The sequence below is a fragment of the Anas acuta genome, chromosome 2 (genome assembly GCF_963932015.1).
Source record: "Anas acuta chromosome 2, bAnaAcu1.1, whole genome shotgun sequence".
In the NCBI taxonomy this organism is placed as follows: domain Eukaryota; kingdom Metazoa; phylum Chordata; class Aves; order Anseriformes; family Anatidae; genus Anas; species Anas acuta.
The window spans coordinates 3,641,950-3,786,128 of record NC_088980.1 but is presented as its reverse complement, the minus strand read 5'-3'; the positions used below and the strand labels follow the sequence as shown (position 1 = coordinate 3,786,128).

Here is a 144,179-nt window from a genome sequence, read left to right as displayed (position 1 = left end):
GTCAAATGCAAATCCCCAAATCATATTACAACAAGGATTACATTTTTTTTCTTCTTTGAATCTCAACAAAGCAGACACTTGCCATTTTTACCACTTTATTGTCTCAGTAACACATACCCGACCATGATGAATTCTTCCAAATTCTATTTAAAAGTATACAGATTAATTAAGGGTCTGCTGCATATTCTTCCTCTAAGCCTCTAGGCAGGCTGTTAATAAACAGAAGAAAATCCTATTTCAAAAACCTTTCTTCTAATTAACATTCTTTGCTGCTTTTCCCTTGGTATCTTAAACATCTAGTGCCCCACCGTGTCTTCCTGCAGAAACAATGTAGCCCACTATAGTGATATTAGAATTTGGATAACTAATAATGTTCTATTCATGTTAACAATTAAACATGCATGGAAAGCTGATGTCTAAAATTACTCCTTTCTTTCCCTTCCCTTCACTTTGACTTCAACTGTATTTATAGGACATTTGTTTGATTTGATAAACTTAAACACCTCAATTTAGCTCCCTGATAAGATCCTGCCTGAGTACATGCATTGGTTCTACCAGAGGAAATCATTAGGACTAACAGAGCACAAAATAAACAGAGAAATAAATGGTTACTTGTCTACTTGTCTAACAGTTACTATTGCTCTTCATGTTACTTTCTGAAATGTCTGAACTGTAAGGTTTAGCTTTTTGAAGACTGATTATTTGGAAACCTTCCTTCCATATTTTTGAGAAAATCACAATTATGTGGTTATTCTAGAACCTTCCCTTATATTTGAGTATATAAATTAGTCAAGTGACTAATTACGTTAGTCAAGTGACTTCGTCTGACTTTAAAAGAGAATACTTTCAATAGGTGTTCTAATAACAATATTTGTCTGTGTTGCTTCATCTATCTACAAATATTTGTGTTATAGACTTCTGTGATCTCTTGTGTTTCATACGTAAAGAACCTGCCTTCAGCTGGAATTACTTTGTTCTATTTCCAGACTATATTTATGCAACTGTTTATGCAATGGGCTTATTTACTGAACTAGCAGTTGAATCTAGTTTAAACACAGAGATTGCCTTGCATCTCAAAATGTTATTTCAGACCTTATCAAATCCTGTCCCTTTGGTCTGGATCATTCCTTTTTTCTTCCAGCCCAATTTCTGTTCTCTTCTCATTAACTTTGTGAGCTTTCCAACAGCAAATTTCTCTGATAATTTTAGAATGTGTATTGTTTTCTATCCTGTTGGAGTTCAATTATTTACATTTACCTGCTTACAGATTTGCCATGATTTCTGAAAATGATTCCACATTATTTGGGGTTTTCAAACTTTGAGATGAATTTAGGCATATATTCATAGATAGCTTTCCATGTAGCTTTTTATATGCAGAAGACTTTCAAAATCAATAATTAAGCTATAGTCAGTTTCCCAGTACCCAAAATAATCCAAAATCTCTAAAACAATTTTTAGCAGTTTTCATACAAGATAATCTGAATAGTTACCTCAGTGGGAATTTACTGTTTTAGCTGGGTGTGGAGGTACATCAAATAATTATTAAATTCACTAATATAGCCATCTGAACTTAGAAATTCCATGTTTGAGGGATATAAATGGGAGTACTTCTCAATGGCTCCTAGATGGTTTTGTGCACTTTGACTTTTCCCTGTTGTCCTGATGATGAACTTCTGTGTTTCTGCCAGTCCTCCTGTTCCAAATCATTTGATACTTTATAGATGGTTTTGCTCCTTCTCTCTTAGTTTTCAGGAGGATTTTCCCATATCACTTCTGATGCTGTTTCAAGCATATCATTCTTATTTATCTTTCTTGGCTAACATAGGGGAGTTAATATACACATTTCCTGAACTCAAGGTCTTTGTGAAAGTGAACGTTGCAGTTTCTGGATGTCATAAATGATTCCTTGTTCTGCTCCACTTTAGTAGCTAATGGATTCTGCTTATACATTTCATATATTTGACAATGGCGACAACTCTTCCTTTTTTTTTAAATAAAAAATAAAAAAGAAAAATAAAAAATAAAAAAATAAAATAAAAAATAATAAAAAAATAAAAGCAAGCATGTGTATTTGAATTGCCTTCAATTCTTTTTTTTTTTTTTTTTTTTTTTTTTGTACTTTCTTTCTTTCCTAGATCTGTATGCCAATCATACAGGCTATCTGAAGTTTTCCAGTGAAATTGCACTCAAATGTTTTATGTATGGATTTAGAACAACCTCAATAGTATCATTTTAGCCTGGAGAAAAGGAAGGTCCAGGGAGGCCTTATCATGCTATACAATTACCATAAAAGAGACTACAGCAAGGTGGGAATCAGCCTCCTGAGCACCAGGTAATAAGGCAACAGGAAATGACCTTAAGTTGCACTGGGGGGGGGAGGGCTTAGGTTGGATACGAAATAAAAATTTCTTCACTGAAAGGGTTGTGAAGCATTGGAACAGGATACCCAGGGGAGTAGTTGAGTCACCATCCCTGGAGGTATTGAAAAGACATGCAGATCTAAAGTTTAGAGACATTGTTTAATAGTGGACTTGGCAGTGCTAGGTTAAAGATTGGACCAGATGATCTTAGAGGTCTTTTCCGAGCTAAGAAATTCTATTACTATATGATTTTTCTACAATATGAAAACACGTTGTAGAACTTGAAACAAAACTGGAACAATGATTGTTTGAAGCCTCTGCCTTCTTCCATGTAAATAACATTTTCCCCAGAGGCAATCTCACAGCCAGGAAAACCCTGAAAATCTTTTTGTCTTTCTTAATACACTATTAAGAGAGATTTATGACTTTCAGAACAAAGCAGTTTGGGCATTGTGGAAATTCAGTAACTCTCAAAATAGGACTGACATTTTAATCTTGGACTGACAGATCATATCAAATCTTCTGTGAATTTAATATCTGGATAATCCCTTTTAAATCCATTTCCAGTTTAATATTTCAGACTGATAATACTGATTTTCCCATTGTTCACCTCTTGACAGTATTTTCTGTAATGTTGAAAGCTTTCTGTAATGTTGAAAGCTTTCATAAAGATTTTGTAGAGACTTTGGTGGTAATTTTTGGTGGTAATTTGGTGGCAGACATTAACCGTCTGCCTCAACCATGTAACGACTGGGGTTCAATACTTCCCAATAGTAGAGTAAGTCCCTACTTTCACCTATAGGGACCGCTAATTAAGTCTGGAAACAAACTGAGACAAATGATCCTGGACTTTTTTTCATTATTCCTATTTTTTCAGTATTTTTATGTTCACACATTGTATGAACACATTTCTAGTTCAGAGGCTGGATTTCCAATTTAGAGGCTTCCTGACAAAGTTGGCTTTGGGAGTGACAAGGGCTGCCTAAGGGGAAGTTCTGAAGATGTTAGAATATGTTAGAAGAACCTACACACCTCTGGTGATGTGGCCTGACATAGCTTCCCCAAAAGAGCTCTGAAAGTTCACAGTGAAATGAGGAACTGAAGCCTCCTTAGAGAAAGAAATATTGGTGTGGGACACAGTTCACAGAGGGCAAAATTTTGGGATGTATTTTACAGGTCTACAACTGAATGAAGTGCCTAAACTCCCATTACAGCCATTGATGTCCAAGGGATTGATAGAAGACCAGAGCTCTTCTGCAGCAGGAGTTGGATGTAGCTGGGATACCACAGAGCTTCTCCAACCACACTACACAGCAAAGTGTGGGCAAAATGAAATACTTACCATTGTCTATAAGGTGGGGAGTAAGGGTGACACCTCACTTATATTTAGACAGCTGTTTTGTAATATCAGAATCTGTGTGTCTTTGTTCTGACACTTTACTCCACCTCACAAAGTCATTACCCTAAGAGTTCAGGACTTTAATCTATGTGGGACCATAATCTGCTGCCAGTCATGTTGACTGACACATTTGGAAATGAATCAGGAATCTCCCATGCTGAAAACATGAGTTGAAATCCCTTTAATAATGTAGCTAGTCCCATTTTCCACTGATCAGGAACCAAGAGGAGAAGAAACATGCAACACTCAGTGGTGGACAATATCAATGTAACACAATTAACCGTGACAACAGGAATTCAATTACTACTTCTTCTCACTTCAGCTAATCCATCTTCTTACTTAAACTACAGTGGGTAATGCTTCTGACTTCCTTAGAGCATCAAGGTTTTTTTCCTTCTGTCTTCTCTGAAGCTGGCAGATAGGTAAAGCTGCTCAAAACTCTATTCATTGTTTTTCTCAATCCCCAGACTCAAAACCACAAGCATTAATGGTAGAGGGATTAAAATAAAGAATTTGTTGTTAACGTATTCATGCTAAACCTGACAGATGAAATGATGGATTTAAGAATTGCATCATAAACTCAAATCTGGTAACATTGCTGGGAAAAAGAAAGGATGTTACATGTCTGATATTGGATGAAATTGAACCTGGCATGATTAAAATGAGGATTTCACTTCCTTTTCATCTGCTTTACCACCTGACCCATTGAAGTCTTAGTCCTGCAATATGCCCATTCTGCTCTTCTAGTCCTGATTCCCAAATGAGACATTGAATTCACTTAAATTGTGAACTTCAATATGTCTTACTTTACTGTCAGTTTCCTAACAGCTCTGCCAGTGGTGATCCATCTTAAAATGTCTTTTTTTCACTCCTGTGTGTGTGCTACAGTCTTTATACCCATTGCCTTTTGGTGGGATGAATGAATAAGGGAGATGAACACCATTTCTGGGTAAGATTCAAAGCTTTCTATTACCATGGGCAGTGCTTTAGGTCATATTCCCTATGACGTACTGGAGGCTTTGAAGCCTGTCTTCTGAGGGTAAAACCCTCATGCCTATCAGATCACTAGGCTATCCATCTGTTTAATAAAAACAAATGGACCTGTAAAGAATACTGAGGCCAGACCCAGGGCTGGAAGTAATCAGCATTCCTCCATTGACTTCCATGACGATTTAAGGATATTAACTGAGCATCAGATCAACAGAGCATTAAATCAGTGTTACTCAGGAGAAAAATAATTTCCCTTACAACATTATTATTGAATACATCTATACAGCACAGTGTGTATGATGTTCATTTTGGTAATACAGCCTCAATTCTATTTCACAATAGAATTGTTTTTTTCCCAGCACGGAGTTATTCAGTAGCCTCTGTGTTGAACAAAGACATCGCTCACATTCCAGCCTCTTGCCAACAAGCCAATGATTTGTGTTTGGCTTAGTGTTTATTGTTGAGATTTTGTTTATGTGATTTAGTGATATAAACAGTGCTGATTGCGTGGACAGAAATTTAATAACCACATTGTACAAGTCTGAGGGTTGCATGTATTTTTAGCATGCACCATTTATTTTTTTTTAGTTTGGTAGCTTTGGTTTTCTTTGGTTGGTTTTGCAATTAGGATAAAAGTGTTTAGATTATGAAACAAAACACTAATTTTCCAGTGTTTGGTATTAAACTTAGGACTCCTGGCTTCAAAATCTGAACATTTACTGCTGGACATTGTAGTTCCACCCCTTCTATCAGTGCCAGTTTTCCAGCTGCCTTTGTAGGTGTATCAGAAATAACCAGAAGCTGGGGTTCATCTGAATCCTCTCTTCCGCCAGGGACTGGGGAAAAACTCTGGCTGCTTGCCCACATAGAGCATCTGTCCTCTGCAACAGCACCACTGTCAATGTCTCTACACAGCTGTCCCTGCTGAGACTGTCCCTCCTGCTAAATCTGAGCCATCAGCAGGCAACAGAGAAGTCTCATATAACATCCGTGACGTAAATTGGCTAAGGGAGGAAGAAAGATTTCCACCGAATTTTGCATTTACTCCTTGTCATGAGTCAGGGCAAGTTTTGAAATCCTAGTAAAAAAAGGGATTTCTGCTTATCTTCACGTTCTTCCAGTATATACAAGAAATATAAAGCTTATTTTTAAAAAGTAAAAGATCTAAGGACAATTTTAAAAATTTTATCACAATATATGATCTTTTTAATGAGAAAATATTTTAAAACCTTAACTCCGTTCAACCCACAGTGGATTCCACATAAGAAAACTAATTGTTATTGACATTACTGGCTCTACTCTACAGCCTCTATAACAGAGTTATACATTTTAAGGTATTTGGGTGAGATGTACACTTTTTATACTGAAGGTCTGCTTATTTTGCTGCTGGTTTAAATATTCATTTTTCCTTCCAGAACGCTTGCTGTACTTCTTCCACCTGCACCTTCCCCAGTAGTTTTCTCTGTGCTTTGGAATGACAAATGGATCAAAGGAATCATAAGGGAGAAACAATTCCATGTAGCAACTATATTTACCATTGCAGCAACACTGATCTCTTAAATAATCATCCTCCAGCTCCAAAGAAATATTCTATCTACTTTCTGCACTCGGCAGTGTGCACATCTCACCCACATCTCCTAATATCAAACACACAGAAAGGTGCAGAATCTGTGACTTCTGTTGTAAAAGCCCTTATTGAGAACTGGTCTCTTTGCTTTGTATCTACACAGCACGTAGTGTAGTGGGTCCTGCTGTAAGTTTGGGGGCCCCTGAGACCTGAATTTACACAAATGTATTCATAGCATTAACCATGGCAGGGGATCACAGAGACAGGTTTGGACTTTCACACTATTTGAATGGTACTGGTGGGTGCAAAGATGATCTTTAACTAAGAAAATGAGGTACTGTTTTTCCACATCTCTGTCACAGATGAAGGATTGTTTGCCTTTTACATACTCAGTTAAACAAGCATGATGGAAGCTGTGGTGACTTTTTCTTATCCTGAGTCCTTAGCAAGAAGGAGAAGTCAATAAGTTGAAGACCAGAAGGTATTTTTATATGATGGCAGACTCTCATATGGCTGTTATTACTCAACTGAGCTCTTGGGGTAGAAATACTTTTAAGGAAATGTCATTTCAGCAGTAAGTAGAAACCAAAATAACAAATGAAATGTTAGGAATCATCAGGAAAGCAATAAAGGAAAAAAATATATATCATTGCTATGACACTAATGGTAATAAAGCACTTGTGTCTTGAAAATTTTGTGTATTTCTGGTCACCTTGTAGTAACTCTATAAAAGCTATAAAGAGCCTTCACTGAAGGGCTGATCCATCACTGAGGGATGGTATCTCAATATGGAGCAGCTGAATAGGTTGGTACATAGCTGGTGATGAAATGACTGAAAACAGCATGATAGACACTTATAAGTGACGTGAGCATTGGCAAAGAAGAAAAGATGTTTCCTGCTTTTTGGGTTCCTAATTGTTTTGCATAAACTAGTATGTGGCAAGCTAAAATGAATAAATAAATAAATGAAAGGGAAATGTTAAGCACAATTGATCTTAAACTGTGAAACTTTCTGAAGCAGGTTTCAGATAAATGTTGCAAGAGGTTGAAAAGCTATTGAAGACATTCAGAAAAGGAAAACATAGAAAACACACAAATTCTCCACCTCCAGGAATCTTAAAAGTTTCTCCAAGCCATATCCAACTCTCATGATGCAGTAGTTTAGAGAGTATGCAACAGTTCCTAGGCAACTGTTTCGGATATATTCCCTTCATTTCACTATATTCGTATTCAATTAACTTCAAACCATCAATTTTCCCACTGACTGGAAAAGATGACCAGTGCCTGGTATTCCTCAGGGGTCAGTGCTCATACCAGCGTTCTTTAACATCTTTGTCTGTGACACAGACAACACAATTGAATGCACCCTCAGCAAGTTTCCTGATGGCACCAAGCTGGGTGGTTCGGTCACCATGCTCAGGGAAGGGACACCATCCAGATGGACCTGGACAGGCTTGAGAGGTGTGCCTGTGAGAACCTCATGAGGTTCAACAAGGCCAAGTGCAATGTCCTGCATCTGGGCTGGGGGCAATCCCATGCACAAATACAAGCTCCGCAGGGAATGGTTTGAGAGCAGCCCTGAGGAGAAGGAACTGGGGGTGCTGGTGGATGAGAAGCTTGACATGAACTGGCAACATGCCCATGGCAGGGGGATTGGAATTATAAGATCTTTAAGGTCCATTCTACCTCAAAGCTTTCTTTGATTCTGTGATTCTATACTGAAGGCAGGATTCCAATAGCTGGATTTGGGGATTGGCCACATAAGGACATTGTCACTGTTTTTACCTTCTTGATGCACCTACTTTTAATGTTTGATTGCTGCACAGAGCAGAATTAGTGTGGGAAGTGAGTACATGAACATGTTTGATGGGTTGAATATATAAGATTAAAGTGTGGGGGAAAACAGCATATTAATATTCTTTGAATGACGTTGTGCTATCTGACTAAATCTGATTTGTGAGAATTCCGCGTAAGATCTATGTCACTCCAAATAAATAATTAGAGGGAAAAAAAAATACTTGAACACTTTCCCCCCCCTCTCCCACCACGACCCCTTTCCCCCTTCCCCTCCCCCCCCACATATGTTTTGCTATTACACTCTCTCTCAGAGTGTAAACCGGAATAAAATATAAATATATCAGAAGTTTCACACTCACATGAAGCAGAGCACAACAGAGTGAGATGCAAAGCTTTTGCAGGGATGGTTATTTTACCTAAAAAGATATTTCTGTTGTCTGAAAGATATCTGTCTTTCAAACCACAGACATATTTATTAGGATGTACAAGAGGTCTAATGGAGGCAGGGTGAGCTGGTGGGTGGACTACAGTTCTGGGAGCCATCAGGGTCCTGTCTTCTTCTTCTGGTTATTGAGGATTTTTCCTGTCAGTCCCTATTGCTATAATCTCTGTTGACTGCAGCTGTACAAGTAACCAAGATTTCAGTTTATTGCAGTGACAGGGAAGAAAAAAAAAAAAAAAAAAAACAGACAGAGTAGAAATGGTCTGGGTTAAAGATTTTAATTTCTTAGTGAAAGAAAAAAAGGGGGGAAATCATCTTGTGCCAATCAAACCATTAATTCAAAGCAATCTTTTTATTTTAGCTATTATGGAGAGTATTTTCTTAATTACACCATATTCAAAATTAGGAATTAAACAGTTATTTTGAGAAGTCTACTCAAAAATCTCAACACTGTATTATTTATTTTTTACACTGTTAACTGATCATGAACTCCCTCAGTGTTTTAATTGACAGATTTGTTGTTGTTCTTGTGAAAGAGGGTTTGTGCAAAAAGATTTTTATCAACTCCATTGCAAACTATTTAAATCAGGAGTCTAAGTCCCATAATGAAATTGTAAAACACCTAGCCTAACTGTGTGCTTGCAACTTGTGCTAATTCTAGAATAGCAATAACCAAAATTTTAAGTGCATATTTGAATCTTACCTAACCTTTAATTACATTCAGATTATCCACAGAACTGAGATGCTAAATGAGATTCTGATACAACAGCTGCAGAGATAAAAATAACCTAAACCTACCCATCTTTTCATATTTTCTGCTTGCCCCAACAGCTGGTACAAGACTCAGAAAGTACAGAAAATGCAAGGAAACAAAGGTGGGTTGTACTATACACCCGCCAAATTTTTCGACCTCCACCATTGGCTGGATTTTAACATGGAGTAAAATTTTGAAACTGTACAGCTGAAAGAAACTGGCTTGAATAGGTTGAGATTTCACATCTCGCTTTCCAAAACCATTTATTTATATCAGATTTGAGCTCTATCCAAAAACCTAGACCTCACACTCCAGACATAAAAAAGCAGGGAAAAATATTCAGCCTTTAAACCTCACCCTGATGATCTTTACACAGAAGATAACCATTAACCAAGGTTCTCTATTTACCAAGTTTTCTGCCTTTAGAGTACTAAGCCATTTTTCCTGTTATCCTGGATTTGTGTTTATATGTTTTGTCCAGTCTGTGCATGTTGTGGGATTGCAAACTTTCTTAAACAAGTATAATTTGATGGAAAAAAGCAGCTGCACAATAACAAAGCTTTCATACAGCTTACATTCCATTTTTCCCTCAAATGTTCACCATGGCTTATGTTCTCCTCAGATTTCTTTGAAACAAATGCAGACATTTCATAGCTGGGCATGATAATCCAAAAATATCATCCTCATTATTAAGAAACATATGTGTGTTGCATGCTAACAACCACAGTTATGTTGGTTGGACTAAGTATACTGCCTCAGTGTGAGTGGGAGAAACTACATCCATGGTGTCTCCATGGCCTTTCAGAGTTTCAATAGCTGCTTAGTAGATGATTTCTTTCACCCAGATGGCTTCAAGAGGCAAATAAAAAGGTCCCTCTGCCTCTGAATTTGATGTTGTCCTTCTACTGAACTCTATTGATACCAACTGTGTATTATGTACAGTGTTGGACTAAACTATATGTAAATTAGCTTGTATCTAAAGTCAGTATATTTCAGCATATGTAAAGCCAAAGTTATTAAAAAAAAAATTACAGCTTGGAGGGCGATTCCAGCCAAGAAGCTGCAGGACTCAAAATAACACTGGACTAAGAGCATAAACAAGAGGCTTCTTGTTTCATACATTCAACATCCTTTAAAATTCCTAGTACTCTAAAAGTGGGATTCCTCTAACTTCCTAAAAATCTCATCTCATAAAACAAACATGTTAAGGGCACTTCTGCACCTAATTTCAATTGAAATTATCTTTCTGGCAGCCTTTTAGAAATCTCAGCCTATACGTCATCTTTAGATTGTATGAATCAACTCAGTTGATTTCTAAAAGATCCCTAATCCTAAAATAGATCTGCTCCCCCTAAAAACACAGGAGTCTCTAGACTCCATCTTGCATCTTGGCTAAGGTTACATATCCACAGTAAGGGCACTTTCTGTAGGAGGTATCTTGCTTTTCTTCACAGTTCATGAAATAAAAAAAAAAAAAAATAGGTATTTTGAGGTATTTGAAGTCCATCCATCCAGCAATCCAGACAGCTGCTTTAGAAAGAAACAGATCATAAGCTGAACTCCACAAACCGTACTCACTGGATCTCTCTTGTCCAGAAAGGGAGTTGAAGATTATTAGCTGAGAGGCAGTTGTCAGATGTCACTCTCCATGGCCCAATGGTTACTGTTCCCAAAATATAACTCAAAGACCCTCATCTTTTCACCATTCAGCTCTTCCTGGATCTGTTTTGCTTGTCTGGATAGATGTTGTACTAGGGCTAGCCTCAGGATTTTAGTTTTTACAGCAACTATAACAATGGTTCTCACCTATCATCCCAAATCCCTAACTCAGTAGCTCCCAAGGTTTTCTCATTTCATCTCTGTCCCACAATCGTAATATTACTTCCATTTACACTTTCAGGCTAATTACTCTACTGGAACCCTTGGTTATAGCAAATTTGGTTGAGGATTACAATATTTGTGCCCATCTGCTAGGTACCTTCAGTTGAGCCCTGAGCTTCCTCCTGCAAGGCATTCTTTTTTATGACTACCTCCCTTGTTAAAGCTCACCAGTATTGTGTCCCTGCAATTACACTGCCTCATTTTTGTTTGTTTGTTTGTTTGTTTGTTTGTTTGTTTAGGTGTGGGTTAAATTTCCATTCACAGTCAAAACACACTGGAGCTAACAAAAGCAGATAGCTCTCTGCCACAGCTTCTTGATAGCCTAGTTGTTCGGTTTGGGATTTTTTTTTTAGGTTGGTTGGTTGGTTGGTTCTTTCTTTGGTATGTTTCTCCAAATGGTTATCAAAGGACTTGTTTTCCCATCCAACTGGTTGAGAATGAGAATTTCTTCTTTGGAAGTGTCTCTGCCCTATGGACTTCTCTTTTTGGATTCATTTTTCAGTAAAGAGGACTCTCACTGACGTGAATTATCCTTCTTCTTCCCAGTGGGGAAGCAGCACAAACTTCAAACAGCATTTATTACTGCATTTTGCAAGAAACCAGCCCTCACCACTGATATTAATATATGTCAGTAAATCAGCTCATTCTGGTCATCACCACTATTAGCTCCTACCCTGCTCTTTCCTCTGGAGAGCACAAAATGCTTTGCAAAAGTGAGAAGACTATCAGCAATGTTCTGCAGATGGGAAAACCTGAGTTGCCAGTTCAGCCAAACTCCAACCTGAGGTCCAGGCAGTTACCAGCCAGATGCCTGCTCTGTCGCTCTCCTGGGTATTATCTTCACAGCAGAGCTGGTGGAAATGAGTGGAGGATCTCTTCTAAATCATTTCAGACTGAAGTTCAGGAGCTGAGCATAAACCTTTTTCAACACTTGGGCATCTCAGGCATATGCAGAGATGCTGTTCTGCTGTGCAGGATGTAAATGGCACTAAGAGGGCAAAGATAGACCTGACCCTGGAGGTGGAGTGGTCAAAAGAGATCAAAGGGCTTGCTGCTTGCCATTTTCACAGTGTCCTGGAAACCCACATGACTTGTGGCAACAAGGCCACATCCATCCATTCACCATACACAGGTAATTGCTGTGTAAATACAGCATTGCACTGTCTGCCTTCAAAAACCTAAAATGTGGTGAGCACTGCTGAAAATGTTGTGAGCCATTTGACAGGATACAGCTCAGTTATTTACCGTGGCCCTAACTTGTGGGCAGACTACTGAAAATTCTTTAGACTCTCTTAGTCTCCCATTCACTTTGTATCTGAGACCAACATCAAGAGAAATCCTTCATGCCAGATAAGGTGTGACGTTACTGGAGTGTGACTCATCTGGCATATTTCAGGATTAATTGAGCCACAGCCTCAGGGGGTCCCTAGGGAAACCAAGACAGACGTTGGTGTCTAGAACTATGTGGAATGAATCTCATTTTTAGGCTGGCTGTTTCTGCATTTTATCTTCTCTGTGGCACCACTATTGTTTCATCAACACTTCATTCTGACTATGATAAGCATAAAAATGCCTGTTTAATTCCTGGTAGTGTGTGCATTGCTGCCTGTTATGCAGAGGAGTCAGTTCCCACAGGTGCCTGGTGGTTTGGGGGCACCAATTCCCAGAGGTTTTTTGCTCAAAACATCTTTAATCACATTTGAACATTCTTCCCCTAAACAACGAAAACCTCAGTCCTGGGGAAAGTGTAGTTAAAGCATTTGAGGGAGATCACAGGCAGATCACTACACACAGGGAAGAGGCAAAGACTTTCATCATTGTGAGAGCAGCTGTGGACATGGAAATGACTGACCAGCCTCTTACAACCACTGTCCAGGAAAGGAACAGAAAGAAGACTTTTAAATAAAAATACCAATTATCTCCATAAACATTTTAGCAATTCCCTTTGGTAAAATTCAGTCCAAATTTTCTCACTGAAACTGTTGACGTTTGTTGCCAATTAAAAGCATCCAACTGGATATATTTAATTTACCTTTTTTGCCATGTTGCAGCGCTAACAGAGATCTAAGACAGACAACATCAGAGAGGATTACTCATGTATCCAGAAGCAAATTCGTTCCTTAAAAAGGAATAAAAATCTCTTTGTGACTACCTATTAGATAATTCCCAGTAGGTTATTCAATAGATCGTAAAAGACCAGAACACTATTACAAATAATCAGAAAATGTGAAAATGTGTTGCTTTTTTTTTTTTTTTTAACCACATTACAGCCCATGAGGAAAGACCCATAGTTAACAACAGTACTTTTAAGAAAGGGACTGGAGGAATCCTTTTTCTTTTAACCTTTTTTCTCTGGGTTTAATCCATCAATAATTCTACTTTAGAGCTTCCCTACAGTCACTGAATTTACCTGTGTCAAACTGGCATCCAAGAATGATGAAGTAAATGCTGAATTCCCAAGGAATCAGATATCAGTGCTGAAAATCGATTTTGTGAACTCTTTCTTTCTTCTCTTGCCATTTGACAGGTGAATCCATGAATGGGAACAAGACCCTAATGAGGTTGTAGAGCATCATTTTGAAAACATATTGACTCCACAGGCAGAAACAGTCAGTCTTAATGAATCTTTGTGTTTCAATTGTATTTACTTTAGCTTAGCAAATCAATAGTGCATGCTGTGACAGCTGGAGGATTGCTGCCTGTATACCCAAGCTAAATCAAAAATGTCAAGACAAGTGCTCTGGATGCAGAAGCATACACAACAAGCCTAGAAGGGACCTCAAGAAGTGATTTAATCTATTCCCTCTCCACATTTGCCAAGGCCATATCTGATGAACATTTCTTTAACCTGTGCATAGATCACCTTTCCACACTCTAAGGATACTGAACATGACTCATATAACTCAATATAGCCACACAACCAATGCAACCTAATAGGAAATATAACAACAGTCTCTTTCCCCCACACTTTTTTTTTTTCCCTGTAGGTGGATGTGTAATAATCAGTACAGGCTGCGAACTTTCTGGCTGGTAGCCGTCCTGCAGAATGAGGCACAGTTGTCACACTGTCTCCCTCAGCATGTTTGTGTGGTATGTGCAAATATCCCCTAACCATTTTCATAGCTCTTTATTCAATTTATTTTATTTTCTTCATATTCCTCTTGAGCTAGGAAGGGTGTGGGACAACAAAACTGTTTACAGGGCATCAGGAGTGGCCTCATCAACACGGAACAGGGGAAGGACAACAGCTTTACTTGATCTGCAGATCACACTGACCCTAATGAATGCTTATATGGGCTTTGCCTTAATCTGAGCTGAGTACACTATTGGTTTATATTGTCTGGTATGCACGGTAACAAACATGCCCTGTACAGCAGGGCAGCTGCTCAGCTATAGACAAGAACATATCAACATCAGTGTTAATTGAAGGGGACTCAGGAGTCCGCAGGCTGGACTGGGTATTATCTCTCCTTACAAATCCAGAAAGGCAGCTGGACCACTGACTGGGGCTATGTACACGGGTTCAGATGTATCTGCCTTTAAAAACCACTTGAACTATCTTAGAAAAATCCTTAAAGGCTCTAAGTAGGCCATCTGTTACTGGTACTCAATGTCTTAATTACAAATCCCCCGGTCTTTTTGTTCAAGAGAGCAAAACAGATGAGTCAAAGTTTAGGGCTGCTATTTTCATTTGTCGAAATAGTAAACGAGAAGAGTTAGGTCTGGTATCTGAATTAATCTGTGTCAGGACTTGTGAGTTTTTTCCTTACCTTTTCCATGTTTTTTCTCCATCCAAGTAGTTATCTACTATTCCAAAAGTGTGTCATAATGAAACATTCATTCATTCACACTGTGATATGTCCAGGTAATATGACAGAGAAGAATATCGGTCTCACAGATAGGTCTGTCTCCAGTACTGACTGGTATTGCATATTTCAGAAGAAGCTAACTGTAAAGGTACAAATCCTGCTACATTTTTGTTGTTCCGTATCCTGTCATTGCTATTAGTTGGTACTCTGAACCATGACTATTTTTTCAGTTTAATGATGCTGCAGATGTATCCTACTACCCACTGACTTTCAGTGGAACATGGTCATCCATAAATGCCACCTACAATTGTGTCTTCTCCCTCTTAACCTTGTATTTGGCTGTAAGTTTTTATTGTGGTAAGTAATTCCCCATGTTATTTGTAGTCTCTATAATTAAACAAGTGTCCTCTTACTAACTTTAAATTAGTCACCATTCACTTTTATCAGTCTCCTTGTTTTAGTACCAACGTGACTGATTTTTTCTCAGCACACATTTTCTTAGTACTCATTTTCTATTCTTCTACCACATCCCATCACATTCATCTCACAGTTCCCTGCCTTCCCTCTGCCTTTGCGGAAATCTTTCCCTGTCAACAGTCATTGCTATCACTTATCTCTGAAGATCTTTAACTGTCTACTAAATGTTTTTTGAGAGATGAGATGGCCAGAAACAGGGAATGGGATTAGATTCAGCATACCAGAAGGCAGGCATTTCCCTTTGACTTAGACAAGGTTCCCTTTATAGTCACAGTCAATCCAGTTTTTGGAGTTCAGTTTCTAATAGTGAGGGTGAGAAAACAGTAGCAAAAGATATCAAAGTGGTGAATTCACTGTCTCTTGACACTTTCAGGCACAAACTGCTCACCTTGCTAGAAGCTGTGCTTCACCCAAAGACTGAGCCCACTATACAAAGTCCACACTCCAGGAATTTACACATCCTAGACTCAAAAGGTATTGCAGAGAAGAATGAATCCTCCTGTGCAGGAAATAATCCTTTTCCATTTACTATAAAAGGAGCAGAAGGAAAAGAGCTAATTTGAGAAGAGGTAGTCTAAATTCACTCTTTAAAAATGGTGAGGTGAAACCCATCCCACATACTGTATAAGAGATCAGGACAGACCAGCTGATGATCCCATTTAGCCTCTAAACAAACAAAAATCACTGAAATCTTGCTGATTCAAGGGACACAGCCATCCAAGCTTAACCAAACTCTGCAAGATAGAACTGAAGCCAAGACTTAAAAAAAACATGCTGAGTCAAATTTAAGTTTTCTGCTTCAGAGATAAAGCAAGTGAGAAACGGGAAAAAAACTACTCTGTGGCTAAATTATCCCAAAGCTGCAACCAAACCAGACCTGTCGTGTTGTGTCCTATAAACGTAAGACTCACTTTTTAAATTTCCTGTCTTTAACCCACCTTATGATCTTTGTAGGTCACTTCCAGCTGGAACTATTTTGTTCTGTTCTGTTCTGTTTACTCACTTTGTCCCAGGATGTCATGGCTTGCATTGTGGCAACACTTCTCTGCTTCCACTGTAGTATCCCATGCATCAGGCACTGATATTGGCAGATCACACAACCATCCCTTGCATTTGAGGTGCCAATGGAAGAAAGAGACCGTGGTGGTTTGCTGCATTGCAAAGAATTTGACATTATGCAGCTCATTCCCCAGCAACAGCCTAGTGTTATGGGATTTATCATTACTGTGTGACCTGAAACCATGTCCATCACATGATTATATGGAAGTCTACACTCATAACATGAGCAGTGTATACCTCACATCAGTTTTCCAGTAATTTGAAAGGTTTGCCACATGCTTGTCACTATCAAAACCAGCCTGTATGATCAAAGACCATGAATTGATCCAGGATAGCAATATCTTACTTAATTTTTTCTTTAGACGACTGCAATCGAAATGGAGCCTTCCCCACAAAGCAAATTTCCATGTTGAATATTTTAAAATTCAGCATCAAAAGAGAACATTGAATACAAAGACTACTAAATAAGCCTGAAATGAATCTGGGGACACAGTCTTACATTTCTCTTCCCAAATGAGCAAGTAATTAAACATTCTTTTTGCATTTCAGTGATTTCAGTGACTTTCAAGCCTTTGGGTTATATTCTGAAGTGGAAGATTGATTTTTAGGGGTTTTGTTGAAAAACTGGTTATATTTTTGGAGTCGATTCCATTTCTGTACCATGTCTGAATGAGACTCATCCCTCTTATGATTCCAATGACTTCACTGGAGATTGATGTGAATTAAATATGATGGCAGTGCCTCATAAATTTTCAGATACCCATATGATAAATGGTTCTACGTAGTTAAGACCTATTGCTTTGGATGTGTCTACAACTAAAGATATCACAACATGACAGATTACTATTAAAGGGTAATAGCTACTGACATGCCATTACAGAGCTGACTTTGCAGATGGCTCCTCTGCTCACAGCTATGAGACAGTTATTGTAGCTGATTTGAAATGGCACCAAAGCACACCTCAAACCTGAACAGTGATATCCAAAATACTGTCATATGTTAGCAGTGACATAAAAAGTAAACTAATCACATCATCCTAGTGATGTGCCCAAGTTAATCAGCAAATTCATTTATTTATTAATTAATTATCAGGAGCATCATGCTTCCTTCATGTTTTCATTTCACTGTAAAGGCCTGAACTACTAATCTACTTCCCAGAAAAGTAGCTTTGGAGAACATATGCTGCACTTCCTAGGAGATACCTACCTTGTGTGTATTTCTCAGTTAAAGGAGATCATGTTGTACTGTGCTCATATCAAAACAGAATCATCTTGCATGAGCAGATTCAGATCATTGTGGAAAAATGCATCCACTTCTGAGGATGCAGCTATTGTTCACTAAAGTCTAGCCATATTTGCAAGTTCGTTTGTGCTTTGGGTTCATTCTTCATCATGCTGGTGTTAGGTTTCCCTGGTACCTCTACTAAAATCAATCTTTTTGTCTGTTGATCTAGCTTATCAATGTGGCATACTCATTAATAATTGCCTAAGGATATAAATAGCATGCTGATTAGATCGAGCATTTGAATGTTTGATATGTCTACATGACAACTTAGCCACCTCTTGAACTCCAAATAATGCTTTCCCTAAACCACTTTCTGTGCAAATACAAGGGATTGGTAACATGACTGCAGCACTGCAACACAGCTGGGTGGGATCGCCTGGCCAGCACAGGAGCACCGAGTCCTGGCACTCCTTGCATGCCACATGAATCAGCCCCATAGCCAGGAATCGAGCCCTGAGCAGACACACCTTGTCGCAATGTTAGGTGGCAGACCTGGAAGTCACACAGGCATATTCAAATTATTTTGCCATGCACAGCTGACTGCAGTGCATGCAAAGTTTGTGTGCCTGAAAATATAAGTTATCTCATGATGTCCGTGGAATATCTAAGCAAATAATTTCGCTGTTATGAGATAGGTGGGATAGAGGACCATAAGTTCCTAGTATGTCAAGGTTTTATGGCATAACTTCTGTAAAAAGTTTTTGATTGTTTCCACAAGGGGAATATGAGTCCATTCCTGGCTAGGTAAGTAAAGAAACATTTGAAAATCCTACTAGTGAAAATTGTGGATTTTTTAACTATCTGCCTCTGTTTTTCACTCTTTTCAATATACAGAAAAATGGAAAAGTCTCAACAAGCTTTGAAATGAATGGAATATTGAGTGGCACTGATATATCTGCAGATTTTAAGATAATTTGTTATGTTTAATTATGTACCAAAAGCAAAGTATCAGGTTAATAAAAGTATGTCAGGCAGAAGACACTGCCAACAGAGTCAGATGGTAAAACTATAAAGACAACTTCAAAAATTACTGATGCTCAGAAATATTTACACAGGAAATTATTTCAAGTAACATGAAGCATTTGTTATAGCTGAAAGAGACTGAAAAGTATGGTAATCTTCCCAGCTTCCCAGATTGTTACATTTCATCCTTTCACAGCACGTTAGATTTCACTGTTTAAGTACAAAACATTATCCTTCCTTTAGTGTACTTTTACAAGCTTCCAGGGAGTTACAAGAGAACTTGTAACTTTTCTTTTCTTTTCTTTTCTTTTCTTTTCTTTTCTTTTCTTTTCTTTTCTTTTCTTTTCTTTTCTTTTCTTTTCTTTTCTTTTCTTTTCTTTTCTTTTCTTTTCTTTTCTTCTCTTTTCTTCTCTTTTCTTCTCTTTTCTTCTCTTTTCTTCTCTTTTCTTCTCTTTTCTTTTCTTTTCCTTCTCTTTCCTTCCCGTTTTTTTTCTTTTTTTTTTTTTCAGTGGGTTGCACAACCACAACAATTTACAAGAGGGACCTATAGGGGGCATAAAAGCTGAGATAACTTTGCATTTGTTTCTTAAGTTTTCTGTATCTCACACTGATGATCATCCTTTGAACAAGCCCACATGTAATTTGTTTCTTTTTTTCCCAGCTCAAAGCAGAGGTCAGTCCAAGCATATAATTTCAGCTCTGATTGCTATTGTTTCTATAACCATCACATTTACTGGCCTTATGGATTGAGCAAGTAAGTCTAAAATTTAAACACATGAAACAGATAAAAAAGGAGAAATCTCAGTTTGCCAGGACAGATGAAGAAAAGAACTGCATCAGGTTTGAATGGAGGGTCCTGATTCACAGCCTCTACTGTCTCTCTGAATTAAACCCTTCGTAAGACAGTGTCTGGGAGCATATCAGCACCAAGATTTCCATTCAGTCAGCCATTTTTATGTCCAAAGTGGCCAAATATGTGATAAAAACAGAGTACAGGGCACATCTGGATGAGATATCACTAGCTGTCACCAAGTGCTCCTAGATGAGAGCCTTGCCAAGGAGAAAGGTATAGTCTGTAGTCAAAAAGAGTGGGTCACACAAGTGCTTTTAGTTAACTTCATCACAGCTGGGGACAACAAAGACAAAAATCCCAGTGCAATCTATGTCACATAGCTTTGGCCGTATAGGCTTCTATACTTGAACAAGTCATCTCTGAGCTGCATTACTGTCAAATGACAGGGATAAATATTTTTTGAATGGGTTTCATTGTTTCAGATATCTATGTCGGACTGAGCTACACCGTTCCCTGGACTCAAGAGATGAAACTCCCAAAAATTGTTAGAAGTCTGGGGAGACACAGAAACACTTGCAACAAGATGCTCCATAGCTCGAGACTACCACGGTTTGACAGAAAACTTTTTCTAACACAGTACTTGCACCTTGCCTGAGCTGCCTGCCCAGAGAAGCAGCAAAGTATTGCAGACCCTATAGATCCTGTACCATGTATACCACACTCACATGGGGCACCTTAAATGACATTGCCTGTGCTTAAACAAACAAATTCCACCCAGAAAGCACAACAAAGAGTCTGTATGAGGGAGTGATGATCTTTTAATGTATGATACAGTAAGCCGGAAGGTTATCTAAAGATGCAAACTGGGATGCACTGCAATAAAACTTCACTATTTATAGTTTGGCTATTGACAGTGTGCTTGTTTTATTGGCCATAATTAAAGAAAAATATGCAAATACTGACTTTTAATACAAGGACTTATTCATGGGTTTTTATTGTCCAGGAATAGACCTAGGCTTGCACAGCATGAAAAGCAGCGGTGGTGTGGAGCATGCACAATGCTGAGTTTTGCTATCCTGACCATCCCAGAGGATCTCGACTGGGGAAGACCTCCAGGAAATGAAAGTGGTTCCACTGAGACTTCCCTGCAGTGACACTCATCCTGTTGGGGAATGCCTCCACAAAGCTCAGCTCTGTGGCCTTGACAAGGACAGTTCCTGTGAGGAGAAGTTATCAGAGGAGGTTTAAATGCCATCACATCTCCTTGAGGTAAAACAGGCTTCACCCTGCTTGCACCAAAGAGTTAAAAACCAGCCACCTCCTTTGCAGAGTGTTTTTCAACCTGTGGATCATGAGTTGCAGCGGCAAGAAGATGGCAGGCAGTTACTCTTGCTAACTCTATGTGACGTTTGGCTCTTGTTTGGGCCTCACTAGTTATTCTGATCTCACTTAACCTAATCTGGGACACTTTCAGCCCAGCTCAGGACAGCCTGAGTAAGTCCCCAAACAGGGAGCAATTGGGCTTTAAGCACATAGTATTACCCCAGCAGCTTCAAGAGGATTCAAGTAACTGCAATTTAGAACAGATCAATGTTTTTGTTTTTGTTTTTCACTAACTGTGGATGATATCTTACAATGAAGCCTTAGCTGACTATTAACCACAATTAAGAGATTCCTTGTTAGCTTTACATGTTTAAAATTGTGAATTCCTCCCTTTTCAGCAAACTGGGAGACTGCATTTCACCTTGGAGTTGATTATGTACTTATGTTACAAGTTATCCTACATATACAGGATAGGAGAGAATCTTGGTTTGACCTGGGCATGGATGAATGGGTAAATGAGAACATCTTTCACTCTGCATATTTTGTCCACATATCTGATGCTCTGTCCTGTAGCCTCCTCACATGCTGCTGAAAAACTGATGGAAAGTGTGCAGACTTCACGCAGTAAGTTTCCAGAGACGCATGCATCATCAATCAGATATGCCTGGAACACACACATAAACAAATGAAAATTGGTAAGCTGCAGTTAAACAAGATGAGGATGACTCACTGCAGAGTGAGTACAACCCACTCACCTCCCCAAACAGTACGAGATATGGCACAGCTGCCTTTGAATTCACCCTCAGAGAACTAGTGGCATTAAAGAGGGAAAAGATACTGCAAGTTTTCTAGCCCAGCTGCTCTTGTCAATGGGTCTTTTTATGTGCAAAACACATCCGTCACCTCCAGTTTCTCCTGGGATTCTAACTACGAATGCCTGAAATGGCAGGATCTCAGTGGAGCCAGCAGAGGCACTTGATTAAAAAGCTCTGTCCCCTGTGTTACCTGTGACAGAAAACTTGGGTGCCTGAGAACAAAAGTTTCCCATAAGCATATCCATGAATGCTTGACTCTGTCCTCAGTGTTTGCGTTAGAATATTTGTTCCTTTGCCAACCACACACTGCCCAGCTTTCAGGCTATCTGCAGCCTGGGATGAATCAGTACACAGATGCCACTCCCACTCTGCATGAAATTATGGAGCAGGAGTGATTGCTCTTTGCTACTGCGAGCCGGAGCTCTTGTTTGCTGACCAAAATGTGCCTGGCACAGCGTGCAGCACAGGTATGAAAAGCAGCTCTGCTCCAATGGGCCTGCAGACCAGGAGGTGGACACAAGAAAGGAGACACTGTGAAAAACACATGAGACTGAGTGTAGAGAGATAAGTTAGTGTTTAGGGAGAAGAGCGATGTTATAAATGCCAAGGGTCATATTTCTTGTTGAAGCAAATATAAAAACCTCAATGAACCCTGGTGAAACTCACTGGGGCTATGCCAGAGAAGAATTAGGCCTCTAATACATTGGGAGCCAGTCAAAGGCATGGCAATGTAGCATCTCAGAGGCAAGATACAGTACCAAGCTCTTCATTTCTTGAGAAATTCTTGTCACCTCTCTGTGAAATCCCTTTCAGAGTCACCAGGAATGTCACCACAGAGCCAAAACATCAGGAAAGTTTAATCCTTTAAATGCCATTCTCTTAACTCAGAAGCACTGGAGCCTGATGCTTCAGGTCCCTTGACATATACTGTGTCACCTGCTTGGATAATGTTTAGCTTTCTATGGGCAGCATGTCTTTATAAGCCTGATATTTTTCTAGATGGCTACAGCAACATCCACACTTTTAAAATCTCTCCCTGAAAAGGCCATTGCCAAACCTCCTGGAGATGGTGGCAATTCACAGGCATTAAAGTGATGCCATACACTTTAGCTCTTTTGCTGTCATTCATGTCTGGATACAGAAACTGAGACCTGGTCATCTCTGGGGAAATGATTGCTTCTGGAATGTCATTATGTTATTGTCATTTATGTCAAAAATGATAGGAACAGTGGAAAATCCTTTTCTGTCAATCCGGTTAAATCTAATATGATTTAGTCTGCAAATGCCCCTGAATGAGAAGAGGGCTTCCCTGTTTTGTACAGTCAGTCTAACAGGTTTTGTGCACAAAACCTTTTTTCATGGTTACAAGGAAAGAAGTAAAGTCTGAAAAAAAAAAAAAAAATCATCTCAAAAATGACATTTATATCAGACAAATTCTTCCCAGACAGCATTCATTCAAGAGAATGAACTGTCATTTCTTATTCCCCCCCCAGAGACTGAATTTCATTTTTTGTGTGCATTGAAGGGACTTAGATCTTAACACTTCATCAATAGATGTAATGTTTTGTTAACATATAGTAAGGATACCTAATTTGCTTGCACAGAGATATCCTGGAGGCAGCAGTTATGTAAGAAATGCATCAGATGAGGGAATCAAGCGAGCAGCATGAACTCTAAACTGATATTCTATAGCTAGAGACCTGAACTGCAGCAAACAGGAGGTATTTCCTTAAGAAAGGGTGGAGGAAGGGCTCCCAGCTGTGATACCTCACTGGATTCTTCCTTTCTGAGAAAGTATAACACTGAGGGACAGTGGATAAGCAGCTCTGTTCCCAGTTCTTTGTTGCAAGAAGGATTTTGAATAGCAGGTTTGAGGCAGAAACAAGGGATATCCCAGATAAACACACAGAAGAAAAATCAATAGTCTTACAAAGGGTGTTCACCGACCGCCAAAAACTCAGTTCCAGAGGGAAAGATGTATTCCCTTCTTATTTTCATTTGCCATGTACAAGCCTCAAGCTCCAGTGAGACCCTGCGATCTCTGAGCCTGACTGAAGCTTGTAGGTAGCCAGATGGTGGGGGGAAAAGCCCATGTAACCCAGGTGTCCTGCACAACTGGGCATCTCCTGCAACAGATAAATCCTAGCGAGAGTCCTGCTGCATGCTCAGTGCTTTGGATGTCAGCTGGACTTTTTCCTTATGTTGGAGTTCAATTCAGAAAAAGAGAAAAAGGAAGCTCAGCCCAGCAGGTGTAAAAAACAATAAATAAATGGGATAGCGCTCTGCAGCGTGGCCATAAATGTTCTGATGGGCACTGATTCACTCTTTTCACTTCCTTCCTGGGGTTTTTCTGTCCATAAATCAGAGTCCACTGCCCCCCAGGGTTCCTCCAGACATTTCCGGGCTCCAAAACTTGTGGTTCCCAAACCAGCTGGGGGGACTGAGCAGGTCTTCATTTATAACATGAAGGCAATGAACAATGCTGGCATCCCAAATGTCATCTTTTTCTGCTTTTGGTCCTTCTGAGATAAAGGTGGCATTTTTGCCTTCTCAAAACTTTGGTTTCAGGCTCCAACAAACTCAGGCATGCCCATTCTCACAGGTTTTGGAGATTGTGTACACAGCTGGTAGAGCTAGAGGTGGGTGAAAACTTGGATCAGGGACAACCAGTGGACAAGTGGAGACAACCAGTGGTGAACAGGCAGACAGTTTGGAAGAGCCCTGGTGTAACTTGATATTATTCAGTGTGTATTTCACTTTCCCAGCTTACACCATGACTTACAACACCTACAATGCAGACGAAATTCATTATAGTATAGAAACTGCTGGCTTTGTCTCTTAATGTCTTAAACACAGCTCACGATATTACCCACCGTGGTTTCTCATCACCCAAACAGAAACTGTCTGGGGACTGATCTGTGGACACCACCAGCAAGGGTGCTCTGTACATTGCAGCTCTATTGTGCATTTGACCAGGCTGTGCAAAATGTTCCGTTTCCTGCCACCTCCACAAAGACATCAGCTGTGTCACATCCTCTATTGATAAGGTGGAGCCCTTATCTCAATCTCTAGAGCATTATGCTTTCAGCCCTGGAGTCCTGCTTGCATACTATCTGATGTCGATCAGGAAGGTGGGTATCCTTCCACAAGTGGTTTCTGCTGCCAGAGTCTTCTCTGCGAGAACAAAATGTTTCCTTGTGGTGGCTCCCACCTAGGAGGAAAACACCCAGGACAAGTTTATCTTTAAAAAAAATATCGTCACAGTGATGCTAGGTATTCTGCTTATCAGCTTCCTGCACACATAACACTGCTCTTGCTGCCTCCTCTCTCTTCCGTTGCTCTGCAAAGCTCTGAGAAGAAAGGAGAGAGAGACAGTCAGGCACCCTATTTCCTCTGTGTCTCCAGCACGTCATGTACCCTGGAGCAATTTTAACATGTTCCCAGTGTAAATAGAGCCATTTTAATAATACATGGTATTCTACCCACCTTAATCCATTCTATTTCCAGCAGACTGCCATCTTGAGTTCAGACAAAGTTGTTGCTTGTTTGTTTGTTTGCACAGCTTTTTTTCTTTTTTTTTTTTTTTTTTTTGGCTTGTTCTTCCGGAGCTCTGAAGAGTTTCTCTGCCCAAAAATAAATAAGAATTTTTTTTTAATGATTTTTTAAAAAAATCTGTTTTATCCAAATACTTCATGAGTGAGTGGTCCCCTGTGGATATGTAACAGTAATTGCAAAGCTTATTTTTCTGCTCCCAGTGGCATTGATTGTGTGAAAATAAATGTTGAATACTATGAAGCAATTAATCCTTATCTCTCCTGGGACTTTGGGAGCTGGTTATGACTATCTTTATCTCACAGACTGAGGTGAACAACAGGAGCTGGATAATTTGTCCTTACCCCAGGGACCAAGGGCAAGATCATAGTCTGCTTGTATCAAGTAGATCTTTTTAATTGAAATATTACGCTCACGCTCTTCAGATGTTTCACATTCTGCTCTGATGTATCTACCTCTGATGCTTTCCTAGCTTGATGAGGTTGTGTCAGTGAACCCCAGGAGGTTTCTAGAACTTTACCACTGGATTGTTGCTGGGAACTGAAACTGCTCTAGAAATGGAAGCAGAATTCCTGAACCCTGCTGGAAGGTGGTCAGCTTGCTTTTAGATTGCTCAAGGGTGTCTGGTGTCTGCACAGAGCCAAACTGTGCTGCTGTGCCAGCCAGACAGCTAGTCCAGATGTCTCTAAACAGCAGAGACACAGGGAACAGGGACCATCCAGAGCTGTTCCTCTGACTCTGAGAGCAACAAATTCACTGAATTCCTTGGGTGGGATTCAGCTCCAAAACCAGGCACCTGAACCTTGGTGTCAACATGGAGCTGTCTAAAGTCCCGTAGCACCAGTGCAGAGCTGGTCAGCCCAAGAGGCTGGTAAAAATTCAGCTCATGCTGCACAAACCTTTGGTTTGCTGAATCTCTCCTGAGGCTCCATTCACCTCCTGGATATAAGAACAAGCCTACGGAGCTCACCAAGTCTTTCATCACATTCTAACACTTCTTAACTCTCATGGCTCTTATCTGAACCTTTTGTGATGGCCTCGCATTGCTCCTGGGTGACTGGCCTCCCTGCCAGGAAGGCCAGCTCTGCTCCAAGGGCAGCAGTCTGCATGGCCAAGGGTTCTCCTTTCAGGACCCCTTGTGGGTGACATCCACTTTAGGAGCACAAGGTTGATACTCAGAGAGAAATCAAAGCAGATGGTAAGTGGAGGAAAGATGCTTCACATGGGAGGTATTTAAAATTAGGATCACAATTGAAGTAGGGGAATGGGGAGAGCACTTTCTTGAGGAAAAACAAATAAACAAACAAATGAAATCCACAGCTTTTCCTGAGATTTGAACTCAGGCATGGCAAAAATGGGGTTTGATGGATTTGTGCATAAACTAAATGTATAAAACATATGCAACGTGATAATTAGATTCCTCCGCCTTAATCAAAGCTTTTAACTTTTTTCTGTGTCCCTTTCCTTAGTGATCTCATTTACCAAAATCCTAAGGGTTATCTCTTTTACTCTGCTCCCTCCAAAAAAAAAAAATAAAATAAAATAAAATAAAAAATAAATTGCAGCAACACAAAACCTCGATAAACATTTATACAACACATTAGAGGTTTTAGCTGCACCTATGCCCACAGTGCTCCTAGCTGACGTGTGGTTAACACCACTCAAACCTCATAACTGAACAGGACAATACGTTTTTTGTATATCCTCTAACCAGAAGGGGGGTAGGGGAGGGGGTGGAACCAGAAACAGAGAGAGAGAGAGCTGAAAATTGGCCAGGAAAAGTGTTGCACCTATAACTTATCACACTCACAGTACTAATGCCATAAGCTTGACAGAGCAAAAAAAAATTTTTTTCAGTGCTTATACAGCACCATGTGATCCTGACCCACAACTGGAAGCTGCAGGCACTGAAAAAAATACAGATTTTTTAAAAATTGTATTAATTGTTAATAATTTCATTGGACAATACCTCTTGAGTAAATGGTAAGTATGATGTATATACAGAGGACTAGACCTCCAGATGGTAAAAAAAAAAAAAAAAAAAAAAAAGTAAGAAAAGAAATAAAAATCATATGCATATGGTATGATATTATGATATGACTGATTGACTGATTCACAACAGCTGAAAATCTGCCCCCTCCCATATTTTTGGTTTGTGCAATTATTCTTGGGGAATCATCAAATCAGTTTTGTTTCTGTTGTTTGGTTTTGTTTTCATTTTTGTTTTAATATATTCTGTTTCATCACTTAAACATCTGATTAGTATTTTACTTGTGAGTTTGATAGTTATATGTAAGTTATAAAAGGCACTCACAATACATATTCATGGACTGTTCATAAAGCTGACAACTGTGTAAAACAATATTAGACTCATTTCAGTTTTAGCACCTTGTTTATCTTTCTTCACTTTTGAGAGATTTTTCACCATAATAGTAACTCCCTGTACACACATGAAATATTTTTTACTAAAGTGCTTTAAAGGGCTTTGATTCTGAACTCTTTTTGCTGGGTTTGATAGAGAATAAGATTAATTGTGAATACTGAGAACAAACAGGAATAATTCAGGTTTGCATGGATGTTTGAAGCTCTAGCTACACTGAATGACACTTCATCAGCTGTTTAAATCTGCCAAGAAAATCATTCAGCAAAGAGACTTTAGGGATATAGGCTGGCTTCAGATGGTGAGTAGATGATTACATATAAACATTTTTATTTCCAGCTTGTCACATGAAATCCTTTTGGAGTTGGTAGAGATCTAGTCAATACAGTCAATAAAGGCCAGGACACAAGTCACCTCACCCCAAACTATGCAAAATAGATCAGATAACGAGCTCAGGTGGCAATATTTTAATTCTAAAAATCCACAGTTAAATAAATTGAATCCATCAGCTATGCTTAGAAGGGATCGATAAAACTCACACCTGTGTACCCCTCAGGTCATTGCACTTCATTCAGTTGCACTGTCCTGGGGCCGTCTTCCCCGAAAGGCAAAGAATCATAAAATCACAGAATCATTAAGGTTGGAAGATCATCTTCAAGATCATCTGGTCCAACCATCTCCCTACCACCAATGTCACCCACTAAACCATATCCTGATGCAGAAACACAAAGAGATGAAGAACACTAAACTGAGTGGAGCTTGCTGTAATTATTACCATTATTGTTATTTTGGGGTGTGACTGGGGGGTCTCATTCCTCTTTCAAATTTTGTTGTTTTCAACTAACAGCCATTGGCTCAGGCTGCTTTTTTTTTTCTTTTCTCCTGAAGTGTCATTTTATATCCTGCACCTTTTCCCTGAAGCTGCTTAAATTTAAATAAAATCCCTGCCAAATTTCATTAAGAAATTGAGGAACGAAATATTTCATATTCTCCATTCATGGTGTTGCTCTGTGGACTGGATTTTGCTCTGATGTAAGAAGGGTATTAAGACCTCTCTTGTTGCAGCTGAAGACTTGGAAAGGAACATTGGCTAAATGTTCCAGCAGGTTTGCAGACAAGATGTCCTACTGATCCGTCCCTCCATGGACACCTGCATTTCTTGGCAGAAATGGGTGCACAGACAACAGAAATGAATTTCAAAAACAGGCTGCTAAATGCATATATTCATTATGATATTGGAGTAGGAGACTGAACCAAATAAATATTTGGAGTAAATTGGGAGATCTCTCTGCATAGCAATGGAGGGATGCTGGTTAGATCAACTGGTGGCCTGGTATAATGCATTAATAACGAATCAGGGAAGGCCTACAAAAGAATAGAAACTTGAATTAAAATAAAATAAAATAAAATAAAATAAAATAAAATAAAATAAAATAAAATAAAATAAAATAAAATAAAATAAAATAAAATAAAATAAAATAATTAGATCCATCAAGCCTGAAAGCTTTCCCCTACTGACTGAGAGATCAGGAGCCTTAAAACACAGGAAGCCACCAATAGTTAAAGCTTCATTTTGCAAATAATAAAGGTGGGTATAATTGTTGTGTTTGAATAACAACACGCTGAATGTTTTCCTGTCTCTAATCCCAATGCAAATAATACATAGAAATATATTTTGCAGTTCGTTTATGGAATGCGATGCTATTACTTTATTTAAACAAATTCACAAAGTGGAAAGCAGAACAGATGCACTGTGTTGGGTTTGGAGAGAAAGCTAAATGGGGAACATAACCCCAAGGGCACAGAACAGCAAATCCAGCCTTCAGCAAACTGCTGCATGAATCAGCTCTAAAATGTTGTCCTTTCAGACACTACTGTTAATAGTCTTTGTATTGTTGATTGCCAGGGGCAGAAAGGAAAAATATACAGACAGGAAACACCCCAGTTGCATTTATTTATCACTGCTATTAGCCTCCACCAACATCTCTTACATTTGTATGGCATTTTCCCAAGCAATGTCCAGAAAGATAAGTCTTTTTATGAATGATGCCTCGGCTCAGATGTTAATTGCATTTTCGGAAGGGGACTAAATAACAGAAATGAGGTAAGGCAGCCACAGAGAAGATGCACTAGCCCAATCCAGTGGTCACAGATTTTAACTGTGCTGCTGCTGGTGTGAGGAGGAATTGGATCAAGACTTTCCTGAATTGTTTTGTTTGTTTGTTTTTAAAAAAAAAAAAGCCTTCTAGATTGCTACATCAAACTATTTGCAAAAAGAACTCATAACACAGTCCTAAAGCCTTGTAAAACCTTCCACAGAAACATGTTAAATGCAAACACCGTGGGGCAAGCATCGACCTAATTTGATTTACATGGAGATTTACATGGAGATGACCTCATAACAGAATAACGTCATGGGAGAAATGCATCTTCATATCATAATAGATCAGGAAAATCATCAGTTTAATACTTAGACATGTTTCTGTCCCCACCCAAGGCAAAAAAAAAAAAAAAAGGTTTAAACCTTGGCCATTACTATGTTGTTGTGTAAAACTGCTGTGCACCCAGACTTTGAATGGTTTTGGCTTCCACCTCTGTCCCAGAGAGGACATGTGGAAACAAGAATGGGTAGAGAAGAGAGAAAATGGGGTGCCAAAGGTATGTTAAATGTCCAAAACAGGGTGCTGAAAAGCGGTCAAGATTTCTCTTGGTAAAACCACTGTCACAAGACACGGAGCATTCAGGCTCCCTCTCTGCAAAGGAGCTGAAGACCAACATCTACCACTACTTTTTATCTACCCACCCCCCAGGGAAATCTGCCTCCAGCAAGCTACTTGAATGCATTCAGGCCACATAATAACTGAAAGAAGCAAATATAAAGTGGCTATTATTAGCTGCGAGATGCAGTGACCAGCTAATCGGCTGTTCCCTTGTCATTTTACAATCAGAATGGAGTTTTAAATAGCTTTGTTGTGTGTTCAAATCGTTGTACAACTAATTCATGCAATTAGCATCTCGTCCCTCTTTTTACACTGGCAATTATAAGCCACCATCAGTCCTATGAAGGCAAACAAGATACAGGCCTGTTTTTATTCGTATCAAATGCAAAAGAATGGGGAAAAAATGTCCTCCAAATATCCATAAATGCACAGGTCTCTCCAAAGAGAGTAAAAGGGGAAAAGGTATCTTTTACATGTTAACTCCAAGAAGGGAATGCTTTAACGATTTGCTAACGAGAGCTAGAGGCTGCATATAGCAAGACAATAAATCTGCCCATCTGAGCTTGAAAATCTAGCAGTGCAGGAGAGAGAAGAGAAAGAAGAATATTATTTTTCTTGCTGTCACCTTTATTTATGGGACTTGTTTGGATTTTCATGCTAAAGCAACCTATACCTGTGTTTTCTTTCAAGTTAAAAAGAGCGTTGTCCTTGGTTTGAAATGAAACCTTCCACGCTGTGTGGGAGAGAGGAGGATTTTCTACATTTACATCTAAAATACAGGTAAATTTGGCCTTCAGCTGTCTTTCAGAATCACAACTCCAGAAACGTCGTGCCACTGACAGACATCTAGGAACTTTTCTCTCTTTTTATGGGGAGAAGGGCAGAGAGTGGGCATACGGATTGACTGCATTGGGCTGGGATTTGCACTCTTTGGCTGTCCACGCAGCCCTCCCAAGCCAGCAGCTGCTTCGGAGAAAGCCAAATGCTCCTGACTGTCCCTTCCCAGCAGTGTTGGGTTGCTCCCCCAGCACCACTCGACCCCCTTGCAGACCTCATGGCAACATCTGCACCACCTACAGCCCCACCAGCTCTAACCCCTGTGCCTGTGCCAAGGCCATGCCTCAGCACTCTCCTCTGTGCCTTCAGGACAGACCCCAGCAAGCTGTTGAACACAGCACTTTGCTGCCTGCAAGGTTAATCTGCAAGGGCTCCTGGCTCCCTGAAGAGGGAGATGCTTTGGCACAGCCGGTCATGGATGTGCAAGATCCTTGCTCCAGGGCTGGAGGAATCCCATAGTGACTGCACCAGCTGGTGGGTAAAAAGTAAAATTCAAGCTCTGATGATTTCCTCTACCTCTGCTTCTCTCCATCCCAATGTAATAGGTTAAGGGGAAAAAATATATATATTAAAAAAAAAAAAAAAGGTGAAAAGGGAAGAATTGAAAGGAATTAAAAAGGAAAGAAGAAGAGAAAGAGAAAAGACAAAAAAGGGTGGGGGAGGGGAGCAAAAAAGGGAGGAGAAGGGCGAAGAAGTTTTAAAATTAGAAGAGGGGTGGATATGGGAAAATGGGGGCAAAGGAGAGAAAAAAGAGATAAAATGGAAAAGGGAGAATGAAATATAGGGACAGCGGGGGGGGGATAAAAAAGGGGAAAAGAGGAAACAGTGAAAAGTAGAAAAAAAACGGGGGGGGATGAAACGTGTAAAAGGAGAAAAGAGGAAAAGTGAATGAAGGGAGAGAGAAAGAACGGAAGAACCAGAGGAGAAAAGCAAAAGGGATGAAGAGGGGGTAAAAAGGAAAGGGAAACGGTGAAAGGAATGGGAAAGAAAGAAAAACATGAGGAAAAGAAAAGCGTGATAAAAAAAAATAAGCAGGCAAAAGAAGGGAAAAAGAACAAAAGGAAAAAGGCAGAAGGGAGTAAAACTGAAGGGAGATGAGGAAAAAAGAGAGAGAAGAAGGGGGCAGCAGGAGGAGGAGGGAGGGGACACCGTGGGAAGCGCAGCGGGGCCGCGGGCACCTGGGGCGGGCGGGGGGCGGAGAGGCGCGGAGGGGGCGCGGCGGCCGGTGCCGCCTCCTCCTCCTCCTCCTCCTCCTCCTCCTCCTCCTCCTCCTCCTCCTCCTCCCGTCCCTCCCTGGATGCGGGGCTGCCGGGTGAGCGCCGGGAGCGCAGCGCTGCGCCTTGCGCGCACCGCCCGGAGCCGGGCAGGATGGGGTGCGCGGGGCTGCGCGTCGTGGTGCTCGGCTGCCTCCTCTCCGCGGTGAGTGTCCCCGGCTCGGAGCCGGCAGTTCCCCGGTGTCCGCTCCTTCGGAAGGGGTTAGGCGAAAGGGTTTTGCTTTGGGCAAACTTTGGGCAACTTTGGAAGCGGTGGTGGTTGAAGGTGCGTCTCTTCTGGGTTTCCCTTTCTCTGCATAGTCCGTGCAATAGGAATCGGTTAATTAATTAATTGCTTTTCGAGCTCTGCTTCCTCTTCAAGAGTGAGAGGATCGCGGGAGCCGGAGGGATTCACTTTGGGTTCTCGGTGTTTTCTATCAGGACTGACTCTCGGTTTCGTTGCCATCCAGCCTTCGCAGCCTGGCTTTCAGTTTGGTTCCCGGCCGGGAGCTTCCTGCACCCTTCCGTGCAAAGCTCCCCTGACCCTGGGAGCAGCGGGCTGACATTTTGGGGGAACAGGGAGCAGCAGGGCAGGGTGCTCCGGCACAGAGATCAGCCACCGGGAGAAGTTGAGTGAAGCACCGCGCTCTGCCACCCAAACCTCATGTGGATGCAATGTTTGAGATGAGCAGAATGTGGGAGCAAAGGATGGCTTTTCTGGCTGTTGTGTCCCCTGCTTACAATTCCCACGTTTGCAGGTCCCTGAGTGGGGCACTGCTGTTTCCATCCCAGCTGTAGCCGGCTGGTAGCACGCTGGAGAATTAGCAAACGGGCTTGTTTCTCCTGTGCCTGGCGCTCACACACACACACACACGTGTGCACGCAAAAGCTAATTGTCTGTGCAAACAGTGCAGGCACGGGGTCGGATGCTGAACATTTCACCGAAGCTCTCATCTGTCACCTTACTCCTCACAGTGTCTGATTTTTAACGAGACCATTCATTTTAATTCAGCGAGCTGCAGGGGGAGGAGATGGGGAGCTGCTTGTGGCTGAGTTTCCCTCTTACTTCTAATCCCCTCCTGCACGTTTCATTCCTTGAAGGGTGTGATTGTCTCCCCAGAACGCTGTTGGGTTGGGTGAGGTTGCCCCCAGGAGCTGGGTTGTGCTTTTGGTACTTGGCAGCAGGTTGCTTCTCTTTGCTCGGCTGGTGACAGCGGTTTGCCCAAAGCTGCTCTGGTCCCCAGCAGGCAGAGGCAGAGCAACCCAGAGAGCGGGAAGTTACCCAGCTTTGGGACTGCATCACTTGTGTCCCTTTTCTTCTCCCCTTTCCCCGTAGGAAACAAGACAAATGGACTAATTTTATTATTTTTTCGGCTGTCAGCACGAGCTACCCAACCACCTGCATCACTAAGACTCTTCTTTGTAGAAGAACAGGCTGGGAAAATGGATTAAAGTATAGACATAAATAAATAAATAATGGCTAGGCAATTAGTTCCAGGAATTCTACAGATTTTGCCTTAGGGAAAATCCAAAATAGTTCACGGCCGGGGCTCAAGCTGGGGAAGTGAGAAGGGGGTAGCGCTCCCACCAGCTGCTGGAGCTGCTCCAGCTCCCGCTTCCACTGAAGCCCATGGCAAAAATCCCATTTCTTTAAACACTGTTGGCATGAAGAGGTCCTTTGGGGCCAGATCCTGCAGATCAGTCATGCAGTCTGCTGAAGTTTGACACGCAAGTGTTGGTAGGATCAGGCCTGTATGGCAGTGCGTTTGGTCCTATCAATGAGCGCAGACCCACGAAGCTTTGGGACGAGGGCGAACTGCAGCATCCATGCAGCCCAAAGGCCAGCTCTGGTCCCTTTTCCACCTTTGTAGGATTTTTCTTGTTTTGTACTTTATCTCACTTCCTTGCCTCGGTTTAGTGGAACCGTTGGTTGCGGTGGCTTTGTCGTTCTTTTGAACATTCCTGGCACCTGGCTTGTGCTAGTGGGTTAGAGAGTTTTTACAAGCTCCTTATCTCCGCTGATCTGCGAGGTGACTAATGCTGAGGTGTCTGATGCCAGAGAAAATCCCTGTTGTTTTTGTTTCTCAGCTTGAGACTGGGAATCGGTGCGCATTTTTAAAGCAGAAACAGTTCTGTGATTGTAACAAGGCTCTGGGATCAACGATCACTCAGCAAAGTCTTCTCATGCAGTTTATTGTGATAACTTTTATTGGTGTGTCATTAGAAAAACTTTGTACGAGAACAATTGGCTGATTGAGAAGTTAACTGCTATAAAACTGTGGTGGCACTGTGACTTCTAATTGCTGTCATAAACTTTCACCTTGGCCTCTCATGATTTACAGATGTGGAAAAAGGAAATTGGGTAAATTTTATTTACTGTGGTTCAAGCCATGCACACCAGAGTCCTGGTTCCTGCAATGGTCAAGTTTAACACTTGGGCAAAAAGTGCTAAATTTGCGAGGCCGGGTGTGCGATGCAGTGTAAATCCAGAATAATCCCTATGGGGTTCTGTTGGGTTGCTGGCCCAGAGAACAATGAATTGGAGATGTTTGTGTCTAGTAAATGGGAAGTGGGTAATTTGAAGGACTTGGTGGGTTCCACGTGCCTTCAGACTGCAAGATATTGGAGTAGCCAAGTCTGCCCTGCTGGGTAATTTGTGTTTTTCTTCAGAGTTTTATTCTGCTGCTGCCATGAGGTGTACGTGAAGGAATAAAAAAACTCGGATCTGGTCCTTCAACAGCTTAAATGTAAATGCTGGAAACAGGATCATTTAAAAAAAAAAAAAAAAGACAGTCAAATTTAAGTTCATGGGACAACCGCTTCAGCCATATCTGCATCTCTTTCATCTGCCACTGACTGGGAATCTGAGAACTGAGATAAATACACTTAAACCAAAATAATCCATGTTTTGGTGAAGAGGCAAGGTACTTACTAGAATCCCGTAACCTAACTCCTGCATCCAACACAAAGTTCATTTAGCAATGAAATTATGTGTTTGAAAAAGGCCTTGTCACAAACCCAGTAATATATCCAAGTTTTGTGATTTATTAACATTTATCTATGTATAATTGCATTTATTTATTCATTCAAAGCCACCTAAGAGCACCAGGTGCCCAGTTACTTCTGGGTAACTCCAAAAGTCTCATTGTCTCTGTGCAAGACTAAAAGCTTTCAGAGTACAAATTTTCAGCAGTGCATATTTTTAAGAAGCCTTCATTTAGGGCATAATGAGGCAAAAGAGCAAAATAGGCAAAACTACAGTGTCTGATGCGGGGTGGGGGGGAGGCTATGTGGAATATTTAAGGCTGTTTATGCAGCGTGGTGCTGCAGCCCACCCGCAGGGGGATTCACACCACAATCTTCACACCATCCTGCAGCCGGGGTCGGTCCCCAGCAGGGACACTCTGGAGAAGCAGACACGAGGGGGACCACGATGTGTTGTAAAAGGAGACAAGTCCTTCCTGGTGTTTTTTAAAGGGAAGGGATAGTTGCCAAATATCCAGCATCAGAAAGCAGATGGGACCATGGACAGAGAAAGCTGTCTGGCTTGTTAATTCGGGTGTCGATGTATATGCTGCTTCGTTTTTATCCTTTTTTTAAGTGCTCTAAAAATATTCTGGTTCAAACTCCCTCCCCGCTGCACTGTCAGCTGGTGTGACAGCCAGGGGGCCGCGCCGAATACAAATGCAGGGCAGGGTCTGTTCTGCTTCGTGGAAAGTCTGGCTGGGGAGGGCTTGGGATGCTGCTGCTATTTTCTGGTCTTGGTTTTGCCCTTTTGTAGTGGTGCAGCTGAGCAGTGGATGTCTCTTCTCACCCCAAGGGTGGCGGTCACAGCACTCAGTAGATGCAGAGCAGTGAGGTCTGCTGGCAGTTTTACGGATGGACAACTGGCATACGAGTAGGGGATGGGACTGGTTATGAAGGAAGTGTTTCAGCTTTCCTGAGTCTTGGGAAAGAGGAAAGAATGAGATCTAAAGAAAAATTGATTTGGGAAGGTTTGGGATGCTGAGCCAGGCAATGCTGCTCTGCGGTGTGGTGTAGCTGCCCCAAAGCCCTTCAGGCTACGTCTGCTCAGCCTGTGACTCAGCCATGTCCTTGGTGTGTCGCTGCATGTGTCACTGCATGGGCTGTACTGTACCTTGTCTCCTTAAGGGATAGCTTGTACAATTTTCAGGAAAAAAAAAAATAGCATTTCCCCTTTACCAGATGGTCTCCAGCAGAAGCAACTGGAAAGACTGGTATCTAGTGAAAATCGGTCTTCTGCTTGCCACATATCTGCTGACTTTGTAGGATTGGGTGGTTACCAGGTATTTACCAGTCACAAATCCTTGTTGTAGACGAAGAAAAGGGTCAGGATCAATTGTCCTGCTCAGCATCAATTGTCCCTGTACAGCCAGATCTGCGTGCACTTGGAGGTGGTTTGTCACACCTGCATGCAATCAGTGGGTCAGAAGCAGGAAAGGAGTCTAATTATCTACATGAAGAAAAATGTTGTTACTCCAGTTTGGATGAGGAGCAGGACTTAGCTTGGGTTTATGAGAATGGCAGGTCCTGTCCTGTTCTCCTTGTGGCACACTAAGGTCACTGCTGTGGCGTGGTGGCGCAGGGGATGTAGGTGTGTGCTGGTGCCTCAAAGGGATGTGTGATGAACACAACCCTGCTCTCTGGTCTCATCGACTTTCTGCCTTCGGTATTAGAAAGAAGAGAAAAATCCCACGAGAGGACCAAAATCTAGGAAACACAGCCAGGAAAAATCCTCAGCTGTGATCCAAATGTGTGGGTCAGAGACGCCTGGAGAAGCAGGAGAAGGCCTGGAGCTCTAGGCCAGCAGGTGGGATGGAGAGCGTGGCTGGGCAGACAGACAGATGGACGTGAGGCTTTCTGAGCCTTCCCATGCCATGGCACTGGTTTGTCCCTTTTTGAGGCAAGATTTCCCACAGGGAGTGCTGAGCACTTGGTGTTTCGTTGCTCCCTCCCCTCCGGGCTCCCAGACGTTCTCCAGAAATCACGAGCTCCGCTCGGGTGGGAACCCAGCCAAGGCGGGGAGCGTCTGTGCCTCTGGAAATGAGATCCCAGAGGGCTGCAGTGGAAGCAGGACCGGACCCTCGGTTTCTCTGTCTGGGAGAGGAAGGGAAGCAATGCCGGCTATCAGATTGGCCTCCGTCCAGAGCTAACCCAGCCAACACCACGTCAGGGAGGTCTCGTGAGTGGCTCGTGAAGGCCGTTCACCAGCTGAGCGCTCTTCTTGTCACCGTTCCCTTTTTTTGGAGCAACCTGCAGCTTGTTTGGCCTTGTGCCTGACCACCAGGGATCTCTCTGGGATGATTCATCTTTCCAGGCACGAGCTTTACCTTTCACATTAGCAGACCCGTAGCGCAGGAAAAGTTCATTCACTAGCAAGTGCCTTGGGGAAGGTCTGAGATGCAGGTGGTGCTCCCTGCAGCTGCCAGTGGCTGGATGTTCCTAAAATCCTTACACAGCCCTTCTGTTTGTTGAATGGGGCAATGACAGATTTCTCCAGCTTTGGGTTTTTAGATCCCTTAAAGGCATCTGGAGATGTAAAGTTTCCTTCTGATAAGGATATTGTTAACAGTGCCAAGATGTTCTGTCCCCAAACTTCAGCTTGACTAGAAGCATCTGCTGGCTATTAGCTTTGCTACAAATCACTTTTAAACTACTTAGGCTCATGCACAAACCCTGATGAGGAAAGAGATATAATAGCACGAGCAATTATGATTAATAATTGCCTATCCACACAAATATAAATAGCCTGTGTGAGCACAGCTTGACCTGCAGGAAGGCAGCAGGTAGGGTTGAGAGGTGGAAGCAAGTGCGATATATTTTGCTGTTACGGTTCTTGCCTCCAATATTCATCACCCACTCCTCCATCAGCCGTGCAGATGCGATGCCTTGGAGTGAGCACAGCCCTGCTACAAAGTTAGCATAGGTGACATCAGGATTAAGTCCAGCAATTCTTAGGTGGTTGGTTTGTAAAGTGAATTCAGGGACACTGGGATGTGTGCTGTGGGCTGCTCATGGCAGGAAAGCACACATTAGTGCTGCTTTGCTGGCGTTTTATTGTGCCAGATTTTATCTACAGCACTAACTTATATACGTACAGAGTATTTCCTGGACTTAAAGACCTATTTTAGCTTCTAAGCTGTGCTTGAATTCTGGAGACCCTGATGTGGTTTACATTAACAAAGTCACTCTTCCAGTCAACTGAAACCGTGGATGTTAACAGCCTTCAACTCCTCCACTAGTCACATTAGGTGGATTTCTTACCCCCAGGGCAATCACTAACCATCCATTTCAGTGTTTGAGCTGGGAGATTTACACTTCTGTTGTTTCAGTTCAAATTCAGGTATTAGAAATTAATCAGGGGAGTTTTCTAATTCAGGATCATTTTCTGATGCATTTCACTAGTGGGATGGGCAACGGACTTGGTGGTGCTGGTTGGATAAACTCTTCAGGACTTCACAACTTGGCTTCATTGATTTGCATTGATTTAAAGTCAGGAGGAGACCAGAGGAGGTCAGGAGGCCCCAGCTCCGTGTTTGCTGAGCTGCTGTCCTCATGATCCTCTTTTCCCTTTTACAGCTGTCTCAGGGCTGTTCCTACTTGAGTTGTGAAGCTGAATATGAGCTCCCCAGGGGCTCATCCCTGTGAAATTGCACCTCATCAAGAAGGAAGGGGAAAAAAAATCAATTTAAATACAATTCTTTTCCAGAAGGGAAAACATCAATACTTTGTGTCTCCTTTGTAAATCTGAAATCTATAGGGTATCTTTTAAAAAGATGTTTATTCAAGGCTCCAACCTTGATTTTGTGTTTTAACAGATGTTTCAATTAATACCTGGTGATCCGTAACATCACAATTAAGATCTGAGCAGCGAGTGTCTCCAGGGCCCTTATAAATGTCACTGTCTATCACAACTAATCAGCCCATGAGCTTCCTTGCAGGTGACCTCGGGATGGGAATCACCTTGCAGATCAGGACACCTACGTTTTGGCATTTCTGCGTAGGTGTCTACACATGACCCAGGTGATTTGGGATCCCGGTGTGGTCGGGCTCAGTAGGCACCACATGCCTATGTTGTGCACCTTTTTTGAGCCCTCATTGACGGTAGTCGCAGCTCACTCAAACCCCGTGTAAACACCTACATTTAGAAGTCTCAGGCTGCCAGCCAAATCACTCCCCAGGTTTCCCATGTGTTGTATAAGAATGGGGAGGAAAAAAAAAAAGCTCACGCTGAATTTTTCCCTGCAGCCTGCTTTATTCACTACTCAAAAGCTGCTTTTATCTAATTTTTCTGAAGTGGCCAGGCTGCTGCTGTTCAAACTTAAGGAACATAAGCCTTTGCAAAGCAAAAAAGAAACAAAATATACTGAATGTGATGCCCCCTGCCATCCCCACCCCAAACCCCTCGCAACTCTGTGCAGTTGCAGTGAAATGAAAAGCTGCTTCAGACCTGACTCTTAGCATGTTTATGCACTCAGCTTGGAAGCAGCCAGAATCCAAATCCTGCTGCAGGTTCTACCTCTTCTGCCATTATTTAGCTGTAGCCAAATTCAACTCCTAATTTAAATGACTGCAGTGATTTATTTTTTCCATCCTCTTTCCCACTAGAGACCCCCAGCTATTTATCAGGGGAGGGTTTCATCCCCTTGTGGCCATGTGGGATGTATTCCCTTGCTTTTTCTTTAAGTCACCTTTCTTAGCCCTCAGGAGCCTGCTAAGCAGATTAAAACCCACTGTCCTGGCAGTGGGTTTTGTTGAGGGAGGGAGGGAGTGAAATCCTTGTAGTTTGCAGGTAGTGATGGCAGTTCAGCAAGGAAAGCCAGGGGATGCTGCTGCTCTCTTCCCCTTTCTGAGTCTGTCTGTGTGTTTTGCTCAAGCTGAGGACCCTGCTGGGATTCCTTCCCTGGGGAGCTCTCTGGGGGCTGCTATTGCTCAGGGGTCATCTCAAAGCAGAGTGCAAGCACAGAGGAGCCTGCCCTGAAACAAGCCACTTGTTTCCTGAAATAACTGCACCCATCATTTCCACCCTAGCTTTTAACCATAATCAGGATTTCCTCCCCACTTTTTTTTTCTTTTCTTTTTTTTTTTCTTCCCCACAATAGAAGCAGCTTTTCTTTCTGCTCAGCATATTCAAAGGCAGAAAAATGCTGCTGTTGAGACAGTTCCCAGCTTCACAGGGCACCAAAAGGAGGCCAAGCTTTACGTGGAGAATTACTGACATGCTCAAGTGTCAACTGCTAGGCTGCCCGCATTTTTTGGGGGACTGACATTAAACACGACTGCAGAGCTCTGTGAGTCTTAGCTATGCCGTGCTCTTAATTCCTGTGCTGTAATGATTCCTCTTGAAGAAGTTCCCCCCAGCTTCCTTATTTCTCCACTCACTGACTTGTGTTATGCAGTTTTCTTTTTGGACAATTTCTCTGTGCAAAGCTTTTTTGCCTTCTGTAGCTTTGCTTTTGGGGCATGAGATGTGTTTTTGGGTGCAGGAATTCTTGCTCACTCACCCCCCTCTACCCCATTTGTTTTGAAGCACCATTTGCAGAAAAATCAACCGTGTTCCCCCCTGCCCCAATCCTTTTTACCCTTCCCTGGAAAGCCGCATGTGTTTCAGCAAACAGTATGTCAGGGGCTTATCTTCAGGCTGTTTGTGTACAATGCAGATGAAGCAATGTTTGTCAAGGAAAGTAACAGCTTATATTGGAACAAATGAAATAGATTATATTAAAAACACAGATACGCTTTCAGACAGAGCAGTGCTTCCGGAGTGCTGAAAGAAATAAAGCCTGGTAGCAACTGGGCTGGGTTCATCCTGAAGATATTTGTCAGTGGGACAATCTGCGAGAGAAATGTGCTGCTCAGAGAGCATGGTTTTTGCAAAGCTATTGCTACCATTATTTTGTGTTACAGAGCTATGAAATATCTCCAGAAGCCAAGCCCACAAATCACCATCCATGGTTCTGTTGGGCATTACAAACCACAGACTCGGTGGAGATGTTGGTTTTTATGACATGCTGCTGTTTTTCTCTCATCTTGGTTCTTGCTGTCTCAGAGCTGAGAGCTCTCGCCCACCCTGCAGCCCTACAAGGGCTGGTGGTCCTACCAGCTCCTCCCTGCCAGCACAGTTCGTCTGCTCTACAGGTGCTAATTACTCTTTTCTCTGTAATTAACAAACTTGACTAAACTCAGAACAGTTATTTCCAGCCTATGCATAGCCTGAAATTTCCTGACTGTTTCAGAGTTAGAGCTTTAAAAGCTTTTTTTCCTTTATCTCTATTAGTTTAGTGAAAACATTACATTCTGTATATCATTAGGCGATCATAGCTATAGCAGTACTTAATAAAACTGCGGCATGAGTTAGTTTTAGAGATTGTATTTTTATGGTTATTCCCCTTTAACCTATTAAAGTTCCCTTTTTCACAATGGTCCTTTGACTGGGAAGCTCTTCCAGAGCCAGACAGCTCTCGTGGTTTAACCTCCTTGGCCAAGCCCAGACAGTTTTGTAGATAGAAAGGAAATTAAAAATCAGAGCTTGCTGCCTTGGGTCTACTTGACCTGAGCCTCAAAAATGTCTTAAGGGACCAATAAGCATTTGAAAATATTTATAAAGCTAACTATAAAGCTGAAGCTTTGGTTGTCTGTTCAGCTATTTTACTACTACGTTATTGTTACAGGCAGATAAAACCGGGATTTATTGAAGAGGCATGTTCCAGAAACACTTGATTCACTTGTGGAAGATTAGCGAAGTAAAGGGCTGATAGGTTGCAGTTTTTGTTAGAGGAAAGACACCTTGTGTGCTCATCAGAACTGTATTTATGCTTTGGAAAAACAGATGTAGAAGGGAAAAGAGTCCACATAGCTCCTGCAAGTTATGATGGAGATGTCAGTTTTTTTGGGGCCAGCCAGGACCTGTGATCCCAGCATGACATTTGCACAAGGAGTTGGTGAGGATGTGAAATGAGGGAGAGGAGGTGGTTAAAATACAATGTGGAAGCACTCCTGCAAGCAATGGGCATGAGAAACACAAAAGCAGCAGTCACAAACCCCAGCTGCTCTCTGTTCCAAGGCCAGCCTGAAAATCTCCTTGTTACTACACTGCACGTTTGGGATAAACCTCTTGTGCGGGTTGATCACAGGGTCTGCTGGTCACGCCTGGGTTGGTGCCACCTAGAAGCATCCTGGAGCTGCAGCATTCCCTAGGGACAGCCCGTGCTGGCAGTATGAAGCAGCCTGGGTGCACTTCTCTCCCCTGTGCTGCCTCTTTCCAGGCTGTTTTTCCTCTGCGTATTGCTCCAATGTTTTTCTCCCCCTGTTCCTCTCTCTTGAAGATCTGACGGGATTTGTTATTGCACAACTGAAATCATCATCATAATAAAAGGGCAGCGGTGTCTTTGATTTGGGCTTGCTTTCTTCTCCACCACGGGACTGCTGAAAAGTCACATCTCTATTTCTATGAGGGGTATTAAAATGCTTGGCAGGTTGGTGCCCCTCTACTTAGTAATTATTTCTTCTCTGCCAGTTCACCACTCAAGCCTCCCAGGCTGTCAACTCTTGAAATAAGTATTAAATATATATTGCAGCCCTGGGAAGGGAGTCCAACCGGGCAGAGTATAACAAACCTAAAGATAAATGCTTGCTACCCCGCAGAGTAGCCTGGGGAGAAGTGCAGACAAGGAACAGCATCTGCTAGGGTAACTGTGCGTAGAAGATGAACCAGTAAATTGAGCTGCAGCTGGTGAGCGGCAGCGGTTCAGGCAAATGGACTTTCTGCGAAGGGTGAGCCTAAAACTCACTCTGGAAATAAGAAAAATATACTATCTGCTTATTTCTTTTCACTTTTATCTGCCTAAACTAACTTAATGAAGATGAAGCAGTTTGTATGTGGTTAGATTAGCCTAGCAAATCGATACCAGGGCATGGTGCAATACCTCCTGCACGTGCACTTGTGATAATGTCTGGGATTGAAAGCATCTCTAAAAGTAGAAGGCTAGCGCTGGCACAAGAGTGTTTGTACACTCGATGGGATTGAAATTGGCTGGCTATAGGAGCAGTGCTAAGAGCCAGAAAGTCAACTTCTTGTGCGATGGAGCTCAGTCCATCTCTGAAAAGGATGTGTTATCTGTTCCAGGGGAGCTTTCCCATATGATGTGTACGTTATGCAGCTGCCATGCAGGGAAAGAAATTGGTGTGGTACTGTTCATGATGCAGTACTGGCCCTCCTGCTTAAGAAAAAACCCTGCAAAGCAGAGCCAGGAGCAAGACATCATTGCAGTGCAGGAACGGGAAGGGTGGCTGAGCTTGGAGATGCACCCAGGCTTGGCTTGGACATCGGAGAGAACTGGAGGTTCAGACATGAACTTGGAGAGTTACTGGTTTGTTAGGGAGGGCAGGATCTTTCTAAGGTGTCATATAGTCCCCCCCAATATTACAGCTTTGCCTGTTTTCCACTGGAAACTTCCCACTGATGAGGCCTCTCTTGGCAAACATACTGGCCTCTTTTTTTTTTTTTTTTTTTTTTCCTAAAATATGTTTGTGAGTGTATTTGGGCCTGCTGCGGGACATGTTCCTGTTGTGAGAAACCCAGAGTGACCTGGAAGGCTTTGCTCTGCATGTGACGGGGGTCATTACTCCCTGTCCCTGCTACCACTTGTTTCGAGGAATCCATCCACTATTGACTCAGGCCTTCCTGTACCAGCCAGCAGTGTCGTCATTCAGGCTGTCATGGGAGTCATTGCCATGAAGGGAAAAGGGTTTTGTTAGGGAACAGAGGCAGGGAACAGTTTTTTCATCAGAATAATGACGCTGGCCATATGCTTAGCGTTCAGCCGAGGGATTGGGTTGACAGTCGCAGCACGGTGTCTCATGGAGCCGATGAGGTCTGTGTCTTGTAAACATTTTGTTTCGGGAGAAGAGAGACGGGAATTCATATTTCTGATTGCTCTCCTCTGAGCCATAGGAAATCTCTCCCAGATTCTTCACACCGTGCTAAAATAAGTTTAAAAATGGCCCTTCTCTCCAGAAATGACACAATCAGTTGCCTCCAGCTGTATGTGCAGAGAGACATGAGCTGCTTCCAAGGGGTAGGCAGTTGGGCGATGGGGAGAGCTTAAAGCTCACATTTTACTCTGATACTGAGGTCTATTAGTGCAGAAACCAGTATATTTCTGCACGGGTCACCCAATTAGTAGCTGCAGCTGACCTCTGGGTGTAGGGCATGTGGTTACTGTGAAATGAGATTTCATGAATCTAAAGGATAAAATCTAAAGAAACTCAACAGATAGCTTTGCATTAGTCCTTGCTGAGTGTTACCTTCCAAATGTGTTTCCCTTTAAAAAATAAAAATAATAATAAAAATACCACCTTGAGGAATATTTTTGGAAAGGTGTATTTTCTTTGCTTGTAAAGTTTTTGGGGTGAGAGGAATATTTATCCTTGGGCATATCAGTTCTTCATTTATTGGGGAGAAAAATGGAGTAGTTTTTACCATTTTGTCTTCTCATCACAGAGCTGGAAAGCTTCATGAGTTCTGAGATATTTTTCTTGACATAAGAGTGAATAGAGACAAAACTTGCTTTTTATGGATTGTTCTTAAACCTTCTTTTTCAGGCCAGAAAATGACCAGAATGTGCTAAATACTGTCACGCCTTTAAATGATGGCACAGCCATTTCTGGGAAGGATGGAAATGTCACTTTGCTAGTTTGCAGGTTGGAAGATTGACACATACAGATAAGGGATAATGACCTGCATTGTAAATCGTAGACCAGATACTGTGAGTGGAAGAGTTTCAGTATTGAAAGTCATTCAGTAACTATTAGTTTGAGGCATATACAGTATTAGTTTGGGGATTTCTAACTCATTTCAACAGAAACTGATTTAATCGGGGGGTGGAGGGGTGGGCGGGGAAGAATAGGCTTGGAAATATTGGGCTAGGTGAACATAACAGAGTCATGACCCATGAGATCAGGCTTTTGGTGTCTCCTGTGGAGCATGTTACTGGGTACCCCCAAGTTATGCTGTCCCTGCAAATGGGTAGCGTTTCAGTGATGTGGCACATCTGGGGGTCAGGAGGGAGAGGGCAGGAGGAGTTACCAAGGCTAAACTGCATTTTCTGCATTAAATTTGATGCAATAAGCTGCATTAAAGAGATATTTGGAGATCAACGTGTCAGTCCTTGGGTTCCTCTGGGAGATGGTTATTTCAGCCTCTGGAATCCAGCACTATGTGGCTGCATCGGTCTTACTGGAACTAAAAATAAGAGTAATTTCCCCAAATAAAGTAGTGTGCGATCTTCTGTCAATCAGGAAAATGCTGCTGTGTTCCTCTGATGGTGCCTTTCTGATAGAAAGTCCCATCGGATCATTGCAAACACCATGAGTTCAAGACCTCGGTTTTAACATCTGCCTCAACGTCCCTTTCCCTAGTGGAAGCTGGCGCTGAGAATAGAAAGATAACAGCATGCAGGAGCTCGGTCATTTATTCATTCAGCCCCAGGAATTTAACTAATGGTTGTGCTTGGGAAAATCCTGCCCTGCAGTTACCATCCTCAGCCAGAATAAATCAGCTTAGCTTTGCTGATGTTACCGGTACTGTGCCATGCTGTTTCAAAATCTGACTGTGAGTTTAATGCTCAGGAAAAAAAAAGAAACATAACCAATGGAGTGGGATACTGTGGCATTACTTTTACTTCTAGGAATGGGACAGATGCATGGCTTCAACCAGGCTGAAGGTGCTTTTGAGACAGTGGGGAACTTTTCAGTTGCCTACAAAGATAAATAACAGCATAGAAGCCAAGGAGCTGAAATTAAAAGTATAGAGGGTTCAGCCAGATATACAGAGGTTTTCTACATACCTTCTTGTATAGACTCCATGCCCTATATGACATTTTCTGATCCAAAATTGGGGTGAGGAGAGCTCGTGAGGATAGTCTCCAAGGCGTTACACATGGTTTAGCAGAGTGTGTTTGCTGCACAACCTGGCTGGAGAATGAGGAATACGATGCCAGAGGTTTGCATGTTTCTTTTGTAATCAGTTAAGTGTTCTCACTCTGATAAGCAAAGCATGATTTTAATTAAAAAGCCATTCCAGATGGATTTAATTTGTATGCCACTGAAAAGGCAAATTACTGTGACTATAAAGAGGAAAAAGTGTGATGAGCTTCTCATTGCAGTGAATATAAATCCAGAGGGGCTTGGATCCTAAGTCAGGGGTTGTTTTCCTACTCCTTGGAAGAAGTGTTGGGATTTTTTTACCTACATCTCCTCAGCAGAAAGGAGCAATAAGGGATCCTTGCTTTGACTCCAGGTACTTTTCATGCAGAGTTGGCAATTCCTCAGGGATGTATGTAACAGCTCACTGAAGACCTGTAAGTCAGGTTAAGAAGTCCACGACAAATGCAGGTACAGACAGACAGGTTTTGACAACCAGGTTTAATTCTACTGGGACAGGGCTGTGTAGCTGCTGTTTGTTGCTCCAGCCTCAGGAATGAACAATCCCATTGTAAATGGAAGCAAAGAAAAGCAGATGATCCAGTTTGTTTCATCCACTTCTAAGGTCCTCATTTCACAGGACTCTAAGGGATGGAATAGAGGGGAAAATAATCTCTCTCCTTGAGCTTTCTGGGTGGAGAAGCAGGAGGCAGTTAAGGCATAAATTTAATTGTGCCATCCAAGGGGGCTGCTGCTCTTGGAGCCACCCTTGACCTTTGTTGCCTTTCTAAGGGCTTTTCAGAGCAAAGCTGTGAGTTTCAAGGTACTAAATGCCTCAAAGTTAAGTGCTAAGGAAAGCACTTAACTAACTCTATTTGCTATCCCTTACATATGCTGCATTAATTTGTCTCACAAGAGCAGAGCAGAGGGGGATGGTTTCCTCCCTCACCCTGATGTCCATGCTGCTTTTGGTGCGGCCCAGGACACGGTTGGCTTTCTGGGTTGCAGGCACACATTGCTGACTCATGTCGAGCTTCTCATCCACCAGCACCCCTAGGTCCTTCTCCTCAGGGCTACTCTCAATACAGTCTCTGCCCAGCCTGTATTTGGGATTGGGATTGCCCCCGACCCAGATGCAGGACCTTGCACTTGGCCTTGTTGAACCTCATGAGGTTCTCACAGGCACACCTCTCAGGCCTGTCCAGGTCCATCTGACGTGGTGCCCATACCACACAGCATGCTGTCATCAGCAAACATGCTGAAGGTACACTCAGTCCCACTGTCTACGTCAACACCAAAGATGTTCAACAGTGCCAATCCCAATACTGACGCCTGAGGAACAACACTCTTCACTTTGATATTGAGCCATTGACCCCAACTCTGGTCATGATGTTAAGCTGTTGAATGAGACGTTGTTTGCCAGATAATTCTAATAATCAGCTGTCTGATAGAAACTTGTATTATTAAGAATATGAATACCTCAGTTTTTGGTAAAAATGTCACTTTCATGTCTGTCGAGGGAAAAAGAGAGGCTGGACCAGAAATGGGATGAGATAGAACCTAGAAATACCACCCAGAATTCCCAAGGGTCTCTCCAATTTATGTTTTTTTTTTTTTTTAAGTTTCTTGTTTCTTATATTCATCCACAACAGTATTTCCAGTCCATGTAATCACAATTACAGTCTGGAGTGCTGCTGTAAATAAATGGGGCAGGATTGCTGAGTTTCATTTTCCTAAAGCACTTTGCAAGCCTCGGTTTTGAATGTTTAGCTGGACAGGCCTGCTGGGAGCACATGGTAGTGGATGGCTCCTTGCCCAAGAGGGAAAGCTGTGTAAAAAGAGAGCTCTCTCTTCGGCTGAAGTCTTATGATCCTGTAAAGTACATCAGTTACAAGTGACGGTAAATGTGGCTTTTACCACTTAAATGGTAGGCTTTATATTAAAATAAATGCCTTGTAATAAGGTGCTAGCATTCAATTTTAGGCTTTGTTGCATCTTCTTTTCTTTCTTCACACCATCCCACTGATGTGTCTTCATTGTGAATCCCTTGATCCTCAGCCTGGGAACACGGGAATCAAATGAAGATATAAAGCCACATTTCCACACTTGGAGAAGCCACTGTCTCTTAGAAATACTCATAGCTTAATAAACCTGAGGGATGCACAAGGCACAGCCGCATCTTGGTGCCAGTTTTGCCATGATTTCAAAGCACTCCAGCTTTGTGCTATGTCAAATTGGAATAAATTCTCATCTACAAAAAGCAGTCCTTGGTGATACATGCAGCACTGGGGATGGGATGTTCTGGGCAGGAAACAATCCACGGGGGCAGGAAACCCAGTTAAGTGAAGTTACTGCAATAATCAGATAGCCGTGAATGTAATTTGTCATTGCAATGAGCAGGCAGGGCTGCTCAACAGAATATCCCTCTTCTTTACTTGCTGGTAGGTGGTGGAGCTGTAAAGAGATTCTAAAGGTCTTCTGTCCTTCTCAAGCATGGCATCTGTTCCCAGTAGCCTCTGTTACCTTCTCTGCAAGTGATTCCTTCAGTGGAACAACCTCTGCCATGTCTGTAATGACCTTGTGCGACCAAGGTGCATTTTTAGCTCTGCCTTTAGCTGAGCCTCGGGGAAAAGGTTACTTTCTTCATAGGAAGCAAAAAGCAATTGGGTTGTGAAATCCCAGAACTGCAGATGTGTTCTGGGTCCACGTTCTCAGATTAGCACCCAGATGAGGCTGATAAGCGATGTACCGTGCACCTCTCCTTTACACAGATAGGGCGCCCTAAGATAGCAAGAGGGTTGAAACACTGTCCCACATATCTGTAAGTGTAATTGCACAATCCGTTTGTTGTCATTAGGTGAAGTACATCCAAGTACTTTGTAATTGGCAGTCGCAGCCAGAGTTCACTGTGTCCTCGGTCAAGTACTCCGAGCCTGGGCTGTGGAGTTCTGCAAAGCCAGAACTAATGACATGGATATCCCTCCTTTGCAGACCACAAGATAGCAAAGAAAAGTGTAAATAGTGTTTCTTCTTCTCTGGAACAGTGGGGCAGCTCCTTTTTCCCAGAGCCAGTTATAGTCTTTAGCCAGCTGAGGTAGTCTAGGGTTCCCAGGTGCCTGTGTAGAGAACATAGGTCTCTTATGCCCTTCATCATACTGGCTAGCCAACGTAGCCAGCTGTGCTGCATTGGGCAACGAACTTCAGGCAAATTAATTCTACCTTGGGTTGCTGGATATGCCTCTGTGTATACAGAGCCCAGCTTAGCATCACCAGTCTGCACTAGTGAAATAACAATAGCTGCTAGTCACTTCTGGCAAATACAAGAAAAATAAAAAAAAAAAAAAAAAAAAAGCAAAAACATTAAAAATAATGAAATGATTCTGAAGAAGTGACGAGAGTTTAATTTCTCATTTATTTGTCTCCTGGCTTGCAAACTGTCAGTATATTTCCTTTCTGTACACTCATGATGACTAGAAGCCTGCTGCTGCTGCTTGTGTGTTGGCTGCAATGCACTGACCATACCACGATGAAGACCAAATACTCCAAGGCTCTTGGTGAAACCCTGGGATTGGCAGCACCCAATGGTTCCAGCAGCATCAGTGTAACTTTGCTTTGTCTCTTCTTGTTTCCTGATCTGGATATTTAAGTATCTTCAGGCTTTTTTTCTAACAAAAGGGCATTAGTCAAAACTGAGTGGCCGTAAAGTGGAGTTCACAAGGATTTCTGTGCAGCATTTCCTCCTCTTGAAATCCAGAACATTACTGAGACAGAAGTTCCATTATATGAATGTGTTTGTTTCCAATCGTCCAGCAGTGAGAGCAAGAGGACTTCCATGATTAGAGGCCAGCAGTTGTTTGAGAAAATCCAACTGGAATTTAATGTCTCAGTGCATGGGCCAAGATCAGACATCAGAAGCCTGGGAAGTCTGGGTAGTTGTAGCTATATTTAGATTAGAGTAATTCCTGATGGAAAGGGTAGATTATTTTATTTGGCTAGTTATTAAAAAGAACTAATTTTCATTAGTTACCTCGAGCAAATTGAATCTAAACCTGTTTCTGATAAAAGCATAACTTGCACTTTGGACTCTCCTTTACAGGAGCTGAGATGGACAACTCAGCACATCCATTGCCCCTTGCCCCAGGTATTAATCCAGACACTCTGGAGAGAGTTCAAAATTTGCTTAAGTTTCCACTTTGTATCTCCTTGTGTCTTTCTCTGCTAGATTGAACTGCCTTGTGGTAGAGTGCACCTCTGAAGATATTTAGCACTTAATTCCATCACCTAAATATTGGTGCCCAGAGTCTACTGAGATAACCATACAGTAAGGGCATCCAGGTGTTGCTCCAGAAGGATGTAAAGCTCCTATAATTGCTTTTATGGCTCCTTTCCCCACCCTTTCTTGGTCTTCATTGCCCTTTTAAAATGCCTGATGTGCATCAGGCTTCCCAAGACAGTGTGGAAAAGGAATATTATCTTCCTGCTCTTCCTTGCTGTTCAGTTTATACAGTGAACAGTTGTGTTAGCCCTTTCTCAGCAGCACATACTGGGAGTTCATGCTGAATTATTTACCTCTTCTAATCCCCAAATCCTCTGCCACAGAACTACTTTTCCAGAATTCAAGCTGCCATACTGGAGTTCTGCACTGAATTCACTCTTTCTTGAGCACAGCTTTTGCATTTGGCTGTGTTCAAATAGGCCTTTGGCTGTGTTCAACAGGCCGAAGTGCTCTTAGGTGCAAGTTATCCAGGCCTGCAGATTTTGAATGTTTATCCCTCGTAGATGTTGCTTAATATCCGTCTTTGTTACTAATGGACTGGAAAAAGCTTCTTCATCATAATCAGATACATGCACATTGCCCTGCTGCTTTCCAAATACAGATCAAAATCACACAATGAACTTTCCTCTACTAGACCGTACCATCTGTAAAATTTTGTTTGTTGTAATTCATGTAGAGAGAGCGGGAACCTGAAAGTAATAACATCTCGTTAATCTCTTATTCCTAATAGCTGCATATTTTTCCCAGTGTCTTAAGGTTCTTCTAAGCTTCATGACACAGCGTTCCAATTTCTTTATCTTTATTTTCCTTCCATCTAGTAAATATTGCTGGGTTTGGGCTGTTTGTTTGTTTATTTATGTATTTTCACTTCCAATTGCCCCTTACTACTTCCTAGTTGAACTGAGATTAGGTTTTACTCAAAGTTAGTCATTTGGATTGGGAAATTATGCTTGGCTTGGATCATTACATTTTGGCCACCTGGTTTGTATCGCCAGAAGAACCATGATCTATCTTGCAGCACTGAGTGCAAATAGGGCAGCCAGGGGCCACATGGTTAAGGAGGTACCGCATGATCAGGCTGGTGCCTGGCTGGCCACCAGGAGAAGAAGACTATGTGCCAGGTAGGACACACAGGTCACAAAAGGAGAACAGGCGGTTTTATTACAGAAGCATAATTCAGGAAAGGATGGAGACATTTTAATAGAATACCACAATATGCTGGAGTTTCTTTCTGGTAAAGCAGATCAGAAGTTGGAGGTGGGAAAAAGATAACAACATTCTAACGGGATCCTTCTAAAAGTGTAGACACAAGGTCCCATGGAAAGGTATGAAGAACTGTCAGAGAAGAGCACATAAATTCAATGATCCATTTGCCAAAACTGTTCATTCAAAATTCAGGTTTTGATAAATGTTATTTGTTCAATGAAATTTCCCAGAGTTCAGAGAAGATGTAAGAAAGGCACTTCATTCATTCCACAGAGAGATAGTTTTGATATTGTTATGAACAATGTAAATGTAGTTTCATTAACAATTTTATGGCTAGTATAATTAGTACTACCAGAGAATAAATAAAATAAATAAATAAAAAAAAAGCATGCCATGCTTTAAACTCAGCTTTCAGTAGGTAGAATACATACAAAAGGGGATCTCCTGCTATGTGTCATTATTTCTAGAGATATGTCTGTATTTATAGAACATATTCATGTTCATATGACTTGGATAGCAAACTTAATAACTTGGCTGGGTTTTCTGTGTTAATGTTTTCAGAAAATTCTTGGAATATGCTTGTTTTGAGTCCGTACTTGAATTGCTACTGTGTTGAATGCCTTCTGCAGGAAACCTGTGACTTCCAAGAATTTGTAAGGTGGAAAAGAAACCTCTGATTAAAAAGTCTCCTCCAAAACTTCAGAAGGGAAAGGGAGTGGATTTATTTGTATTTTGTTAGTGGTACACCTTTAAGATGGCTTGCATTTATTTCCCATGAGGTGTTTTGTGTCTAGAAACATTGACAGCAGCTTGAGCTATCACAGAGGGATTTTTAACAGGGCTCTTTTAAACCTGTTTATACAGTTTCATTTTTACATACATACAGAGCTTCTTGAAGCCATATGATTTATCTTCTGTGGATGAACACACTTGACTGAACTCATTAGAGAAATGGAAAGTGGATACGGATGGGTTAGCAGATGACATCTTTCCAGGTGTGTTCTGAATGAATACCCTAACAAGACACTGGTGTAAGCTGAGGATTACAGGCTCACACTGATTGTTGTGAAGTTACCCAGCAAGACATTGCTAACGTGAAGTTGTCACAGGAAAAAAGGTGAAGGAATATCATGGATCACAAATGATTTAAAAGGGCCTCAGTAGATGGTTATGTTTTAATGAGGACACAGAGTATGAAGCTATGTCCATCTCAAGTGGAGTCAGAGGCTTGGAGGAGTTATCAACAATCTGGGAAGAGGAGCGAGTTTTGCATCTGTGTGTGTCAGCTGGAGCTATCACCGACCCAGTGAGCACCTGTGTTTGAACAAGGAGTGGAATACATCAGAGCCGTAGGTGCACTGTGGATGCTCCAAGGAGGTCTTGTCCAGCTTTGTTGATGGCTCCCTGGAACCTGTACCACTTGCATCAATACTTAGTGATGCTGAAATCTCAGAGACACGTCAGGGTGGAAAAGAGCATTTTTGAGAGCATTAATGTACTAAGTGTCCTGCTTGGCCAGATGATGCATTCCAGTCTGCTTATCTCAAGGGACAGAGAGGTTCAGATGTCGAGGGTGATTGTGCTTCAGGGGTAACAAAGATCCATAGGATGCATGTTCCTGGCCAGGCATATGAATGGTGGAAAGAAGGTAAAACCACAGCAGACAGAGATACTTCTCTGCAGAATCATTCCCCTGGTTACCTACATTCCTTCAATGTTACTTTGAATGTTAGCTTGAATGTGATTCATTCCTTATTTATAATAAGGAAAGTCCTAGGCATGCCGTGAAACCTACCTGGCTGGGGAGCTCTGAGTGAGGTTCATGTGTGTGCATGTGAGCTGCTGGGGTTTATAAATGGAGAGGAGCTAAAATGAGGAAATGTTGGCTTTTTTTTTTTTTTTTTTTCGTCAACAGCTGTTGCTTTTGCAGGGCAAGGTTGGATTTTTGCCCTTCTTTTTTTTCAAAATGAACATACATGTCCAGGAGATATTGGAACCTGTCACGGCAGTTAGGGACTTGGAAGGCATGAGAGGGGATGCCCTGTTCTGATAGCTTTTCTGCTGCTCCTCTGAGGTGGTGTTATTGCTGGTATTTTCCTGTTCATTTGTAAGTGACCTAGTGCAACATAAAGTTCATTGGAGAAGGGCATTCACCTGTCACAATGACGTTACCAGAATTTGCTTAAAGTTGACTTTGTTATTAAAACTTTGATAAGGGATCTGAAAGAGTTGTATTTGGTTCCGGCTCCTGATGAAACATTTTGTCCTCCCCAACTTGGTTAGCTTCTTTTCGCCACTTACAATATCCAAATTTCTCCATCTTTTGGGCCTGTTTTAATTTATTTTCAAAATGAAGCATTCAGAGCGGGTGCTAAACATGTGGGCAGCCCCACTTTCATTTGGCTCTTTATTACATTAGGCTGTAAGTAACATAAATAATAACAAGCTGGAACCGAACTTTTGTTATGGTAAAAAGAAGTGGCAAGTCATCCCTCATAGACTTTTAACTGGAGCACATATGTCCATTTTTGGGTAAAAGCCCTGGACCAAGCTGGAGAGAATCCAGGCAGGGTCAGAAGAATGATGCAAGGTCTGAATGGTAGGGGGGGAAAAGTGAAAGAACTTGGGATGTTTATTCTGGAAAACAAAACACTGAGGGGTGAAATCACAACTTGTCTTTAAGTACAGGTTCATGAGGGGAGAGTCTTGTTTGATGAGCTTGATTTCCTTTTATGATGTTACCCAGCTAGTTGACCAAGGGAAGCCAGTTGATGTAATCTTTTTGGATTTCAGCAAAGCTTTCGATACTGTTTTTCACAATATCCTTCTGGGTGAAATGTTCAGCGTAGAGCAAGATAAATGCATAATACAATGGGTGAAAAATTGGCTGACAGGTTAGGCTCAAAGAGTTATAATAAATGGGGTTACATCAGGCTGATGGCCAGTCATTACTGGGGTTCCCCAGGGCTCCATTTTAGGGCCAGTTGTCTTTAATGTTTTTATAAATGATCTGGACGCAGAACTCAAATGCATTCTAAATAAGTTTGTGGATGATACTAAATTAGGAGGAGCTGTTGACTTCGTCAAGGGTAGAGAGGCCTTGCAAGAGGGATCTTGACAAATTAGAGGGCTGGGCAGTTACCAACCGCATGAATTTTAACACAAGAAAGTGACAGATTCTGCACTTGGGATGGGACTGTCCTGGATATAGGTACAGACAGGGGATGAGGGGCTAGAGGGCAGCCCTGTGGAAAAGGATCTCGGGGTTCTAGTAAGCAGCAAGTTGAATATGAGTGAGCAATGTGCCCTTGCATCCAACAAGGCAACCATACCCAGGGGTGCATCAGGCACAGCACTGATAGCCAGATGAGGGAAGTGGTTGCACTGCCCCGATTTGTATTGTGTGCAGTTCTGGACATCATAATATAAGAAGGACATAAAACTATTAGAGAGTGTCCAAAGGAGGGCTACAAATATGATAAATGGTCTGGAGGGCAAGACATATGAGGAGGGGCTGAGGTCCCTTGGTTTGTTCAGACCAGAGCAGAGCAGGCTGAGGGATGGCGGCCTGCAGCTCCCTCACGAGGGGAGCAGAGGGGCAGGTGCTGAGCTCTGCTCTCTGGGGACAGTGACAGGACCCGAGGGAATGGCATGGAGCTGGGACAGGGGAGGGTCAGGCTGGGTGTTAGAGAAAGGTTCTGCACCCAGAGGGTGGTTGGGCACTGGGACAGGCTGCCCAGGGCTCCCTAGGCACATAGCCTGCCAAGTACAAGAAGCATTTAGACACCACTCTCAGACATAGGGACTGGTTTTTGAGTGCTCCTGTGTGGAGCCAGGTGTTGGACTTGATGATCCTTGTGGGTCCTTTCCAACTCAGAATATTCTATGTATGATTCTAAGCATGTGAAAAGGCTGATGCAGGTAATAATAATAATAAAAAAAAAATAGTATCTGGACAAAAGCTTACCAGAAGCCACTGCTGGAACTATTTCTATATCACACGGGGATAAAATAGTTCATCCCATAAGAACCATCCTAATTTATTTTTTTTTTTTAATCTGAAGTCTGGGAAAGTGTTAGCTAAATGGTTAAAAAAAAAATCCCAATGATTGCACCTGCTCCTTTTTCTCATGGCGAGCTTGAAATCATTTTGTAACCACAGTTTCCAAATAAAACTCTGCAAATTTTCAGTTATCCTCTGTTCTATGGAACCAGGAATCTGACTTGGAGCTTTTGAAACAAGGAACAAAACTACCCTGCTGCTTTCACAAAGGGAACATATCTGACATAAACGTGTGTATTTGTATGTATTCGTAGGTACAGACAGATTTTTCTAAATTGTCTGTCTCTTACATTTAAACTTGTGCATTGACATAACCTGTAACTAATATCTGAGTTAAAAATATCTGAGCAAAAATACAGTAAAATACAATCAAAAGACTGAGAGAAATCTGGTCTTGACCATTTGCATAGCCCTGACCAACAGCGTCTGCTTTGGACATGCAAACCCAACTGGTTTGAAGAGTCAGTCTGGAAAGGCTCTTCCACTAAGTCATGCCAGTCAGTGTTAAGCCATTCCCAAGCAGTGCTTTATTTCTAATCCACATTTGTCTCATTAGAGAGTTCAGTCACAGGAATTTGTTAAGCCTTTTTTCAGCGTAAATAGTTATCCTCTGTAGGAAATCGTCTTATGTTTTAGGCACTTACTGGTTGTGATTGATTAGACTTTTTTTTTTTTGACTAGGTAAGTTTAGCTGAGATGTTTTGTTTTCACACTGGCAGGCAGTTTTTCCAGACTTTGAATCATTCTTAGAATACCATTCTTGTGTTGCTGAGCAAGTTAGCCAGGATCTATATTGTGCCAGCTACCTGGAATCTAGGTGAAATCCTGGCTGTTTTGAAGCCAATAGAAATTTATTTGGCTGAAGTTTGTATTTTACAACCAACCCTCCCAGTGCAGATTTACTGGTTATTATTTTTGAAGATGAAAAAGGGGGCACATAGCTACCTGACCTTTTGCCGCATAAGTTGTAATAGTATGACTACTCTTTGAGTTCAAGTTTTCCCCAGGGGGTTATCCAAAATGTACCTACAGAACTTTTACAGAGGACAAATTTCTGCACTATGAGGGTTGTGCAGCAATGATACAGGTCATCTAGAAAGATTGTGAAGTCTCCATTCTTGGACGTTTTTAAGACTTGGATAGAAAAACTGGTGGCTTACTGAGAGTAGTCAGCATTGCTGTTACTCAGCATGCTACTGCTTCTCCCTCATCTACTTCAGCTTAAATGCTCAAAGGGGAAAAAAATAAAAAATAAAATTTGAATTTTTTGCCCTTGAAGGGGAAATAAATGGCATGTTCTCATACTTTTTTCCCCAAAACCAAGGTTGGTTTCAGTGACTATTTCTCTCTCTCTCTCTCTCTCTCTCTCCTTTTTTTTTTCTTTTTTTTTTTCTTGCCCTCTCCTCCTTCTCCCCTGTCTTTCCAACATTAGTGTAGTTAACCTGCAGGACTGCAGTTTCTGGAACACCTGTCTGGTATCACTGCTGTCACTTGAATTTATGTGACCAAGCATTCAGCATCAAAGGAGGCTGGAAAGAAGCCAGGAAATATCAGGTTCTGGATGAGAAATTGCAGAGCAGACAGGTGCTGCCAAGGCATGGAGGAGGAATGAAAATCTGGGTTTATTGGCTTTCTGACTGTGAAGGGCTGATTAATCCTGTCTGTCTCATCATTGCTGTCTTGAATCTAGGTTGCAAGGATCTCTTTGTTATAATTTACTGTGTTCACACTCATTCCTATTTTTAAACTGTGTTTCTGTGGTTCAGTTGTTAGTATTCATCCCCTGAGGGGGAATTTCCCAGGTTGGCTGGGCATTTACTAGAAGCACCATCATTATCCTTTAAATTATCTTTCTCCATCCCTTTGTGTAAGGGTCCGTGCCTTCATCTCCAGTTGTAGGCAAATCTGCATTGGCCATATTGGTCATTTGAAGGCATGTATAATTGTGTGACGGATTCTGAACCCCCCTGCTCACTGAAGCAACCAAGCATTGCCCTCTGAGGATGTTCAGAAAATGCCACAGGAAGTATTTGCTTGAGACAGAGACCATGTGAAGAGAATGTTGTTCACACTTGCGACTTCCTTGGTTTCCTCACAGCTCTTATGTTAATCCCCATATCGATAGTTAGGGCAGTCATTTCCTTTTGGCATGCAATTAGACTATTTACTGAAGATAGAAAAGATCAGATCCATCAATTTTCCTCTGTCAAAAACAAACAAACAAACAAAACAGGAACCTTATCAAAAAAAGCTATTAACTACAACACCATGCTTTATTTTTGATAAACCATAGGTTGTATTTTATCCATAACTCCATTTGCTATGATGTTTTCAATTGTTATTTTTTCCTTCAAGTGGTGTTCAACAGAATGTATACTTATGTGCTCAAGTTAACTTGCTAATAGGTGTCTGGATCTTTTTTTCCCTCCTCCTTTGGTATATATATGTGTATATATATATATATATATATATTAAAAAAAAATAAAAAAATTACATATGTTGACTTTCAGCCAGATGCTACCACTCCCACTATCCAATCTGAGTCAGTCTCACCTGTATGCCTGGCAAGATCATGGAGCAGATCCTCCTGGAAACTGTGCTAAGGCACACAGAAAATAAGGAGGTGATTGGTGACAGCCAGTGTGGCTTCACTACAGGCAAGTAATGCCTGACAAATCTGGTGGCCTTCTACAACAGGGTTACAGATTGGTGGATGGGAGAGCAACTGATATCATCTACCTGGACTTGTGCAAAACATTTGAAAATGTCCCCCATTATATCCTTCTCCCTAAATTAGACAGCCTTCCCGTACCTAAAGAGGGTCTACAGGAAAGCTGGGGAGGGACTTTGTCAGGGAATGTAGTGACAGGACAAGTAGTAATGGCTTTAAACTGAAAGAAGGGAGATTTAGATTAGCTATAAGGAAGAAATTCTTCATTCAGAGGGTGGTGAGGCACTAGTACATGTTGCCCAGAGAAACTGTGGATGCCCCATCCCTGGAAGTGTTCAAGGCTAGGCTGGATGGGGCTTTGGGCAACCTGGTGTGGTGGGAGGTGTCCCTGCCCAGTTGGAACTGGATGGTCTCAAATGTCCCTTCTGGCCCAAACCATTCAATTTTTCTACGTTGTTCTCTTTGCAGTGGCTTTCAACTCATGTGTAACACTTTGTGTAGCCTTATTTGCCTTCAGTCAGTCCTGTTGTTCTTCATTGTTCAAGTTAAGCTGTCTTCCCCATGTGCAATCTTTCCACTTTCTATTAGTAAAATTACATTTTCACTTCAGAATTGTTGGAGGAAGCCACTGAACAGAAGGCTGAGGATGGGGGGAGCAAGGAGGAACAGAATAAACTGCATGTGACTTCTTGTTTTCTGGGCTATATTTAGTTTTATCTTTAATTTCAGCACTTTTCATAGTAATTTCATTTCCCCTCCTGTTGTTTTTCTCTCTATATTCATATGACTGAAAGACATTCCCTGCTTAACTATGTTTGTCCTAACAACAAAGACCAAATTTCTAGCATAAATCTCATCTTTTTTTGCCTTTTGTGTTTGTCTGAACAGTTTTCTTCCAAGAGCCATCAGCCATGCTGCCCAGGTTTCCTGATTATTCCTCATGTCTATCTCAGCTTTTATCTTCTTAATTATCTAATTTATTATTTTCCTCATATCTAATATTCAAAACATGAGATTTATGTCTTTCTCCTGTTCCCACTGGGCAAGGGCTGACTCATTTCCCAATGTTTTTTCTAACCAATTTCTCATTTTCTCTGTTAGCTCTTTGCTAGCTGACTGGGGTATGTTGAGGAGAACACAGAATCACAGAATTATGGAATGGTTTGTGCTGGAAGGGTCCTTAAAGGTTGTCCAACCCCCCTGCTATGGATAGGGACACCTCCAACAACACCAAGTTGCTCAAATTCCATCCAACTTGGCATTAAACACCTCCAGGGATGGGGCACCCACAAATTCTCTGGGCAACCTGTGCCAGTGCCTCACCATCCCCATAGTAAATAATTTCCTCCTTATATCTAATCTAAACCTAACCTCTTTTAGTTTAAAACCATTACTCTTTGTCCTATCACTAAAACATTTAAGCATTCCATACAAAGCAGGACCTCTCCTCAGACAAAGGTGGACATCAGCATAAAATGGCATATGACAAATCTCGTCTGAATGTAGTCATCTGATATTTTTGTTTGTGGGTATGTTTTTTTGTTGTGTTTTTTTTGTGATGATTAACCATCATTGACTTGATGGTTAATCCTAGGCTCTCTGCCTCACTTTCTCCATCCGTCAAAAGAAGCTAGAGATACTCCCTTTGTAAAAAACTTTTTGAGATTTACAGCCATTGGCATCACCTGTGAGAGGTCTGGTGGTGCTGTACTGCTAAGATTCAGTTTTGCCATCCAAACACTTACATCTCTTCGTATGTCATTTGTGTCCTGGTACACTTCCCCTTTTAAATAAACAAAGCAGAAACATTTTCCCCTTGAGCTTTTTTTCCCCCACTGTGTTGTTATCTGGTAAGGAATGATGAAAGGAAATGCCCGGTGTAATAAAGTAGAATTAATTATCTGCCTGAGTAGCCAGTTCATCACAATTTATTTGCATGGTGGAAAACATCTGCGAGTTGACTTTGCATCAGGGACTGATGGGAAGCAAAGCTATAACTAACAGCCAAGCTGGCATAGTGAGACCATGAAATAAATGAGGGGCTGAAGTCCTTGCTTCTTTAAAGCCATTGATAAGCCTTCTTCTGGCCAAGTATAGCTTTGTCCATATTGTGGAAATTGCCAGTGTGGGTGCTTTGATTTGTAATACAGATATTTCTAGTACCTGATGCTTTGCTTTGGTCATCTGTTTCACTGGCCACTCAGCTGTGTACACAGCAAAAGTGACAATAATTGAGATGCAGCCTTGTAATAGCAGCCTTGAATCTGGGGATCTTGAGTCTTTTCTGAGAGTGATTAAGTGGAAGGTGGTTGGGTCTGGCAGAGGTATTAGGTGTGGCCCTTAGGCTCCTGCAAAGACATCAGTGCTCTCTTCAAGTGGAAATGTTTGTATGCCTGGTTTAGACAGTGTGTGTGTATATGTCATCTCCTATTTGTTATATTTCCATGTGTGTCTGAGGCTCTTAGGCTCATGTTACAACCTGCTTAACCTGTAGATTTAAATCCTTCTCAGCCAGGAAGAGTGGAACCAGATTTCTGAGTTATTCCCATGTTTAAATAGGAGTGGTTTCCTTATTGACCATTCACACTTTGAAAACTGTTCAGGATGGATTCTGATAGTTTCAGCTCTTGTCGATTGTCTCCTCCAGAAATGTAAATCCTTCCTAAAATCCCCATCATCAGTCAGTCCATTAAGTGTTGATGAGAAGATGTGCTTCTTTATCAATTGCTTACATGCCTTGTGTTCTCTATATAGACCAACCATTGGGCAGGGTGAGGGGCATCAAAAATATCTGAATCCAAAGCTCCCAAATGTAAATGCAATTAAAAGCATTTATCTAGGAGAGGCCTGCAAAACCAGACAGTGATCTCCAGCTAGTTTTATGCTTCTAAATCAAGGCTGCCTCTGCGTATCCTTCCTGCACTGTCTTAGGTAAGGTTCTCTTCAGTTGCCCTCTGAATGGTTTTCTCCATTCTTGTAATTTTTTTTCTTCACTGCAGCAATACTCCCTGTGGTTGTCCTAACCTTGCACTCCCTCACATGTTTCCAGCAAGGTGATTTACCCTTTGGTTCTATCCTCAGCTAAAGAAGAGAGGAGGCCCTGTGCTGATTTATCAAAGATGGCAGCTCTTGTTCTTGGTGTGTCTCCAAATCACTGGGGTGCTCTCGAATCCCTCATTATTAGGAGTAGTGACTCAATCCTTTGTTCTGAAATAAAGCCTCAGTAGGTATCTTGTCTTGGTAGGCTCTTCTTGGAAGCAGCTGCTGGATCCTTTAGGCTGTCTGTGAGGAATCTTTTTTATAGAGAGCTCTGATGCTTTATAAAGGATACCTTACAAATCTACAGGTGACGTCCTCACACAGAGCCTTGCTGATTAAATCCTTTTTGCTTCCTTTGAAAAAGGAGAGATTCTTTTTCTCCTCATCTCTGAATGAGCCAAACACATCTTTTGCCAACATTTTTGTATTTTTTTTCTGGACTCCCCCTTGGACATAACCAGTCTTTGAAATAAAATGCCTATATAGATTGTTCCAGATATACATGGAGTTCAATATGAAGTTTGAATGGTAGCACAAACAAGCCCTCTTAGAGCTACATTTTCAGGATGGGAAGTAGTATATGAATAGTAAAATCCAATGATATTTGTCCTAATGCTGGTTTAATTAAAAATGTTGAAAATATTGACAACCAAGGAGGCTAAAACCTTATCACCAACTGTATTGTATAAAGATACTGTGGTTACTGCTGGAAGGATGGCATATATTGTAAGAGGAATTCTTATATGCATGTCTTGTTTATTATGTGTTCTGTGGTTTTTTGCTTCTTTATTTCCTCCTAGTTGCTCTTTGGAAGTTGATACTGACCTTAACAAACCCGTGCTCAATTAAAAAACAGACAGTTTGCCGTTTCTTATGTTTGCTGGGAAGTTTGGAAGATCCATGTCCTGAAGTCACTGACGGTTCAGTGAGCTCAGGAAAAATGCAGCCAGGTGCTGCAAATGCTGAATGTCCCCACTTTTGACTGTTCAGCTGGAGATGTTAAGGCTGTGCCATAATAAATGCCAGAAAGCCTCTTTCATCCACCCTGCTGGATGCCACTGAGCTTCAGAGTGGCTCCTCTGCCTAGAAAAGGCCATGCCTGGGACACTGGCTGCTGGGCTGCCCTATAAAATTGCCACCTTGCTTGTTCACAGTCGTTTCCCAAATGCATGGGAAAGACAAAAAGCCTGAACTTGCAAAGTGAAGCATACTCCAGCCTTTGCTATATTGGTGGTGCAGTAACTCTGGATTAGTGCCATTTCTAGACATTCTTAAAGCTTTCAGTTCCCCTAAAGTTAAAAAACGTTGCACGTTTCTAACCCAAACTATGGTTCCTCAAACCAGACCACTGCAGAATTCCTGAGAACATCCAGATTTGTTCATCCTGCTCCCCAGTTATAAATAATATCCAATAACCAGCCTTCTGGGAGGCTTGTGGAGTCCTGTATGTCAACAGCTGTACACAGCTCCGAGGCAGTGGAGCCTGACTGAGAACATGAAGTGCAGGAAAGAGACTGCAGGAGCTTTACTGTGATTTTGATCAAGCTCTTTTGCCACAGCCTCCACACTTACAAGCCCATGAGCTCCCCAGGGAGTTGCTCAAACTGCCACTCTCCATTGCTCCAGATTTGGGAATTCCTTCTGCTCTTCCCCCCCACCCAAAGTCTTATAACTTTCTGGAGCCATCTGAGCAGATGAATCCAACTCTTCAGCAGGTGTACCTGTTGGATGGTCATGTCTGGGTTGGATCTAGAAGGAAAACAAGATTCTGGTGCCACAGTTGGAGTGAAATTAAGCAGCAATAGATGGATACAGCAAGGAAAATGTAGGACTGGGTGGGGGCCCCAGGGTTTGGCCAGGGTAAGAATCAGACCTGGATGGATGGAGGCTTTGTCAGGAGTTAGGGTCTTGCCCAGCACTGAGGTGACAGGAATGAGCATAAGCAACAAGTGGATTTTGCCCACTTGAGTCTCTTCTGAGTTGAGTTGGGGACTACTTCTCCTGTGCACAGCAGTCAAGAGGTGGCTACTTATTGGATGACTCAGTGCTGGGTGGGTGGCAATTCAGGAAAGGATTAATAGGTACCTGCACATTCTCATGAAGACAAGTATCTTTTTTTGAATAACAGCCTTTCAAATTCAATGGATCTTGAAAACAATACAACCCATAAACTTATTAGCATGCTTACTAGTCTTTCACTCAACTTCTCTTGACAGGTACCATCTTCTACTCTTGGAGTGCACTGGGGAATGATGGGGCTGCCTAAAGTGTAATCATTCGACTTAGAAATGAGCCCAGGTCTGTGGGATTTCTCATTCAACTTTAGGTATTTGGAATGTAGACATCCACCTCTCAAACAGTTGCCTAAGGCTCCCTGGATGAAGCAGTATAGGTTAAGTTTCCTCTAACCTATTTTAGCCCTTTCCTGTAGCTTGAGGTGACTCATGCCCTGAAAATGCCTGCTTCTGTCTGCAGGCAAGGAAGGATAATTGATGTGAAACAGGCAGAAGTAGGTATCTACATTAAAGATGTGTGCTTTTGGCCCGTTGGATCCAAAAATCATGTGTCTGGGTCCTGGGGCTCAAGCAGTTCTGGATCTGTATTTCTTTTGTTCCTGTAACTCCCTGAGCAGAAGCTTTGGAGGTGAAATTCCTCCAGAAGGTTTGATCAGTTCAGTAATTAATACTTGGAACAACCTTTAAGAAAAGAAGAATTTTCTTCAACCAGGCTGTGTTCCTTAGACCCAAAAGTAAAAGGAAATTAGAAGCAGTCAGTGACCTGTATTTCAGGGCAACCTGCAGGTTACTTTGCTGCACACCAATTTCTAGAGATGTCAAGTAGTGGAGTCCCCCTTTTTCCTTCCTTTGCTGCCCCTTGGGATAATCACTGTCATTCGTTGCTTATTTTTCTTCACAACCATAGGAGAGATGTTACAGCCCTTTGCTCTTCTGTGCCCTGAATAATAGATCTAAACACCACTGATCTCAGTCTTGAAGCTGTTCTCTCTTTCTGCAAAAACCTACATTGAAGTCCTTCATCTGAGCTTCCTGGAAAGGAAATTCATGCTTAGCTACTCCAGATGATAATCTTAAGTAAGGAGCTAAATATTTTTACCCAGTCATCAGAGCTGTCTCCTACTCAGTAGTGGGAATTTTCTGAATCGCTGCCTCTCGTTTAATCTCTCTGTGTCATTACTCCAGTGCCAGGGCAGAGCTTCTTGCTTGAGAACCTAATTCAGCTTTCCAACAGAGGGATATACAAGCTTGTCAGTAAGGAGTTAAGCAACACAGCTGCTCAGCTTCCCTTTCCTTCTGGTTCTTCAGGCTCTTTGCAAAACACTGCACATGTTTCTTTGATCTCCCAAGCCCTCACGCACAGAGGGGACAATGAGACTAAATGAAGTCTCCATGCCTCCAAGCTCCTAGATTGATCAGGCCAAGTTGTCTTTGTTTAACAGGGCCTGCTTAGATGAGCTGGAAGAAAAACATCTGCTTTCCTTGTCAAATGATAGATCTGTTATTGGCATGATTATATTTGGCAGAAGCATAAAATTGAGTGAGCAAACCCAGAGTAAGGATGCTTGGGTATTTGCCTGGACCTCTTTTATTTGGGAGCATTTCCTGAGGACACATGCTACTTGCCCTTAGTCTGAGAGTCCCTTGCCGACGGCTGGTTGCAGAGTAGTGTACTTACAAGAGCTGAGTTCATAGCAGAGTATAGCTTGGCTCTCCTTAAAAACATTTAATTGTTTTTGCAAGTTCTGAAACTGTAGTTTCCTTATTGACCCTATGAAGGCCACACAGAGTGCTTTGTATGTTTTGAGCTTGGTCTTATCTCTCTTTTTGTCTGTAGTGCTGGTATGTAACACTTACTTCCCCTTGCTGACATGATATTTGTACTGTGCACTTGATTCTTAGACAAAGTTCAGAAGAGCAAACAGTGGTAATACTTCATAAATAATTTATAACTTTTTTTTTCCCTCAAGACCACCAGAGCTTATGAAGCTCTTAGGTTTGACAGTGTTCAAAAATGTGTTATCCATCACTACAGATAGAAAACCTTTGTTAGTATGTTCTGTGGGTCCACTCTCTTTGCTCATTCTTGCACTTGAACTACACACAGTATTTTTTTGGCTAACTGAAAGGGTTGTTATGAATAAAACTCTATTTTCCTGAGGATGTTCAAAAGGAAGAAACTGTAAATCTAGTTTTAAGACAGAGCTGAATGAAGTTATGGAAGAAATCAGAGCCAAGACTGTTGCATAAGAAATTCCCTCAGTCCTGTGTTCCTACAAATAATAAGCGTAAATGAAAGTCTCTGGACTGAAGCTAGCGGTAAGCTCTTCTGGCATAGCTCGAGCTCTCTAGGGCTATGCTGCTGAGGCTTAGAATAAGACCTACCTGCTAAAATCTTTAATTTCCTTTGCTGTCCACATAAAAAAAAAAGCTTGAGAAACCTCAACACTGCCTCAAGCAGTGACTGTGAAGTTGTGTTACAGAAACCAAGGCAGCTGAGGCTCTTGTCTAATATATTTACTGCCTCCCCATAGCTTCTGTGAAGGTCTCTTCATTCACACCACTCAGAAAAATGTGTCACTATTGTACAACCTCTGGGAACTGAGCAGAAATGGGTGAGGGATGTGGTTTCATCTTCTGTAAGCTTTCCTGTTCTACCCCTCCCTTGTTTGCCTTGAAATGCTGTTGTCACCGTGGTCACTCCAGTCACCGTCTCTGCTGGATTCTCCAGGTGACACTCTGAGATCAGGAGAAAAGGAGGTGCTGGGTCCCATGTTACTTCTTGTGAGCCCCTATTCCTATTTACCTGTAGCTGTGGCTTTGCTGTGAATCCTACCTGCCTTTGAGCAGTTGCCGCATGGCTAGCCTGGCCCTGCCAATGACAACATAGATGAAACTGAATATTTCTGTAGCTCCTTCAGTCAATGACAATCCTTTAGATTGTATTTAATTAAAAGAGTGTACACAATGGCTTTCTTAGCATTACCAGACTGCTCACTAATCCTCTAACAATTGTTGAGATCCCACGGGAAGGAAAGCTCTCATTAATAAAGACTTTGGGGATAATTCCACATGGGAGTTGCTGCACAATTCAGAGCTAAAGTAAATCACATCCAGAAAAAAAAACTTCCCTTCATCATTCTGCTCAGGGCTTCAGTGTGTGTACTGGGAAAATGGCCCCGACAAATCCACCACCATTTTTACATGGTAACTCATCCTTTCCATGAGGGCATTTAGGAAGGGAGGGTGTACTGGGCTTGAGCTAGCTACACATCCATGATGGACATGCCAGGGAAAAAGAATTATTGTTCACTGGCTAATGTTAATGTGATCTAACCTAAGCTATGTTCATGCTTTCCCTTTCTCTACACTTTTTGTGTGGGAAATGTGAATTGGTGCAGCCCTTAGCCCTGTGTCTGTGTGGCCAGTTGGCCAGTTCCCCTCTGCTGTGAAAGATGCCAAAATCCCAAATCTCTGCCTTCTCCACAGGGAGGAAAAAAAAAAAAAGACCAAGCTGTGGAAGCAATGAAGTGAGTTCATACCAAGCTATCTATAAAGTCTACTTCATTCCCTTCTGGGAGCAGTACACCAAGAAAGGAGAGTTATTTAAACTCTGGTCTCAGGGAAGGTACATTTTAGCAGGCAAGACTCCCAGCTCTTGTGGGATCTTTGCAGTCATAAGCAGTTTGTCAACTGGGAAACAAATTCAGGCAACTGAACTTGTCACCCTGTTCACCACCAGGCCAGCTGAACTGATGACCTACTAAAAAAATAATAAAAAAAAATGCTTTTCTCTTTCCTATTGGTGTCCAAAATCATTTTTTCTTCTTCTTCTGCAGTCTTTGTTAGCCCATAGCAATGACAGCTGTGATATGTGAGGGCTGTGTTATCACTGGGGAGGTAGAAGTAGGATTGCTGCAATTATTTATTTCCTTATTTAGTGAATGTAGAGAGTGAGCCGTAAACTAGAAGGCTTCAAATGTGAGTCTGTTTGACCTTGATGATTCAGTTTAAGGTCTTTTAGACACTAAATTCACACATCACTGGCCTTCTCCAGCTAAATAGTAGGTATTTTAGTCTGAACTGGTCCAACTCCAGTCAGCAAAGGGACATGAAAACCTTCAGGGCTGATGCTCACAAGGTCTCTGTGGACTAGAAGGAATAGTAAAAATCAGTTCATACTAAACACATTGCTTTTACCCAACTAAGAGAAGGGAAGATGTGTCCCAATGAGAAAGAAGGTGAAATACTCTAAAATAAAAGGTATCTTGTGCTATTTTAGGAAGCTTATTGTATCTATGTGGCATCTGGGTGGTATTGATCCAATATATGTTCTACGAGGGGCCACACACTCCTGCAGAGAAGGATGTTGGCAAGGAGGGCTATGCTGGGGCATCATCATATAAATCCTACCTCAGTGCGAGAGCAGTGCCCTGCTCTGCTTAAAACCAGTGGGGACCAGGCACCTAAGTACTCCTCCAGTCATTAGAGGCATCCACCTTGCTTAAAAGCTCACACCAGCACTATGTAAGCCAGATCAACTGTGATTAACATAGATTTATTTCCTCTAGGACTGGATGGAAAAAGACAAGATTTAAAAAAAAAAAATATCTGTAGACAAATTTCCCTGAATCTATCACAAGCCCACTTCTGAAACTACTAACAATGTATTGGCTCTGCTTTTTTTGAAAGGTGATGGAACATTTGCTCAAAAGTAAATATCAGGTAGTGGGAGTAAATATGCAATCAACCAATTTAGGCATGCATTTTTAGTGCAGGAAAGATATGGTGGTGAAGTACTTGCTAATGGGCTCAGTAGAAAATTCGCTGCATAAAAAATTAGAAAAATGTGTTGTAAGAGTACATAACACTTTGCCAACCCCGATCAAAGTTAGAGATGGATGAATTAATTTATAAAGTGAAAACTCAAATTATTTATAAATGTGAGATGAATTTGGCAATAGGTTAAGTCCAGAGAGTTTTAAGTTTCCCTTGAAAAAGTCAGAATGTTCTGAGAGCAGAACATCTCAATCTTTATATTTTACAGCAAACCCTTTGTGCATTTTATTTACAGTTAAAAAAAAAAGGCAAGAAGTGCTGTAAATTAAAACAAAAAGAACTTACAATATTTTAAATGAGACAGGATAAAAATTCCAAAGTGCTGTTTTCCCTTGGAAAAAAAAAAAATAAATATTTGAGTACCAAGACAACTCCAAATAAGTCTCCCACACCATGTTGTTTTTGTTGCTGTTGTTTTAATTTCATTGGAAAACCACAAAATTAATTGTCTATACACTACTAATCAAGGCCCATTCCCCACCAAAAGGAAACTACAGTCTGAGCAAGAGATGAGGTGGAAGAGGGAAGAGAGCTGGTTGGATTAATAAGAGATGATGAGAATAAAAATTCATACATTCAATTTTCTTATAATTTCAATCCAAAGGGCAAATTACATCAAATAATTGTTCCTTCAGAGGGTTTCTGAATCTTCTGGTTTCTAGCCTTGGCTAGAGAATGAGTAGGGAAGTAGCTCATGTTTGGAAATGAGACGTGAAAAGTTCTTTCCTTCCTTTCTCTGCTTATTTTCAGAAAAAAAATAAAAATAAATACATAAATAAATAAATATAATCACCAACAGTGAACACTGAATCAATGAGTTTTAATGAGGACAGGCTCTAACCCTGCCTCTCAAATCTGTTACCAACTCAGGGTCTTTTCTGCATTTAGCAGTGACTGCACAGACTCAGGCCAAGACTTCTGCTCTCTCCACATCATTTCCCCCTCACCATCTCTCTGCAGCTCAGTAGGTTTCTCCCAGCTCAATGCAGTTTGCCGTCTCTTTGAAAGAGACTGGGTTTTGTGTTTGGTTTTCTGTGGTGCCTTGCATAATGGGACCTGGATTTCAGCTTGCCTTTGCCAAAGCAATGAAGTGGGGTGCTCCCTCCAAACTGGGAGCATGTTGGGAACATTAGCAGGGTTGTGCTGTGGGTCCCCTCTCCGGCTCCTGGTTCCATTTTTTGGAAGCAAATTGTCATGATACATACTTGAAGCAGTTCATGAAATTCATGATGTAAGAGGCCATGATTAATTACCTGTGCATCTATAGACATGGCTTTATTACAAAAACAATATAATTAGATCCGACTTAGCAGAAACCACTTGGGGGAAAAAAAAGTCATGTTACTGGGAATTTTCTGCTTTTTAGCTCCTTGATCTCCCAGTCTGCATCTGAGATTTTGTTCTTATTTGATTTGGGTTTTGTTTTGCTTTGAATTAGCATAAGCCAGGAGGCAGGCCATGTGAGAATGGAGGGAATAAACTATGTAAGCACAGATCCCACTGCTCTTGGCATGAATTTTAAAGCTGCCATCTTCCTGCCCTAGATAGCTGTCAGTGTTAGGCTAGTCAGGCAGAGCTCCTGGAGCATAAGGGAATGGAATTCCTCCTGATAATCAAAAAATAAATAAAAAATAAAAATAAAAAAAATAAAAATAAAAAGTAACATTTAGATTTTTTTTTAAAGAAGGCATGGAGGGAAATGCATTTTTTTCAGTAGGCACTGGTTTACACCCCCTTCTCTAAAACAAACATAAAATGAGACTGGATGCATATCCCCATTGTGCTGTGGCTCAGGAGAGCTTGGCTGGCCGTGAATCCCTAGGAACACGTCCCTGAGTACAGATGGGTTTTGCTCACTCTCCTTTTCTCTGCCCTTTCTGTAGGTGTCCAGCACACGTCCAGAGTGCAGCATCATTCTGGAGATTGAAGAGGAACGCAGCCAGTGCTTGGCAGAGATCGCTATGGATAATCAGACCTCAGGTAAGGGACCACCCTCTTCTCTCCATGGCCTGCAGGCTGACATCCCTGGCCTCACATCTACTTTACCACTGCCATTTCTCACCCCTTCCTCTGCAGGAGCAGGTCAGTGACTGGATTTTCTCCAGCTGGTGTTGAGTTCTTATGTTAGTATATAAAGAGAAAAAGATATTTCCAAAGCATAATTCCATCAACCAAGTGTTTGAATAGCTTGATGAGGGTCACCCCCAGTCTCCCAGCTGAGTGAGCCCTGCCACTGTAATTTCCTCCCATACATCGGCCAAAATTGCTTCTGTCCTGGGGGCAGAGCAGAAGAAGGAAGGGTGTGCTCCATGGCTGAAAGGGGACTCAGGTCTGGCCAAGTAGCTGCAGGTCCTCTCCTCGTTCACATGCCAGGTCTGGTTTTGTGTTTAATGGAGGTGTAGGGACCCATGGAAGACTGTCAGGTTCTGAAAATGAGTGATCAGATCAGGGAAAGGGGTGGGAAGATGCATATTCTGCTTGAAATTTGCATCCCACATCTTGAAAGAGGAAGAATTGAAAGAGGATGTCTTCTCATCCTCTTTCACTTGGCATTGTTTTTAAATAGGCTGCAGACTGAAGGGCTGTTGTGCACAATGCTTATTAATGATAGAACAGCATCCTTGTGCCAAGCTGGTCCCTAGGGGAGCTTTACTGAATGCAAGGATGGCTTTTGGCCCCTGCTTTTATCTACTGAGATATATTTTCCTTTGATTTGGAAACTATTTCAAGCATCCCTGTACAGTTAAATGGAGCTGTTTGAAGAAATGTTCTCCTAGAATCTAGTAAAGAAGGGAGTCGTCAGGGTAGTTTAAAACCTTCACTTGAAAGCCAGGTAAATGCTTTATTTCATGGACAAAATGTTCATTTTCATGGACATCTAGATAAATTCAATTAAATACAGTACATTCAAAATGGAAGAAAAAATACTTAAGCATTAATATTTTTTCTGATTTCCTCAATGAAAAGTTTAATCGAAAATATATGTATTTTTTTCTCCACTGAAGTAAACTGTTGAGTGTATTCTTGCAGATTCTGATGTAAAACATGTTCAGTCATACTGCAAGCCATTAATATCTAAGCTGGAGAAAACATCTAAGAATATTTTGGAGTTTGGGTTTCGTAGTGGAATGGTGAAAAACTGGTTGGGGTAATTCTACATTTCACCCATCACTCCCATAGTCATTAAACAGGACTGATTCAGAAATCATAGCTGTGAGCTTTATGAAATGGTCTTGTCCATGGGACAATACCTGCTACTCCTGAGTCAATGTTAGATGTCATTTGCATGTGTCTGTTTGTCCTGTGTGGAAATAGTCATCAATGGTATGAACGTGGAACAAGCGTGCAAAGGGACACAAACAGCATGTCTAACCAAGTTTTACAATGCAAACTCTGTGGAAAATGTTTGCTGCCCATTTGCCCAGACACATCTGTAGGCATTTAAGAGCTCAGTACCTGCCCCTTAGGAAAGCACTCATGACTGCCCTTGCAATCAACAGAAAGAAGCCAGAATCTCTCACATGCAATTGCTCTGGTTCTCAGATGGGAGACTATGAAAGTGATGAGGACAGGCAGCTTCAAAATGTCTAAATAGCATGCATTTCCCCCTTGGAGTGTCCAAGGCACAGCATGTGAGCTCAAATAGGTTGAAAAAAGATGTTTTTCTGTAGTGGGACATAACTTGACAAATGTAACTGAGCACAGCTGCAAAATAAAACTTTGAACTTTGTGGGGTGGAGGCAGCAGGGACGTGAAGATTGTTGAGTCTTAGTGTTGTCGGAAATAGATTTAAAAAAAAAATAAAAATCACTGCATAAAATCTCCTAGCTAAAGGCTCCCAAGGAAAATATAATTTTAACATGGTTGAGTCCCACAAAGGAGTAGAACGGAAAGCAATCAAGACTCCCTGCCATCTGTAATGTAATACCTTGATTTATCACCAGGTATGTGTATTGCCTTCTCTGCATTCAACATCCCATTAGCAAAAAGAAAATCACTTGAGATTTAACAACCGATCTATTATCCTTTCTAATTAAATGAGTGGAATTAAGGAAACACATGGTTTCAATACAGTCTGGAAATAAAGCTTTGTTTAGAAGCTATTATCAATTGTATTGATCAGAGGGGCTTAATCACAGATGTAATTTGATGTGTCAGATAGATTAGTCATTTATTAAGAACACCTTATGGTAGTACTGAGATTGATGACCAGCTCAGGGTAAGCAGGTAGATTTCCGCTGATAAACAATAGCATCTGTCTTAACACTGTTTTGTCTTTGAACACCTATTCATTATGGTGGGTGTATGGGCACAGGTTAAATCAATGCTTTCTTTCTAAATTATATCTCTGTGGTTTTGGTCTAGGTAGTAGGTATCAGTTGCTATTCTTACCAGCAGCAAACCTGGACCACAGATATTCATTATGGGCCAGACCAGAGCCTGTCTGTTCCCCACTAGGAGTGTGATTCAGTACCTGTGAAGTTACCCACATTTGAGGAGAGTGTGTTAGGGCCACAGGAGAGGTATGGAGGTCACAAAAGGGTGACTACGTCTGATGGGAAGATCTTAGTTTGTTGAGACCAGGAAGGGCTGCAGAAGGTGCAACTGGGAAGAAACCATCAGGGAGGGTTGGCTTGAGCTGGCAAAGAATAAAATGTCTGTGAGATTGAAGTTTGGGCTTTAGAGGAAGTTTGTAACCATCAGAGGACGCTGAACAGCCTTTCAGGAGAGCTGCAGGAAGGTGTGTTTTATTGACTTTGTGATGGAGCTTGCTTCGTTTACGAAAGGGCATGGACGATGCAGTTGGGTATTGCAACACAGGACTGGGTTTCACGAGCAGGTCTGCCCTTGCAATCCCCTGCCCTGTTATTCTGTTACCTCGATGCTAAAATAACTACAAATCTTGTACAACTTGTATAACTTGTAACATGTAATTGTGATTCCGTAACAGAAATGGATTCTTTAATATTAAAATCCAGAGAGGTAGACAGATCTTTTGGATTCACGTTTCAAATAGATATTGGTTGAGAATGACTTGGTGAGAGATTTTTTCACCTGATTTTAGGTAGCTCTGATGTATTCTGGCTGAATGTAGGCATCTCTTTTAGGATAAGATGAATCATGTTCAGGTTGTCTTGACTTGAGGCTTAGGGAGCTCATGTTGGAAATAACCAGAGCTCCCAGATGAATCCTGTCCTGGCGTTCAAGGTCTTGGAGAGGGATTGGCCAAATGAGCTGACGTCGTAATTCCATTATTAGGAGTGATGAGTCTGTACATTCACATACAAAAAAAGCATTTGGGGAAACAAAACCTTCATTTAAGTATTAGTTAAATGACCTTACCAGCCTCTTTTGCCCCAAAGAGTGTTTACAATATAATTTGCAGCATTATTTTAAAAAGTCTTCTGAAGAACTTGTTACTGTGCAAGTGGCAGGACTCTCCCCAGCTCAGTGCAGGAGGTGATGCACAAAATGCCTCCTCTCAATCCCAGTGCAGAGTATGGTCCTGAAAGACATAAAAATCAAACTTTTTAAATCAGCCTGTACCTTTCCTATAGTGTGATATAGGAGACATTTGCTGGGTATTAACATGTTGGAAAATGAGTTATGGTTATTCTTCCTTTTATCACACAGCCAAGGAAAAAGTGCTACTGGGTTGCATCACACATAGATGTACCTGAGTGCTGGATTAGTGAGTCATTCTCTGCTAATTCCTTAATTTCCCACCCTAAGCATGTTTTAACCTCGCTCCCTGCTGGTGTCACAGCAGTTCTCCCTGCAAACTTTGCCTCACTTGATAACCACAGACTGATGCAAGTACAGTTGCTGAAGTTAAAGTGGCTCCTAGGTTTTCTTGGTTTTAGCTTTTCTCCTTCAAAATAAAAATAATATTTTCCTATCCAGAAGGGGTAGGTTAAGGACAAACACACTGAAAAGGATCCAGGTATTTTATGATTTGGGCTTCTGGAAGCACTGTAGGTAGATAGAAGAGGAAAGACAGTATTTTGGCAGGACCCACAATTAAAATTCACAAGAATTAATTATGTATCTGAGGAGAAATAACACTCCCAAAGAGAAAAGCCACATCATTTCTACACTGTGGGTGCACTATATGTAACGGGTAGCACGTCAGCTCCAGGAGTTCAGGTGCAGAGTTCATGGGGCTCCCAGGTCTTCCCAAATGTTCATCAGCCAGTGTTGGGCAAGTCCTGCCTGGACTGGATCAGTTCGGCCCAAAGATTTGAGTGCCTTCAGTGATTGCTTCCCCACAGGATGAGCACGATGAGAAGTTTTGAGAACAGTTCTGCAGACAGTAGTTCCCACACAACCAGCAGCTGCTGAAATAGGAGGATGCGCGGTAGCTGCCTTGGGCTGTTGTCTTTCCCTTTCTCTTTGCTCTCCAGCTGTGTGGGGCTGCTTCTCTGGTGGCATCTCCCGCCACTACAATATAAATAAATGAGGCAATTCCATAGCCTGGGGTTCTCCAAGGCACTTTCTTGTTGTAGGAACTAATGATGAATAGAGTTCCTCAGTCCTCTGCATTACTTTGAAAATGCTTACAAGCAAATTTCAAAAGCAAAGAATGCAATCCCAGCCCCACTGAAAACCAGGCTTTTACTCCAGATACTTTTTCAGCCAAGACATCTGTATGCAACGCGGAGACTGCTCAGCTAATAATACACTTAGCAGCAGTAGGGTTAGGAGGAGAGGATAGCTGAAGGGGATTTTGCTTTCCAGGCCCACAGATGGTGGCAAATCTCTCTCCATGTGAAGTGTGTCAGAACCCCTAAAGGCTTGCTGCAAGGCAGGTCTCACTGCCACATGGCTGCTTGCTGACTTCCACTTGCTTTTTTTATCCCTGAGCACAGAGAGTGACCTTTTTTTTTGTTGTTTGTTGCTGCCTTTTTTTTTTTTTTTTTAATGAAAGCTTCTCCCTCCATGGGTGCAGTTTAGAAATAGTTGGGTTTAATTTGAAGCACCCAAATAAAATAATAAATAATTAAAAATCCTGTCTTTTTTGGCTGTCTTTCTTAAGTCAACAAAAGCAATCAGGTCTAGGTGAGTTGACCGCACTCATTCTCTTTGAATCCCATTACTGCTAATCAGTTCCCTCGGCAATCGGATATCCATTTGGAAGGGGGAGAGTAATTTGGGGATGACAGTTCAATGAGGTACTGTGTGACTCATAGTTGGATGGGATGAGCAGCTCTGGTGACAGTGCTTCTATGCAGGAAAGCACAACGTGATACAGTAAATGGTCTTCGTGGAGCGACTTGTCTTCTTGTACTGCGGAGCCCAGAACTGGACCAGTGCTCCAGGTGTGGCCTCACCAGTTGAGTGGAGAGAAAGGATCCCCTCCTTGACCTGCTGGTGATACTTTTGACTAATGCAGCCCAGGACACCATTGGCCTTTGTGGCATGGGCACGTTGCTGGCTCGTGGTCACCTCAGAATCCACCTGGTTCTTCTCTGCCAGGCCACTTTCCAGCCTATATAAGTACTTGGCATTACTGCTCCCCATGTAAAGGTCTTTGCATTCCCTTTGCTGAACTTCCTTTTCTTTATGGTTTTTCAGTTTGTTTGATTTCCTCCAAAAGGGAAGATCTTCTGCTCGATTTGGATCCTAAAATCCTGTAGAAGTTAAGAGGAAGTGAAAGGAACTCAGAACAGCTCAGCTGGAGGCAGTCAGATCAACATTTTGTCTGTCTGTTCACCACAGTTCAGTAGTGAAGAGATAGCTGAGGTGATTTTTTAAGTGTTGTCAGTAGCCATCAAGGAGCTGCTACAGTTGAGATGCTTCTGATACCTTGGGTACTTCAGCACTGCACTTTGAAGTTGAAATCTAGACCTATCTGTCTTTCAAGCATGATTTGAAACTCAAGAAAAAATCAGAAAAGTGGATTACATGAAAAAAAATAGTCCCAATCACCCTCCCAGCCACTCTTCATGTACAATTAAGTTGTACGTGCTTCAGCTTGCTTTGGGCAATAAAAGTGAGTCCTATGATATCATCACCATCACTGCCACATGCAAATGACCCCAGGTGAAGGATGGCCCATGTTGTTTATTCTTTGTATAATGTGTTTGCTGTTCCACAGACCTGCAGTAGAGGCTGGCTTGAAAAGCCAAATTTGGAGCTTGGGGTTCTCTTGCAGTCTCCCTTGAAGAAGTCAAGGCGTGTTTGATGAGAGAAGAAGCAGCGAACATATGGAAATTAAAAGTCAAGCTGGAAAAACGTTAATGAAGTTTAAATGAGGAGTCTGTTTATTCATCACCATCTGTTTATAGAGCAGTAAGATAAGAAATAATTAATAGTTCCTTGCTTGCAAAAGTTCAAGCGAATTCTCACCTTCCCGGTTGCATAAGACCTCCTGGGACAGATGATGTGTAGGTCAGGTTTGTGTGGCAGCCTCTCTCCATGTGCACCGTGGCTAGAGCAGGCGCTAGGTGGCTGTTTGCAGCACAAGCACGCGAGGCAGTGCACACAGCAGGGGGACCACTCATCCAAGGCTGTATGTGTCACGAATTTTGGCTGCGTCGAGTGGTGGTGCATCCCTGAGACCTGCCAAGTGCTCCTGTAGGTGTTTCTTACCCCTTCACATGCATCGGATGGATGGTTTTGTCAGCAAAAGGCCACTGCTTGAAGCTCAGTAGTGGAGGAAACGTTCAGACAAGCCAGCGAGCTGGCAGGTTTGAAGGCTGGTAGCTTTCAGGGGGAATATATACCTTGGCAGACATGCAAGGGGTGGTCAGGGTAATATTGTCAGATGGCACTGGTGCAGCCAGAGGACAGACCTGCCCCTAGGCTGAGGATGTCTGCAGAGAGAAGCAGACAAGCTTGTGCTGGTGGTTCAGAGCAGTTACAGAAAATAAGAAAGCCCTTGGACAGTGGCTGACTCTTGCAAGCCATTAGCCGCACATCAAAAATGTTAACAGATGCTCTTGAATAAGTAATGTGGCCTCCAGTTGTCCAGTTGTTGTTTCAGAAGTGGGAAGGGCTCCCCTAAGTCCTATCTCATATCTACTAGCATCTCCAAAAATCCCATATATCCTGGGACACCAGGAATGACATTAACTGCTGCCTTCTGGAGAGCTAAATCAAGCCCTGAGGATCTAGTCAACATATTCAATGAAGACTGGAGGGCAAACCAATTCAGTCTGTTAAAATAGTCATTTGTCCTTAACAATCACTTGAAAGACAAAAGGACCTGCAAGACTTCCTTCTATGTTGTCTTTCCTAATTTCTTTGTTTACTGTAGTCTCTAGCACCAGTCCAGGGGATAAGGAGAGCTCCTTCATTTCAGTCTTGGTACAAACAGCAGTGTTGGTCCAGCTGCCAGATGGGACATCAGTCCTTACCACTCCTGGAAACGTGGCTCCCCTACAAGAGCAGAATATTCAGCCGTGTGTCATCAAGACCTTAAACTCTCACTTGTCTGTCTTAAAGGATCAGTAGAAGAGTCAAGGAGCCTTCTATGTAATGGAAAATTTTCTTTCAGTTATCGGATGGAAGCCATGATATTCACTTGGGATGGGCCACTCCATGGTACCTCCAAATGATCTTCCTTCATTAACACTTTTTCTGTCTGCTCTGGGACTCTTCCCTGCCACCAACACATTGTGCTGCAGCTCTTACAGCAGTGGCGCCTGCTCTGTGGAAATTTTAAAAGCCCTGTATTTCTTGGAAATCTAAAAAGCCCCGTATTTCTTGGAGGATCATCTACCCTTTGCCATACTAGGAAACTCGGTACTGAAACACGAGAAGGAAGCATGTTGTCACCACAGAGGTAAACCCCGCTTCAACCCTCAAATGCGATCAGCCCACACAACTTTCCTATTGGCTGCTCAAACACAGCCTGAAGCTGTTGGCTGTTTTCCCACGCAAGGAGGCTCTTCCTCAAGAAATGATGAGCAAAGGTGGTTTCCCTACAAAGCTGTTACTTGGCTGTACATGGTAACCCCCAGCTCAAGCTCTCTGCCAAGGGCTGGCAATTCCCAGCGGAGGTGCAGTGCCTTCTCAGGATGCCCCCTGTAGAGATGAAATTCAAGCACAGATCTACACAGCACCCAACCAATCTTCCATGTAGGTCTAAGAGCTGTTTTTTTTTTTTTTTGTTTTTGCTTTTGTGTTTTTTTTTCCCTTGACCTCATCTTTCTAGAGACACAGTCATAAGATAAGATGTTAGCACATCTGTTTTCTGCCTTAATATGCTGTAGGGGTGGAGGCTTTGTTTTTGTTTTGCCTGTTGCTGACATGTCCTGGCTGCAAGCTTTCTAACAAACAGCCGTGTTTATTTGACTCAGGAACAGCTGTCCTGTAGCTTTTCGGGATTAACAACCATTTAGTGGCATAAATCTTGTACTGGAAAAGGCATTTTAGCTTGGAGAGTAAGTAACATTTGGAAATACCATCGGACTCTTTGGTTATTTTTCTTTTAGAATGCTATAATATATAAATGCACATAGCATTAGTTATGCAAGGGATATAGAAATAAGGAAAAATGCCATCACTATAGACCAATGGAAAGCAAATCCAAAACATCTTCAAAGCTTTGGCTAATTGCTCGGATGAAATCCATCTATACAGAGCTCTAAATTTCTGACAGCGTATTTGTTGACCTCACATCCCATCAGATTTCTGGTTAGGAAATATCTCCTTCCTGCTGTTTCATGTTTTGTTTTTTTTTTTTAATTTTATTTTTCTTACTGACTGTGTCAGGGCACTTTATTGATGGTATCCAGCCTTTTTATGTACAATAAGCATACTGGAAAATGTTGCATATTCCATAAGTTATGTCAAGCTCCTGTTACAGTATATGGCTAAGATCCAAAACCTGCTGCAACTAGTGGATGTATTTCTGTGATTTTACTGTGCACTGGACTTTCTGTAACTTAGGTGCTTTTATTTCTTGATAGCCTGAGCTTCTAACCTAGGAAAATGAAATTGTGGAGAACAGAAGCTGAAGTCTGAAGTGCTATACAAGGTCTAAGTAGGGCTTCTATTGTGATTTTTTTTTTCTAATTACTGGTGTCTCACAAACTTTTCTTTTTTCTTTTTTTTTCTTCCCTTCTGACCATTAAATATGCCTCCAAGTAAAACCAAAGGCCAGGTGAAAAAGCATTGCTGTCCCTCTTGCCCCTACCTACCTACAGAACTTCTCTTCTTCTGCAGATGCTCCCCAGCACTATGGGCAAGAAGCACACTCCCAGCATGTTCAATAAACAAGAACCAATTCAGGAAGAATTTACTTGATAAAACACACTCCAGCTTATGCAACAACAGCAGTAGCTTTTTAGTAGCAGGACATGCAATCTGTGGCTTGTGATTTGTTGAGGTAACTTCCCTTTTCCCCTTCCTTTTTTAGTGGGGTTTCATATTTACCCACATTTACCATATTTAACATTTACCTGAAGAAGAGCAAGATAAAATGGGCTGTTGCTTGCTTGTTTGCCTTCAATGAGCAAGTCAAATGAGCTGGCCACTGGAAGAGCTGGCACTTCATTCAAGTGGCCAGGTCTTCTGAGCTCTCTTCTTGGTGCTACCATTCGAGTTGCCACCTATGTTTCCAGAACAGCGAGGAATTTACAAAGATCAAGGTCAACATTGTAAGGCTGAGGAAAAGTCTCCTGGCTTTCACAGGATTTGAACCATCAGTGAAAGCTACTGCATTTGTGTCCTGTCTTTCCTTGACTTGTTTAATTATGAAACCCCACCAAATCTCTGATGTTCTCCTCACAACATCCATGTCTCTTTTTGGTCAGTGAGATGGTGAGGGATGGAGGAGCTCAGCATCAGTCAGTCCCATGTGAGATCTCACATTATCACTGCACTTTTGCCTTATCACTGTTGCATTATCACTGTTGCCTTCTTAATGATCAAGAAAGCATTTCTTGAGGTCGAGCCTACTCATCTTCAGCGACCTAAATTCAAAGAGACCAGGTACAGTTTAACTTCTCATAACTTCTGCAAATGCAGCGGCATTTGAGCAATGAACGAGGAAGCCCTGGATCAATCCTTTAAGCATCCTCCATGTCAGAGCACTAAAGAACTGTTTCTTGTTTAGATGTTGGTGAGGACATAAGTGATGTTTGAGGCAACCCACTTTATAAATCTTCGTCATGTCTTGGCATCTTTTGTTTCAGTTTATGGATTCTGGAATTAAGCAGAAAGGCTCAGTTCACGAGTTTGATTTATGAAACAAGTGATCTGGAGGGATGAAAAAAGAAGTCAAGTGTTTATTTAGCTTGTTGTTTAAAGAAAAGCTGAAAGATTAGAAACTTTTTTTTTTTTTAATTTGTTTCCTAGTTGATGTTGATGATGGAAAAACTCGTAGGATTTTCATGCTTAAAAATAATCCTCCAGAAATACTCTCTGGTGATTTCTTTCATGCTGTTTATTTAGAATGACTCAGTCTGGGGGCTTAAGGTGAGTTTTCCTTCATATGTCTTTGAGTCAAATTTCTGCAAGTATTCTGTAAAAGATATCTTTTTACTTTTCCTGTTGAGTTCCTGGACAGTTTCTACGGGAAGCCCCTGCAGAAGTGCAAATCAATTTTTATAGCAAGAAGCAGTGTTCTGTCCAGCTTGTACACAGAGTGGGAAAAATCAAATTGATCTCTCTGTCTTGCCACACATACAGAGACAAAGTCCACGATAAACTCTTGTTATTTATCCTCACGGGGGATCTGTTTTGCCTTCTGTGATTTCCCAAGTCCATTTTCTCCTGAATTGGTACTGCAAACCTGTCACTGAGGGAAGAATAAAGGAGCATACATGTGCCACAAAGAGCAAAGCAGTGGTGGGAAGAAAATGCAACAGTGCCAGGGTTTTGCCTGCTCTGGCAGTAATGTGGTTTTCCTTCAGCTAAGTGGTTTCTCTGTCACATCCTGCCCACGGCGCTGAGGCGATAGCATGCAGCGATAGGCAAAAAATATCCAAATTGAATGCAAAGCTATGAAAAGTTGAAAGGGAAACTTTGAGGGGACAGGTTTGCTTTGGAAGAGATTATCAGTGTTGATAAAAATAAAACCACAATAGGTGGAGGTGGCAGAGGAGAGATGCACACAGGATGCAGGAGTGGGGCTGGGGGGAGGAGGGCACAGCAGTGAACACAGGACAGAAGGGTTGAATTTTGCAGACAAGAGTGGGAGGATTGCAGTTAAACTTTGGAGCCAAGCAAGCCCTGGTCAAAACCAATCTGTCACAGAAAAATAAGGTAAAGCCCTATTCTGTAAGTCCAGGCAGGGTAAGATGGGGTAGAATTAGAAACAGAAAAGACACAAGGGAGAAATGATAGGAAACTGTTTCCATGCAAAAAGTAATTAAATAAGCTAGGACACTTCAGCTTGAAAAAGAGATGCTTGAGGAGGGATATAAAAGAGGATTTTATGGTTTTCCTCCCCAGGGAAAGGGAGATTGTGACTAGGTTATAAATATTTCTGTATTCATAAAGGAACTATGTTCCTAATGAAACCAGCAATGAGCAGGTTCAAAGCAAATTCAGAAAAGGATGTTCTTTCAGCAGACACTTGAACTGTGCAATTCCTTGGCCCAGGAGGTTGTGAATGTGAAAAATTTCCATGAGTTCAAAAGCAAAATCAAATCACATTTAATTTAAATGATTTATGTAAGAAAAAGAATCTTTCCAGAATTTTGTTCTTATTATTACGCACAATTTTTAAAATTTAAATAGAAAACCATCCCTGATTCAGATAGACTGGGCTCACTGGAGGCTGGGGCAGTAGTAATAGCTGTGAGGTTCATGGTGGGCTCTCTCACTCTCTACCAAGACTGAACTCAAGTTGCCTGTCTGGAACTGAGGCACCATTAACAAATCCTTGCAGGGACCATCTTTTGGGGTCTGTTTTCTTCAGTAAGGTAAGAAACGTAATGCCCAATTTGGACAAGAAAGTCAGCAGAAAGATAATTGGTTGAAAGGAAATCAAACTGGCAAACAGGGGAGAGCATCTTTGGGTATAATAACTTCTACAGAAGATGTCAGTGGGAGAGTAAATGTCACCTGGTAGCTCTTTACAGCCCTAACTCCAGAGAGGATGGAAACTTCCTACTGATACTAGATTGGAGTGAAAATCAGTTTCCATTGAAAACACAACAGGTCATCACTGCCTCTGATGGTACTGGGTGATATCTCAGCATGGTTTAATGTAGCTATACCTTTGGCTTGCTGTTTTCTGCCTGTGGGTAGCGAGAGGCATGCAGAGATCCCGACATGTCCCAGGCAAAAAATTGGTATCTTTGCATCTGAACATAGATTCAAAGAGCAAAACTGTGCCCATGTCCTCCAGGAGAGGCCAGGAGTGACCCCATTCATTGGGGAGTGTTTGGTGGGAATGACAGATGTGCTGAAAGGCTTTTTCTCTGACTTGGGAGTTCAGCTGGGTTAAGACCACGCCTTGGCACCAGCCTACTGCCATTCAGTTCTTTCATCAGCCAAACCCAGTCACGTCTCAGAGCCATGCCAGAGCTCTGCAGATTCATGTTTATTCATGAAGGGAACTTATTCTCTGCTGCTTCCCTGATAAGCTTTGACTGTATATTTTCTGTAAGTGTAGATATAACTCAAATAAATGTTCTTTGCGCTCTGCTTTGCCACTTCTGCAAAGCACCGTTTACCTGTGCTTCATGCAAATTGACATGTTTTGTGTTTATTAACCTTTTAAAGGGAGAGAAAACGAGGGCCCGAGCTTTGATTCACATTTAGCAGTGACAGTGGAAAAGGTTACCACCTTCTGTAGCTGTGGTGGGGTCTCCTAAATCACTGCAGCTGGGAATCTGCCAGTGCCTTTAGCCACTGTTGTGGTGGCAGCCAGGGAACAAGTATGTCCTACCTGGCTGGAAGAAAAGCCCTATGGTGGAGACCACCCCAAGACAGGCTTCTGAGTAAGAACCTCTTAGAGGAGGGCTCTCCAAAGCCCAAGCAGCTGTGGTTGGTGCAGCCTAGATGCTTGGCTTGCAAAGAGGGAGTCTGAGCTCTTGGATGTAAAGACGTGAGCTTCAGCATGTGGCTGATAGCCTCCAGCCCATTCATTGATGGTACTCCTTGAGCAGTGCTTCAGGAGCCTGTTTAAAGAGAGAGAGAGTTGGCTGCTAGTAATTACACTAATTGCATGCCTCATAGTGAGAGGATGAGCAGTTTGATGTGCTTAGCTGAAGGAAGAAAGGTTAAAAGCCAGCTTCATTAAAGTTGTGAAGGATTTCTCCCCGCAGCCCCCCAGAAGAAGTTACTTGGCTCCAGAGAGCACTTCCTGACTTAACAGGTAGCATCAGGACAAAGCTGAGGGTCTGGAAGTCACAGTCAAAAATTTGAAAAGGGAAAGATTCTTACATGTATGTGCACACTTATAATACCAAGAGTTTAAACAGTGTACCTGATTATCCAGAGAATTTGTGAATGCCACCATCTTTGAAAAAGTCACACACTTGTTTTCACACAGGGCTTCTTACAACTCACTAGTGATCATTTCCAAAGCAGAGGATAATCCTTAGCAGCGTGCATTCCTTGGTTTGCAGTAACAAGCAAATGAGCAGCACAGTCACATTGATTGAAATGGTATTGAAGGGTTTGCCCAACTGTTTTCAGGATCACAGTATTTATGAAAGGTGCATCCATGGGTCATTTCCATCTGCTGTCTTGGATAAGGAAAGATAAACACATTTGCATCCCTCCTGCAGATACTCAGTGCAACAAAGAAAACATTTGTAATTAATTAATGGGGAAGCACTTAGCAATCACCAAACATGATTTGATCATGCAAAACAAATTGTCATCTTTCTTACATCTGTGAAGGCCAAGTGATGTCACAGGGAAGACGGGTTTCCCTTCTCCAAGTCCCAGTGCAGCTGTTTCTACCCTCAAATAGTTTTCTTGGATATTGATCTGTCACAGTGACACAGCTGAGTATTGCCCGCCAACCCTGTGATCTCAGCAGTCTGCCAAGGTAAGCTTTGGAGAGAGAAGACAAATTTCTCCAAGGCTATTTGATAAAGGCTGTCTGTGTCACGATTTGGATGGACAGGCACAAACTTGTGCCTGAAGTTGTAGTGGGCTAACTGCAGGGCAAGCGGTGAGTGCTGAACTCCAACAGCAAAGCATTTTGCCTCAGATCTTCAAACTGTTCCAATTCATTAAAAATGTGAAGGCCTGTTCTTTCCGCCTCACATTTCAAACAAAATTACTTTAAATTATTATTATAAATTATTCAAACAAAGTTATTATAATGTGTTAGACATTAAGCTCTTCTCCTGCCTTAGACCTAGTACGAGTAAATTGTATCTCACTGTACTTCAAATGCTTCAAAATTAGCTAAAGTCAAGTTTCTGGAACTCCAGTATCCATTGACTTCTTCAAGTCCACACCTCCAGCTTCTTCACACGTAAAAGCAGGGATGTGAACTCCATCATTGAAACCTGAACCCTTCCAGGCAGCTACACTAATAGCATCAGCAAATCTGGGGAGGCAACGAGGAAGAATGGCACTGGCAGAGCTGATGGGCAGATATGAGAGGTCTTTGCAGAAGCAATAGTTACTAAAGGTCCCCTCTGTGTGTCTTGCAAAATCAGTCTTGTGTGTCCTCACCTTATTTTAGTCAGAGTTTGTGTTACAAAAACACCTAAAAGCTTTTTTCATGCACCACAGGTGGTGGTGAAAAATGCTACAATGGAAAAAGATGAGGATCAGAAAAATTCTCAAAGTGCCTAATTCAGAACATTTAAAAAGCCATCTGATACTATCACCTTTTATTTTATTTTCCATTATAACCTGTCCTGGGGTAATGGGCCCATTATAATTTATTGATGCTGATGGAGATTGTAGAACATGAAAGGTCTTGTCAAGAAATCATCTATTTTCCAGGGGCAGAATATGTAATATCTTAATACTTTTGGAGCTGCTGGCTGTTTGGTAGCAGATAAGTAAGACACTGTAAAAAGTGAGCTTTGCAACTGATATTAGAAATCTGAAAATTGAATTTTAATGAATGCTACAGAAGAGCTTGCATGAAGAAGATACCGTCAGTTATTCCCTTTTTCAGGCTGTGATAAACCCACCTCAGGACTTCATTTGAAAAGTTCTGTTTGCTCATGAAAGAATGAAGGAAAAACTTGTAAAATAAATTTGAAAGAGAGCTGAGGGTTCTTTTTCAGCTTCGGAGTATTTTTGTGTGCTCTCTTTATTGATCTGAGACAGCAAGCTGCCTCACTCTGAACAGACTGATGATGACACCAGCCTTTTCCTGAGCAGAAGGCCTAAAAGATTATTTAAAGGGGGAAATTCTGATCAGGATGTCATCACCAAGCACTGCAGCTTGAGAGTGGTTTTCACAGTTCACTTTACTTGCATGTGGAAAGCATTTTCTCAAGGCTTTTTTCTTCATATTCCAGTTTCTTTTGTTAGGCAGTTGACCTTAACAGCAACACTTTAGTCACATTTGGGGAAGTGTCACAACGTAATGGGACACAAAGAGTAACCCAGAGCAGAGGTGCTATGAAGAAGCAACTCAGGGAGATCTGTTGACAACCCATCTACCTAACCCAGGCAGCCATAAAAGTTTCTGTTGAAAAGAAAAAGAAGAAAAAAAAAATCTTCAAAATTTTAGTAAGAACTCTAAAATATGTAACATGTTGGCAAAAAAAACATCTGAAATTTTATTAATTCCTGTCTGCAGACTCCTTTTGTCTTCAGTGCTAATATTACATTATTCATTACTCTGGTACATGTGTGATATCCTTAATGTCTTTTGAAAAAGCAGAAATAAAAGGACAAAATCAGAGCATATTGCAGCTCTGCAGAAAGGGCATGCCTGGCCATTGTTTCTCCCAGAAAGTATTTATTCAATTCAAAAAACCTTGTAAAATGTTTCATTTTAATAAAACACCATAGTTTCTCTCTAAAGTTAGCTCTATTGGTTATGCCATCCCTCCTGGCTTAGATAGGGCTTTATACCACCTTGCTCCACCCTCCCATAGAGAACCACTCCTGGTGACAGCCCTGTCCTTCCTCTGCCTCCAGGATGGTTTTATGCCTTCTCCCTTTTTAAAGAGAAAAATTGCTTCTTGAGAAGGAATTTGACTCCTGATCCATTGATTGTCATCCGTGTCCACATTCAACTGAGCTCACCCCATGCAGAACCATCTCATTGCAATGGGGAGAAATACTGGTGACAAAACTTTGGGGAGAGAGGAAAAGGAGTGGGAGTATGGCTTGTGCATCTCAGTAGGTTCAGGAGAGGTGTCTTAATGCAACAAGGAGAGAGAAGGGCAGGGAAGAGAGAGATTTAATTAAGCATTTCTGCCTTTTTCATCTAAAAAGGCACTGCTAACTGTTAACTCTGATTTGTCTGGTTCTCTTCTTTCTGTGTCAATTTCTGGGAAAATTACAGGTATCACCAGTGCTGCAATTCAGGGACTGGGGTAGCTGAAAACTCTATGTTTAAACAAAATATTTCTGTAACTTTCCTTACAAAAGGTGCTCGCACCAATGCTCAACACACCTTTGCAGAGCTGATTTCCTCTGCTCCATACAAGAGACAGCAGAGAGTTGCTTGTTTTTGTTCTATCATCAGCTTTTCTCTTTTCCCCAGGTTGCAGGAGGCAATGGGACAACATCACGTGCTGGCCTGAAGCACAGGTGGGAGCAGTTGTGGTGAAGCCATGCCCAAAGTACTTCAGATTCCTCACCACTTTCGTTGGTAAGACAGCTCATCTCGCTGGAATGGTTTTATGGCTTAATTGCCTGGAGGGGTTTCACATCATATTGCGGGTAAAGCTTCTGGCATAATCAGAGGGAGAACAAATTCAGAGGAACTAAGGATTTGCACGAGGTAAAGAAAGTTCCCAAGCCATACAGGGGTGCCCAAACCATTAAATCATCCTTCCTGTCTTCTTCCAGCACAACATACTACTGGTGTCATAGGGATGCAAATGAGGCTCCTGGTGAAATCCAATAATATGGATGTTTTGCAGCAAAAGTTTAATCAACATGTGTAATAGTATGTTTGCTGTACAAAATGGACAGTTTAGCACTGCAATTAATTAAGTCTCTGACATAAAATAAACAAGCCGAAACTGTGTGTAATAAAGTATTTTTCCACAGAAATGACTAATTTGGCCACCAGCCAAGAAATTAAGCTGACAAATAATGGGCAGGGAAGGTTAATGGAGAAAGCAGCTTAATACACCGGTTGGCATGTTCTGGGAAGCTTTAATTTAAAACTCAGGTCTCAAGGGCAATGCAGCAACAGGACTCTTTGTCTCCTTCTAGATTATAGTCATTACTTTCTATTTTTATTATAGTAGTCCTGCAGGCCTCCACAGCAAAAGAAGCCTTTTTTTTTTCAGTGGACATTACGCACCAAGCTGATTAGTCTTCACTTTTACAGAATTATAAACAAACACACAGGATAGGTTATGAACGGGAGTAAGGATACAATATTGTCCCTGCTTAGCAGAGCAGGACACTACATTGATTAACCAGCACAAACTGATTACGTGATTTGCCCAGAGCCACACCAAAAGGCTTGGTAGAGCCAGAAGGGAAATGCAAAACTGCGCAAACCCCCTGTGCCTTGGCCCAGCCGTGTGGAAGAATTGCCTGTAGTCGGTGCTTTGTGCCCTCCTCTTCCGAGCAAAACGTGCACTTGCTGGGTTTTAGGGACCCAGCAGTTAGTTAAAGAGGAAGAAAAAAATCTCCCTGAGAAGAGTTTGTAATACTTCATTCCACCACAGCAGAACAATGAAGTATGTGTACATATGTATGATACATACATATATACATATACCTATATGTGTCATTGGGATTGTGTTGAACTTAAGCTAAGGGTAATGCTTTTAATAGAGTACTAGCACAGGCTTATGAGACACAATCAAGTTGCCTACTCAGAAGCATCTGTTGATCTCTGAGAGTTTTAGGGCATCTCATCTAGTCTCCAGGCTCCTTGAAGAAGGGTGCAGCTCTCCCATATCTCTGAATATCTCAGGCACTTAAGGGCATCTCAAAAGACCTGTTTTAACACAAGTATTCCTATTCTGGGAGAAGCCCAGATTCCACCAGGATCAACCAGGACATCACCTGGGCTCTCTGTGCACCTACTGCAATGTGCCAGGCCAGGAGCAAGCCTCAAATAAAAGCCAACCTGTGCCCTTTCTCTGCATACCCATGTTGCTGCCTTTTGAGCTGTCCTGTGAGCAGTGAGCTCAGCAGATGTCATCTGGCCTTGCAGCTGGCAATGTGCAATCATTGTACTTTGGACAATCATATACAAATGTGTAAAGCAGATATGATCATAAATAAAGGCAGGATAAGAGTGCCTCTTGTTTTACAAGATTTCTTGCAAAATTAATGTCATTGAAGTTTGTAAAGCAGTTCTTGCTTTGTAGTAGTATCATTGAATAGCTTTCAAGGAAATCAATCATCTAGCAAATGTTTATGTCTTATGCTTTGATCCCTTTGCAGAATCATGAAAGCTTATACCAAAGTTCTGAGCAATAAAAGATTTTCTCTATACTTACAGCAAGAAAAGGGTGAGATATTGGGAAAAAAAGAGTTAATGTGATTTTTCCATTTAATGGAGAATATACTCTTCAAATGACTAATATGCTATCTCATGGTAAATAAAGGATAAAATATCTTGTGGCATTTAGAAAACCTAAAATCCCTAGCATAGTCCTGACGTCATTTGACATTAAATTTTTATGCCATTCACAAATACAGAAGATTTTCATTATTTTATGACATTCGTCAGTACCATGTGAAGGAGACAGATGAAAATATTTTTGGCACCTTTTATTATTAAAGTGCACTACTTGCTATCTCTTCACCAGAGTGTTCCAGGTTTCTTTCAATACATGGAATATGACATTTGTAATAGAGATTTGTTTCCCACAGTTTCTCCAAGAGCAAATTGTCCATTCTGCACAAGTTAAACAGTAAAAACTAGCACTGACATTTTTTAAGCTTCAGCTATGAGATGAATTGCTTAAGGGGGTGGGGGTGGGAATAGCCAGGATTGCTGCACTCAGCAAGGAAGAGATCCTGATGAACTGCAGTTCGTCATTAATTCTACTTATTTGTATATTCAAGTAATCTCAAACTGTCTGAATCCTGCATTTCTGCAGGCGAGCAGTGCCTACTTCTAGAGTTACCAAGGCATGGTAGTTTCCCTGTGCACTTTAATACATGCATGCATTTTCACAATTCAGCTCAAAAAAATCCTTCAATATTGGTCAAATACCTCGAAACAATGCCACCTCAAAGCTATGAGGTATCATCATAGCTTTACCTGTATCATCCCTCCTCTGTTCCAAGAATTCCTGATTTCCCGATTCCCTGATATCCAGTAAAAAACATCACCATCTCATTATTTGTTTTGTTCATCCTCATCACTTTTACACCAAACACCAACTCTTTAACAACGTTAAAAATGTGCTGCCAAACATTGGGTACAGATGATAATGGGAAAAAGAATTTGTAGGCATTGATGGAACCCGTACATTGAATTTACATTTTGCCATATATATTTGAGTGGAGAGGGCACAACCTCACAGGTTTAACCGAACTTTGTGATGCTACTGTCCAGAGTAGCCATTGTCATCAGTGCATTTTTATGTAGATGGGAAGCCATCAGAGATTCTAGCTGGCATTTCCACCCGGCACTGATTCATGGATCCTTCTGATGACGTCTTTGCCATTGTCTTATTGTATTTGGACTTAACCTGTTCTGGCAGATTGAAGATCTAAAATGATATCATGAGAAGACAATGGAAATTATCGGTTAACTATTGTGACATTCATGCACAAATGATAAAAATAAAAAGTCAATGTAAGGAAGTAGTCAGGAAAATGATATGGAAATTTGCTTAATACATCACAGATCAGAGGTTGTGAACATACCCATTTATTTGTCCACCTGAAACACCTATTAAGCTTCCACATATCCTCTTGAATAAATTAATTTCCTCTTGGAAATCATCATTCCTCAATCTTGTGCCCCATACTGGTCCAATTCTTGGGCCAAGTTTAGTACCTGGTAGGCTCCTGAGATAAACTGCCATCCACTACAGCAGGATACGTGATCCAATGCTCCTTGTGTTCCTCCAATGTACAAGAGGATAGGAAATGGCTTTCCAAAAATCTTACTGCTGTTTTTTAGTCTCTCCCTCTTGCATGTAAGTGACAAGATAGATCTTCTGGTAAATAAAAGGTCTGTCATTCCAGAAGAAACTGGAGTGGCATGGCTCAGTGACACCTGCTTAGCTTAGTAAAACAAACAGTGGGAGTTCTCATTGCAAGAGCAAAATCAAGGGGGGAAAGGAGCACTTGAAGCCCAAATCCAGCACTGGCTGAAAAACAAAATCTGCAAACTGCCATGAAACTGTCAGATTAGAAATTGGAGGAAGGCTCCAATGGGGACTTGTGGGGAAATTAAAGACTGATTTGGAGATATTGTTTGATGATGTTTTAGAGTGGTCAAATGACGTTAAAGATCTGGGACATCCCTAGTACTCTTTCTATAAGATTTCTGATGGACCCAACGCATTTCATGTGCAGTGAGCCTAAGAGGTAAAGAGGGAAAGAGATGGGACCGTGTAGCTTGCTGACTGCCAGCACAGTGAGGGACTCAGTTCTGCACCTGTTCACCAAATACTCGGTTATGATTTCTGCATTATGAACTATAAAACAAGCCAAGACTTGGTTCGTATTAGTCTCAGGTGAATCTTGAGTTGTTGTCTCAGTGAAATTATGTCCCTTCCTCTGAATGTCGTTACTAAGAATGCTGACCATCTGGTTCAGGCAATTTCCTGGCTTCAAGCTGCTGCTCTCCGTCCTGTTTAGCAATCCCAAATGCTGCATGCTGTGAAGCAAATTCTCCAAGTCATATTTGGCTTTGGCTGTCCAAGGAGGTGATGCTTTTACTGGCTACCTGTAGTCTTAGAATAAGCACAAAGCCGTCTGTGCTTATCACTGACAGCTTTTACATGCACTCACAGTTTGCTAGGCTGATTTCCATGGAGCTCATTCAGAAGGTTTCATGCAGTTTTCCAGGCAAGAATTAGAGTGGGATGAGAGTCATGTCACCAGACTCATGTGGCTGACACCAACTACAAAAATTGGCAGTTGTATTGTACAGCATCTCTAAGGTCCACATTTGTGCAGTGTTTAGGTTTGCAGTCGTTTCTCTAAAACAGAAATTTGGAAATGACAAGGGTATTTATCAGCATAGATTAATGAAAATAGCAAGCTGTTATTCTTCTACATGATGACTGGGATCTAAAAGTTCCAGGCTGCTTGAGAAAGATGATTCAGTCCGGTCATGGGATTTATAAATTCCTGAATTTAAACAAAAGTGTATGTTAATAAAAATGTTTTCTGCCTCTTCAGCCTTGCTCTTTTCTGTCTATATTGTATAGTCAGGGTCAGAATAATCTCACCTAATGTCAGCTATATGAAAGGCTGACATTTCATCATTTAATCCCAGATGTGTGAACTTTCTCCTGAAGTCAACAGAGAAACATCTCCAGTTTATCTTGGAGGTGATTCTCTGTGGTTTGAATCAGCCTCTGATTTCCTCACTGCTCTATGGAGTAATTCAGAATAGACACTTAGGATGTCAGCTATAGGGAGACCAAATCTGCTCATCCACAGACTCATAGGTAAAATTTTCTGATTTAGCTAAGTAGTGTTTGTGTTAAATATTATTGCAAGTTATATGAATATTGGCTTATATTTAAAGAACTGTGTGACAAAATCTCCTCTGGGTTTAGTCTTTTAAACTTGGAGTAACTCAAGTTCGTGACAGCATTAGCATTCAGAATCTGAATTAAAGTCCTTAAACAAGCCCTTTCCTGCTTAAGCAGAGCCCCAAAAATTGCCTGAGAAATTATGGATCTTATTATGTTATTGTAGATGTTTTAAATCATAATCCATCATGAAGATTAAGTCTTCATTTGTTTTTTGATTTTTGCATGTCTTCCATCATTTTAAACTTGCACATTCATAATCATCTGTCAGATAGCTTTTCCTTTTGAATTTAAAAGGCGTCTTTCTCTCTGTGGCACTTTTCAATTCAACAAATATCAATCAAAAGCTTTTTTTGGTTATCTTTTGTCATTCTGCTTTTTGGTATTGTGCCCAAAGTTATTTTAACTACTGTTTGATCCTAGGTACGAGTTAATGTGAGCACTTAGCATTCAGAATCTGACTTAAAGTCCTTAAACAAGCCCTTTCCTGCTTAAGCAGAGCCCCAAAACAAGACACGGTTCATTTCATTTCTGCCAATGGCCTTTTAACAAATTCAGTATGATGGACAGCAAAAACTCTGTCATCTCATTTTTCTTCCTGATTCATCTGCAGAGAGTTTTGGAAATGGCATCCCCTCTCCATACCTCCACCTTGAAAGACATGAACTAATCCCTTGTAGCATTTATAACCTCATTAGGGCAGAGGTAATCAAGTCAAATTCTTTCAATATATGTAATTCACTGGTAACATCCAGGTCTTAGTCGTGCAAGCTGAAGCAATTCCCAACTGTCAGAGCTCCCCACCCTCCAGCTGTGGCACACACACACACTGACACAACTGCACAGAGCAAAGGGAAGAGCTCCCCATGAAATAACATGAGAATAAGCCACCTGAAGATATTTAAGCAAGTGGTTGAACAGACTGCTGGGGTTAACTCCTTGATGTCACCTGCAATCTTGTGGAGTCCTTGCATGACCCACAAAGAGTCCTTCAAAAACACCTGAGTCTCTCAGGGTGGATCTTGGGGCAGGTGTAGCCATGTCCTGGGAGAATCAAATGAAATTTGTAAGAAGGACATGGATACAGGCACAGAGATCTGATATTCTGCTGTCTTTCTTTGCAGTTGGTTAAATGAACAGTCAAATTCCTTCCATCACAGCATGGGTACCTAACAGTTAGGCATCCAATCTTAACTCCTTGTCTAATTTGTCCTCTAGCCAGTGGGAAAGAGATGCACTTACAGGGCATGAGTTATCCCACAACATGTCATAGAAAGGGATGAGATGACCTTTGGAGGTCTGATATAACCTCCACATGAAAACTTAGTCTACCATCCTTACATTTAAATGGCAAAAGTTCAGTGAGATGAACCCCAATCTTTTTCTCATGCAAAGGAAGTCTATGAGTAGACAAAAACAAAAAAAAATGCAGAATCATACTCATTTCCCCAGCCTCAAAAAATGATTACAGAGAGAGGGATGACCAAATGAGTGAACCAAAACCACTCTTTATTTACTACAATGTTCATTTGAAAGGGGGAAAAAAAAAAAATGTTGAGTCTATCTGTTATGCAGGTTTGTTCACTGAGATCCATCAATGTCCTCAGGTGCCAAGCAGCCCCAGTCCAAATGTGCCTTCATGTCACAAAGATAAAATTGCCAGGAAACGTCCTCTTTCACATGGAATTGTGGCTGTTATTTGCATAGTCCACCCTGAAAGTCACAGAAAAGGGGACAGGACAGCCAATGCTGCTGCTGCCTGTGCTTGTCAGGGCAGCCTCCCGGCACTCCTTAACATCCACTTTGTTCATTTGTCATGGACAACTGGAGGCCCAGCTCAGAATTCAGTGCTGGATTACTCTGTTTCCATAGATCAGTGTTGATCTTTTATCTGCATTTAAGAGTGCACCCTTCACTTCAGCTGGCTCCAGCTACGTGCAGTGGTGTAACTGACTGAAGAAACAGGTGGCTATCTGGATGTGCAGCTTATTTAAAGCTTAGTTTTGCTTCAGACCTTTGAGATTTGTTTGCAGCTGAGGTGTCGTGACACGGTTGCCCTGCTCCTCTGAAGGTCTGGTGCTGAGAAGGTCATGTACACCCAGGGATAGCAGTGCTGTGAGATCCTCAGATGGAAAGCCTGCTGTCAGCCCATGGCTTGTGGAGTTAATACCTCCACTTAGCCAGAACTGTTCATTTTATTCTTGTAAATACTTCCTGGTGTACTGTACTTGCAATGTCTAAAGAGCTAATGAGGAATTTGTCCTAGAGTTTGACAGCTCTGCTTTTATTGTGAGGGAACAAACGGAGTTTGCAAAAGGTGCCTAATTAAGGGGAACATGTGCTGTTAAGAAGAGAGGAATTATCTGTGTTTATTAAGGATCGACATCTTCATGCTGAGAAATGTGACATGCAGGAAAGGGAAAGGAGGAGAGAGGAAAATGGGAGATTTCCTGAAATCACAGGTGCGGTAAGCTTTAGGGCAGCAGAATTGTGAAAGTAAGACCAAGCTGCAGACCAAGCGATGTGAAAAAGAACAAATGAAGAAACCACAGGCTGTGACTGTTACGTGATGTGCTGACACTATGCCACAGTTTGTTTGTCTGTTCGATACACCATGTTGGCAGAAATTGTGCTGAAAGAAGGATTTTACAAAATCATGGCTGAGACACATAAAGCAAGTTTGGAAAATATCTTTGTTATGACTGACAAATCGCAAGTTTCTCCCAGATCTAACCACTTCTGTGTCCAGTTAAAAACAAGCTGTAGCTCTGTCTGGAAGTCTCAGGTGTTTCCCAACAACAATAGGGCAGATCGATAATAAAAATGGAACTACACATGTTCCAATGGGCTCAGCAACATCTCAAGAAAAGTGATAAGATCTGCTATTGCTTTAATAGCTTCTGCTTGAAAAAATCGATTTCTGACCACAAGATAATGGCAGACCAGCAGGACAGATAGCTACTTAGAGCAGACCTTCCCTCTCCTTTAGAAGCTATTACATGAAAGGGCAAGAGAAGCAAGAGGAAGACTAAAGAGAACATCCTTTAGCAATGACCGGCCTCAGATCTCTTTGAATGAATTTAAGCTCCCATTAAAAGCCAATAAGAAGTTTTCTCCCACTAAGATCAAAGTGTTAAAATCTCACCTGTGACACAAACTTTCAGATATATTTGAGTCTGAGGTGTGTATTTGAAACAGATGAGAGAGAAAAATAATTAAGAAAGAGAAAAAATTTATGAGTGGGACATATGCAACAAATTTCTTATAATACAGTTATCTCTTTATATTTATTCCATTCATTTATTCAGTATTTAACTTCTATACAGATCAAACTATTATTAATTTATATTAATATTTGTATTAATTAATATATTAACTATTATTTTTAAATTATAAAGAAAATCTTCTGTTTCTATCTCAGTTGCACTGACTCTTCACTCCTCCTTCACTATGCCATGAATTAATCATGTCATTCCTCTACAAGACTCTACCGGTGGGTATAACACAATCTGAAAGGTTCTTTTGATTCGTGTTTCTTCCACATCATCTCCAAATACGTTTATACATCAGGAAATTGAATTAAAAGTTTTACCTTACTGTGTTCCTCTCCAAGAAATTCTATCCAGATTAATATTCTTCAGACTAGAAAAATGTGGATTCAAAGGATGTAAGTCATAACGATGTGGAGAAAGTAGGTGAGGAATGATTGTTTCATGGTGTACAAGAGAAGAGGTACAAAACGAAACTGTCCGTCAGCAGGTCTAAAATAAGGATAGAGGGGTATGTTTTCAAACAACATATAAAAAACTTGTAGGGCTGACAGACCTGGAAAGTACAAGTGGAAGCCAGAAGTAGAAAGCACTATCAGAATCACTAGAAAGAGGTAAGATATATTCAGAGTATAGGAATAAATTTGGTGGTTAGATGTATGGAACACTAGCCTGTACCCAACCTCCATTTGAGGGAGCTGAGAAGATGTTTGCTTCATAAAGCAAAAAAATTGTAAAATTATTTTGCTGCTTAACTTGTCTTTCTTCATAGGGATCTTTAACAGCTCTTCACCCAAACTGGGATAAAACAAGGGGAAGAAAAAGATAAAAAGAAGTCCTCCTTGTCTCCAGATCAGTATCAATAACGTATATTCATTGTTATTTGTAGATCCAATGAAAAAGGATAAAAGTAGTGTCAGAGAGAAAGAGGCAAGAAGAATGCTTTTTTTCCATAGAAGAAATTGAATTAAAACTAACAAAACATGAATATGCAAAAACTGAATTAAAAACAGGAATATTTGGACAATCTTTTCATGAGTATACAGGTTTGGCTCTTTTTTCTTTTGCTGCTTCTTTAATGCTAAAAAGAAATATGTTTGTTTTGCTTTGTTTTTTTAACAAACATAAGGCAAAAAGTGTCTCTGAATCCAGCCAGTCCTGCTTGTTTTCAATAAGAGGGCTTTCCTTCCCTCTCTCTGTTTCCCAGAGCAGAGAGCTTCTGAATCACCCTGCAAGCAAGGCAAAGCTACTCAGGATAGGTGTGCGGCATGTGCCAGATTTAGTACAAGCTAATCAGAAGGAAAGATTGAAGCATTCTGCTAATTGCTTACAACCATCAATTCCATTTTCATAATAGGCATACCATCAGACTGTGCAGATTAGCAAATTAGTGAGGGGATTGTGAACTCTAAGGAAGCATTTGCTTAGACCAGGAGCAGCTGCTGGGCCAGATGGCAAAGTCCTGTCCTATAGCAGACGTACTACCAGAAAGACGAGAAGCGTACGGAGGAAATGCAGTTGCTCCTCGTGCTTCATGTAGATGATTGTTAATTGCCGTGGCACACTGCAAGCAGATTTTCAAGGAATACAGGCAGAGGTAGCACATGAGGAAGAGCCATGTATAAATCCCAGCAGTTTATGAAGGCTTGGATGACCCTTCCTGCCACCACAGAGGATTAAATTTGCGGTTGGGTAACGTGTAACGTGCTTTTGTAGGTCTTGAGAGAGACCCTGCTGATCCTGCTGGGGCTCAGCCTGAAGCCACTGACATGCTTGCACTTTCATACACTACATCTACTGGTATCTGGGGCTGGATCAAGGGATATGGTGGTTTAATTAAACATTTACGGCCCATCATGCTACACAAGTCTTCAAGGCGCTGCTGCTGTAAAACTTTGTGAAAACTGGTTATTCAGGCCTGCGGCTTTACCCCTTGCCTTTCAATAGTGCTTTATGCCTTGATTGTCATAAACACTGATATAAATGAGCCAAAGGTCTAGCCTCATATTTACACTTGTCATTCTCTTCTATAATCAGTGGCTTTTTATGTTACCGGTTCTCCAGCAATAGCTACAATTCCTTTAGCTTGTGTAAGGATTACCTCTTCACATTATATTTGCCAGCTTGAGAACTCTTTTTTTTTTTTTCCCCGAGATTTCTGCACAGTTATTTTCCTTTCTTTGTACATCCATCCCCTCCTACCTGGCAGGGAGCCTTATGAAAAGGTCATCATCTTGTTGCCTTTAAAAAACATTTGTCCTGATATCTGCAAAGAGAAAAGGCAGAACCTAGCCAAGGACTTCAGTTACATGCAAGGCTCCCGTGCATAGTGAGCTTCTAAAGTAATGAGACCCTTCTTGCACTTTCTAATTGCATTTGCATTTTCTAATTTTCAAACTGAAACACAGAAGATTTCCTTGCAACCTAAGGAAACACTTTTTTTTACAGTAAGGGTGACCAAGCACTAGAGCAAGTTGCCCAGAGAGCATGTGGAGTCTCCCTCCTTGGAGAGGAGATATCTGAGGGTATCCAAAAGCCATTGGACATGGTCCTGGGCAAGCAGCTCTAAGTGGCCCTGATTGAGCAAGAGGGAACCAGATAGCCTCCAGAGGTCCCTTCCAACCTCAGCCAGTCTGTGATTCTCTGAAATCAGGAAACTGGGTTCTGGCAAAACATGTTGTGAGGTTACTGTTATCACAGATTAAAGTTAGTTGTGGCTTTTTCTTTTTTCTTTTTACTTTCCCCTTTAAATAGAAAACCTCATCTCTTTGAAATGGTTGTGGCTTTTAGGAGTAGGTGCACCAGTTTGACAGTTGTAATGCTTCTGGTAAAAATGAAATACAAAACCTACAAAATCTTAATTTCATGACAGGGACAGGGAAAAAGCTATTAACGAGTATACCCTCTTTCCTACTTAAAAAATTTCTAAAAAAAATAAACTCTGTTCACACGAGGAATTTGAACCTCCTCTTTCCACAACTCAGAGGAGAGCCTGGAGCACAAAACACCTCACTTTCCAGCCAGTATTAGGTTGCTTTCCAGCTCTCACAATGGATCTCCTCCACTGTACATTGCTAATTACATGATACTGAGGTGTAAGCACCAATCCCCTTTCTCATTAATTCTCCGGAAAACTGGTTTGAAAAGATTTAGCTTAGGTCTGATAGGAAATAGGAAAGATTGGGAAAAAATGTGAACTTTCACAGATTGAAGATGCCAAGTCCAGAAACTCTGCCTTTTCCACTACTGCCACATTTTGCATCTTCAATGTACTTCATTAGTGCACCATTCTGGAGAGAGTTTAAGAAACCATTATGGAAGACAGCCTAGAAACATCTTGACACTTCAAACACTTGCTTTCCCATTGACAGAAGAGCAGACTTTATTTCTAAAGACCTGCTGTTGGTGAGGAAATGGAAATATAAGGAGGACAAATGAACTGGCTGCAGTTTCACTGGAGGTGTGTGATAGAGCTGAGCATTGAGCCTGTAGCATAAAAATCACAGCTTAATACTTTAGTCTAAAGTTCACAGCCTGTTTATTAGGTAAACCTCAGAGTAAGTACTAAGCTTGTGAGGCATTTTTCCAAGTTTTGTGCACATCTTCAGTAGAAAGTAATCAACCTACTGTCAAGTAGTAATTAGAAATGTTGTTTGCTCTGAGGGGAGATATCATCCAGCACTTGACCCAAAATGGTAGTGAGGTAAAATCTATATCTTCTAACCTTGTACTTTTTGCACCTCCCAGGCATCTAGCACAGAACATGAGAGTTATAAAGATGTGTTGTATCAGACTACGTGTTTGAATCTGTGCATCAAAAAGTAAAATGAGCAGCAAAGGGTGGTAGAAAAACTTATCAGGGAAGTGAGAATTCCTAAAATTAGGCAGATTATTGTTTTTTGTTTTTTGTTTTTTTTTTTAATCTCAGTGATACTACATTATTTTGTTTCCCTCTGCCATAGTTTACATATCTGCTAAACCATTAAGACAATTTTGAAAAGTACTCATGTGAACAGGGAGGACAAGAATTACAAAGTATCAAATGGTTTTAGGAAGTGCGCTTGAAAAGAAGAACTACAAGGAAATGAATGAAACTGAAACTGGCACCCCTTAATTCACTGAGAATAAGCAAGACCACCATGAAAACTAAAAACATCTCCAGACAGAGGGAGAAGTCTTGAGCAGGAAATAGGAAGCAGAAAAATTCAGATAATGGGATCCATTGTAATGAAGAAATTACATAACACCTTAAAAAATAAATAAATAGTGAACAGTCATGTCCTTGCTTTGTTTGCACATGATCTCTTATGATCTTGATATGAACCCTGGAAAAAGAAATGTAAACAGTGGCCATGCAGGAAAAGCCTGGGGAACAACAGCCCACCGAACTGCTCAAGTAAACTGCGTTTGGAGCAGCTGCTGAAAGGAGCAAAGGCACCAGAGCTTTTGTTGTATTCAGATCAATCAGAAGGAAGAATCACAGAGGCAAGTTTCGGTGTCAAAATCCACCTATCACAAGGATTCAAGAACTGGATTAAGTAAGGTGATAAGCTGATGATGATTTCAGTGCAAGATAGGTCTATATAGTTAGGAAGACGTTCAGATGACTCAACAGTCAGAAATTCCTGGAGGTGATGCTTGGATATTTTCATGACTCATAGCAGCAGAATTGATTTTCTCCTGCGTGCAGTTTTATTATTCTTGTGTGCAAAGGTCCTTATTGCTGGAAATGTTTGCAAAGCTCTTGAGTTTCACTGATGTAATTCTTCAACTAAAAAGCCGTAAGCAAGTTTTGACTGTTTACCATTTGCGTATTCTGGTTTATTGTACCAGCTTTCCGGTCAGGGATGGCAGGATGTTTTATGTGATAAAAGACACCAAAGGAATGCCAAGCATTCAATTCGTGAAATTTTATTAGCTGATAACACAATCATGTGATTTATTTGAGATGGACTGGTTAGGGATCAGTGGTCAGAGAAGGTGCTGGGGGAATATGCAATTTACTTTTGATGGTTTGGTTCTTTGTTGTTTCTGTCTGACAAACATCTGTCTTGTACATGTGTTAGAACAGGCAATACAGATGGTCAGTATCTGTTTTTTCTTCCCTCTTAGACAATTTTTGAAGTATTTTTTTTCTCAAGCACCAGTGCAGTAGATTTCATGGGAATCTCATTGAATAAAGTTCAGGACTCGTTTTATAGGCAAGGTCTGGGTTTTGAGGACTGGGTTCAGTTCCCAGCTCTCCCACCTTAACACAAAATCAGACTTTATCTATCCCTGCCTTGGCTTCTCACAAGCAAAATGAAAGCTGTAAATACTTCACTGCTCTGGTTAGATGAAGAAATTTCCAGGAACGGAGACAATAACACTCTCAGACAATACCCTTGCATTGCCCACAACCAAGAGACTGAGTCCAGGTGGTATTATGGTACCATTAGAAGAGATGCTTTGTGGGCACCTCAATATTAAAAACTATTTGTATATGAAGACTGAATATATGACCAAATTTGTCTCCCCACTTTATGTGTTATGTGTAAGATGCTTACTTCTTAACAGAGAAAATGTATGAGACTTTTACTGTGTTACAAGAAATGTGATCTGACATTTAAATTAAGAAAAGGCAAACATATGTTTAAGGGCAAGCCCAATGCTTCTTCTGTTAATCATACCTTTCTATTTATTTTTCTTAGGAAATGTGACCAGGAATTGCACAAGTCAGGGCTGGACAGATGTGTACCCCGCACCATATGCTGTAGCTTGTGGATTTGATTCCAACAGCACTCCAGAAGAGGTTTGTAGAGCTGGATAAGTGTATATCATGACTTACTATTATTAGTAGATAGATAGCAGAATCATGAGGTATTCTGATCCTCTATTTTTTCCATTCCTATTCTAATTCCCTGAAAATGAAGAATCATCTGGAAGATCTCTGGAAGCAGAGATCAGTGTCTGGTCAAATAGATGATCCTCCCCTTGATTTCCAAGGGGGTGGCAGGAACTCAGCACCTGAGAAAATGAGACCAGTGCCTCTGTGATGCCCAAGTGTAACTTCAGGTGCTTCATGTTCCACGTTCAAATTTGAAACAAGGCCTCCCTTGAGTTATTTGTATTTAGCCTTGAGTAGGTATGGTAATTCCAGTATTTGTAGGTCACACACAATCATCAAAAGATCAGAAGGGATAAACCAATATAACTCATTTGTCATCAGTGCAGCTGTGCTGATCTCAACCAGATAAACTCTAGAAAGCTAGGCAACACACACATTTTCAGGCCATGTTACTGAATTTTGAAAGAAAATCCACAAACTGTCTGGCATATTACTTGCAGGTAAATTAGTAATCACTGAACTAGATATAATTAGCTTTCAAATATTATAGAGTGTTGTCATTGCACAGAAAGGAATTTGTTACTGCTTTGCTGCATGCTTAGGCACGAAGGGTAAAGTCTAAAGAAGATAACCAAACTTGTTAGAAGCACACTACTAAAAGTTCAATGTCTAGTCTAAACTAGTCACCTATAGCTCTCCTATAGTCAACAAGAAAAAGCTCATGCTAGAAAAATATTATCTTTTGCTGCAACTATATATTTATATTAAACCTAGGTCCATGTGTGTTTGTTTGTTTGTTTGTTTGTTTGTTTGTTTCTGCTGTATGACATTTCCCAGTGTTTGTGAATGCTGGACATAAGAAACTTAATAATGAATATATATCTAGTGTGTGTGGTCTGTGTATTGTCACACATTACAAAGTCACTCGAAGAGTTAACAGAAAATCTGAGCTGAACTTTACCAGCCTTAATAGTAAAAGAATTTGGAAAATACCAAAGGGAAAGATACACAAAGAATTTCAGGGATCTACTGAAGAGAGAGCTTTAGTTTGCCTTCGAGGTCAGCCACCTTTTCATATCCTCCTGTCCCATTCCTAAGATGGAGTTTTGTGGCACCAGTTGCACATTGCAAAAGCCATCATTGCGGGTCTGCTCTGGGAAGACCCTCCACCAAGACCTCTAGCTTATGTTCCAGCTGCAAAGGGATTTGGGAATTCCTAGGACATGCTTTGGCAACCCAATGGATTGCAGCGCTGCCAGAGTGCTGCGTTACCAAGAGAACATGCATTGTGCTCTTTTAATTCTTTCTTAATTATTTTCTCTTGATTTGCACAGTTTTGTCATGCCGTTTAAGTCTAATTTGTGTGAAAGGTGGCTGAGGGGGGTGAACATGCAGTCCTAGCCTGTGAAGAATAGATTTCTGTTGTTGTTGAATTGGCTGTCAGTTTGTGGAGGAAGAAATAAAGGGAATAAGAAAAAAAGGAGAACTGCAGGCTGTATGGAACATGAGGTCCAGAGCAGACTGATAACTATCCATGCCTAAAACACTTTGTGAACTTTAAACATCTACTGGTCTCAAGTCAGAAACAGCAAAATATTTTTGAAAAATAAATAAGAGCTGTGAGTATGATTTCAATTATAAATTCTGTCAGTCCTTATGAAATAGAAGACATAGCCACCAAAGTAGTGCATTTATGATGTCTGAAATGGTATGTTTCCTTTTCCAATCCAACCTTGAAAACCCATATGTTAGCTAATGGGGTGTTGTTTTACTGTCCCATTATCAGGCATGACGTGTAGCTTCCCCACTCCGTTCCCCCACCTGCTCAGATGGGAGCCACCCAACTGTCCCTGTAGGCTCTCTCTGAGGCAATGAAGAAAACAGATCATTTCACCCCACAGTTCTCTCCAGAGGGGCCTCTTTGCATTTACCAGGGGAAACACAGAAGGTTTTAGCATAGGTGACGTGAACACAAAACAAGTTTGCATGCAGGGCTGCTTGAACACTTGATATCAGTGTTTCTGTTATTTTGCACTTACAAATGTAAATGTTTCACATTCTAATTCCATTCATCAAGGGACAAATGTAGAGGCTACTGAACAGAAGTGAAAGAAGCTAATTCTCAGTTAATCTGAGTTTAGCATCTACCTTAACTTATCGTTCATATCACATTCCAGTGAAATTAAGGACAGGCTTTTGGATGTTGGAGAGGGAATAATAAAATTGTCTAATTTTATTCAGTAAATCACTATAGGTCTAGAGCCAGAACACAGGCATCCTGATGTACATTTCCTTCACTTCTCTAAATCCCTGTTCTTTCTAGGATTAGTATTTTAGTAATCTGAACATTAACAGTGAAATTCCAGTTCCATTTATGATCTTGAATAAAATTATCTCCTTTGATATCTGTAAAACAGGAGGTGATTGTCATTAGCAAGTACAGCAAGGTGGAACCTCAACTGTTCCGTAATGCAGTGCAAGTCCCTCCATGCTCTGCAGGTGGGCGAGCATAGGTATGGCCATATTCTGTAGACTCCATCAGTCTATCAGGTAAATAAATTAGAAAAGAAGCCCTTGCTATGAATCACGACCCAAAGTGCTTAGTGATGTGGATTCATTGAATGAGGCTACAAAGACACTGTGCTTTTATCTTCTCTGAGCTCTGTGGTCCAAGGAGCAGTATAGACACAGTGTAGCCTCTGCACTCTCTGAAATTTCTGTCTTAACACCCCTCTAAGCTGGGTTGTGTAAATGCTAGAGGATTACCTCTCATCTCAGCCTCACTGGTCCTGAACATCACCTAGTGCTTATCAAGGCCCATGAAAATAACCTATAAAAAATTTCAGCTCTTACGGTTATTAAAGAGTGTTTTCCCAGATAAGGTTGGGTTTAGATTTTCTGTCAAAACTGGTTTTTGTGGTTTTGGCTGGTTGGTTGTTTTACAGAAAATGGTGGCAAGGAGGGCAGAGAAGGGTCAATCAAGGGCTAGAAAAATAAGACTTTCTACAAGCTGAGTTGGATTCTCATTAAAACTTTGATTTTTCATTGATAAAACAGATGTCTGAATACCAACTGATCTTTTTAAGCTGAGGATCAAAATATATTGATTTAGTGTTGCTGGTGAGCCTTAGGAGAGCTGTTGTGTTTTTTGTTTTTTTTTTTTGCCTTATTCCCCCATATTATTTAGACCAGGATTCCCTGTTGGATTTAAATCCCATGGTGCTCCATGTTCAGAGACTCTCTCTGTATGCAATCAGAGAGAAAACTGGACTAATTTCCAACTTAACATATATTTCTGTGTGTTCAGTGAGGATATTTTAGTTGGTTGTTTTTTTTTGTTTTTTTTTGTTTTCTTTTCTTGCTAAAACACAATGCTTAGCTTCCACAAAAGCAAAACCAATTTCCAGACCAGTTCTGTCCTCAAAATTCATTAATATAATGAAGCTGATCATGCTCACTGCCTAAGAGCTGACATGTCCGTGCACTGTTTAACTGAACATTAGTCAGTTTAGTTTCACAAGGTTATAACCATGTAGCTGTCTCTTCCAGTGTCAAAACAGACTCCTTCCTCTATGAATCTTTCCCTTGTGTAACATTAACCTGGTTTTGGTGCAATCCAAGCTCTGCTGGAACCAGACACATTCCCCTTATTCACACTGGTGGTATTTGAATTATGTAGTCTGGCTGATGTGATTTTAAAGGGTGAAGGAAGTTTTTTATAAGATAACAGAGTAGGATGGTTCCCTTATTTCACCAAGAAAATCAGAAAAATATCAGTGACATGGGTATTTAGGCAAATATTGGCAGCTCTTTGAAAGTCTTTTTTTGCTTCTTTCCTTCATGTTAGCAAACGTCATTCTATGGCACAGTCAAGACTGGCTACACCATTGGACATACCTTATCGCTCATTGCTCTCACAGCTGCTATGATCATTTTATGTCTCTTCAGGTAAGAGCACGAGCAAAAAAAGACAGAGGTAAGGGGATGACTCAAAGGGAATAGTGGCTGTTTAAATATGAATAAGTCAACTGTTTTGTCTATAAACCATGAGTGGATGTAAAACACATCTAAGATGGACAGGAGAGGGATGTTCCTCCGTTTTTTGGTATCGGCGTTTTATGATATATGATTTGGGGCATTTGTATGAGAGTTACAACCCCCAGTCCAATTATTTAAGGTGCGATTCATCTGACTAAATGTAAACTTTTACATGGTGGATCTCTGTATCTGAAATACAGGGACTGGGTCAGAATAGTATGGTTGAGTATATTTAATGATGAATTTCAGCTAAAGTAGGCATTCAGAATGGGATAGATGGTTCTCACCCCAAATCTACCTCCAGAAATGCATTTCAGAAATACTTCCTACTGTAGTCTATGGAGATCTAGGGCAAAACAGAGTCACCCAGAACCATATTAGATGTGCTAGAGCCTTTGAGTCATGCACAAACTGAACCGGTGTAATGTAGGACCTTCAGGAGACACAGGCCCTTATGGACTGAAAGGTAGACATGGTAGAGCAAATTAAATGGCATGAAATGCCTAAGTTATGGCATCTGAATTCATCCTCAGTTCCTGTTGTTTGCAATAGATTCAGGCATGTATATTTGTGTGTACACAACTGGCCTCACCCTTCATGATCCTTAAGCAGAGATAAACGCTTCCTTTGCACTTCTCAGCATACATGCTCTCTCTGCTCCCCAAACAGTGAATCAGACATATTCAAATTACATTGTCTTGACAAGGTACAAGGTGCCAGCAAAGCTGTTGAAATTGTCAGGGTTCACACACCTCATCTGTGGGAAACGGTGTAATTTGACTTGGTTTTGCCACAAGAACAGAGGACTCAGCTCAGTCCCTTTATCTTGCCATCGTCAGAGATTAAGAGCATAAACTTGCCGATGCACAGTAACTCATTAAAAAGTGGTAATTCAATCATGTTGCTGAGTGAGGTCTGTTGTGGTTCTGATGACTGAACAAAATACACTTGAAAAGCAGACCTGTTTGATGAAAATTCATCTTCAAAATATTGGTGGGCAAGGGAAAGAAAAACCCTTGTGATGTTCTTAATATAATTAATAACTAGCCATTTTAAGTGAATATATTATTCACATTGCTCCAAAAAACCTGCAATATGTGTTAAATTTGGCAGCAGCTGCTAATTTATTTCTCCCCCCAAGGAAATATTTTACCTTTAAAAAAATTATTATAGTACAAACATTCTGTAAAAACAGTCCTTTATCATGAGTGCAGTTTACTGAGTCAAAGCTATTTCTTTTCCAATGGAAAGCAGTATGATGGACCTGTTTTCACAGAATCACAGAATTTCTGGGTTGGAAGAGACCTCAAGATCATCGAGTCCAACCTCTAACCTAACACTAACAGTCCCCACTAAACCATATCCCTAAGCTCTACATCTAAACGTCTTTTAAAGACTTCCAGGGATGGTGACTCCACCACCTCCCTGGGCAGCCTGTTCCAGTGCCTAACAACCCTTTCAGTAAAGAAGTTCTTCCTAACATCTAACCTAAAACTCCCCTGGTGCAACTTAAGCCCATTCCCCCTCGTCCTGTCACCAGGCACATGGGAGAACAGACCAACCCCCACCTCGCTACAGCCTCCTTTAAGGTATCTGTAGAGAGCAATAAGGTCGCCCCTGAGCCTCCTCTTCTCCAGGCTGAACAAGCCCAGCTCCTTCAGCCGCTCCTCGTAGGACTTGTTCTCCAGGCCCCTCACCAGCCTCGTCGCCCTTCTTTGGACCCGCTCAAGCACCTCCATGTCCTTCTTGTAGCGAGGGGCCCAAAACTGAACACAGTACTCGAGGTGCGGCCTCACCAGAGCCGAGTACAGGGGGACGATCACCTCCCTAGCCCTGCTGGTCACAGTGTTTCTGATACAAGCCAGGATGCCGTTGGCCTTCTTGGCCACCTGAGCACACTGCTGGCTCATATTCAGCTGACTGTCCACCATCACTCCCAGGTCCTTCTCTGCCTGGCAGCTCTCCAACCACTCATCTCCCAGCCTGTAGCTCTGCTTGGGGTTATTGCGCCCCAGGTGCAGGACCCGGCACTTGGCCTTGTTGAACCTCATGCAGTTGACCTCAGCCCATCGGTGCAGCCTATCCAGATCCTCCTGCAGAGCTTTCCTACCCTCGAGCAGATCGACACATGCGCATAGCTTGGTGTCATCTGCAAACTTACTGAGGGTGCACTCAATGCCCTCATCCAGATCATCTATCATTCTATCTTTTGACCTTTTTTTTCTGAGAAGTGGAAAGGAAGCAACACTGCTACAGATATATGGAATGCCACATCTTTTGTGGCTTTAAAAAGACTTAAGTGAATTTGCAGTGATTTACATCAGAACATTGTCTGTGTCAGGGTTTCTAATGTTTAATTGTAATTCTATATCTTGGCAGAAGAAACATGTAAATAGATAAGTAATGTTTTTGAGAAGCCTTACTATTCAGAAATGTTATTATATCTCTCCTCAACAGAAAGCTACACTGTACTCGAAATTATATTCATATGCACCTCTTCATGTCCTTCATAATGAGAGCCATCGCAGTCTTCATAAAAGATGTTATCCTATTTGAAAGTGGAGAATCTGAACACTGCTTTGTGAGCTCAGTAAGTAGCTGTGCACATTGAAGTTTCTGCCGTGTTCTGCTGCCTCTCTTAAGCAATGCACCAAAAATAACTTTGCAAATGTATGTAAGACACTACCTTGGGAAGACTTCAATATTTTTTTTTAATTTGAAAAGAAACAAAAAGCTGATTGTTGAAGCTTAATTTGTGTGGGAAGGGCATAAAATAAATTACCAGGTTGAAAGGTCTGTGGACCTCTAGCCCCTTCTGAGGTCAAACCCACAACTTAGTCACTGCAAGATTTTGGGATTCCAGTCTATCCTGTGCCTACCTCCCAATTCTGTGCTAATTTCTTAGATATTCTGACCAAAGACTTGCCATCCTCTCCTTAAGGGTTTAATAAAGCCCTTCCCCTCAGTGGTGGTGGGAGATCCAGATTCAGGTAACTTCGCAGGTTAAATACCGACACATGAGCTCCACGTGTAAAGTGCAATCACAGTCAGCTGATATCTAACCAATATGTCTGCTAGGATCCAGAGAGCTGTCCCCCTCATTTTGAAGAAGGCACCTACATCTGGTGAGGTGGATGGCTCTCTGAGCTCCACTGATTGTATTGACCAGATTTCTGTATGAGTTCAGGCAGGAAATCTATATATAGACGTCCCTGTCTATTTTTCATCTGGATCTGTATCCCACACTAACGTGGAACTGTAAGATTTCTCCTCTGGGATGAAAAAAGAGGAGAATAAAGGAGTTGGTGTATTTTCTCCTCTTTCAGACTCAGTGTAATCAACTGGAGCAAACATTAAGGAGAGCTGTTTATCTAATGGCAGTGTTGCTGACAATAACAGGGGACTGGACACAGCAGTCCAACAGATCTCTCCAAGACCTGTGTTTCTCTGCATCATAAAGCAACAGAAAAGACTGTCTTTTCTCTTCCCAGTCCCACCACCCAATCTCTTCCTTGTCTTTTGACTTTTCTGTATCCATACCCTGAGTCCCATCCCTGCTGCTGTAATGGCTTTTCTGCTTGAGCACTTCCCAGTTAATATCAAAGAGCAGCCTACTCCCATCATTTCCCTGAGAACTGTCTACACCATGTCCCCATTGCAGTGACCACATACCACCCACTCTTTGCTTCTTCTTTTCTTTCTTTTTCCTCTGTGGTTCGCTGGGATGTGTATTCTTCAGCAATGGGACTTTATTATGTAGGCCCATGAATGGTTACAATGATATATAAACATGGATGAACAATTGGCTGGTGTCTGCTGCCACAGATAATTGCCAATGTTAATTGGCAGAGGAGCCAAGAACCCAATGAACCATGGAATTTGACCTAACCTCTCACTCCTGCGGGAGTTTTCACCAGGACGTGACTCGGGCATGATTGCAGAAGGCTCTGTGAGAAGTGTCTGCTGCAATAGTCCATCCTGAAGCACTTCTGTGTATAAATACTGGGCTTTGTCCTGCAGAATTTGTCGTTCCTGGAAGCCAGACTCATGGCTACCACCATTGTGTGTGTTTCTCCTCATCAGAGGATTTTGATGGGAAATGCCAGTTCAGGGTGAATGGTTGGATCCTACAGAAGGGTTACAAAAGTATGTGGAATAAATGTCTTCACTACACAGGACTGAGCTTACCCTTTGCAGAATATGGGCGATATTTTAGGCCATAAGGAAAAAATACCTGTATGGAATGCAATCACAATGCCTCTCCTAATATTCATCTGCTTGCAGACAGTTATAAAATCCGTTGAATTTATGTTGGGTTTGGTTGCATTAGGTTGGATTGAGCTAGGTGAAATAATTGCATTGTTGTGCTTTGAACTTGCAGGATATGATTTTGGCTTGGGGCACATGGGTGCTAACTAGTTGATATACCCAGGGCCTACTATAGGATTTATGGAAGGTTTCATGTTTCTACTGATAATGCAAGATATGGCCTTGAGCTCATTTAGTCTGAGGAGAGATTTGAACAAACAATTTAATTTACTGAATGCTGTCACCACTATGCTGCTTCAGAAGAGGGGAGAACCAAAGCAATAGAGGTCTTTTTATTAGAAGAGAAAGTACTGCACTTAGTTCCTATGAGGAAAAAAGGACAAAAGCACCTCCCTTCTGAAACAGATTCAGGGATATATAAAATCCAAATGAATTACAACCTCTCCCAGCATTACTGAGGAAGGGATCTATTTCCTGAATTTAACCTTAACTGTTGCAGTACAAAGACATAAAATGATGTTTTATGCACTAGCCACCTAAAAATATTTTAAGCTCGCAACTAACATATGTGCCAATGCTCCAATCTGTTAGGAATTCCACTTAATATAGATGAATATGTAATTGAAAAAACATGTTCATGGGCTTTGCTGCAGCAGCATTTTTACTTCATTTTATCTAGTATAGGAAAGCTCAGTTACAGTGCTAATTCTATGGCAATTTAAACTGAAATACGTGTAGTTTGGGGTTATAGAATCACAGGTTCATAGAACCATTTAGGTTGGAAAAATACCTTCAGGATCATTAAGTCCAACCATTACCATTGAGATCAACATGAATGCCCTGAAAATTAAAGTGTGTTGGGTATCTCTATGACCAGAGAGAATGTGGCCATAAGTATTTCAGGGACTCAGGGCAAATGCCACCAATCACTGAGCTATCACATGAGCCAGAACATGCACTGTGCACTTGATGGTGTGGTACTAGTAAACTGCTTAAATTCCTTGGTTCATCTTCCTTGATAGATCCACTCCTGAGGGAAAGAAAAGTCTTCCTGCTTCAGTGAAAAATGTACCCTGCCTTTCATGGGGCAGAAACCCTGAGCTGACAAGCAAGGCTCATTTGCATAAGCAAATGTAGCAGGCTTAAATGACCATTGATCCCAAGACCTACACAAAGTGGCCCAGGCCCTTTGTGCTGCTATAAGGATCACCAGTAGCAGCTTTGCAAATGTCCTTCACCTCTCTCCAGCTGCCCAAATGAATTAGGTGTGTCCTTAGGCGTATAGCAGCATGTAGACTGACCCTTAGAGAAGGCTCTAAAAACACATTGGGATTTTCCAGTGGGAAACAAAGCACCGCCAGAGACTTTGAATATTTTGGAGAGGTAGAAACAGTAGAGAAATCTCATGCCCATGTATACACACAGCTTATTGCCAAATGTGCCAGCAGTCAGTAGTAGACCGAACCTCACTTTCTTTGTCATGCCCTCAGTCATAATGTTTGTAGTTATGTGAAACCGAATCATCATGTTGGCTTAAATTACTCTAAGATAGGCATACGCTCATGTGTTAGTGAATATGGGCTTTAAGCACCCAGATGTAGAGACGATCAGGCTCGGAGGGTTCTGTGAAATCGCCCACACCGATTTTTCCAATAACTATTTGTTACAATTCATTCAGAATACATTCAGTTTAATCATTCAGTCAATCATTTAGTCTTCACTTAGTCAATCATTTCTGATGGAAAACTTATGGCATGTGGCTTCATTGCATCCAACAGTTACTCATAATGCACAAAAATTTGCATCACTTTCCAGTCTGTATTTGACTACATTTTTCTGTGTTCTTCTTTTTATTGTTGTTGCCAGACTGAAGAGCCCTCTTAGCAAATTTTAGTTTTTTTCATATTAGTTTTCTCTACAATTTTTGACCTTCCATTTAAGCATTTCCATGTTTTGTCTTCTTCTTTCCTCGTCTCTCTGGAAAATGTCAGGTGAAGCTCAGTAGGCAAAATAGCAAACCTGGTAGAAGGATTGAACTGAACTCTTTGCTTGTCTTTTCATTTGATTTTGTGTGTGAGTGTGTTTTAATGGCTAAGCTTTGATTTAGCTTCATGAATGTAATATCTGGATAGCATAATGATGAACCACTTACGTTTCCAGCCTAGCTGAAGACAAAGAAGCCAACAGTTTGATATAAATAAAGATTCAGTTCTACAGATTGAATTCAGACTTCTGTTGAGCTCTGCAAATTTGCCTTTGCTGAGAATCCAGCCAAGGGAGGGATCATTTCTCTTTGTCCTTTTGCATTCCAGTAAGACAATCAAATTCCAATGAGAAATTCTTTTTTGCAAAGGAGGGCAGGACCTTTAGCAATAGTGAGCATATATATGTCTCGTATTTTCAGAGTAGAAAATTAGTTTTTTAACATGAGCTGCCTCAGGCCAAATTGATAAAAGCTACAGGCTCCTACATAAACTTTATATATGGAAGTTGAAGACAGACACATTTTCTTTTCCAGCACATCCCCATCTGGATTCAAATCCATCCAACTTCATGGAGAGTGCTTTGATATGCAGGCTATTGTGAAAACTGGAAGAGTATGTATCGTTTTAAGCACTTGTATAAAAATAAAACTGATATTCAGAAGGCCATAGGTATGAAGAGTTTCTGACCTAGTGGTTGGAGACTGCATCTGACCTCTAGACTAGGGAGCAATGGAGCCAGGTTCTGCTGCAAGGATTTTTCTTGTGGTTTACCCAGCACTCTAAGTCCTTCATATACACAGCCCCTGGTTCATCTAGTGGTGTTTTATAGGACAGAAGGTCCCCAGCTCTACTCTCTGAAAAAAAAAAAAAATAGAAAAAAGTTGGTAGGAGTCTGAGAAGGAGGGAGAGTTGGAAATTAGAGAGACAGTCCTTTTATTGGGTTACATTCTCTGTGATAGACATCTACTCTCACCTACACAAAAGAGGGCAAGCTCATTTTAGCATCACAGACTGGCGTCTGATGAACTTTGGCTGACTGGCTTGGGGGATGATTCTGGCACTACTCTGTCTGCAGACAAAGAGAATTTTTCCCTTGACTTTAATTGGAGTTGGGTCAGGCCCCAAAATGTGTAAATTCATCAGCTGGCACTCTTTCAGTAGTTCAGCTCATTGCTGCAGAACTGCTCCCCATCCACTGAATTCAGTTGGACAAGTCAGGCACAAAGATGCTGCCTGAGATAAGGAAAGGCTTTAAAGTCTCTTCTGCCATGAAAATGAGACCCGGTATGAAGTGAGGACTGCCTCTTTTTGCTCAGCTGTGTAGAGTGATGAAGACCCTCAGCCTTCCCACCTGATAGATAGCAGCCACATTTGGTTTTCATCCCAAGGAGCAGCACAAGGAGAAAAAGAAAAATTACTCTTAGTGGAATATTTCTCACTCTGCTCTTCCACTCAAGTCTTACCTGAACCACTTTACCTGTCCAAAAAAAAACCTGTGAAACACAGCCAAACAGTTTCTGTTGGCTTCAGGGACAGGTGTTAAAATACACTGGCTTCAGTTCTTTCTGAGCTTTTTGACAGCATTTGGCTTCTACTTATGATCTCCTGAGAATGTCTGTGGTGTTGCTGTCACAACACAAACCTAACACACCCATTTCCTTGGTCTACATTTTTACCACTAAGTTAGATAGAGAGATTTGCTTGTACCTGGCAGTGGAATATAATCTTTATATTATCTGATATCCCCATAGCTGCTGCTATCCCTGTATCTGCTGATCACTGCTACATTTGAAGTTTTACAGCAAAGTAAATGACAGAGAAAGAAAAATAACTAGAGAAAGCTCCTGTATGTGATACAAAAAAAAAAAGAGAGAGAAAGAGAGAAAGAGAGAAAAAAGAAAGAAAGAAAGAAAGAAAGAAAGAAAGAAAGAAAGAAAGAAAGAAAGAAAGAAAGAAAGAAAGAAAGAAAGAAAGAAAGAAAGAAAGAAAGAAAGAAGAAGAAGAAATGGGGCTGTTTGATGTTTGCCAAATCTCTTTCAAATCTCACACCAGCATTTTTTCAAGGTTCACTTCATCAAAGGTATTGAGGCACTTCTAGAAAGCATCAGAAAATGGAGAGGAGGAGGGGGGAAAAGGAGAGACAAAGAGGCTACAGCTACATTCTTTAATTAACAGAGGCCTAATAGTGAAAATATTACGCATGAGCAAATAAAGCTAAAAATAAAAAATAATGCCTTCAAGTACACTTTGAAAATCAGGGCCAGAGTTAATCTGAGGTTTTACTGGCAAATTCAGTGATGAAGGGTGTGTGAAGCAATGAGAAGCTATAAATAGGTTTTGGATGTGTACTGACCATGGTCAGCAGCAGCCAGCAGCATCAGAGATGGGCAACCTATCTACCTCAGCTTTTTTACATTCTTGTTTTGAATTTATTATTATCCAGAAACACTCCACACAGGAATGTGATATCTTACCATCTCTTCTAGAATAGAAGAGGTCTTCACCTGTACAAGCCACCATTCTGATATTTATGAAGGAGACATAAACCACCTCATACATGCCACAGGAAGAGGGTATGCACACAGGTAATTGGTGTGAAGCTGCTGGCAAACAGTAACTTCCTTCTTTGTTAGTGAGACAGCAGTTTCTGGCAACCCCATCTTTGCACAAAGACACAACTCTGATCAGGGCTGGCAGTAGTAAGTAAAGAATAAAACAGGTTGGGAAGAAGGGTTGTGGTGTCTGGAGATGGAGATCCACTAAAATGATGTGGGAGAAGAAGGGAGCATATGTCTGAGTTTGGGAAGAAGAGAATGTGCAGTGTTGGAGAATGAAGAAAACCTTGAGTGTCAGGGAAGCTGGAGGTAAAACAACCATTTTGAGACAGGGAGGTAATGAATGGGAGTGGGGGGTAAAGCTGGGTGCTTGGCATGTGGCACCAGAGGCATGCCTGCCTAGGAAAGTGAGGAAGGTCCATGGATGCAATGATCCATTCTTGAAAGGAGAAAGTATTAGATTCTGGGTCATGCCCCTTCTGCTCCTTGGACTGTTGTCATGCAACCCTCAAGAGGGTCTAGACCTTGCAGACCAAGCTCTAACATGGTTTTACATTGTTTTACTTGGATGAGTTATCCCTTACCTTTCTCCTTTGCTCTTGGAAATAACCCAGGCGAGAAGGTAGCAAGTTAGACTATGGGAGAGCTCTGAAGCAGGAACTTCCTTTGAAAAAGTGACTTTATCTTGACTGACACTGCAATGCCCCAGTCATGTGCTGGCACCTTAGAGCAATGCAGAACAACAAGACATCATGGGGCAGATGCGGAGAAGGACATTATTAAAACTCTGACCACCTTTTCCCTTTAGTTGCTGACTTGTGGTTCACTTGCCTTATTACTGAAGACGTGTTCAGAAGTGCCGTTATCATTCTTCAGCTGATGAGCGTGAAATAAGGACAGTTACCCCATTTACCAAGGCAATTCTATTTTTATGTTTAAGCTCAACTCTGAGTCATCTGACACAGAGGCTAGACCATCTAGAACTAATCAACATCTTACAAATATTCACAAGACCAACTTCCCCTCCAAAAAAAAAAAAAAAAAATCAAACCAATATTCCTAAGAGACAAAATAGAAAGGTCCAGGCCCTCAAGGCTGTCAGTTACATAACCCTTGTTAAAGTCAGACGAAGAGAAATGCTTAAATAGCCGTGAGGATTGCAGTCACGGGGCTTAAACTTGCTTCTTATGTGAGGTACAGCAGACATAAGAGCTGCCTACGGAATTGAATAGATAGTGTTGTGTTTGAGGAGGCCTTCGTGGGAAGTGGGCTAGGCATAAAATGTAGTCACGTGGACCACATTTTTTAGTTGGAGTAAATGAGTATAGCTCCATTTGTTTTAGCAGAGTTTGCAAGGTTTCTGCCAGTTGAGGATCTGACCCTCTGTGCTTTGCTGGGTTGGAAGCACATAAAGTAGAGGTTGTTTTATGTAACTTCTGTATTAGCAGAGAGAGACTTTTAAATACCTTACCATTTTCAACTAGCTTTCAATTTGCATTAAAGACGTGAAGCATCACAAAAAGACAAGGTTACCTTAGGGGACTTTGGGGCCCATATGCATTTGGCTATTGCTAGAGCAATGATACTCTATCCAGAGAAATAATACCCTACCCAGGCTCAGTCCTGGCCCAGCCCAGCCAGCACAAGTGGAAGTAGGGGCAGAGGAAAGAGACATGGAGATTGAGCCCAATGTCTTCCTTCTGATATGAACATCCTTCCACTGTCATACTGGAAGTCAGGAAGGCTTAGCTTGCTGCAGCAGTGTGTGCGTGTGCATGCATATTGCTGTGTGGCACAGCTCATCAGTCTAGAAATAGCATTTCTGTTTTGTGAAGGCAGTGACAAATCAACAAGCTTACACACAAATCCAGGTTATAATGGCTTAATAAATTGCCCTGTGACAGCTGACATTCAGTAAGTATTCCAATGTGTGCTCTTAGGCAAAGATGGGTGCATGAAAATGTAATGCATTGTGACCTAGAGGAAAGAAGGTTAAGATAAATTGAATTAATTTGCTATTGCTAAGGCTTAAGAGCACTCCCACATAATGTTTCTGGGGCACCGGTGTTGCAAAGCAGCATGTTAACAGGGAAAATCCGTGTTTGAGGTCTACTATTCCTGTGTCTGAGATAGATGGTTATCATGAGCCCTCTCTGAATTCAGATACGTTGATCTGTCTGCCGTACATTGCATAAGGATGACTTACAATTGAAGCTGCTAGGGCAGCAAGAGCTGAAGAATCTGTTATCAAGATGTAAAATTATTATTCTAATGAAGGTCTCTAAAGACATTTTTTTCTTTATTTTAATTCCTGAAAGATGAAAATTTGCTTTAACCAAGGCTTTAAACTTGACAGTTTAGGTCCTCACAAACTAAAGGTTACAAGCTCCAATCAGAAGCCACATCATCTCTATTGAGATGACATTTTAAGAATTTCCTTCATCAAACTTCTTTACACATAGACAGTGCTAGGACTCAACGCCCAAAATTTCCATGCATCTCCCACGAAAGCTTGCAGAGCCACCCACTAATGTAGCAATTTAGCATTTAAGATTGCTTGCTTGTCAGACTCCGTGACAGGGGAGGAAGAAATGAGTGAAATACACCCAAGTGGCTTAGGAGAAGTCTTCTTTGAATAGATCTTGCTTCCCTTTCATGGTAGAACACAAACATTGCGGGTCTTTTTTTATTTGATTACCTGTTTGATTCTAGTCTGCAGCTGCAATTAAAGTGAGGGAAGAAATAAGCGGTGGCTTTGTGCCAGCCTGTCTTGTTTGTTTGTGTTTTTAATTTGTTTTATTTTTCTGTTGTTACACAAAAGCAGGAGTGTGCCAGGGGTAAGTTAGCAATTTCTTTTCCTTTTATTTTTTGTGGCTAAGCAAATTGGCTTGACCTAGGTGCTCATTTTCGGAGAAACAGAATCACCCAGTAAGAAGCTGTTTTATTTCTGTCAATAATTCCCATTGACGTCACGCAGAATTTCTGTAAATTAGGCCTCCAGCATGAAGCCCTGTTGAAGTCAGCAGGGGCTTTGCCATTGGCCTCTGTAGGGTCAAACCATCACCCTAATTGTCTCTGAAGAAGACTAGACACAGCAGCAGAAGGCTGAGATAACAATTGGTATTCACATTTTCAGTTTGCCAAATCAACTTCTGGAACTGTCTTCTCTACTGCAGTTCCTCCTTTAGGACCTTGGATGAGGCATGCTCCTCCATTTTTCTGTCAAAGCCAACTAAGCAGTGAAAAGATAATATATAAAAGCCAGTAGCCTTACGCATGGAAATGAGACAAGAAATAGGTGTAGGCTTTAAAGATACAACGTTGCATCTTTGCCAAATCCTCATGAGAGGTCTAAGCCAGGATCAAGTCACTATGGAATAACCACCTTCCTAAATGAAAAGCTCACTGAACATCACTTTCACCTTTCCTTTCTTAACAGAGGCAGTAATACCTAGACCTGTAAAGTGTATCTATTCCTATCAGCATGTTTTTGTCTTGGAAAGTAACCAACCTCATAAAAGGAAAATTTAAAGCAGAGAGAAGTACCCTGTGAAAAACAAAAGCATGTATTTGGAAACTAAGTCTATCCTGCCATTTCCATGCAACATGCACAAAATTTAGTGGGCCATGCAGAGCTACGGATAGTGGCATACAATATTTAGGTTGTAAAACAATTGGTAATTGGATAGCTGTATGAATTCCAGTGTCCAGATGATAGTGAGATGAGGAACTAATCATATTGTACAATCAAACAAGCAGAGCAACTATGTGGTTATTACATCTTTGTTACAAATTACATGTTGCCTTAGCTGAGGTGGACATCTCAACAGAAGAAGAGCTGGGATGGGATTCAGTCTTATTTGGGCATATGGGGCAGGAATCAGTTCAAGACTCCTGCATTAAGTTATGATTAAGACTAAAATGTCACTGTAGTTATGGAGATGTAGGGCAAGGCCATTCCTGTGTCTGGAGACCCAAAATTCAGCATCAACAAAGAAGGTGGTGTTGCTCTGTGCTACCCCATTTTCCAGCCATACCTTTGAAACAGGATCACAATTGGGATCTATAAAAAGCTTTTAAATAACATCGAGGAAGCCTCCTTGACCAGGCTGGGGAGAAGAGCAGCTGTTGCTGTGGGCAAATTCAACATGAGTCACTCAATAACTAGCCTTTTGGACAGGTCATGTCTTCTGGGCAACATAAAAGAAAAGTGCTGGATAAATCTATCACTGAGAAAATGAGGTTTCATCTGTCTCCTGTTGAAGAGACCAGCAGAAATCTCTGTATAAATCTCTTAATTCTGCTTCAGTGGTGGTAGTCCAGGTAAAAGGACCCGAGTACCTTAAAGGAGATTTAGAGGCTTCCACATTTCATGATTAATTGCAATCAATCTGAGCCCATACTTTTGCCAAAGGCACTAGGGACTGGGCTGAAGGCAATGTTCCAACTTCGTAAATAATGCCGGGAGCTGCGGCATTGCCCAGGATTGCATATGGTGACTTAAATATATCTTTAAGGTGACTTAAATATATCTTGGTGTCCTGACACAAACCCCTCAAGCTGTGTTCCACACTGCATCAGGATGAAGAGTTTGAAGGTGCAAGGACACAGGGGATGCACAGGGGTCACATCCATGCAGGGACATGGTCATACATGCATGACCATGGGGAGGTCAGGTCAGGTCTCCTGATGGGGAGGCCAGTGCCTGGGGTGATAAGACTCAGGCAGATCATTTACATCACCCCAGGCCATCTGTAGCATGTGGGGTAGGAGAACGACCAATCGATCAATCGTTGTGCTGCACCTTTCCACTTGATTGGATTTAGATCTTTCTCTAACCTCGATCCTAAACCTGTAGCACACCATATCCCTGGAAGAGAAGCCAAGAGAGACTTGTGCTAGTGCAGTGATGATCTCTGGTGCACAGCAGCGTATCTTTAGTTACCTGACTTATTTTTTTGTAAAGTTTTGTTGCATTCACGGGAGGCTGCTGCATGCACATGTGTATGTTGTGTGTGTACCTCCTTCAAAACCTCATCCTCCTCAGATTAACTCCTGTCCAGCTAAGCTACTTGGACTGAGCTAGAGAAATCTTGACCAGCTGGTCAAGACTGCCAGCGCTTAGCAGTTAATAATGATCAGAGACACCCTGAGCAGAGTTATTATCTCTGATGAGTAGGATATATGTGTCTTTAATGCAACAGGTTCAGATCTGTGTTAATCACTGCCCCCTTTATCTGGACTGCATTTCTCTAGGTAGGTCAGCTAGTCACTACATAAGTTTTGCAACAAAAATGTTTTGTGTTTTTTTTTTTTTTTTTTTTTTGTCTCAGGGCTAACATTAAAGCAAAAAGCTGCTAGGTGCGGTACAGAGCCTGGTAGCCTGTGGTCATTGCTCCGCCTTGTTTTTTTCCACCCTTATGCCCTTTCTCTTTACCCCTCTCTCAGAAAGCCTGGTTGTGTCTTGAGTGTTTTTTTCCTGTGACTTGACAAAGTGGGCTGTGGTCTTTGCAGTTACTGTAGCACATGAACTCTGTTCTGGCTGTGAGTAACTCTGATGTTTTACCATCATTACAGTAAGCTTTGAATTTGACCCACTATTGACATCCTAAATTTTTTGCCCAGCTTCTCAACTAAATATATTTATTTGAGTCACACCAGCAGTCTAAACACTCATGTGCTTCATCTCTCCTCACCCCTTCCTTTTTGGAAGGACAGGCTACATCCCTAAGTTCAAAAGCCCATTAAATATTTTCCTTAAAATGACTGTAACATGTTCTCTTTCAAAGCAAATGCAATCTCTTCTACTTTCTCTATTCCTCTTTTAGCTTTTAGACCACTACACTTCTCCGTGTCTAAATCAGTGCTATCTCAGAGCAGCTCTGTCTAGGAGGGCAATAAATGCCCAGCATGACATGGACTCATCGCTTTGAAAGCCATGAGCCTGTTTCCTATCCAGAAAGCAGACATTCACACCCATATATGAGCTAAATGCTAAACACTCCATGATCAGCAAGACAGCATTTTGCATGTGTTTTGCACAACTAACATGAAAAATAATAGAAAAAGGATGTGTTCATAATAGAAATAATAATAATAATAATAATAATAATAACAATAATAATAATAATAATAATAATAATAATAATAATAATAATAATAATAATAATAATAGATGTGACCAAAGATGTGTTTAAATTTGAGGAGACTCTAGTGTACTTCAGGACATTAAGCACTGCAATAAATAAGATTTTTCCATTACTTGTTAGCTCAGCACCTTTAAGGATTCTCCATAATGGGCAGACATCTGCCATTTGACAATGGAAATCTCATACCCTTTAGAATGCCTGTGAATATCCAAATAATATCACTGTCCCATCACACAGCACACAGGAAAGTGATACAGAGCCTGTAGTTCTCCATCCTTCTGGAGCAGCAGCTGGAAGCCCAACAAAATATGGGACAGTGCCTACGATGTCATAAGCAGCTTACTGACAAGCAGACGAATTTTGCAAAGTTTCTCTTTTTCAGATAGTCCCCAGTTAAAGAGTCCAACATAGATGGTTGGCCACAATAAAGCAAGGGAGGCCCATGCAATAGTTCTAAGGCATGCCTCATCTCATCCTTAAGTAAACTTCTGTAGCAATTAAAATGAAATTTTCTTATTGCCTATGATGAATTTAAAGAGAAGCACAAATGTGCCTGTCTGGGGTTAAGAGGTTTCCATCTCTCCTTAGCTGGAGGCAGAATCAGTCTCCACAGATAGTGGCTAGTAGCACACGTGGAAAGAAAGGGGACCTTCATGGGAAAAGGAAATATCCCATGTCTAATGCAGTCCCATAGAGGGAAAGCAGAGAGGAGCCAGTTGGGTATATATCACACTAGTAAAGCCAGGGAAGATCATCTCACTGCAATGTCTTGAACAGACACAAGCAGGACAAGCTGCCTGGAGAAAGACAGAGAAATAAGTTTTTGCAAGTGAGGTAGTGGAAGGAAAAGTAGAAGAAAAGAAAAAAAAAAAAAAAGTGTTGTAATGCTGCTTTTCCTGCTGAAATGCCTTTTCTAAACATAACCTGTATTGGTCTTTCAACACTGACATGTTGTAAGGTCTGATCTTTAATGAAAAAAATCATCTGTGAGATGTTATAGCTCATGTCTGCCTAGTGCCTGTCATCGAAAGGGTAAAGCCTCTTTGGTAAACACGGATTTTGTTTCCCAGCATTGTAACAGCCATTCTGAGGCTGAATACAGCTGATGAGAAAGGCAGAGACCCATTACCAAGTGCTGCCTGTAATAATGAAGAGGTCTCTCAAAAGCCAGGAAGGACTGATTTCTGAATGTGTCACAGAGCTGTCAAGGAGGATTCAAGGGAAGAGCAACACTGCAGTCAACAGTGAAACTGCATCTCTCTGCGAAATAGATGGTCTGGTTTAATCGTACCCATTAGGTAAAGGTAGCAAGAAACCCAGGCAGCAAGGAAGTACCATAAGTACCATGAGTACCATGAGTTAGTGATAGAGCTTCACTGTAGGCAGCCAGATGAGCTTGGTCCATGCCAGTGCATCCAAAACTGTTCCGGGGCAGGACAATCCTGTGTCACAGGGGATTCCAGGCTGCAAAACATTATTGCCGTGTGCTCGCATTGATGCATAAAAATATCTTTTCTCCAGGTAAAGCAAAAAATGCCTGGGGTGGTAGCAACGGCTCAAATAGCCCAATATCTCGCAACACAGATCAGACAATTGCAAAGCTACAGCCCCCTTAGGAAAGGAGCTGAGAAAAAACAGCTGTTGCCCATGTCTATAATTTGCCTCAAGGCTGTAACAAGGCACCAGTGCTGTGTTAGGGAAGGAGGTGAAGGCCAGAGACTACCACAAAAGTAGCTGCCATTGGTCAGGGGGGAAGAAGTGATGGGTCTGGGCACCCTTACACGGGGCAAATGCTGCTGCAGAGTTCAGTGCAGTTTCCTCTCTGTGACAGCAGTAGTTCTGCAAACTCAAGTTGGGGATTTCTGTCAGAAAGCCTCTCTTACACAAAAAATCACACACATTTTTTGTGAGGTGTCTTTCCCGATTCTGTAGACCATCCCAGCCCCTTGTGGCATGCTCCAGTCACAGGACTCTGCTGGAGCTCCAACACAGCCATCCAGAAAGGATTCCCCAAAAATTAATTCCCCAAAGCAAATTCATATTTGGGGAGCGTGGATGCACGAAGTTTGCTCCCTTAAACCTCACATCTCACCTGCAAGCTGCTGAATTAGGGCGAAATGCTGCTGAGCATACTCACACCAGCAAATCCCCACTGGCTGCAGACACACCAAAGCTTCAGGCAAAAGAAATGAGGTGTGTCAGTGTCACACAGCCATATGCACACAGAGGCAGGGAGAAACGAAGAGCACAGGGATGCCACAGGGGGGAGGATGCCACATCCTGAGCCCTTGTCAGCTCAGCTCCGTGTCACCTTCACTGCCTGGGAGTGAAGTGCCTGCTCTGCCTCCACCTTCCCCCATTGCCACCCTGCAGCAAGTCTCTGTTTATGCCATCTGCCTCACAGAGGGGAGCTGAAGTGCATATAAATTGATTAGCAGGAGCCCGTGAGGATCCCCCAGCATGACATACTGGCGGGTGCTAGGAGAGGGTTGAATTAATTTTGAGTGATCAGCGGGGAAAAGTCTTTCTCCAAAACATGTTGCACCGAGAAAACACTTTCTACACTTCTTTTTTAACTGGTGGGTTTCATAGCAACTGTTTTCAGCAGGAGAGGTGAGCAGGAGGATGTATGAGCTTGTCACTGGTGCAAATCAATTACTACTCTAAATTCTCCATTGTGCACACACAGAGCACCAAGGGCAGGCTGCTAACCAGGGAGTGCTGTGAGCCTGGTCCTCATGCCCTCGTCCCAACAAGAGCAGGGCATAACCCAAGCAGACTCAGTGAAGCCAGCTGAATCAGCATCTCAAGGATGTTTAGATAACATGGATATGTGTAATGATGCAACCAATGCTTCCCTGTAAATCTGTAGGGAATAAGGACCCATCTGTGGACCTGCATCCATGAGCTGCTGGGGCAATGGCCAGGGCTCCCATACCTCTTGGGGCATCTGACTTTTACCTTTAGGTGTTTTGCAGCAGTTTTCACACTGAGTGCCAGACAGAAATTTCCCATTCACTTTTTTTTTTTTTTTTCCATTTGTAAGCTGACTGTTCCCACTGCTTGTAAATCATCCTACTTCTGTGCTGCAGTGAAATCTTCGCAGCAAGTTGCAGCATTTAATTATTCATTTTCCGAAGAAAAATAATCCTCTTTCCCTTTTCAACTCTCCCCTTCCAATGCAATCAAATCTGTCCATGCTCATTAGTGTTTACCCTCTTTTGTCTCCTTATCCTTTTATTTATTTAAAAAAGATGTGTCACGGATCTTTTCTTTACTGAGCATTCATAGCCCTTTGTAGACTTGACTTTCTTCAAACCCCTGTCTCAGACCCCTTCATTTTTTGCAATATCTTCCAGGCCACAGAGTGATTATAATTGGACTTTGCTTTCAAGGGCAAATTCGTTTATTGTTGTTGCTGTGTTTATTATTTTTATCCTGGGCAGTCAATTTGTTCAAGTCAGAGCCTTTGCTTCTTTGGGCTCAGGAAGGCAGTTAGGCAAGCAGCCCCATTGAGAATGGTTGGGGAACCATGATGCCAAAGTCACTCAAGATGTTGTTCATCAGGACACTGACTCTGGTAGCAAAAGCAGCATAAAAAAAAAAAAAAAATCCCACTTCTTGTTTCCCCTCCAGTGCAGATCACCTCCATTGCACAGAATCAAGAGTTTGTAGGCTGCACCATAAACCAGTCCCTGGGTTGGTCTCAGTTCAAAGTAACTCCTTTTTGGAGGGTTCTTCTGAACTAGGGCAATGGTTTGCCTCACAGCTCAGCCCCACAAGCCCAGCCCAGCAGAGGGGCTGGTAACTGCACATCAGGGCAAGACCTTCCAGTGTCCACTCTGCCACTAAGCCAGCTCCCCAGACCCAAACCCTACAGAGAGAAGCACCATGCTGGTAGGGATCATGGTCACAGCTTAACAGGGTTACCAGGCTTGAGTGCTTCTATCTCCAGGCTCACACAGTCCAACAGTGCCCAGAGATGCTGGCTCACTGGAGGATGCGCTCCCTACACAGATGTCTACTGCTAATTTGGTGTTTTTGCTATGGAAGTATGCTGCAGTTCACCACTCTTTTTTTTTTTCTTCTCTTCCAGGTAGGCTGCAAAGCCATGATGGTTTTCTTCCAATACTGTGTCATGGCCAACTTCTTCTGGCTCCTGGTGGAAGGGCTGTATCTTCACACCCTGCTGGTCATCTCCTTCTTTTCGGAGAGGAAGTACTTCTGGTGGTACATCTTGATTGGCTGGGGTACGCATCTCCTCAAACCTGAATTCCAGGAGGTGATCTGGGCAGACATTTTTAACAGCATTTTAATCCCCACACTTGGAGGTTCATGGGGGACAGAGATGTCCCATATGTTACATTGCAGGCTAGAATTCAGTACAACCAGGAGCAAGATTGAGTGACTAGAGGAGTTTACCAGTATTAGCCTAAATCTTCAAAGGTATTTCAGAGCTCAGTTTGTGCTAGGTTCATTGAGACTTGGCCACCTCAGCAACTTGCACGACTGTTGACTCCTCATCACCTTTATAGTGAGTTGTTCCCACTTGATCCTGGCTGGGGTCCCAAGGCTGTATCATGCACTGACCTCAGATTGTAAAGGGGGGTCTCAACTACGCAGGACTCCTGGACTGAACCTGACTATGCAGTCCCTTGCTCTCCTTGTCTTAACGAATTCAAGCTAGGTAGCTATCCTGAGATCCCATGACCTGTGTGCTAAAGCTGATAACCTTCTGCTCACTGCATTCAGCATTTCTCCAGCTTTAATGTCAATCCAGTCTCACACACAAAAATAAAATAAAATAAAATAAAATAAAATAAAATAAAATAAAATAAAATAAAATAAAATAAAATAAAATAAAATAAAATAAAATAAATGCTGAGGAAGGCAAAATGAAACTCCTTACAAGGTTGCCCAGAGTTGAACTGCAAACTTACACAAATTAATCTTACTAGATCAACTCCATTCTCTGAAGAGGAAACAGATCTCTTTTCCATTATAAGCCACTTAGATGAAGTTTTATGTATAAAGCAAAAATGGCTTTCTATTCCATGTTCTCAATAGCTGAAACTGGGAAATAATTAGAGCAGGGAGTAATCTTGAAAAGAAATGAAAAAAAAAAATCATTTCTGTCATCTATGGGGGTATGCCTGGACTCAGGATTTGAGCAGTTAGCCGTAGAGTAACTTCCATTGAAAGTGACAGGAGTTACGCTTGGGTTCACACTGCAGAAGGGAGACGACTCTCCACACTATAAGCATAAGAAGAGGTGATGTTAGCAGGCCTTGTTTCGGATGCAGTTAATCAGGTTAGACCTTCTTTAAACCTTCCTTGCACATAGATACTCTTCCTTTTGGAACAGTACAGCTGAAAGATTTTAAGGAAAAATGTATGATTTTAAAGGAAATGTCTTGCATTGGTAATGTGTTCAGAGGTTGCTAGGGTAAGGAAGGGGAATTCAAGGAAATGACAGGTGCTTGAAGGATTTTTGGCCTTTCAGTCGTCCATCATTTGCAAGAGCATCAGTGGTGTGTCTGAAATGGATCATGCAAGAATTAATGATTTGGACACACTCATTGCAGTTCTGTTTGCATTTGGAAATCACTAGTAATACACAACGTACAATACTGTGACTAACACAAAACAGAGATGTTCCTTCCTGGCATATTTCCAATCTAAATCTAATCAAAGAGGAAAGAGGGACCGCAAGGATGGAACAGGACCACCTTAGTCAGGGAGAAGATTATGGGGTGAGGAGAGAAGGCAGGTTCATATGGCCAGCTGCTGTCATCTCCATGTGAACTTGTCAGTGAAGGCTCCCTTGATAGTGGAGATTCAGGCAACACAGTCAGGGAGTCCAAGGTAATCCTCCTTGCCCTAAAGGAAACATTTAAAATAGCTCAGAAGGTCTCTGTCTTAAAACTGCATGTTTCTCTCCACTGATGCTAATGTCGTGACTGGCTTAGTTACTGGTGTCCACGCTGGAAGTCTAAAGTGATTCCTGCTCCTTGTGTTTCACCATCACCATTTTTGTTGCTTTTGTTTATGTATTTGTTTGTGTTTGGCTTTGCAATGGCATGATAAATCAGGTAGGGAGCAATTTACAGGAAAGTCACCTGGCCAGTGGGAGAGAAAGGCAGAATGTTGTGTGCTAGGCACGTGAGCACGGATAGCACGAAACATTTGCCCACTGTTAAGGGAAGGCATCACATCAGTCACTCAGGAGAGAGGGAGTGTGGGGGAGAGCAGCCTTCAAAATGTGAACAATGATTTGTAACAGTAGCGTCATCTCTTCTCTCTCCAGGTGCCCCCTCCGTGTTCATCACTGCTTGGACTATTGTGAAGATTTACTTTTTCAACGTTGGGTAAGCCTGTGGACTCAATTCTCTTTTCTGTATAATTCTTCCTTCCTTAATCTCCAAGGAAGGCCAATAAAATGCCTGAAGTTGTAGAAATCCAGACATCCTTCTGTAACCCCAAAGGCAGTCAGAGCAGAGGCTTTCTTTGTCCTGCCACCACACACCAGGACATTCTCCCAGACCTCCATGAAGACACGCAGTTACATGAACTTAGGCTTACTCTTTTTGCTTCCCGGTCTGATGATGAGGATATTTGCAGAGAATTTGTGGCCAGCCCCCAATGGTCCCATTTGGTGCACAAGTTTAGCAGCTGCCCCACACTCAGAGCAGCCCTTGACATCCTGCAGAACTGACCCTACATACACTAGCACAGCACAAACTTAATAAACACATCTTTTTCCTCCCATAGAACAGCTTTAAAATCTCTTGCTTCTTTTTTTTTTTTTTTTCTCCAGACAAATCTTGGGATCTGTTCTTCATCCTCTTTAACCTAACAACTGCCTTTGATACTTTATATATGAAATAGATAGAATACAGATAAGTAAATGAGACAGATATTTGAGCTACCCAAGGAGATATGCAAGTAAACAGGATCTGATCTTGCAGCCCTCCCTCATGCTTTGACTCAAGCAGTCAAACCAGAGTAATTTGAAATGCTTTTATGAGAAAACACTCCAGAGAGTTACAGAATCAGGTGCTCATTATGTACTCACTGTGCATACACTGGCATCTTGCATTTACAGCATATGGTTAACTCCATTTTCTCCCTTGCATTCTCTCTCTCCAAATGTGTCCTGATTTGTCCTTATTTCAGTCAGAGAAGCAGCTCAGATTTCTCATTGTGTTTTTGATGTATAGTCATGCTAACACATTTCCTTAGGGCTACTGAATTCTTTTAAGGTTTCATTCTATATGCATAAAACTGACCTTATTTACTGTGTTAATAAATACCCTGTAAAATGAGAAAGAGACCTAAGGATTTAACCACTCTGACTACCAATTCTTCTTACTATATATTCCCACTCAGCTCCAGCAATTTTTAATAAAAATACAGACTGCTTTGCATTTTCTGGAGGCTTTAAAGTGCTACATTTTTGCACCAAGTAAAACAGAGTGTGAATTTACAGGATATTTTAATACCTAATGTAGATTTTTTTTTATATTAAAATGACCTACAGAGAAAAATTACAAGAAATTAACCTAGATTAAATAAAACCTAATTATGTAAGATTTGTTAAACAGCATTAAGCCTCTATTGAAACATTCTAACTCCAAAGTAAAGTGACCTTCATTCAGACTGCCTGAATTTATTTTAAAAATGAAGTGCACTAGACATAATTAAGGCCACTTTAATTCTAAATGAAAGGGCAGTGTGCACCTGACTAAGTATAAATATCTGTATCTGAGCAATTCGCTCTAGCCTCCTTTAATAGCCAGTAGAGATTTAGCCGGTGTGGTCCATGGAGGGTAGTTCTTCAGTAATTTTTCTCAACCTAACGGTGATGCTTAAAATAGGTCTCAGGAACCGTGCCCTAAATGTGAGTCTCTCCATCTACCATTACTCGCTCTGTCAGCATTTTGAGTTAGATGAGCTGAATCCAGCCAAAACTGTCTATAATGGGTTCCAACAATTTATTTCAAACATGAATGCAGACCAATTTTCATGAATGCTCTCCTGAAAATGTTCCCTTAATCACCTCACTGTTTTGAGGACTGCACAAAAATATGTTCCTAGCTGCATTAGTCATTTCTAATTTATTCCTAGTTTGTTTTTTCCTTGTTGCCTTTAAATACAGTTCCAGATGACCTAGGTGAGTGGTGTGGTTTGCAGATCATTCTGATTCAGGAGGAGGTAAATTGCACCCTGGATCGTATGGACATGTCTGACTAGATCCATAGCTCAGATGCAGCCAGCTAGATTTAGTCAGACAAATCCCACCATATGCCTTCTGTCATCTTTTTCAAAAGGGGATTTTTATTTTATTTTTCCTGATGGTGCTGACTAATCAGTGCTTAAGGAAATCCCTATCCATGATTGTGGATAGCATTAGAGGCCTTACTAATCTGTGATTTTGGTAACTCTTCCTTGGAGGAAACCTCAGTGCAGGCAAAATTGAGCAAATATCCGCCCTCCCCCACTATCACCCCAACATAACATCTTCCAGCCCATTCCATTACCAAGGAGTGAAGTTCTCACAGCATTATATCTGGGCAATTGCTACCTACCAGTGCTCAAAGCCACTACAAAGTAAGTTGTCAGCCCTTCCCAGATCGTGCATGCCAGGTTTAGTGCTTTTCATATAACCTGTCACAGCCAACTTCAGCATTTAGGGAAACAAATTACCTGAGAAGGTTACACAGCTGCTTGTTTGCTTTTCCTGACATTCTAAGTCTGATTTTTTTTCTTTTTCTTTTTAGGTGCTGGGAGGAAATAATAGAATCCCCCTTCTGGTGGATCATTAAAGCTCCTATTTTGGTGTCTATTTTGGTAAAGTATCAGCACATTCTGCAAAGAAATCTTTAATACTAAGTGGGGGAGTGGAAACGTGTTGAGAAGTGTTCTGTAAAAATCCAAAGAAAAGGCACTGACACTGTGATGTATATTGAATATCTGTCTTAGGATAAGGGAGCTCACCTTTTGGATAAACATCTTTGCCATTAACCATTGACTGCAGGAAGAGCTTGAGTGTTGGGGCATCCAAAGTGGAGCTCACCTAACTCAGACCAGCTCCATCTCATCTGGTTGCTCTGGGCATTCTGGTGCAGTAGCCATGGGAATTTGCAGCCAGAGGAGATCAAGGAACGTGCTTAAAAACCCAGAAAGACTCATTTTGTGTAATGAATCAATGTATGTCTAAATTAGATCAGATGAATTTTGCCATTAATGTTTTTGTTCTCTGAGCTCACCATATGCAGAACCCAATGTGACTTGTTCAGTTGTAGGTGTCGACACTATAAAGTAATATGGGATGAGTCCTACCCTAAATTTCTACCTAGCTAAAAAGAAGTTAGATGAAATCCTCCAGGTATTTGCCTCTTGTAATAGCATCCAATACAAAGTTGGATTCCAGCTATGTGTTTTTAAAGTTCTTGAGAAGCTTGGCTGATTTCCATACAGATCAGCAAAAATGCATCACTCCCTGCTTCTCTGGATATGATCAATTCTGACCACAGAAACCATGACACTTCTAAGGAACTCTGAGTACTTCCATCCTTGTTGAATATTATGTGTTTCTTATGTTAGGTATCGAGCCAAAACTTGAAATCAAATGAACTTGAGTTAAACTTAGCTTTGAGTTTTCTCAAATCAAGAAAAATGTGTGGGAAGGGAAGGAAAAGAGTACAACAGAAATCAAACTAAATGTGTCTCTTTTTAAACTGAAATCTTTTCTTAGACTTACATTCTTCTTATTCCACATATATTACGTGCACTGCACAGAGACCTTTTCTGTAGCATTTGTCATACAGAGATTCCAAACTGAAGCAGTTTGAATAATTACTTTTTACTCTATTCACCTTACTGAAAAGAAATAAAATACTTAATGACATGTCTCAAAATATTTATGTCACCATAGAAAGATAAAATAGTGTTTTCCCTTCCCCAAGATAACCTTTTGGTAAAGAAACACGCCCTATTCTCCTAGGATCAATGATTCTATGTTTTCTTTTTGTCAGTAAATCATTTCCTCATTACCAAACAAAATCTACCCAGCAATTTCTGATTTTACTTTTGCAGATATCATATAAATCTGTCACAAAGGAAGGCCATGATAACAGCTATCTGATGAATAGCAGGTTTCTGCAGGGAGGAATGCAACATTTTCTGCATGTCAACTGAAATAAAGCATAGACCTCAACTGAAGGAAGAAATACATATGTATAAGTTAAAAGTTAGAAAAATCTGTCCAACCTAAAGATATTAAGCACTGGGAATGGGTCAAGTGCCTTTAATTGTATTCTAAGTTGAAAAATATGCTGAACAACTTCTCCAGTTGCCTGATAGCTGTATCTTCTACCATGCAATGCTAAGGCCATACTACTAAACCTTCAAGTCACACCCCACCTGCTTATAACTGCCCTATTTCTTGCTCCATGTTTACTCTTAGCCACAACAAGCCAACACAGTCAATATTTAATATACGACAGGAAACTGGGAAGCAGTTCCAATCCTACCTGCAGTGCTGCGACTTGTGTGCTATCAATGTTCATTAGAGTAATTGATCTAAGTAATTCTGTTTTGAACTGATAAATTTTACTTGCCATCAAGTCAGATGCAAACCATTTTATAAACAAATAAATATGAACAGAAACTATAATAAATGGCATGGGATAGATAAAGAACCATTAAGTAATGCATCATAACAAAGAAATACAATTAATTTCAATCACTCATAAACTTCTAAAAAAAAGAGTGATTGTCTAAATGAGAGATACTTTAATCTACTTTATTCACCTGTTGTTGAGATAAATGTAGGAATTGCTAGGGGAAATGTCACAATTTGTTTTTTTGCAGAAAATAAAATTGGCTGGTTAACACAACATCTACCAGCCTTTAAATCTCTAAAAATCAGAATTATATGTGCCTTCACTAAACATGGAAGGATAAAGAAAGAGGTTGTTTGCCAAACTAAAACTGAACTAAGTCCACAGAAATCCAGAATCACTTTTGTATATGTATATAACAACAGCATGGTTCAAGGGATAGGACTTTAGAAGCAAGTAGATCTTCATTCAACTCTTGCCATCTACTAGCTCTACGCCTTGTTTATAAAGTAAGATTAGCATTGTTTGAGTATGTTAATGGAGCAGTCTGAGATTTTTAAGTGAAAAGCACCATCTAAAAGCTAGGTATTAGCTGGATTCGTGTGGTCTAACCTTGTAGAAGATAACGTTTTCCACCACTGTGTTGGTGAGGTATTTCTGTTGCTATACAAGGTCTCCGACTTCTCTCCAGAGAAGAAATGCCCAGTAGCACTGAGAAGAGACCTGCTTAAGTGGATCCTGCTTTGTGTTTTGTTTTGGTTTCTTTGGCTTTCCGCCTCAGTCTTTGACATGCTCAGCAGCCGGTCCCATGTCACCGTCTCCTGAGGGCTTTGACGTCCGTCGCTCCGCTAACTCCCAAGGCTCTTTTCCCACCCTGTCGTCGGCGCTCCCCCGCGCAGCAGGACGTCGTGCATAGCTGTGCTCTATGGGTTTGACATCATCATACTTGGGATATATGACACAAAGTCCCAAGCAGGCTGATGTCAGGCCCAAGATGGCTGCCATCCTATGTCGGTTAACTATGTGCTCCTAGAGTGGGGTTCTCTGCTCATGGCTTGTTAACAACGGCTTGCTCCATGGCAAAAATATTGCAGTGAAAGGAATCCCCTTTAATAATCATCTCTTTTCACTGGAGAATAATACTGCAGGAGCGTAATTCTTACTTCTTTTTCTGTTTCCTTTCTCCCCGTCCCAACAGGTGAACTTCATCCTCTTCATTTGCATCATCCGTATCTTAGTCCAGAAGTTGCATTCCCCAGATGTTGGACACAATGAAACCAGCCATTATTCGTAAGTCCTAGGCTTTTCAATTGTATTGTATGGTTTTGCAAAACCTGTTTGGGTCTTAGTTGAAGTATTGCACTTGTCTGCATTTTACTCACCAGAATCTCGTAATTGTTAATTGACTAAAGGATCAGAAATCAGGAAATGGGACATTTGCCTAAATGGCTGGGCACAAGAGCAACAGTAATGGTCATGAAACAAAAAGGCCTTTTTCAATGTATATTCAATATTGGATTCTGAAGGTCAAGGAATCCTGATGGAAAACAAAAAGTAGCAAAATCTACAGTACAGGTGCTTTTTAAAATGAAATAGTTACTCTCAGCACACTTTTTTCAAAGAAAGATCCAGAAAATTCATACATTCAGTACAACCTGTGGCAAATTTTCCCTATCTTAAGGAAGACCCCTGGACCAGATTGAATTAATCCATCCCTAATATACCCATTTCTCTTCACTGTTGATAATTAACATTGTCTTAGAAGTTTTGCTTAGTGTAGCACTTTTATCCTAGGGATAAAAGATTGACCCTAATGTGACTTTTTGTAATGAACAACAAGTGAGATCAGTATCTGCCTTTGTGTGCAAGACTGGTCTTAGGTGCAGCACTTTAAGACTGTAAGAATCAGTCTATATGTATGGATTTCTTATGACTTCAAAGCAAATAAAATAAAAGTTCAGACTTACCTCATTTTTGTCTCCTGTCACTGTCCTGGCTTAGCATTTTAAATATCCTGGATATTTATTGAAGGATTTCTAGAAAATAACTGGAAAGGAAAAAAGTACAGTGTCTACCTGGTCATGGCTCATAAAATCTTCTTTGTCTTTGGAGGGAGCTATGTACGTTGAAGAATATGAATTAAGTTCATCCTTCTGCAAGATGGAAGACTTAATATCAGTATGGTTCTTAAATATCAACCAACCACAATACTGAGTCTTTCTCTCTAGTGGTGGTAAATGATGTATTTCATCTCCTAGAGATTCGCAGATTTATGAAAGGAAATTCCAGTATTTCACCTGAACTTCTTCCTTCAGCTGCCAAAACCAATTATTTCTTTTTCCATCATCATAACACACCAACATTACCAGGTCCCCTGCTTTCTATCATGTCTCTTTATGTATTTCCAGTTGGGCATTGTATCATCCTGCCTTCAGGACTACAACAGCTTTAGCCAGGTAGATAGATTAAATCAGCATATTGAAATATGTCCTAGTACTATGCAGCAGCCTGGAGCAGTTGGCTCCCATTCATCTCTGTAGAAGTGCTGCCAACAAGCATCAGAAGGGTTATGCCCAGATTACCTACCAGGTCATGCTGAGCTTTGAGTTCAGGGCTTTTTTCTACACATTTTCCAGTGAAGTGTGAGCTGCCAGTAAATCTCTCATTGCCTGGTAAACAAGCCTAGCATGACATGGCAGTAAGTAACTCAGACTTCCCCTCACTGGCCTGCCAGACAGGAACCAATTGCTGAAGTATGAATGATCTTCATATCTTCAGTTCCTCACCTTCCTCCTCATCCTGGAAAAGCATCTCAGCTCCATTAGGGCATGAATCAGTTGCTCACATATAGGTGTCCAGACCATATGAAATGCTGTAGGACACTTGATATACTTGTCTACGCCTGGCATCTAGGACACAGGACTTATGGGAGACTTGTACTTTTATACAGTGACAGCTAGGTACATCTGGGGTCCAGATCCTTTTATGAATGCCATCCAGCATGTGATCTGCAGTCCTTTTATATGTCATACCCCTATTATCTGAAATGCTGCTGCTTGCTTCAGGGGGTTTGGCCTGCAGGACCCAAGACAGCTTACCAAAAAGTATTGTTAATGATAAGTGCTGGTTCCTCCTGCCAAATCTGGGATGAATATGTTTTAAACTAACAAGATCAGGGATATCTCATTTGAATTTCTCCCTCCTTCTCTTGTTTATTTTATATTGTTTATTTTTTAAAAATAACACATTGATATGTTGATCGTATTGTTCAATTCCAACCAGTTTCAGTTTTAGCTGCAGGCTGGAAATTCAGGTATGCTACTGACTCACTCATTAATGCCATACACACTGAGCCGGGCTTTAATGTATCAGAGACTGTGAAAACAAGTCTCCCAAAACAGCTTTCTGCAAATGACAGAGACTTGTGCAAGAACAGGACAGCAATATTTCAGGGAAATAGAAGAAGAAAACATCTTGTTTTCTGCAAAAGGAAGGTTGAGCAAAATTCATCTCTTTCTATTCTGTGCATGTTCATAGATCAATATTACCATCAAAGTTTTCTGGGCAACTTTCCATTATGCGTTCAGGAACATGACTAAAATGTTGGTTCACTCTTACCACTCCCACTGGGAGGAGCAGGTTTGGTGCAGGCTAGTGGAAACGTGTTTTTCCTAAATTACCTGTCACCATGTATATCTGTCAGAGAGGAAAGGTATAAGACATGCAACCTGTGCCAGGAGTGGAAGTTAATTTTTTTGAGAAGCCATGGCTTCCAGCAGGTAACATTAACCAACTTGAGACAACCTCTCAAGCAGTTCTGTCTCCTGCACAGTCAGCTTCGTCGGAGAAACTACACCATGACTAGGGACAGCAGTTTTCCGTGTTGTGGTTTTCAGGGAGGTCTTTTTAATATTATGAGGCCAGAGAAGAGGGAGCTTGCCTTGAAGATGACAGAAGAGACAAAACATCACGCGGTATTTTGGGGAAGCTAAGTGCTGGAAGCAAGAGACTGGTTTGAGGTGCTGTGCAAACTGAAGGAGGGAGCTCCTAAGTGTACAGGTATATAGGCACTGCTCATTGCTAGAGTTCATCTAGGAGGAAAAAAAAAAAAAAAAAGCTGTACCTGAGACCTCAACATTGTCTGAAATGATAAGACAAAATTTTCTAACCCACTGGAGGCTGTAAACAGCTCCCCTACAAATAGGGTAGATGAAGGTGGCATCACTTCAGATTCCTTTAGCTTGACTTGTTCCTGAAAGACTGGAGAGGAGAGATCTCTGCAAAGCCAGTGTTGATAGAAAAATGAGATTTGCTCAGAAAATGACTTGCTTTCTCATTTGTCAGAGCTGGGGGTAATTAGGGGTGGATCATAGTAATGTAGGTAATGGAGGGAGTTGCATCTTACAGCAAGTAACATGGTACTCTGAGGGTCACTGATGATAGTGACAATCCTTGCTTTCCTGGGGACAGGACATCCTCTGGCAGAGCAAGACATGAATGAAAACTCAGATTTTGAGTCCAGTTTTAACTTTGAGCATGGGATATGTTCATATTTAACTATGTCCGTTTTAACTATGAGCAGAGATGTGCCTGCTAATGTGGGATGGGGTGAGAAAAAGGCACATTCCTGGAAAGTTCCTCAGCTTCCTGCAGGCACTGATGTTGCCTGGAAAGAGTTGCAGCCAGCAGGATTTCCTTGGAGAACCACAGCCTCCAACCAGAGCTTTAACATCAAACTGTCTTTGGGCCAGGCCCAGGGAAAGCTGGAAATGTCTTCTGGGAGATACAGTGATGAACATCATCTGCATAAAGCTGGCACAGCAGCCTTCCCAGTGGGCTTATACAGATGGAAAACAAATGAAGATGATCTGAGGGGATTGAGCCTTATGGGATCTGGGAGGTGAAGGGTTTGTGTATGGAAGAACAAGTATTTCCAGCATCTTAGCCTTACCTTCAATTCCTCCAGAAGTCTCTGGGAGAAGAGGAAGCTGGAGGATGTAGGTGACCAAGGGAGCCAAAACCACCTTAAGCATCCTTAAATTCTTAATTTCTTAAATCTTTATTTATTTTTTTGTCAGCTAGATTCTAATAATGATTAGATTTAATAAATTATCATCTCTTCCTAATTAGACCACTGATTACCCAGCCTGATGCCATTAAGCACTAATACTGCTCATCCCCCTCCTTTGGAGACATTCATTGTGCGATAGCCTGTCATTATTCTGAGCTAAACATACCATTTCTCTCCCAGAAGCTGTAATTTTCAGAAATCCTAAGCAAACAAAGACAGCGCTAGATGATGATTTAGCTTGTAGAGATGAAAAAAGATCTCTGGTGGGAGGGGAAGAAGAGAGGAGGGGAGAAAGAAATACCTCCATTGAAGTTACTGGGAATAAAGATATCACATTTTAATTTGTCACCACATCCGAAATCACCAGCCATCTGCAGTCTGCAGGCCAAGGAGAAATGATCTAGGGCTGATCACTCTGCTTCAGCCAAAGATGTTTATTTCTTTGAGAGCTGTTAATGAGAAGGAAATTAAGCATGTGGAAATGTGCCCATAACGCTCTTTGGCTCACGTGAACAGGCATAGAGCAACCATGCCCAGCTGAGGGTCTGGTTCCACATTTCATGGCATCCCAGCCCAAGTTCTCAGGGGGATCTTAGGGACGTTAAGCTGTGAGGAGCTAATCTCAGCTCCCTCGCTTTGCAATATCCCAGACATTTCTGCCCGGTGGGTGAGGGCAACATCCTGACATTGCTCGCTCGAGGCTGCTGTTGAAAACCTGGATGTTCCCAGGACCTCAGGGTAAATGGCCCGTATCACATCGCCTAACAACAAACAAAGACATTTAACGTTCGTGATGCGGGCGACAACATCATGATCCTGGCAATCGGCAAATATGTACAGCAGCAAATTAAAGTTTCAGGGTTGCATAAGGCTCAGCTGCAGGATTTCTCATCAGCTTACCCTTTAGCTCCTCTTCCCTCTCCCCTTATGACTCATGTTTGTCTTTCCAACAGGAGACTGGCCAAGTCCACCTTGCTGCTGATCCCTCTCTTTGGCATTCACTACATCATGTTTGCTTTCTTCCCTGACAATTTCAAAACGGAAGTTAAGCTGGTCTTTGAGCTCGTGGTTGGGTCGTTCCAGGTAAGTGACCCTTTGGACCACCAGTTAGTCACCACATCCATCACGGGAATATATGAACATCTGAGCTGGGTTTTCCTTGGATGTACCCAATACAGTTCTTATGCCATTGGGGAAAAAGCTCCTCACTCCTGCTCAGCAGGGATGGAATAATATTATATTTTGCCTCCTGAAATTCCAGGAGGAGATTCTCTCTCCTCATTTTAGGCAGCTGGAAAGAAAATATATCTTTATAAGCTAGTCCCCTGTTAGTTGTTTTTTTGTTTGTTTGTTTGTTTGTTTGTTTTACTTAACAGAGAAAATCAAGCACCTCCATTCAGTTTATGTGTCACTAACACAGTAAGATGAGATAAACACCCTTCGGCAAGAGTGTTTTTCTGGCCATTAATGGCATTCTATTCTGTTTTCAACAAGCTGACTTTCATGCACCATCTCTTCTGTTAGCAAAGTCCTGCCTCTAGATCCTGCCCAAGGCAAGGGGAAGGTGAAGGAGGCAGATTCCACAGGAGGATGCATTAATCTTGAGGAAACCCTGACAGAGTTTTCTTTGAAGACCTCCTCACACACTTCACTACAGTCACTTCCAGAACTGGGCTGTTAACCTTGGCCTTGCTGTTGCACGGAGAAAAAAAATAAATAAATAAATAAAATAAAATAAAATAATGTACATTTGTACCCATCCATTAGTTGGCTCTAGCCACTTTGGCACAGCCTCCAGGCAGAATCCCTCGCCGTGTACCATACACATGTCAGAGATGTGCTTAGATAGTATATTTGTTAACTCAGTATATTTGTTAACATCCCTGCCTACATCATCCCTGCCTACATCATCACTTCACATCTGGCATCTCTGAGAGTTAGATGGACCTGTTCTCAATTCCTGTCTTTAGTGTTTGCAAACATAAGGGCTGGAGAGAATTTTGTTTTTTTCAATGAAAGGTGAGATTCTCAAAATATAGGGGTGATGGGAAAGGAACAGTTTAGCCCTATTCTGTGCCTAAGATATTTCTGACCTTGACAACACACTAGTGAGCACGGTTAGATCTCCCCAGTTTTAGCTGTGAGAAGCAAGCTGGCTCTGGAATCCCCTGCAGTTGCCTTTAACATCCAAATCAGAGTGACCAAGTGCTCCACTTACAGCTGAGCTGACTGCTGATGGCTTTAAACATCAATCTGGAGCAAGCTTTGGACTCATAGACATGCTTCAGTGTACCCTAACCAATCTTCCCCTGCTGCTTTTACAGGGAAGATGCAACCAAGTGGTTTCTAAGGGGCACCTCAGTAGTGCCTTTCTCCAGGGCTGGAGTGAGGTTGAGTTGTGGTTTTGAGGAGTATAAGCTATGATGTGCTAAAAGCCTGTTCTCTCCTTTCCCCTAGGGATTTGTGGTGGCGGTTCTGTACTGTTTCCTCAACGGGGAGGTAAGATCAACAATGTTCTCTGGTTAATGTTTGCAGCTGAGGCAAATTGAATGCTTGCAGAGAGCAGATTGAGGAGTGTCCCCTTTCTGATATTACCACACTGGGGGAACGTTTCCAAGTCAAATGGTTCACCCCACAAAAACAACTCAGCCATTTGGCAGACAGTTTCCAGTATAATTAATAAACATTTTAGGACTTTAATGTGCACTTTAGTATTTCTGCTACTGAGTCTTTCCTTTACTCTTGAGACAGCATCAGCAAAATTCATATATAACCTTGTATAAACCCTGATCTGAAGGGATCTCCTTCAGCGGGTGATAAAGCCCATCTTCTGAGTCCTACTCATGCTTACCCTCTCAAGGAAGCCTCCACAGACTCAGGCCCACTGCCAGGATGGAGGCCTGTTACCACTGATATTTTTGTACCATGCTCCATCTGCCTGTAAGAAATTCAGCAGAGACTGAGCAAACCCAAACTGCAAAGTCTACCAAGTAGGTGTGAGCAGCTGAGAGCTTGGAGCTGCTGCTGTCAGCTGGAGCACGTTCAGCTCAATAAACTGACAAGAAACAGCTGTGATCTGGGTTGTGTTCCAGCTTCCTGGGGAGAGGAAGAGTGTCCAGAATCACAACTTGCTCTCTTACAGCTCTGCTTCTTCTCTCAGCCATGCTGATGCCATGTGTGCATCACACAGTGGCATGCAGCTCCAGCAGAGACCTTTGCTGGTAAGCCTGCTCAGAGCAAGGCACTGCCACACAAACCTATTAACAATCCCAAACCCAAATAGGATTGATGTGACTTGTTATGCACAGGCCAATACCAGGTGAATATGATTCTACCTTAGAGAAATTGATCTTGACTTTTTCACAATTCCAGTCCTGGGGTTTGCATCTGTGTTGTTGTACTCTTCCTGTGCTTGCTGATCCCAGAGACCCTCAGACACAGCTATTTCGTCTAATTCATACCATTATCATAGAATCATAGAATCATAGAATATCCTGAGTTGGAAGGGACCCTTAAGGATCATCAAGTCCAACTCTTGACACCGCACAGGTCTACCCAAAAGTTCAGACCATGTGACTAAGTGCACAGTCCAATCTCTTCTTAAATTCAGACAGGCTCAGTGCAGTGACCACTTCCCTGGGGAGCCTGTTCCAGTGTGCAACCACTCTCTCTGTGAAGAACTTCCTCCTGATATCAAGCCTAAACTTCCCCTGCCTCAGCTTAACCCCATTCCCGCGGGTCCTGTCGCTGGTGTTAATGGAGAAAAGGTCTCCTGCCTCTCGACACCCCCTTATGAGGAAGTTGTAGACTGCGATGAGGTCTCCCCTCAGCCTCCTCTTCTCCAGGCTGAACAGGCCCAGTGCCCTCAGCCGTTCCTCGTACGTCTTCCCCTCCAGGCCTTTCACCATCTTCGTAGCCCTCCTCTGGACACTCTCCAACAGTTTCATGTCCTTTTTATACTGTGGTGCCCAGAACTGCACACAGTACTCGAGGTGAGGCCGCACCAGCGCAGAGTAGAGCGGGACAATCACCTCCCTTGACCTACTAGCGATGCCGTGCTTGATGCACCCCAGGACACGGTTGGCCCTCCTGGCTGCCAGGGCACACTGCCGGCTCATATTCAACTTGTTGTCTACCACGACCCCCAGATCCCTCTCTTCTAGGCTGCTCTCTAGCGTCTCATCGCCCAGTCTGTACGTGCAGCCAGGGTTTCCCCGTCCCAGGTGCAGGACCCGGCACTTGCTCTTATTGAACTTCATGCGGTTGGCGATCGCCCAGCTCTCCAACCTATCCAGATCCCTCTGCAAGGCCTTTCCACCCTCATTCGAGTCCACAACTCCTCCAAGTTTGGTGTCATCAGCAAACTTGCTCAAAAAACCTTCTATTCCTACATCCAGATCGTTTATAAAAATATTGAAAAGTACCGGCCCTAAAATGGAGCCTAAAACCTTTTATCCAAAACTTTGCACTGGAAGCCTGCATGAGGGGACAGGGACGGTGGCCAGATTTGTTCAGGATTTGAATCTGAACAGTGCAGACCAGATGATGTGTGTAAACTCTCTGAGCAGGAACAAGGAGCTTCTATCAAAAAAGTGCAGCTGTATTGATGGCTGTACAAACAAGCTGTAGTTAAATCAGTTGTATTTGGGCAAAAACAGGGCAGTAAAAAGAAATCCTAATTGCACACAAAGTATAGAATATGTTTCCATTGAAGTTAAGTAGTCTGACACCTTCACCTTGTCAGATAAACAACTTTCTGCTGGCCTTTCTACTGAAGCTCAGGAATTTCTGCACTGTTAGTTTATTGACTGGAGTGTCACCTCTCCTCTAAGTGGTTAACAGTTCTTACCAGGTTGAGTTTAGTGACCTGTATAAAATAATTCTTGGCCCCCAAGTACTTGGCTTGCCCATTGCTGCTCACACAAACAAGAGCAATAGAAAACTGCCTTCTGCTGACATATTTGTCTTTCCACCACCTAGGTCCAAGCTGAGCTCAAGCGAAAGTGGCGAAGGTGGCACATGGAGCGGTTCCTGGACTCAGATATGAAGTATCACCACCCTTCCTTAGGCAGCAACGGCACCAATTTCAGCACCCAGATCTCCATGCTGACCAAATGCTCGCCAAAGACACGCCGGTGCTCCAGCTTCCAGGCCGAATTCTCACTGGTGTGATGGGGAGAGGCTCTCCAAGTACTGAGCATCCAAGGGAGAGAAGGATCCCCAGGAACCAGTGACACATTGACAAACCCATGTGAAATGATGTGCTCTGCATGAGCCAACAGGACAAAGTACTGGAAAAGCCACTGGCATCCAGAACAAGATCAGACAAGCTAAGAGGCAGAGAAATTCTGTTCCTCTCCCTCTTTTCAGACCTTTCACTCTAAGTTGGTGCCCTCAGGGGCTGATAACTATGAGTAAAGGTCCCTGTCACTTGAGGAGAGCCTGGGAGATCCTATTATAAATACTGAAGTAAGGGGGGAAAGGGAGGGGAGAGCCTGAGTCCTTAGTGGCTTTACCAGAACCGGCATCTCTGAAACAGATAAATTGCACTTTTTAAAAGATTACAGAATGAGCCAGTAAAGGAGAGATGAAGGCAAGAAGTGGAAAAAATAAAATTAAATTAAAATTAAAATAAAAAAACAAACTTCTGAATGTGCCAAAAGCCCAGTTAAGAGGTGGTGATAAGGCACCAAAGAGAGTCGGAGATGGCAAGAAGGGACAGGAGGAACATGAGCAGGAAGGGGAGAGGCCAGCGCACGACCCCTGCCCTGTGTTTTACCCGTGTGAAGAAGAAGCTGCGGCACCAGGAATGCCCCTTGGAGGATGCCCCAGTGTTGGAGCGAATTCTGCTAATTGCTCACCACCTTCATTAGCAAAAAGTTTCGGAGCATTGTTGGGTGCCCTCTGGAAAAGCAGCTTGCTGAGAAGGAGCAGCACAAATGTCCTTCTCTGCACTGCCTTCGTGGCATCGTGTCTTGTTTGGTTGTTTTCAATGAACAGGAAACTCGATTTGCATGTATAAAAACCAGGTACAGATGCCAAAAGCGGAGAACGGCTGTGTTTTTCATTCTTTTTAAGTTCGCCCATCGATCTTGGTGCATTACTGCACCCAGCATCATTAGGGATCAGGGGAAAGCAATTGGTCTGTAATTCGTTTGCACTTGCTTAGCACACACTGCCAGGGAAGGGAGATGTAGAACCCTGTAATCCTTAATTGAATCAGACCTGCCATAAGGAGCCACTCTCCAGATGAAAAAAATTAGCTTCACAGCAGCAAGCAAAATTGCTTTCATCAAAACAAGGTTGGCTCAGCACGTAACTGGCACTCCAGGAGTCAGGAAGGAGCGAAGGAGCTATTAAATTGATTTCTTCTTCAGCTTTTGCAGGGAGCTTTCATCCTGTGATGAAGGCACTGTTAGATCTTTAAGATGTGCATGTGTATTTTACATCTTTTTTTGAAGGTCTATTAGTTTCCATATTGGGGCAATCCCTATCTGAGGAATGTACATAGAGCCTGCTAAAACCAAGGGAATAGTGGAGTGTTTTTTGTTTTTGTTTTCTTTTCTTTTCTCAATGGAGGGAAGAAGGAGAAAGGAGAAACCAAATCCTGTTCAAATATGCTGAGCTGGCAGCTCATAGGGCATCACGTCACAGGGCACACTTACAGGCAATTCCTCAAACCCAAACTTAGAAAATAGCACGAAGATGCAGATGCTCACAGTTGTGTCTCACCCAATTGCTTTTGATTTGGGGTTATACCAGTTGTACACTAGTGGTGGAAAATCCAAGATCTCAACTTTTCCACCAGGTATTAACAACAAATGGACTTTCTTCAAAATTAAGTTGTAGTTCCTTGAAGGGAAACTTCTTTATTTAATGGATGGAGGGTTGTTTTTGTTTTTTTGTTTGTTTGTTTGTTTTGCTTGCTTGCTTGAAGCCTCTCTGATTCGCTGCCAAAAAAAACATACTGAGCCCAGGAGAAGGGCTGCAGACCAGGATATCCAGGACATCCCATTCCTTTCTCAGTTCTGAGGAGCTGTTTTTCCACTGCATACCCCTCTCTGGAGCCATACTTGTCATCATCTGAGCTGGATGTTGCCAAAATATTTCTCCACATGCAGGACTGAGGATGGCAGAGAGGGCTGAAGTCAGTAAGGGGCACCAGATAGTCTGATACAACTGCTCTGAGGGGGGGACGTGTACTCATGGGTTTCCAGCAAGCTAGCTCAGATGCTGTCACAGTGTAACCATGGCTATCCAACCTGAAAAAAACTGAGAATAGGTAGATATTTGTGGAGGAAGATAGTCACACTGAGCTCCGTGCTCCTGGAATTAAACTGCTGATAAGACTGAATGCTAGCCAGGTACAAGCTATCATTTCTATGGCTATGCTGCACTGAAACCATATCATGAGCAGTCAGAATCCAACACCAATGTGCCATGAGGTCTTCAAAATCCTCTTAGCAGTTCTCTGATTCCCCAAATCCAGAAAAACCAATAGGGTATTTAAAATTCCCGCATGTTGCTTGCACCAAAGCACCTGACACCCTGAGGAGCAAGGTCCCCATTGAAATCCCCTTGTGGATCTCAGAGGCAGGCAATTTTTGTTTGGAGCTGGTGCTGCTGTGGTGACTGCAATCAGACCTGGACCAGGACTCACACAGAACCTGCTGGAGAAATCCCACAAGCACAACCAACTCTCCCATGTGTGGTTCAAAGCAGGGACTGGACCCAGCTCTGCACTTCACCACGTGAAGGGCCAGCTGCTAGGATGCCCGGGAGAAGAGGGGGAAAGTTCTCATTAGGTTTCCAAGTTTTCACACTTGCTGTAAAATGTAAACTGGTTCAGAGTTTGGGAGCAGTGTCAGTCTGGGAAAGACCTGAGTCCTCAGGCTGCAAAGTCATGCCCTCATCATTTGTCATGGTGGTAGCTCTCAATGCCCAGCAAACTTGGCTACAGAGGAAAACTGCCTAATCTTGTCAGTGTCTAAGGTGTGAACATGAATCCCAGGTGCCAGAGAAGCAAAGCAGGGACTTTAAGCCCAAAGCTGTTGAGTGCAAGTGGAGCACCACTGGCAGCAGCCTCCTCTCCTGCCTGAGACGTGAGGGAAACGTGTCCCATCTGTCTCA

General features: G+C 41.7%; 1 protein-coding gene across 2 annotated transcripts; it reads left to right on the top strand.

The window, feature by feature from the left end:
- The first annotated feature begins 32,457 nt into the window (after window positions 1-32,457).
- Window positions 32,458-141,689, top strand: VIPR1 (vasoactive intestinal peptide receptor 1). 2 transcript variants are annotated; one of them, XM_068673286.1, is made up of 13 exons: window positions 32,459-32,621; window positions 70,392-70,488; window positions 87,107-87,214; window positions 101,221-101,321; window positions 105,205-105,305; window positions 107,853-107,985; window positions 124,450-124,603; window positions 126,661-126,721; window positions 129,134-129,203; window positions 132,177-132,268; window positions 137,003-137,132; window positions 138,507-138,548; window positions 141,030-141,689. In XM_068673286.1, the coding sequence occupies exons 1-13, from the start codon at window positions 32,571-32,573 to the stop codon at window positions 141,219-141,221; spliced, it is 1,332 nt and encodes a 443-aa protein (XP_068529387.1). In that variant the 5' UTR covers window positions 32,459-32,570; the 3' UTR covers window positions 141,222-141,689. The 2 variants fall into 2 exon arrangements, with proteins under 2 accessions (XP_068529388.1, XP_068529387.1); XM_068673287.1 differs by lacking the exons at window positions 105,205-105,305; window positions 107,853-107,985 and having other exon boundaries at window positions 32,458-32,621.
- Window positions 141,690-144,179: the final 2,490 nt, after the last annotated feature.

Excerpts from the sequence above, each read along its gene's own strand:
- VIPR1 (XM_068673286.1), top strand. The coding sequence starts at position 32,571 with ATGGGGTGCGCGGGGCTGCGCGTCGTGGTGCTCGGCTGCCTCCTCTCC. Across the intron at positions 126,722-129,133 it reads ATTTACTTTTTCAACGTTGG|GTGCTGGGAGGAAATAATAG; the intron begins GTAAGCCTGTGG and ends TTTTCTTTTTAG. Across the intron at positions 132,269-137,002 it reads AATGAAACCAGCCATTATTC|GAGACTGGCCAAGTCCACCT; the intron begins GTAAGTCCTAGG and ends TCTTTCCAACAG.